Consider the following 144,179-nt stretch of genomic DNA (forward strand, 5'->3'; position numbering starts at 1 on the left):
GATTCTATATAAGATCCAAGTCTTCCTATGTCACCTTTAAACTTAGTAACTGAATGAGACTAGGAAGACCTGCCATCTCATATAACATCATAGGGCCTAAGAGGTAGAAAGGAAATCAGAGAATCCATCTAATGTTACATGTTGCATTTCCTTTTCTCTAATTTGAAGGGGGAAAAAGAAAACAACAACTTTTTTTTTTTTTTTTTTTTTTTTTTTTTGGATTAAATGATAAATCAGACCTATCCTGTAGGGTCCTGGGATACTTTCAAAGGAATAGCTACTGTTATTGAATTCTTTTAGTTAGGGGGTCATTGTTCTATTCCCCAGTACCTATATTTTAATCACCACAAGCTAAGACTAATTTTCACATTTTTCAATACAGTAGATCTTTATTTAAAATGAAAAAGTAAATTATTAAATTACTTCCAGTAAAAACAAAAGAACAAGCAACAGCCTGTAGTTTGTTAATCCCTGCTTTAGGCAATGTATACATTTATCATTTTTGACACTTTCAAATGTTATTTTTGTGATTAATTTCTCATTAATTTCCTAGCCAACCTGGAGTTTTTGAGGAACTTATCACCCTAAGTAATGCTTTTTAAAAGTAATAAGCAATCGGATACAGAACATAAAAGTAATAAATAATCAGATACAGAAAAAAAAAGGGCTCAAAAAGTTTTGAATAAAGATAAATTTAAAAGTTCACCAATATGATTGGAGTTAGCCAGGCTGAAGCTTTCCAAGAAAAATTTATAAATTATACATCTTCCAATTGTACATGTTTAACCTATATCAGATTTCTGCTGTCTTGTGGGGGTGGGGAGGTAGGAAGAAGAGGGAGAAAAATTTGGAACAAAAGATTTTGCAAAGTTCAGTGTTTAAAACTATGTTCGCATATGTTTGAAAAAATAAAATACTATCAAAATTAAAAAAAATATACATCCACCTTGAAAGAATCCCCAAAATATTATGTAGTTTTATTTCTGCCCTGTTCTTAGTTACACACCCCTAGAACTTAGATAAAAACTTAAGGAGGTAAAAGCTATGCATGTTTCATTCTTTTTTCCTAATTGGATTTAGTTGTATATATTTAGACACATGACAGAAGTACTGATTTCCTTTCACTTCATCTCTGAGAAGAGGTGCCTTAGAAGAATTAGACTCTTAATAAAGTTTTTGATTTTAAAGGAAAAAAGTAGTACTTTAGGCAATATAAGGAAGAATGCCTCTCTTGAGTAAAAAATAGATCTCCAAATAATTTATTTTTTATTTTCAAAAAATAAGGCAATGTTGCACATTTAAGAAGGCTGATGCATTTTATAAGAAATATCTCATTTGCTTGCTAAGGCAATATCATAAAACATTGGAATGACACATTTCAGCAAACTACACAAAAACAGAATTCTTAGAAAAATCATATTTCAGATCTGTGTGATGGAGAACAGAATTATTCCTTAAAAAAATAAAGTTCTTGAAAGCACATGAATAAAACATTTCAGAAGACTTAAAGAAAGATTATTACTCCTTTCAAAAATATTTTGATGTAGCTATGATCTCATTGATGTGGACATGTCCTCCTATAGTATAGACCATAATCCATTTATGCTTTCTTAACTTATAAAAATCTTATCTATGTCTTCCCATAAATTCCCTAGATGAATTTCATCCAAATTGCTGAGGGTCTTTCACTAGATCTTATATTGCACAGAAATAGTAGAGCATGTTTTGATCTATATCTTGCCATTGGACCCAGATGGCTCTAGAGGGAAAAGTGAGAAAGGTGACCTTATACAGCCCTCCCTCACTTAAATACAATTCATTTGCATGTCAGGACATTCCCTCCCTGATGTTATGGTCCTCTTTGAGGATGAAGGACAAACAACAACAACACCACTACACTATAATTTTGATTCTTCAGAGATTATTATATGCAATAGTTTTCAGTTATCATATCATTACTGGAAAAAATTAGTTTTGCTTCAAAGAGAAGGTTGGGATTGCTTGAATGTGCCAGTTTCTCAAATGCTATCAGCCTTGTCTTTTCCTGCTTAATTCTCAGACTAGCTTATTATCTATCTGCAATGTTTCTTCAAGATATATGTGCAGATGGATCCAAGTAATCAATTACATTTCATTTTTAACAATAGGTATTCCTCCTCATAATATCTTTATTTGTTAGTACACAAAATATCAACATAGGAATGAAATGTCTCCCATTAAAGAGTTGCCCTAAAGATTCTCCAAGACAACAGAACGTATCTTTTATCTAATATTCATGTCCTTGTTTATCCCTCACTTAATAATTGAAGCAGTGAGTGTTGTATAATTGTCACTATCATGATATCTATAGATATGGTGGAAAGAGTGCTAAATTTGGAAAATTTCAAATATGTTATTCACTACCTATATTAATTTGGGCTTAGTCTCTCTAAGTCTCAGTTTTCTCATTTGTAAAATGAGGGGGTTGGACTAGATGAGCTCTCGTGTACCTTTTACATCAAAATCTACAGTATTAACTTTAAGAACCTTTAAGGCTGCATTTTGCTATGCCCAATCAAATGCTATACATATGAACATACATTCATATATACACATAAAATGAATAAGAAATAGACAAAGTAGGATCCTATAGTCACTGTACTTTTCTTTCAGTCAATCATGTGATTATAAATATATAATCTGCTATAGGATATCTTTTATGAAAATTTGTTTCTACCTCATATTTCAGCATGGGTTTCTTCCACATATGTATAGATTATTCTCATCAATGTTTTGTAGAGATGTAAAAGTAGATATGTGAGATGCTGAATATCAATATACTGTCAATTATTTTTTTTCATAATAATTCTTTCTATAATTTTTTCTAATTATTTTGTCTCTTCCTCTTTTCCAGATGTCTTAGGAAGCTACTTTTGAATGCTCTCAATATCTGAAGTTATAAAGGAAATTAAAAGACAGGAAAAATAAAACTTTAGAGAAATCATTGTTTGGAAGACTTCATTACTTTTGAAATACAAGAAAATCAAATGATGGATAAAAGAGAACCATCTTCTGACACTTGGTGCAATGAGAAGAACAGCAATGGATCCAATAAATGAGAGGTTAGGATTCGAGATGGAAGTAGTACCACCAACAAAACTAGAACTGTCATAATGTCTACATGGCTTACCCTGAAGACACACAAATATATCTATCTATCTAGATATCTATATATCTACATAGATATATGTAATTCATATATGAATATTTATTTCTCTATATGCATATGCATATATATATACATATTCAGCTGCACATACATATATACACACACATACATATACACACATCTCCAAATAAAAATTCATAGCTTGCTGTTGAGCACTAATTCATGAATTAACTGGCTTGTTAATAAGGAATCTTCAAAAGAAAATCTTGAAATATATTTATCTTCAAGTTATCATGGGAAAAGAAAAAAGCAGTTTTTCTTTCTCTAATTTTGTTTTTGGTTGAATTGTTCATGAGGTCTCTATATTCAAGACTTGCTTCTGCATCATTTCTATTCATTTCTAAAGCAAATCTATTTTGTGATTAAACAAAACCTATAAAGGCCCACTTTAGACAATTAGACACTGTTTAAATTATAAAACTTCTGAGTGCTTTTCAAAAATAAATTTAATCTTAATATTCATAGATGCTTTCTTATTATTCAAGATACGTGCTTACAAGCCAATTGAGAAGTGCAAAAAAAGATCTCAATGTATTTGTCCAATAATCATTAAACTTTTGCTTTTAAGTACAATTCCAGTTTTTTTAAATCCTTTTCTGAGCCCTTAGGGAAGGAAAAAAAGTTTTCAACACTACCAAGATTACAAAATCTGGTTAGCAATATTGATATTTTTAATATTTCTAGGATATATGAAGGTGTCACTAAGAAGCACTAGCAACCTGAGCATATTAGTTTTTAAAAGCATTTTAAGTTATAGTCTGACTTCAAATGAGCCAGAGGCACTATTTACTAACTCCCATTCAATCAGCAGTGTAATTTGCCTAACTGACCAACCCATTTTAATGCTACTATGCAAAATAACTAAATGAAAAGGCTTTTAAAAAAAAAAACAAAAAACCAATAACAACACTGGAAGTAACCTTGGAATTAATCTAGCTCAAATTTCATTTTTTTACAAATGAGTATATGGTGAGATTGAAAAAGGTTAAGAGACTGTCAATTAATGCAGAAAACTTCACAAAAAGATGTTGATTTACATTGGAATTATCTACTACCTTTTGTAGTGGTCAGAAAATATGTGTACAATATGGAAAACGAAGTCCTGAATTATTGAAATCAAATTTATCAAACATTCCCTGGTATTCCTGCAAGATATAGTAAGAATTTCTACTGCAAAGAATTTTAAATCATTTTCTTACAATGCAAATGGCTGAAAAGCACCCACTGTGAGTCCAACCTGGTTCAGAGTTTGTAAGATGAAATGGCAACAATTAATGCCACCTGTAAGGGAAAAACATTTTCCCTTTTGTGTAATATAGCTGAAATTCAGAGAAAAAATTAGTTTTAGTAAAATTACCCAAAAGTACATAATCTGCTCCAGGAAATACCCTTATAAATATCTCAACTACTTCTACACAAATTATAATAATTGCTAATAATATATAGTCAATATATGGTGTTTCAACTCTAGAATGTCAATTTCACATTCACTGTCTTAGCCTAAAATTCATTTTTAAATTGAACCTTTTTTTCCCCTTTATACTGGTCAGATATGCCTAGGCAGCATACCCTACAAAGACATGAAAGGGCTACTAATCTTCATCACTTGAAACATGATGTATATGGAAGACAATTTTTTTTTCGGATGAATTGATCAACTTTTATGTTTATTTCCCTTGTCTTTTTATTTATTTTTTTTTTGTTTTAAGTTTATAGTCAGGGTGCTATGCAAATTTTAAATGTGGTTTAAGGTACTTGACTTAACCAGAAATACTTTTTTAATCTTTTCACAAATTCTGAATCTTAAATGAGTTCGATTTGCTACTCTAAGACTCTTTTAAAGTCAGTTACCATTCCCTAATCTAAATTACTTTCCACAAATAATATTTAAGAGACACATTTTCTTGAATGTCAGCGAGATTTGTACATTTTTGGCATGGAAAGTTACTTCTTAAGAAAAATAGTCTTAAGGAGACATACACTTAGAAAGTTGAAACTGATTTTTTAAATAAAGAAAAATAACCCTGTATTCCAGCTTCCCTTCTCCCCATCCTGATATACATAGTAATCAGTTTCAGAAAAAGTTCTCTATGAGGGAGTTGCTTTATAATTCCATGTCCAGGACTTCAAGTCATCTTGTTATAAAGAAGAATTTTGCAAAGGAAAAATCCAGTCACCATTAACATTTTAGGTATGACATCCTTGAGTATTAAATTCTGATTTAAAAAACAAAACAAAACAAAACAAAAAAACTCTTCTACATCTTCTTCCTGGTTAAAATTATAAAGGGCAATGGAGAGGTGGCCCAACCCAACTGGACTGAGAAGTTGAACACTTGACATCCAGAAATGTAACATAATTCTTAAAAGTTGGGTAAGATACTGACCTGAAAACACAAGACAAATGCCTTTAATTTCATTTTTAAATTTTCTCCCTAAGGGAATGTTTTACCTCTCTGCCCGAATTTTATATCGAAGCACAAAATAGGCAATGAGGCGAAGGGAGATGAAGAAAATCCCAAGAACAATAAAGTCTAAGTAAAGTTTGGCATTTTCCACATCTAATTCTTTCAGTATGGCTTCTGATTTCTGAAAGTGGCAAGTCTCTTCAATGTCACAATGAAGATCTTCTCTATCCAAACCATAGATGGAGAGAATGACTCCTTCAAACCCATATCTAGGAAGGAAAGCACTGATTATAATCAAAGAATTTCACCATCACACCAAATTAACAATGGTCACTTTCTTTATTACACTAACCCAGAATCTTAGAATTTTAAAGCTGGAACAATGCTAGAAATCCCTTGGTCATTTTGTAAATAAGAAAATTGAGGCTGAAATAATTAAAGTTATTTATTACAGGTAACTTGACCAATGTGCTTGCACATCTATTCAGTGTCAATTTTCATTGCAACACACTGTTTTCCTGATATCCAATCTAGTACTCTTTTAGGTTATACTAGGCTACCTAATCCTCCACATTTTCTCATTTATGGGAAGGATAATACTATATAGTCTAATATATATATATAATCTATATAGATCTCATTCTCTTTTCTCCTATCACAAATATATTTAACATTGCAACATATACTATTCTTTTACATAATATCTCTGAATTATCTGAATGTCTCTGAGTTATCTCGAAGTCTTTCTTCTTTTAAAGAAAAAATTTCCTTAGAATACCCTGATCAGCAAGCAAGAACAATTCTGCTTTAATAAATGCTCTGATAATAAAACATATGAAGACTCTCTTTGTGGAAAAGAGATTGGGGACTAGTAGGGACAGAATCTTATATACATTATCAAGTGAATTCAATATGTTAGAAGTTTTAGTTTAATTATTTTTTCTCATAAGTAAGTGTTCAATCTAGAGTATGGAGGAATTTTTTTCTAAAAGGTGACTGCAATTAAAAGACAGAAGGCATCAATAAAATGAATTTTAAAATATGCTCTGAATAATTTGATATTAAACAATGTATTAATACTTAATTGAGCAACTTGCAAAAAACCCTAAAGCTTTTTTTTTTTTTTTTTTTTTAAATCTAAAGGAATTCTAGATGACACAACGTATTACATCAGATCACAGACATCTTGTTTTTGGTTATTGTACTGAAGACAATCAATTAAGTGACTTAACTAAAGTCACATAGCTAGCAAATTTCTGAGTCTGGATTTGAACTCAGGTCTCCTGGATTATGGATTCCATTGTTCCACCTATAGCTTTATCTGACCATATACATTTAAAAAATATGTAATTTGTTGATATGAGAAAGTATGCAAAATTGCTGAAACCTTGCTATGATTTTGTCCCCTTTGCTGTGATTTTCTGGGTATATTATAAATAATTTTTTTCCTGTAGTTTGTCTTAAAATCTCTAACCCCATAGTAGTTCTTTGTTTTTTTTTTACTTATTTTCCTTTCTTTATGATTTTCTTAGTCTTTCTTTCATTATTTGCCTCAAAACATGAGGTTTAAACTCCTAAATGTGACCTTCTTAAGGGAGTAAAGATTAATTGAATTCCTACATGTAATCTACACCAAGTGTGGAATGTTTGTGCCATGTGAATATTAAAGATGATAAAAATTTAATTTCAAAATAATAATAAATAGTATTTACATAGTGCTTATTATGTGCCAAATACTGTGCTAAGCACTTTATAAAATTATCTCATTAGATGTTGACAATAACCCCTACAAGATGGAAGTTATAGTTACCCTCATTTTACAGATGAGGAAACCAGATTAGACAAAGGTTAAGTGAAGTGTCTGAAGCTGAATTTGAATTGAACTCTAGTCTCAGCACTCTATACACTCCATCCACCACTATGCCACCTCACTGCCTCTAAAGATTTCCTTGATTCAGTAGTTATTGTCACCACTTCTGTAAAGTATGGCCTTCTCTTTATGTCACAAGCTAAAGGTGTTTAGCAAAGATCTGCTGTGGTACATTGTAGGATAGGCAGTGGTATTGTTCTCTCCACCTACAGTTAGCTTTTAGATTTATTTGACTCAATAGTTACTGTAGTCATGATTCTGAGTTAGAATTTATTGGGAGGTTAGAGAAGGAAATAGGTAGAGTGGGAGATGTATAACAGAATCTATTCTGTTTTTTTTCTTCTTCAATTTTCCATTGAGTTAGTTATTTTGATGGAAATGTCTCTTTATTCTTCTCCAACTTTAGCTACTTTACCTTGATTCCTTTCTTGCTACTTTTTTTGAGGAAGAAGTGGAAAGAATTTTTATCTTAGTCATCTTGGAACATTTCCTAGAAGACATCTTAGAGTCTTAGATCTTCTAGCTATGACATTTTGGAGAACTTTTTTGTTTCCTCATTCTCTAAAATGAGGATATCAACTAGATCAGAGATTCTTAGCTAGGGGTCCACAGATTCCCAAGGAGTTAATCAATAAATTTTATGATGTCCATGAACTTGGACGGGAAGAAAAAAAATCTTTATTTAAATATAACTGGGTTCAAGCATTACTTTTTGCATTTTATTTTATGAATTTAAAAGCATTATTCTGAGAAAGGGTCCCAAGGCTTTACCAGATTTTCACAGGGATTCATACAAAATAGCTCAAGAATCCTTAGTTAGATGATTTTTAAGAATATTTTAAGTGCTAATATTCTACAGTTCTAGTATAAAATTAAGGCAGGCTATATACCAATATATTTTTTCTTTCATATTTTATATGAGGAAAAACATCACAAGAATGGCAAATATTTACTTGTTTATTCATTTATTTGGAGTGTAAGAGACTCCATTTTCAGACCAAATATTTAATTGGAAAAAGACATTTCTGTCTGAACTAATGAAGAGGATTTTGCTAGCTTTAGTTAGCCAATACTTAAAACATTAATTATAGTATAACAGAATTCTTGCTCCTCATGAGAGTTAAAAATAAAGACAAATCAACTGATTTCCCACAAATTACCTGACATAGGAAATATAGGACATCCATTGTAAATATGCTGGAATGGTATCAAAACTGACAAAGAATCCTGAGAAAAGGAGGACTGGGATAGCTGTCACAGGACCCACAAATGTTGCCACCTATAGAAAATAGAAGCATAAATAAATAAATAAATAGATAGATAGATAGATAGTAGGGAGTTGACTCTAAACCAGAAAACCAGAAAATGCAATAATATTTTTTCCTCAACAATTCAATTCAACAAACATTTATGAAATTCATGTTAAGCACAGAACATACTATATTATGTATAGAGGGCCAGTATTGAATAAGTTTACTTACTGAAGAGTTCAGTCCAGGTATTACAACAAGTGCTCTCTGTAAGGGCAAACAATTCAAAGTATTGGCTCATCTCCTCCCTTAACAATGAATGAAAGACATACTCCAGATAAATTTAGGATAATCTTAATAGAGGATGCAGGTGACAAGAACAAAGCATCACAACTCTTTTGACAAATGCCTTATTGTTAATAGTTACTGTTATTTATGACCCCGTTAGGATAAATATCTTGTTATTGCTAGTCAAGGTGGAACTGAAATGTCAAAGTATGGTCTATGGATTAACCCTGGAATGTATATGACATCACTTGGAGGTAGCTGGGGTTAATGTAGCACTAGCTTAAAGAATATATAATCCCTGTCTCTCAAATTAATAAAGGAAGTTTGCAAAGCACATCTTCTACCTGGCCTTAGATATTCAATTCATAGTCACACTTTCTATATTCACTGGAGCTGGACTCCAACAACTAGGTACTAGTTTTTAAACAGAGATAATAAAGTGTCATTTCTTAAAGTGATGATTAAGTATTATTTGATAAGTGAAACACATAAGAAAATATATGTAATTTGAAGGACAGTGGGGAAGAATTCACAGAAAATATGACATCTGTGCTATACCTTGAAGAAAGATAGGGAGTCTAAGAAATGAAAATTAGGAAGAAATACAGTCTAGAAAAATGGGACGCCCTTATAAAAATACTTAAAGGTAAATCAGCTCCTAAATTTGGGAAATGCTGAGAAATTTGGCTTAGCCAAACTATAGATTGTGGGAGTAATGTGAAATAAGACTGAAACTGTATAGGAAGCACATGTTCTGAATTTACTCTCTTGATTAATTAATGGATTACCTCCATTTAAAGTAATTAACTCTTACCTTTGTACATTAGGTTAGATAAAAATACATTTATTTAATCATTTGATCAATCTAAGCCATTTAAATATTATGTCAAGTTCCCTCATCTCTACAGATTGTGTGTATAAAATGGTTCAGAATTCAACCTACATATTCAAGAGTCTGACAACATAGAGGAAAGAGCCATTTTAGCCAGCTGGAGAGGAAATTGCTGTGTAGCAGGGAAGGGGCAAGGTACAACATCATAACAGATGTTGTACCTCTCCCCCTCCTCCCTGCTCTGAGTAGAGAATGACATTGAGAACTTCTGAAAGCTGGAAGACCTGAACTTCTTGTTAGTGTCCTGACAGCATCCTGGGAGAGCCGCAGTTTGGCAGCAATGTCTTCATTGTGAATTGAGGATAAACTAGAAACATGGAGGATAGCAGCTTCAAGACTCTACAAGTAACCCAGAAGAAAACTTCATTATACCTAATCATGTCACCTCTTCAACTGAGATAACAAGAGAATTTGGCTTTTTTTCCCCCTGAAATAACAAAGGTTGTATAAATTACTTATCCTCTGCTTCAGTTTTCTCATCTACAAAATGGGGATAATAATGTATCTACCTTCTTCCAAAACTAGTGAAGATCAAATAAGATATTTGTAAATGTTATCACACTAGGCTGGCACATAGTAGGCACTTGATGAATGCTTTTTGTCTGCATTGGGCTCTCTACTCTGGGCCCAAATACAAAGGCCAGGTTTAATTATTGACCAACTCAAAAAAGAAAAGGAAATCAAATTTCTTAACTCAGAAGAAAAGCTTGGTCTCTAAGGAGATCTCAGAATATATGGAACTCTTTCCATATGGCTATGGACCTTGAAGAAACTGTTTAAGTCAACTCCTCCCCCTTTAAGAGAGAAACCAAACTGTCCAGATGAAAATACTTCCACAATTCCTTTTGTGAATAAGATCATCCTGGCCAAGGAAAAAACATTTCTAAAAATCCTTTTCTACACAAAGCATACCAACTTTTCCTCCCAGGGCTTTTCTTAAAGGAAGCAAACCTCTTTGAGGTCCAGACAAATTTTCTCCAGGTCCTATATCAAAGTTTGCCCAAAGCTTCTTTCAAGGGATTCCTCCTACTGTAAGGGTAATTCGAATGTAATTTCTAACGCTTTTCTCACTAAGATAAATAGCTTTACTTAGAATAAAAAATACTCAGAATGGCTTTCAAAAGATGAAGAGCACCCCCCAAAGAGAATACACATTTAATGGTTGATTTTCAGAATTTTTAGGCCACCTAGATCATCTTACAGATTTACAGTCAGATAAGTTGAATCATGAGTAAGACAAGAATTGTTAAATATTGTAAAAATAAAAAGAAGCAAATGAATGAATATTTTTGACCTAATATGGCATGCTTTAGATGATCTTCTAAGCACATGTATTTTAGGAATATAAAATAAATTCTTCTCATAATACTTATAACACTCATTGGATAGATTAATACAATAAATATTAGTAATTAAGTATATGAACATTTGAAAGTCATTAAAGAAAAAATTAGTTTAATTTTTAAGAAAATATACTAGAACCTTATTGTATAATTACAATCTAAACAAAAGAGGAAAAAAAATGCCATTTTCCCCCTCCTAGAAAATCCTGAAAACTAGAGTATCATGTAAATAAAAGTATTAGTTGAGGATCCTCTCCAGTGGCTCCTGAAAGTGTAAAGGGCCCAGTATTTATCTAGGACAGGCCCCATTATGAAACACTGCTTTGTACTTCCTCTTCCCACATCCTGCTTACACTGGCAGCTCAGTTTCTCAGGCTCTATAGCTCAAACGTGTGGTAGGCTTCAAACAGCCACAAAACCTACAATCCATTTCTATTTGAGTTTCCTACTACTGTTGTAAAAGACCATGAAGGGCTGGGGTAGAGTATCTTTATAATTTTATGGGCTCATAAGCATCTTCTGGTGTGCTTCACATTGATTATCACTTGATAATCATTAAACAGCTCCCTGACTTCATTAGCTGTGTTAATAAACGAATATTACTAAAGTGGCAGAGTAGGAATGGTTTGTACAAAATGTTCTCTCAAAAGCCTGTGGCAGACAGCAACAATGATTTACAGAGAAAGGGAGTGCAAACTTAGAGTGTTCATATGCCAGAAGGATAAACTAATAGAGCCTGGAAGTCCTCAATCTGTTCTCTCCTGAAATATGATGTAGCTATCTCCTGGGGGAACTTGTAAAGTCATGAAGCTGCCTTTCTTCAGTGTTTCTAGCTTGCACTCAGCTCCTAATGTAGACCCAGCTGCCAAATCCCTGATAAATAGTTCTATTCTTCCCACCCTCTAAAGCTCCCAAGGTCACTCTGGGTAAATCAGGGGAGGTAAATCAGAAGAGACGATTCTTTAAGCAGGGGAGAAAGAGAACATGCTCTCTCTTCTGGAGAGATAATGGCTCTCTACTATATACTGTTAGATACTTGAATGCCTGGTTCTGAGTTTACTACATTAAAGAAAATTCACAAAGATTTGGAGTGGGCATTCATTTATTTAATGCCTTATCTTGATTGAATGATTTGATTGTTTTCTTGTCTGATAAAAGCATTAGGGTTAGTTACTTTTCTTTAAAAGATTTAAGTGGAGAGTACTAACTTTAAATGATTGACTCAATTTCCATAGCTACATTTAAATTAGAGTCAAATTATGAAGGACCTAAAAAAATACTGAATAATTTAAAATTAATCCTTGAGGAAACAGGGAGTCACTGTTTGTTTGCTTGTTTTGAACATGGAAGTAACATGTATGGAATAAAAATGGATGAATACAAAAGAAAACATTTAATGTGTCCCCTCTATGCTAAGTATGAAGCTAAATTCTAAGGAAACAAATATAAAAGTGAGACAGTCCTTGTCTTCAAATAAATTGTAATCTATTTCATTCCAGTTCAGGGAGATGAGCTATATTAGATGGTCAGAGATGTATATTTTGTCTGGGAAATTAACAAGCTTAATGGAGCTGTAAGCAGTGATTACTCTGCCATATTTCAGTGGCGGTTTCTATTTCTACAGCATTATGTGGCAAATGAGGTACCATAGTGTTAGAGAAAATGAAAAGAAACCAAAATGGGAATAGGAAGGTGACTAAAATGATGGAGGTGACTTTTCTGGGTGGAGCTACTAAGAAATTAGGTGAATTTGCACTGAATCACTAATAGAGAACTTTTAGCTATAAGGCAGTAGTTCCAAAGCTAAGTTCTGAATTTTCATTTTAGGAGAAAATTACAATTTTTGACAGAAACTAGAAAATTTGAAGGTAGATTAGCTTTAGGGGAAATGATGAAGGACATGTTAAATTCAAGATGTCTATAAGAAATTATGGTAGAGATGTCTAGTAGGTAAAAAAATGTAGGACTGGGGAAAGTCATCTAAATTTGTTTGGTTCAGTTTCCTTAACTTTAAAAGAGTATACTAATAGTAGCTACCTCTCTGGGTTGATATGAGGATCGAATGAACACTATTTTAAAATGTTTGTCTGGCCCATCAGAAGATTTTCACAAATACTAGTTAGTATTATCATTGTTATTCATGAGAAAATAAAAATTATTTCTTTCCAATAAAGCCATTTTTTAAAAAAAGAAAAGAGCTGTTTAAAAAGGAAATAAGTTTACATCACTTAGAACTTAAGAGTTTTAATTATGTATTGGTGGGAGTATTGAGAAAGCAGTTACCTGGAATTAGTCTCATATTTTGAAGTAAGAGAAGTTATAGTAACCACATTGCTTTTATATGCAGAGGTTCATCTACCCTCTTGTAGCTGTGATGTAAAATATGTAAAATGTAAGATGTAAAATATCAGTCTGAAACACTTTGTTGCTGAGTCTTGTGAGTTTACTTCACATTTTCCAGAACTTCCCTCAGCCTTGCATTTAACAGTGTGTTTGAGTCTTTTTCTGGGAACTCAACTCTCAGTGATCAGAGACACAAAGGAGTTTCTATCTGGGAACCAACTTTTATGCCTTGTCTTCCAGTTTTCAAAAGATTGAACTATAGTGAACATGCTAGTATTCTATTGAGGTGACTCCTTAGACCTTCTGATCAATTATGTTTTCTGTTATCAGTTATATCTTGTTATTGTTCAGTCATTTTGATGGAATATAGCTTTTAGGGGAGACAGCAATAATTTTTCTTTTCTTTTCTTTTTTTCTTTTCTTTCTTTTTTTTTTTTTTTTTTAACTGAGGCAATTAGAGTAAAGTGACTTGCCCAGGGCCAGATTTAAACTCAGGTTCTCTCAACTTTAGGGATTGTGCTCTATCCACTTCAACAACCCAACAAATTCTCTAAATTGATTTAAGTAATGCAGTCGTTTTTTTTTTTATACTAACAAGTTCAAACCTTTAAAAATGAATATTCATACCATTATTTTAATCATTCCTTATATCTTTAAAGTTTTAATTATATGTCTTGTATATGTTGTGATAGAATAACTTGAAATCATTTCTGTATTCTAGTTGTTTTTAAAGTGCTTTCAATGGATCAGTAAACATTTACTCTATGCCAAACACTGAGCTAGGTGCTGGGGATATAAACACAAAGAACGAAACCATTCCTATTCTCAAGGAGTTTACAATCTAATGGGAGAAACAAAATGTGGTTTTATAGATATATATATAGAATAAAAATAAAATACGTTGTGCCACAGTTCTCTTTAATTGTCCTGACTCAGTTTCCCCAATTGGTTCTGTGTCCGTTTCCCTTATTGTCCTGAGTTTCCCTGAATTATTCTACCTTAGTTTCCCTAACTGTTCTGCGTCAATCCCCTTAGTTATAAAACCCTGCCTCTGGTTCATTAAGACTGAGAACCATTTGCTCCAAGATTATAAATTGTCAATGGGAGGCTCAAGATGAGGGGCAGATCAGACTTCCTGGCTCCTAGCTCCTTCTACCTTCAAAGAATTAATGACACTGCCCTATGACACTGCCCCTCTAAAATATCCCAAAAGATAAGACTATCCCGGATACCTCATTGACATCTTTACTTCTGTTTATTCAAACATCCTGACTCTGGCTTTTAGTAAGAATTTATAGCCTCCCCCCATCCTGACAGAACCAAATGTTTCTAAGAAACTTCCCACTCTCAGTGTTCTGACTCCACCCCTGTTTTGGTCTACCCTGTAGGTGAGTCATGTGAGTATAAATGTCATTGATAACTCACATTCACCACTGGATACCTTGAGACAAGAGTCCTGTCCAGTCAATTATGCTCTCCAATTAATAAAATATTAAAAACTCTCTAATCTCTATCTTGCCTCAGTTTCTCTGGCATTACAAATAAATACAAGGAAGTTAGGGATAGAGACACTGGCAATTTATGTGGGGGAAAGCTTACTGTAGAAGGTTTGTGAGCTATACCTAGGAGAAAAGAGGTACAAGTATAAGTGGGAGTATTAGTGGCATGGGTATAAGTGAGAAGGAAATTTGTTCCAATCATGGGAGAAAGATTATACAAAAAACACAGAAATAAAAGATTTGCTATATTGTAGAAATGGAGATGAGTCCAGCTTTCTGATTCACTGAGTGTAGGATTAGGAGTAATATATAATAAGACTAAAAATTAGCATGGGATAAAGTTTTAAAGAGCTTTAAAAGTCAAATGGATAATCCCTACATCCTAGAAGCAATCCATTGATTTTACTTAATACACAGGGTGATATAACCAGATATGAAAAAAGATAAGATTCTTTACTGAACTCCTAATCTTTTTATCTTAAAAGTCTTTAACATTATACCTCATTCATTTTTCTTTTCCTTCTATATTTGATATTGATAGATCCATTCTCCTCACTGAGCCCTACTCTTTTACAAACTTTACATGTGCCCTTTAAAATTCTATCCCCTTTTGTCTTCTTCAACAAGTTTTTCTGTCATTCCCTCAAGGACAGAAAAATATTGAGGAGTGGAGGAATTTAAGGTTGTCATATAGGTGAAGAATAAATTTAGGAGGGTAAGTCACGGGAAGAGATGGAAAAGAAGGGGAAGGGAATAGAATTTAATATATCATCTACTATGCTCCAGGTCCTGTGCTTAGTGCTTTTTACAGATCTTACCTCATTTGAACTTTACAACAACCCTACAAGGTAAGTGTTATTATCTCCACTTTATACTTGAGAAAATTGAGACAGACAGAAGATAAATTTAAGAGGATGAGAATGAAGATAGATGATGAAAATAGTTTATTCCTGCATAAATATTTTATTCTTGCATAGTCAATGATGAAATATTATAGTGATAAGGTGGGAGTTTGCAAGTCACAGGAAGAAGATGACAGATGAAAAACAATGTTTCCACTTTGTATAGGATGATGGTGTAAAGCAAAAGGCCCAGTACAATTTTGCCTTTGTTGCCTAGCTGCTATTCTAGGATGGGGGAGTAGGGTTTAGGTAGATAATAAGTAGAAAAGGACACTGGGTCTCTTTTTCTGACTAAGTGATAGTATCTAGGTTCTGGATGGTATTTTTTCTCTTTAAAAAACATTTACTTTTTATACTTAATACTGTTTCTCTCTAATTTATTAATACATATTTTCCAAAAATATGATTTTTCCTCTAAGCGCTTCATTAAAGTTGCATTTCAGAAAATTTGGCTTATTGTCTAAGCTTTTGTCTCTCTTACATAGTTATGTTGTTTCAATTATCCAATTTAGGACTGTAGCCAACATCATGAACTTCATTTATAGTTGTAAATTTTGCTTGTTTCCTAGATTAATAATTTTTTGCATGTTTTAGGGTCTCTAAAAGATGTATTTATTATTTCAGTTTTTAAAATTAATTTGTACACTTTATCATTTTATTGATTTATCTCTGCATAGAATTTTTTTTAGAAGGTACAATATAGTACTAGGACCAAGTATAGTAATATAGCAATAGTGCTAGGAAAAATTGATTTTTTTTAATGTTTAATTTTAGAATTTAGTATCTCTAACAGTATATAGAATTCAATATAATTGAATTATATTGATTATTGAATTATATTATTCAATATGTTTCTCTTTTAAATCTATATTAGATTTATCTACCTCTGGAAAAACATCATCTCCTACAATTATTGAGTTGCTAAATATGTTTTTCCAAGTGTGATTCATTAACTTTCTTTATGAATTTAGATGCTATTCAGTTTGGTGCACATTTGTTTAGTATTGAGATTATGGTTTTTTTCTATGGAAACTTTAAACTTTAAACATAGTGTATCTCCTTTTGAGAGTCTGAATTTTTATTTATTTTAACTCATGATTAATTGGAATTACCTAAGACATAACAAATTGTTTTAGCCTTTTATTTTCATTCTGTATTTATTTGTTTTTACTAAACTATTTTATTGATGACTTTTGTTTTTATGAAATAATACTTTCTTGCATGCTTTCTTCTACCCCCAATTCACCATAGAAAATTAGCTAACCACAGCCATCTAACAAAATGGATTCTAACAATATATGTTCTTTATTGATTTTAGATGTGTTTCTTCTATATAAAAAATTTCTAGCTTTTATTTTCACATTCATTCTATCACTTTCATGGAGATCTTCTCATATGAAAATAGAAATTCACCTCATCTTTCAAGTGAAACAGCTCTCTGTATTTTCATCCTTCCCTATTATTCTGCCAGCTTTTGATACTGTTGATTACCCTCTATCTTTCACCACTGGACCCCATTGACTCTGGAGGTTGACCAGCCCTCTCTCACTTAAATCCAATATGCTTACATGTCATGTTATCACTTCCCTGGTGTCATGGTCCTCTTTGAGTACAAAGGACAAGCAACAAAGTTTTCATGTCATTTTTCTTTCTTGGTGAAGAGGAGACTCTTATCTACTGGTTCTTTATCCAGATCATACTTGCTTGTGTCCTTCAATGCTCTATTCTGGGGCCTTTTCTCCTCTCATTACTGATCTCTCTCATAAACTCCAATGGATTCAATTTTCAATTTTCAGACAATTCTCATATCTATTTGTCCAGTCCTAACCTCTTTCTTGGGGCAGTTAGGTAGCTTAATGAATAGATTACTGGGCCTGGAGTCAGGAAGATCTGAGTTCAAATCCAGCCTCAGACACTTATTAGTTTTGTGACCTTGGGGAAAACATTTAAGCCCTATTTGCTGCAATTCTTAATTTGTAAAATAAGTACATACTGGAGAAGGAAATGGCAGACCACTCCAGCATCTTTGCTAAGAAAATTCCCTGGATAAAATCCATAGGGTCACATAGTCAGACAGTGAAGAACAATAACCTCTCTCTTAGTCTCCAGTTTCGTGTCTCCGTTTGTCTACTGGAAATCTTGACCTCCCCATGTTCAAAAGTAAACTTACTAACCTCCCCTTCCTACCATCTTAAAAACAAATAAAAAAAAAAAAAATCTCTCCTCTTCCTAACTTTGCTCTTACTCTCAAAAGTAGCACCATCCTTCTAGCTAGTATTGTTTGGGACGTGCAGGCTTTTGATGAGACAAGGTGGGGGTGAAGTAAAATAATTTACTAAATTATAAGTAAAATTAGAAGTTTAAGTTTATTATAAATCAGCAAGAGATCTCAAATGGAGCAGAACTCTGATGGAATTAAAGTTCTGTCCCGGTCTGCTCACTTGCCCATTCTTTCCACCCTTATATATATGATTTGAGACAATACAGAGCTATTGGGTTTGAATAGGCTTCAGTAAGGCTATAGAAAGTTTGATTAGTGATAGTTCAAATTGTATAGAATTTAAGTGGAAGTACTTAACATGAATTCAGTTCTATTGAAAGTTATGTAGGGGTACTTAGCTTTAATTCAGCTCTATAGAAAACTTGGGTGGTGTCAGCTGAACTCTATAGAAAGGTAAATTAGTGATAATTAACAGAGGTGGGGTTGGGCTGGCTTCTTAGGTCACCATAACATGGGAAGTTATTTTTTGGGGGGGCTCCAGCCTCAGTTTCCCTTGTCAGATTCCCATCAGTATCAAGCTCCCAAGAGAATAGAAGCAAATTTAAACTGCTTATTCTTATTTATGTTTTTGTATCAATGAATTTTTGTGTATCTTGTATGTTTTAAGCATTTCTTAGGGTAGAGGCAGTGAGATACTTGATCTACATTATATACTGAGTATTTGGTAAAAACCTTAGATATAGACTTAAAGTGAGGAAGATAAACTCAGAATTTGAATTTGAACATTCTCATGCTGTGTGACTGGAAAAGTCATCAACCTCACAGAGTTTCAGTTTCATCATCTGAAAAAATGGGGAAAATAATTCATGTCTCTCAAGGTTGTTGAGGATCAAATGAGATAACATAGATAAGTTTTCTAAAACTTAAAGTACTATACCAATACTGGTCCTTATTATTATCATTGTTATTCCAAGAATCCTGAGGCTTAAGTATTTTCCCTCAGGGATATAAAGATTTAAAGACATAAGAAAATAAAAGTCAAAATCCCTCCCTATAGAGGTCAGGTTTCCCCAGGTTTAAACTCAGTTTATTTGTATGCATAAATCCAAGATTCAGAGGAATGGGGCCCTCTAGTGGAGAGGGAGGTGGTGAAATCTCTCTCCTGAGTCCATATACAGCCATTGTTGTAGATCACTCCCTTTGCTATAGTCTTCAGTTCAGCTAGACAGGCTTTATTGCTGCTCCTTGCAGACAGTATTTCAGATCTTGTTTTGTGCCTTTGTTCTGGCAGTTCCCCAAACTTGGAATATTCTCTCTCCCTCCTCTCTTCCAACTATGTGTCTTTTTTGTTTTCAACCATGTCAAATATTTTCTTAAAGTCTTTTTTCATACCTCTAAGCCAAAAGTTTATCTTCCCCACCCTCCCCCCAATAATCTTGTGGTATGTATAGTGATGTTTTGTTTTGTTTTGCTTAGTATATATAATTATTTCCTCTGATAAAATGTAAGCTCCTTGAGGACAAGAGACTTTTTTTTTTTGTCTCTCTAATACCTAGTACAATACCTGGCACACAATAGGTACTTAAACAATGTTTGCTGGTTTTATAGATTGATTAAACTACTAAGACCTTTCCATTGGAAATTGAGTAAGAAGACTCCAAAAGGCAAAAGGTTGGTTATAATAAAAAACCAGTAAAGTAAACTGAGTCAAGTCTTAGTTCTCTCTAGTAGAAGAAAAATAATGTGTACATATGTGGCAAAGTGACAGTGGGGATGAGGAAGTGATTTTCTGACCTGTGATCCTCTATCAAAACAAGAATAAATAAATCCAGTAGCAGTTCAATGAAGCTCATTCTGGATGCAATAACAAAACACTCCAATCCTAAAATTCTATGTTTCAGTTAATAATAAACACAAAATATCATCTAAGCATAATTTCATGAGCTCAGTTTTAGAATTTCCTTAGAGGTTTAGGAAGACATCTCAAGATTAACAATCAGTTGAAATGATAGCTATCTCAAATACCTACTTAAATTATCAAATAAAAGTCTATAATTGTTTTTTTTTTTTTTTCCTTTTTACTTTATACCTGTAATGATGTGGAGGCTGCACCAATCAGGAGACCCAGAGACTGAGCCACCAATGATGTCATTGTTCCCAATGCTGCAAATAGGACAAATCTGAGAGCATCAGATGGCTGAGAAGTCATCCAGTATACAATACTGCAATAGGCTACTGGAAACATGATCTGACAAAGAAAATGCATGAATTATTAACATGGAGATGTTTTCCATATATAAAGTAATAAAGCCCAAGCAACATGATTTAATTATGTTACACTTCTATTCCTTATATATTGTGCTCTGTGGCAATGATCCTTATTAGTAGAATTAGTTGATCAGTAACATTCTATCAAATAACTTCTTTTTTTTTTTTTTCCTTTTTTTTTTTTTGCTGCTTGTAAATTAGGAGACAACACATACTTTCTGCTCAGATAGGAAACACCACTGCAATGTGATATCTTACTCTATTTTTATTCTGTCTTTTTTGATAGAAAACCACAATCTAATGAAATTAATGGTTTGCCACCCTTTACAATAGAAAATATTTCCCTTCTCAAATAATACTATAATATTAATTTACCTGAAAGGGAACATCAGCCATGGTCTTGGCCAGATAGTAGGCCTTTAGACTGTACCAATAATTCAGATGTTCTCTAAGAAAAACTCCCATCTCAAGAGGAACTACAGAGAATATGAAACAAACATTAGTAATGAATACCATATGACATGTAAAATATGATGGATTTATAGTTTCTGATCTTATGCTGTCCCATGACACAGTATCAGCTATTAATATTGAAAGAGAAGAAGCTGTTACAATACTCGAATACTTTGTATCTTAAGTATCTTAAGTTTAACTGTATTAGAAAAAAATTTACATCACAAAATGTATCTCTAGTTTGAAAAAAAATTCCAATAAATCTTGTTTTCCTTTTAAAAATATCTTTTTATTAATGTCTCTTGAAATGTTCAAAATCACATCCATTTTTAATATATATTTTCTCTTCCAACCTTACGGGTCATTCTTTTTAATAATAATTTTTAAAAATTATTATTATTTTATTTATTTTTTTATAGGTAGGTTTTTTTTTTTTTTTTTTTTTTTTTTTTTACAACATTATCCCTTCTACTCCCTTCTGTTCCGAGTTTTTCCCTTCCTTCCCTCCACCCCCTCCCCTAGAAGGCACACATTCCCATACATATTAAATATCTTATAGTATATCTTGGGTACAATATATATGTGCAGAACCGAATTTTGTTGTTGTTGTTGCAAAGGAAGAATTGTATTCACATGGTAAAAATAATCTGGGAAGAGAAACAAAACAAAACAAAACAAAAAACCCAATGCTCTCAGTTTACACTCATTTCCCAGTGTCCCTTTTCTGGGTGTAGCTGATTCTGTCCATCATTGGTCAACTGGAATTGGATTAGCTCTTCTCTATGTTGAAGATATCCACTTCCATCAGAATACATCCTCATACAGTATCATTGTTGAAGTGTATAATGATCTTCTGGTTCTACTCATTTCACTCAGCATTAGTTGATATAAGTCTCTCCAAGCCTCTCTGTATTCCTCCAGTTGGTCATTTCTTATAGAACAATAATATTCCATAACATTCATATACCATAATTTACCCAACCATTCTCCAATTGATGGGCATCCATAATTTTCCAGTTTCTAGCCACTACAAAAAGGGCTGCCACAAACATTTTGGCACATATGGGTCCCTTTCCCTTCTTTAGTATTTCCTTGGGGTATAAGCCCAGGAGTAGCACTGCTGGGTCAAAGGGTATGCACATTTTGATAACTTTTTGGGCATAATTCCAGATTGCTCTCCAGAATGGTTGGATTCTTTCACAACTCCACCAACAATGCATCAGTGTCCCAGTTTTCCCACAGCCCCTCCAACATTCATCGTTATTAGTTCCTGTCATCTTAGCCAATCTGACAGATGTGTAATGATATCTCAGAGTTGTCTTAATTTGCATTTCTCTGATCAATAGTGATTTGGAACACTCTTTCATATTAGTGAAAATAGTTTTAATTTCATCATCTGAAAATTGTCTATCCATATCCTTTGACCATTTATCAATTGGAGAATGGCTTGATTTCTTATAAATTAAAGTCAATTCTCTGTATATTTTAGAGATGAGGACTTTATCAGAACCTTTAACTGTAAAAATGTTTTCCCAATTTGTTACTTCCCTTCTGATCTTGTTTGCATTAGTTTTGTTTGTGCAGAAACTTTTTAATTTGGCGTAATCAAAATTTTCTATTTTGTGATCAATAATGGTCTCTAGTTCTCCCTTGGACACAAACTCCTTCCTCCTCCACAAGTCTGAGAGGTAAACCATCCCATGTTCCTCCAATTTATTTATGATTTCATTCTTTATGCCTAAATCTTGGACCCATTTTGATCTTATCTTAGTATGTGGTGTTAAATGTGGGTCCATGCCTAGTTTCTGCCATACTAATTTCCAGTTTTCCCGGCAGTTTTTGTCAAATAATGAATTCTTATCCCAAGATTTGGGATCTTTGGGTTTATAAAACACTAGATTGCTATGTTTATTCACTTAATAGTAATTTAACACAAGGAAAAATGAAGCAATTTATCAAAGCCAACCAACATAATATTCAATAATGAAATATTCCTTATTTTATCTGTGCAGTGAAAGTGAAGAAGGGACCCCGGAATCCTAAAAATCCTTTAAGGAGAAAATTTTCTTCAACTCTGCTTCAGTGAGGGACCCCTCCCGAGGGAAACAAGACAAACAGTTTCATTCCCATATCTAGGTGGGGCTGATTCTAGTCCTTAGGAAAAGAATTCAAACTCTATTCCATTAAAATTCCAGCTCAAGCTGAAACTCAGCTAGTAGATGAGCCAACTTGGGACTCCACTCACTAGCCCCCTTCAGCTTGTTGCCAAAGCTCCTAATTTAAAAGAGCCAATCTAAAAATCCTCTCTTTGTAGAGGTTCTAAATATGCCATGCTATGCCATGCCATGCTATGCCAAGGAAGCCTCTGCCCACTAGATAATATTCTTTTTTAGTACCACTCTCTCTTTACCCTCACCTATTTCCTTAATGAGTCTTTATGCCTCTCTGTCAGGAATTCTAAACTTATTTCCCAATCCCTATAATAAACCTTTTCTCAATCTAGGTTTTCAGGTCTGTAAATTCCTTTACAGAGAGTCTCTGTGCTACCAGAAGGGAGTTCCCCAAAACTCTCTACCCTTGCCCCTTATCCCAAGAGGGTGCAGGGGAGCCAAACCTCTCCATTTGGTTCCCTAACCCCAAACCTGCCACTAAACCTTATTATTTAACTCCCTGACCACCAGAAAACCCTAATCTCATTGTGGTTCCCTAAATCTAGACCTTATCATTTAGTTCCCTACTAAAGGGAATCCCAAAACCTAAACCTCATCAAAAGTTTGGAGTTATATTTTATTTTATCTTGAGAGATACATTTTTAAAACTCATCTTTGGGACCAAATTTTGTCATTATAATTAGAAAACATTAAATTTGTAGTCCTGTCATTTTATTTTTTGTTAATAATATTATGTATACTGTCATTTTGTTGTCATAGTTCTGTTTATTTTATTGGTTAGAATTTCATTTTAATCTTAGATGCTACTATTCATTGTTTCTTATGGCAAAGTAATAATATTTCATCATAAGTATGTACTATAGCTTGTTTAGCTATTTTTTAATTTATAGGCATCTACTTTGTTTCCCATTAATTACTAGCACAGAAAGTGCTGTTAAGAATAATTTGAGTTGAATATATGAAACTTGTCCTTCTCAAGTTGACTTTCTTAGACAATATGCCTAGAACATTATTTTTACACTAAAAGTATAGGGAAATATCAGTCACTTTTTAAAGCATAATTTCAAATTTAGTTTCAGAATGTATGGGTAAATTCATAATTCCACCAATGGTATATTAATGGATTAATTGTCCCACAATCTTCCTAATTCACTGTTTCTACTTTTGTGATTTTTGCTAATTTTCTATATAAAAGGTAAAAAACTCACAGCTGCTTTGATTTGCATTTCTTTTTATTATTAGTGATCTAAGTCTTTGATAATATGGCTGTTAACAGATTTCATTTCTTTTTCTGAGAATTGTTTTTTCATATCCTGTTACCACTAATCCAGTAAAATAGGGTTTGGGATCAATATTTGTGTTAATTTCATATATATAAGTTGGATATAAACTCTTACGAAGAATATTTTATGCAAATATATTTCCCCATTAATAGATTTCTTTCTTACCCCAACCTTGCTGATTTTGTTAGAACAAAAACTTTGCAACTGCATATAACTAAATCATCTTTTCTATTTTTTGTGATCTATTCTATTTCCTCATTTGGTCATGAATTCTCTCCCATCTTGTAATTGCAGAACATATCTAATCCCATTGTCTTTTAATGACCTTTTATGTTCAAGTCAAGTTGCTAAAATATTTTATAATTATCTAAATCCAATTATCCCTTCCATATCATGACTTTTCCCAAAGTGGTTTCAGTATGTCATGGATCAATATGAGGATTTAAATGGGAATTTGAAAAGAGTTTTGCAGAAGCAACAGATCATATAGGAAGACCAGCAGATAACACAGAGCCTATGACCAAATATTGAACCCAAATTTTGCCATATTGTACCACAAATACCCCATAAAAGGAAAAGAAAAAAAAAAATCAGACTTTTTCTCTGGTGCAAAGGGAGGGCCAAAACTTTTTATGTGGATTTTCTAATTTGTGAGAGCATTATGATCATAACCTTTGTGATATGGAAAGGATAACTGTAGTAAGTCATATGACAATGAGAGTCATATGCTGATCTGAGTCATTTTAGATTTTAATTATAAATATTTTTATTTTCATGCTTGAATTCTTTCCAGATCAGTTGAATTTTTCCTTCTCCCTTACCTCCAAGTGTGGATCTGGAATGAGAACAGAATCAACTACATAATGTGGATTGCTTTTGCAAACTTAAAAAAAGTATAATTTTGGGGACAGCTAGGTAGCCCAGTGGATAGAGCACCAGCCCTGAAGTAAGGAAGACCTGAGTTCAAATATGGTCTTAGATACTTAACACTTCCTAGCTGTTAAGTCACTAGGCAAGTCACTTAACCCCAATTGCCTCAGCAAAAAAAACAAAAACAAAAAACATTTTCCAAAGATATTTGTGTTCTCCTGATATTTAATTCTAACAGATATTACAACCATATTAAGTAAAACTAGTCTATCAAACGTATCATCAGTCTAAAGAACTAGTCAATAGAAGCTTCATATGGTTCCAGAATAGATAGTTATAATATTGCCACTGAATTATTTGAAGGATTTTTAGAAGTACCTCTGTCACCACTGATATTGGCACTCAAAATTCCATAAGAAATACATTTCTTTAGGTTAAATTAAATATTGCAATGTCTTTGTAGTCCTTTATATAAAATTCAAATATTTCAGCTATATGAAAAGTATTTTCTAAGAACATATTTCATATTCAAACAGTTTTGCAATAACAATTCCTGAATTTAGTGAAAATTTAAACTAGTTATTAAATAGTTATTAATAGCAGATGTTTCTGCTATTGTTACTCACAGGTGAGGACAGTAGGCATTAGTGCAGCAAACATGAGGAACAACATGGAAAAGAAGAGGAAACCAGAGTTGCTCAAGACTTTCTTTGCCTCATTTCCAATTCCTAAATATAGCAAGCCTATGAGAAGTCCAATCCCAATGTGTGATGTGATCCTTAAATGTGTTAATACCTAAAGGAAAACACATTTTACTCATGTTATTTTGGTTAATTTTGTATTAAATTAATTATACAATAAAAATAAATAATAATGAAATTTTGTCAGTAATTTCTTGTACCATTTAACATTTTATTGCTTAGATTATTGTTTATATATTGCCCTCAACATTCACCTTAGGTATTTTTTCCTCTGTGATGCTATCTGTTGTGCTCTGGATCTGATTGAGACCAGCATCCACAGTAGAACAAAATGATGCACTGTGGATCATTAAGCAATTAATCAAAGATTAACTTAGTTATTTAGTTATAGCAAGAGAAGGATATACAAAAGGGGAATGCACTGAGATACTTTCAAGTTGATTCAATTGAACAAAAGTATCTTAACTGAGTTGTTTGTTGTTATCTAGTAAGCATTACAGAATACTTAGTATTCCTTGTGATTGCTTTATACTGGAGTATAAAGTTAGGGAGTACAAAGGTGGAAAGTATGAGGAGAGAGAATATGGGGGAGAGAAATAGACTACATAACTGTAGGTGGAGGATTACTTGAATGGAATGTGGATGTGGGATTCCATTTTTGTAATGATTTGGTGATGGGAGACAGACTAACTCTTATCCATGCCAGATTAAGCTGAGTTCATTAATATATGCATATCTTCTCAAAGTTATAAGCAGCACCTTAGAGTTAGTTCATTAGCATAATATTGTTTTTCTGAGATGTTTTGCTCTAATTGTATATATCTGGAGTTTTTCTGAAGCTTGAAAACTAAGGGCAGTTAGCAGAACCAAGATACTGTTACATTAAGGCCTAGATAGCTAGCTTTCTTTAATTTGGTGCATAGTCTCAGAATATAGCCTTAGTTAATTTATGAGACAGTTTGCAAGAAACTGTTGTGCTATGTTAATTTATGGGACAGTCTGTAAACGATTTCTAGTTTTTCTTTATAATATTATTTCCTGCTATCATTATCTAATGCTAGCTATTTATAAAATTACTATTCTAGGTGGTGGAGTAACAACACAGTGTAGTATTAGCATATGATTTAAAAATTCATGTTTTAATCACTTTCATAAATATAGCATTGAATGGGGGTGAGGCCCTCATGGAAAGAAAAAATGGAAAGATTGCTCCAGATTTATAGTTTTTAGGAGGTATGATCATTTCCTCATGAAGGGCATTTTGGTTATAGAGAATGGCAAACAAAAAAATAAGGTTGGGGATACCAGTTTCTAATTTGTAGGTTGCAAAGAGTACTCTAAGTGTAGGAGCATCTGGATAAAGTATATAATTCTTTGTTTTATTATAGGCTTTCCTGTTTTTGAAAATGTATGTTTACTTAGAGACAGAATTTCAATGTATCTCCTCTACATCTGGAACTTGAAGAGTCTATGGCTGTACTTCCTCCCCTTGCTCTATCAAAGTGTGAATGTGTCTCTTATCTCTTTAAATAGAATATAGATGGGTAGAGCTTTGATGCCAGTATCAATCACAACAGATAAAGATTTAGCAGCTATTGGATTTTCTTTTATATAATGGAATAAAATGGTAGCATTTAAAGGATGCTTAGCATTTGGGTGGGTGGAAAAGAACTCTTCATTGGTTAGCAAGGAAATTGTGGCTTGTGTTCATCTCTTATCACTGAGATGTCTTCTGTCACTCTCCTCCATTACTGTTTCACAATATAGGAGTCATTCTTTGATGGAGTTCAGTTAGAAATGGATAAGAATAGAAACAAAAACCAGAATATGTCTCAATCTTATTGTTATTCTCTTATGCTTAAAATAACTGCTTATTGTAATTGAATAAAAACACTAGGATATAAAAACATCTTTTGTAGGTTCACTGAAACTACTTTTGAAACAAGATGCATCCAGGGTGATGGGAATGATCTGTTCTTCAACTAGTTTCCCACACAGTTTTGATTTGTTCCACTAATGCTTTACATCTTAAAAAAACATTTTTATTCTATATAGCTTTAAAAATCAGTATTTGGTGTGGTACAATCTCATAAAATATTGCTATTAAATTTTTATGGATCAATAAAATGTGATTATGGCCATCATTTTTGTTTGTGATAATGTTACAGTTCTTTACATTTTATTTGTTGAATTTGCAAGTATATTTGAAAGCCTCTTATCACATGGGGATTTGTTACCTGTTAGTTTATGAAAGTCAATTAGCTTCTGAATAATAATGTAGTTCACCAAATTGTTTTGTTGGTTATTCAGTGGATGTCAAATGTTTATAACCTACAGTGATTTGTAACAGTTTTTCCTGTTTTCTTGCATGATCTTCTTTTATCAAGAAGTCTGGTTCATTAATATATACTTATTATTATGATAATTATCATAATCACTATTAAATTTGGTAAATTATATAGTACTTTCAATGTACCATATTCAATGACACTAAGCTTTCTTCTTGAAAGATCTAACATTTTAATGTCAATATATTTGCATTGATCTATAAAGCTTCAAACTCACGGAACAGTATAATGGTTGAAGAATCAGATTTTTGAATCAACAAAAGGGGAATTGGAGAGATGCAAAAAGGTTGTTACATATTGCCAAAGATGACTTATGTGCAAAAAATGGCATTGAAACATCATCCAAAATAGATATAATTGGAAAAGAAGGCAGTCTATCATATAGAAGGGATGAAGAATAATAGTTTAAAATAGGACGGTGAGAATGGCTGACTCTTCATAGGAATTATAAAAGTTGAACTGGAAGTAAGACTAGTGGTCTAGGGGTGATATGACTCCTACAACTTCTTTGTCCATTTGACTTTTGGTTTCTAATCAGTACTTGCTACTGAAGATGACAGGGAAGGTGGGCTTCCTCTCTACAATGATTTCATCTATTATTAATGGTAGCACATTTGGTGTTTTGGGGGATATTGCTATTCACAAGGCTTTTGAGATCAAGGTTTCTGGACTTTCTCTTTTAGGATCTAATGTGAGATAGTGCTCAAAATGATAGTGATAGTGGTTGTTTGACTTCCCTGGAAAATATTATCCTCTATCTCTGCCTTCAAAAGTCCTGTACTTCCCAGAATGGATAGGATTTGTCTATATGGAGTAGAGGGAGGAAAGAAAGGAAATAATCCCAATGAACCATAGTTAGTGATCTAGGAATCAGTCTCCTTGAGGCTTCTGAAACTCCAGTTGCCCTAGAAATCATAGAATGAGCATAGGGCACTAGGTGGGAGAACAGATAGAACACTGGGCTTGGAATCAGGAAGACTTTTTAGGATTCTTGAAGATATTATGGGCCAGAACTTGGGACAAGGTAATATGCTTATTTCATACCTTTAAAAGGACTTTACACCTTTAGACTTCTGAAAGGAGTTTACACCTTTAAAAGGAGCAAGCTCATTGATTGTAAGAAGTTCCCACAAGCCCATGGGAGTACCCACAAGCCCATTTTCTGGGAGGATAAAAGAAGCCAAGACTCAGTGGGGAGGGGCAGTCTGGAAGAAGTCAGTCTGGAAGAAGTGAATTTGGATTGGGCCAAGGAAAAGACTTCTGTGGTTTCGTAAATCCAGCAGATTCACAAGTCTAAAGGAAAAGCCTGCTCATGGACTTCCAGGAGATTCACATTTAGGATTGAATTCTGGGAAACCCACAATCCCACCCTTGGAGGCAGAGTCTGATTCATTCCCACATCTACCTTCGTTCTGGCTGGAGGCTTTGGATTCAGAGGGAGTTAGAGACTGAAGCTGGCTGGAGATTTGGAAAGAGACAGTAAAGGACTTTAACTCCTGACTGCATTTTGGGGATTACTGGTACTGGAACTAAAACTAAGGCTGCCTCCCCAGAAGATCCCCAAGAGATCTCCTCCCAGAGAACAATTGCAATCTAGAGACAAGAGAACATTACATTTTGGCGCCCAACATGGGGCAAGGACTTTTGCTTATCTTGACTCTGGCTGATTTTGAGCCCTTCAGGGAGCTAGATCGGACATAACAAAGACTCATTCTCAGGAGTTCATATCTGACCTCAGAAGTAGAAGTCATTTACTAGCTGTGAGATGCCAGGAAAGTCATTTAACCCTGTTTGCCTCAGTTTCTTCATCTGTAAAATGAACAGAAGGAAAGGACCACTTCAGTATCTTTGCTGAGAAAATTTTAAAGTGGGTCCATAGATGATTGGACATGATTAAGCAATCACAACTGGTATGCCTATTCAAAGCATAGGAACATTCTGGAAGACATTATTAAAAGGATACAAATTGAATTTTTTTGCACATGAGCAAAATAAAGTCACCTTACCGAATCTCTCATGATGCTGAGAAATGTTCTTTTGAAGAGGATACAGAACTGAGTGAGACAGCTAGCTGAGAAGCTATGACAGCCTTCAGAAGAAATGGAGTTCTGAAGAAATAAAAGAGGATAAAGTCAAACTCCAAAATGAAGTGTTTTAGTTTTGTTTGCCAAAATGTCACATGTAACCTAGTATGCAATATAACATTGTTTCCCCTCTTGTTCCCATTTTAAAAGATTGACATTTCCTATTGAAACCCTTTAAATCATTTTGTCTACTTTACCTCTTCAGAGGCCCGGTGCCAAAGAAAAGGGTTCAAGTCAGCATCGCCCCCAAATTCTCTCTTGAATTCTGTGTCACACATACCCTCCCGTACAGCTCTCACCAGGCGACTGTTTTGATCACCATATTCACCAGATGCAACCTCCATTACTAGATGAAATATTTAGAAATGAAATTTAGTCACAGGATGCCAATAAATATTTAGAGATGTACCAACATCATTTATATTAAAGACATTTCACTACTACAAAATAATAAGATTGCTATTGTAAAGGAAGAGGGAATATTGCATATGTTTGAAAACAATTATATGTTATATATGTTAATATAATATAAACAAACATTAATAGTAATATTGCTAAAATTTTATATCTTACTATTGTTATATTCATCTTGTATTAAATAAAAATCATTTAAATAACAGAAAGTATTGGAAAGGTAGGCAAGAAGAGCTGTCAACATATCCTTTCTCAAAGGACTTATTTAAAGACACCTATTTAAAACCCAATTCTTTCCTTTCTCATGAATGGAACCTAGGGGCTCATTCCCTTTTGAGGGTGTATTTTATCCCTTTCCAATTAACTCAATCCTCTCAGGAAAAAGTGTAGCTTTCTATTCAACTTCAGTGCATAAACAAGTATCAACCAAGAAAAACATAAATAAAAATGTTTATGTTTTATTCCCTTCTAACCCAGGTTGATTACAGTGATATTTCCTGAACTTTCTATGGTTTGAGCTCTTTGCCAGACATTCACAATTAAATATAGTTTCTCTAATATTTGCTTTAATATTTAGACAGTTTAACCCTAGCCCCTAAATTACATCTGAACTTCTCTCTTTGTCTCTATCTCTGACTCTCCCTATGTCTCTTTCTTCTCTTTTCTCTCTTTCTTCTTCCCTCTCCCTCCCTCTTTCCCTTCCTTGCTCTCTGTTCTCTATTCTTGTCTCTTCCCTTCCTCTCCCTATCTATCTTCATTTGCCTCCCCAAGATTATGTGAAGTTTAGGCTCTAAATGTCATTTAAAATTACATCTGCCAATAAAATGGGGTTAAACAATTCCACAAATTAAAAACAATGCCAAAAATTGTTTGGGGACATAATTGCTATTATAGTTGATTACTTAATAAGAGGATGAGAAGCAAAACCAAAGAGAAAAACAAAAAGAGAAAAAACAAAAGCCAAAAAATAAAACAAAATGATGACACATTTAGATTAAGTATCAGGGCAGATATAAATGACTTGAGAATTCAAAAGAGAATCTATCAAGGCTATGAAGCTTAATTCCCTAATAGCTAATTCTCCTTTATAGGGACATGAGTTATATCCCAGATTATTATTATCTTTCTAGATCCACTGAGAGAGATGTCTTTATAGGCAAAAAATCACTAATATGTTATTTTCAACTCAATAAATAAAGGACCAACTATTACACTTGTGAGAATATTACCAGGTCCTTTGACATTATTCTAGTGAACTGAGAAAGCTGTTTCACAAGATGGAAACAGCGTTCTAAAGATTGGCTGTGCCCCAGAACCAGGTTTCTTTCTCCATAAGTGGTTTACAAGGAGTGGGACCTTTTCTATGTGATTCTAAATTGAGTCCACTTTGGTACTGAAACTCCCATATAAGGTAATTTAGTAATATTAAAGATATGGTTGGGTAAGAAGTTTTTCCTCATTTGTGACCTAGAATGTGAGGTCATTTGTCTTGACTAATCAGGGCAAAAATCCAGCCTATAGAGAGTGTAACCTTAGGCCCCTATATAATTCTTGTCTGTTATCTAGGCTTTGCTTCTCCTTGCCTAACTGCTAGTGGGGAGGGAGATGCTCTTTCCCATGAGATTGTAAAAAAATTCCTTTCCGCTTTTGCCTTGAGAAATTTCCTTAATTTATTTGATTTATTTGAGCTAGTGGTCTTGTCCCACACACTAATTTCTAATCAAATCATTTAATTTGTTTAGAAATATAAATGACTTTTATAGTCTCCACATAGTTGTCTATAAACAGTAGTTCTATTAAATTACTCAGTCCTTCACACCCTATATTTAGCTAACTTATTCTGTTAAAGCTTATTCTGTTAAAAGAAAATATGCGCATTTAGTATGAGTTTGAAATATAAAACTAGCCATAATTGAAAATTTTTGTGCCGTAGGCAACCAACAGAACCTTCCTCCCCCTCCTCCCTTTCCTTCCCCCTGGGCAAACAATCCTTAAAGGTGGACTTCATGGGCTTAGTGACAGGAGGTGGAAGACAGAGATCTCAATATTCCAAAGCCAGCTCTGGGAAAAGCCACTTTACAAATAATATTTCATTTTGTCCTCATAACAACTCTGAAAGGTAAGTGGCAAACAGAAAAACAGACAAGCAAACAAGCTAAGCAGTCTTTATATGATGAAGTAAAATGCCAGAGATAAGGGTTATCTTCAATCTTTTATAATTTGTCTATTTATACTTATATACACATTTTACATGTGCTATATACAACATATGTACATGTGCATACATATCTGTATGCATATACATATATACACGTTTTAGAAGATGTGTTATATATTCCATCATAGTGATGTATATCTATATATATTTACACACATGTGCACATGAATATATTTGTACAATACACATGTCCCTTTGCAACTAAATTTATTTAATTAACATTTTATTTTATTTTATTTTTTCCCCTGAGGCTGGGGTTAAGTGACTTGCCCAGGATTACACAGCTAGGAAGTGTTAAGTGTCTGAGACCAGATTTGAACTCGGGTCCTCCTGAATTCAGGGCTGGTGCTCTATTCACTGTGCCACCTAGCTGCCCCCAACTAACTTATTTTAAATAAAGTTTTAAATGATCAAAAATCTGTTTTCTATTTCTCTCACCTAACCCCATGCTCCATAGAGAAAACAAAACAAAACAAAACAAAATAAAGTTCCTATTACAAATAGGGATTGTCAAGTAAAACAAATCACTGCACTGACCATGTACAAAAAAAAATTCTCAGTATTCACACTTTCTGTCTCCTCTATAAAGAAATAGGTAGCATCTTTCAAAAATATTAGTCTTCTGAGTTACTAATCTTTCAAAGTTGTTTATAATGTTTTCACATTATAAATCATTCTGGTTCTATTTAATCACATTTTGCATCCATTTATACAAATATTTCCAGATTTCTCAGAACTCATGTTTTTTTTTATCATTTCTTACATCACAATTTTATTCCTTAACATTTATTAACAAAAGCTTGTTCAAGCTCTCCTTGAGTTTAAGAGCAGCCTGGAGTCAGAAAGACCTGATTTTATATCTACTCTCAGAAAAACACTAGCTATAGTGATCCTGGGCAAGTCACTTGACCCAGTTTGCCTCAATTTTCTCATATGAAAAATGAACTGAAGAGTCTGCCAAATAGGATAACAAGTGAGATAACAAAGAGATAGACATAACTAAAAAACAATTTGAACAATAAAAATATATATCATGTCCCAATGTAATATTTCAAATGGTTTATTCTTGTCTTAATTTTATACGATTACTCATTCATTTTACTCTTTACTGCTTTAACTCATATTGTCTGTACTTGAAAGTTTCTAAGTAGTTCTGGTCTTTCCATCAGGAATGCTTAGAAGTTCTCTATTTCATTAAAGAACCCTTTTCTCTCCTATGATTATACTCAGATTTTCTGGATAAATTACTCTTGGTTGTATTTATCCTTTGTCTTTTAGAGTATTGTTTTCTAAGCTCTCTTCTTCTTTAGACTGATAACTTCTGAATCATATGATCTTCTTCACTCACTTTGTTTTTAATATCTTTTTGTAATTGTCCAATTGAGTTTTTAAGTGAGTTTTTTTTCTTCTATGGAATTTTTTTCCATTTCATCAATTTTTTAGAGAGCTATTTTCTTTTTCCAACTCACTAATTTTATTTCTCAATGATTTGATTTCTTTATCCACTCTGTCTTTAAATGCATGGGATGACTTCTCCAGACTCTCTTGCCAAGCTTCCCTTTCCTTTTCCCATTTCTCTTCTAGCTCTCTTGTGAGAGTCTTTTTGATTTCCTCTAGGAGAGTCTTGTATATTGAGGAGCAGATCATATCCCCCTTAGGGGATTCCTCTGGAGATAGTCTGCTTTTAGTCTCCTCAGGGTTTGAAGTCTGCTCTCTATCCATACAGAAACTGTCAATGGTTAGAGTCCTTTTAAATTTTTTGTTCATTTTGTCAGAGCGGAATTGAAGAAAACAAATTGACAAGAGGAACAATTGGTCTGTTTCTGGGGGGGGATGGGGCTGGATGGTGTTACTGTGCTTTCTCTACAGACTGCAGGAGACAGCAGCGAGGCACTAACAGGACAGTGATGGCTGTGCTGCCTCTGTGCTCTGAGGCTCTAAGAACGTGCTGAGTCACTCTGGGTGGGGTTGGGGGTATCCAGGTCCCGAGAGACACTAGCTTTCCGGGGTTCTTTAGCTCCTGTGTTTACACCTTCTCTGCTTATCCTGGTTTGCTGCTATGATGGAATATTCACACTGGGGTAAAGGTCATTCCACAGCAATGGCAGAGATTGCACCCCAACCCCCTCCGGTCTGAGCTGCCTGCCTCGCTCTTACTGCTTGCCCTCAGCCTGTGCCCAGTCTTTTCGTCCCCTCCCCCAAGCAAACACAGACCTTTTCTGGTGAATTTCAAGGATGTCTTCTGTTGGTAATTATTTGTGGGTTTTTTTTTTCCGATTAAGCATTAATTCCAAGGCTTGTCATGAAGTAAATTCTGAGAGAAAATGTGGAGCTCAAGCAGCTGTGTGCCTCCTCTTCGCCATCTTGGCTGGAACTCTGAATCATATGATCTTGACCATAGCTATTCTGTACTTGAATTCTTTCAGACTGTTTGCAACATATTTTTTCTTTGACCTCAAAGATATGGATTTCTGCTATGGAGTTTAAATTTGGGGATTTCTTTCAGTAGATAATCACTGCATTCTAATAATAGATCTGAACAGTTTTTATTTAAAATCTTGAAATGTGATATCTAGATTATTTTTATTTTTTGGTCATGACTTTCAGTTGTCTAATGAATCAAATTATCCTCAATTTGTTTTTCAAGTCAGTTGTCTTTGTTTTGAGATACCTTTCATTTTCTTCTATTTTTCCAGTCTTTTAACTTCTTAAAAATTACTTCTTGTTATTTCTTGGAATCATTAACTTCTGTTTGCTCCATTCTCATCTTCATGGGGTTTGTTATCTGGTTTAGCGCCTCTCATGCCAAGCTGTCTATTCTATATCTAGTACTTTTTTCCACAACACTCATAATTTTCCAATTTTTCTTCTACTGTTCTCATTTTATTTATATAAAAATATTTTAATTATTTTTAAGTCTTACATGAACAGATGCTGAGTGAAATGAGCAGGACCAGGAGATCATTGTATACTTCAACAACAATATTATATGATGATCAATTCTGATGGATGTGTCCATTTTCAACAATGAGATGAACCAAATCAGTTCCAATAGAGCAGTAATGAACTGAACCAGCTACACCCAGAAAAAGAACTCTAGGAGATGACTATGAACCACCACATAGAATTTCCAATCCCTCTATTTTTGTCCACGTGCATCTTGGATTTCCTTCACAGGCTAATTGTACACTATTTTAAGTCCGATTCTTTTTGTACAGCAAAACTGTTTGGTCAAGTATACATATATTGTATTTAATTTATATTTTAACATATTGAACATGTATTGGTCAATCTGCCTTCTGGGTGGGGGGAAGGAAGGGAAAAATTAGAATAAAAGGTCTGGCAATTGTCAATGTTGTAAAATTACCCGTGCATATATTTGGTAAATAAAAACTATTAAAATTATTTTTAAGTCTTATTTTATCTTTTCCAAGAATTCTAATTGAATTTGTGCCAGGCTATGTATTTCTTTGATGCTTTGCTTATAAATGTTTTGGAAGCATTTTCTTCTTTTAGATGTGTGTCTTGAACATCCCAGTCACTATAATAGGTTTGTTGTTGTTATTGTTGTTAGGATTCTTTTACTGCTGTTGTTTTTCATTCCTACTTATAGACTTGTTGCTGTTTCCATCCTACTTACAGACTTTGGACTTGATTTTCAGATTCAATTCTGAATACTTCTGGGGTGAAGGTCCTGCTCCTACTTCCTTGAATTGGTGAGTGTTAAATTATTTCAAGACTTGAGGGATAGACAGTTTAGGCTGTGAACTTCTAAGCATTCAGTGCTCCAAAGTGGTCTGACCCAGAACAAAGTCTTCTCTCTGTTCTCCTCATCTGAGCTCTGCAAGTTCCTGACCTCAGTTTAGATATGAGCAAAAAACCTATGGGATTGTTTTTATTTGGAATTCCAGCAGATTGCTAATGGACTCAACTATTTCTAACCAGCTGGAAAGGTCTGCTAATTCAGAGTGACAGAACTGCATACATCCTTTCAGTCTGATCTTTTTGCCCTAGTTATTCTGCTATAAGTTAAGATAAGGGCTAGATCTGAGAATTGGGCCTGTTCCTAGGGTCAGAAACACACAGTTGCTGGTTGCTTCTAAAGTTACTTCTTGCTGAGGACATAGTCTAAGGTGCAAAGAAAATACTCTTTTCCCTAGATCACAGGAAACAACAAAGCTGCTGATTTATAATACTATAAATCTATCCTACACAAGTTTGGGTCCTTCTTTGTTGAATGTGGAACCTCTTTCTCCTTTACTACATAGCATAGCATTTCCTAATACTTTCTATCTTTATTTTATCATATGAAAAGATAAAATGGATAATTTTGATAACATTAAATTAAGCAGGGCTTATATATACAAAACCAATGCCAACAGAAAACTGGGATAGGGGGAGAATTACAGCAAATTTCTCCAATAAAGGCATAATTTCTCAAATATAAAGACATCTGAAGCAAATTTGTATGAATACAAGTCATTCCCCAATTGATAAATGGGCAAAGGATGTGAACAAGAAGTTTGCAGATGGAAAAACCAAATCTCTCTTTAGTCACATGAAAAAAATGTTCTAAATCACTATTGATTAGAGAAATAAAACTAAAGTAACTCTTAGGCACCAATTCATACTGATAATATTGGCTAATCAGGACAGAAAAAGAAAATGACAAATATTGGAGGAAATATGAGAAAATTGGGACACTAATACATTGCTGATGGAATATGAATTGATCCAAACATTCTGGAGAGCAATTTGGAACTGTGCCTAAAGGATTATAAAACTATATATATATAATCTTTGACCCAACAATACCACTACTAGTTTTGTGTCTCAAAAAGATTTTAAAAAGAAAGGGACATAAATGTACAAAAATATTTATAGCAGCTCTTTTTATGTCTGGCAAAGAATTGGAAATTGAGGAAGTATCTCTAAATTGGAAAATTGTTGAATAAGTTATGGTATATGATTGTGATGGAGTACACTTTGCAATAAAAAATGATGAGCAGGATGCTTTCTGTAAACCTGGAAAGACACAAGAACTAATGTGAAGGTCCAGGGAAACATAGTAAAAATATTGTAAGGTAATCAATTGTGAATAACTTAGCTATACTCACAATGATCACAATATGACTAATATGAAAATATGTTTTGCATGATTGCACATGTATAACCTGTATCAAAATGTTTGCCTTTCCAATGAGGGGGGAGGTGAGAGAAGACAGACAGGAAACAATTGGAACTCAAAGTTTAAAAAATATAAAAAATGCTTTTACATGTAATTGGAAAAAAATAAAATAATAAAAAAGTGAAAAAAAGTGGTACACAAAGAATCAGACACCACTGAAACTAAACAAAAACAATATACTTGTTCCATAATTTTTTTGCTCTATTTATTTTGGCTATTGTAATATTTCTAAAATTATGTCTTTTTTTTTTTTGTCTTATCTGACCTCCTAAATCTCTCTTTGTCTTTTTGTTTTTTACTTCTGTCATTCTTTGACTTTTCCCAATTTCAGACTCTTCTTTATGTGAATCCTTTTATTATGCAAAATCACTTGGAAAATAATTTTCTAACTGCTGTCTACATTAAGCAACATCAGGAAAATCTGCATTAGACTTCTTGTAAGGAACAGACTCTCTAGTAACTTAATATTACTATCAAGACAATGGACTCAGAAAAGTCTTTAGCCATCTCATAAAAAGAAGCTTGGATTGATCACTAGTGGCCTTGGGCTTGTTGAGAGAACACTTTAATAAAGATGTAAACTAATTATTTTTGACAAGTAATTACTAATACCAGTTGCTTCTTCACTTGATATATAAAAAACCAACAACACTGAATATTCCAAGTTAAGAATAGAGGGATAACCTTTTAGCAAACTTATTTTTTGAGGATTAAAGTTATTGCCCTTAAAAAAAAAAGCAAAAAAAAAAAAAAAAAAAAGCAAAAAACCTCTCAAATTATCTTGTTAGATCAATAAAGGGATTAAAAGTATACTTTATCTAACTTTTCATTTTTAAAGAAATCTCTTTTCATTTAAATTATTGAGCTTTGGTCAAGTAAAAAGGGGCACTGAGGCACCAGATCTCTGGGAGCAGTAGTTTCTAGGGATTTATGAAACAAAGTCATTAAGCAGGAAAGAGAGAGCTCTTCACTTCTTCCAAAAGTACCATAGCTCCAAGCTTATTGCTCCCATCCCTTCTACTCCATCAAAAGAGTTTTTATAGCTAGGTAGGGCAAAGCTTCAAGGATAAGAAAATCACTCCTTTCAGATGCAGAAGCTTCAGATAAAAGTACAAAGACTCGAAAAAGTAGAAGCTATTCTTGTTCTTTTTCTTCCTACTGGTTAAGAATAAAAATGAGCAAAAGAGAGGATTAATTTTCACACTTACCAAAATCTGCTGGGTTGTGGTAAGTTGGACAGTTTAGACCTAAATCTCTCAAGTAAGGTACTAGATTTGAAACTCTTCCCCGGTATACACATTGTCCTTGGCTGAGGACATAAAGCTGAAAGAAAAAAAAAAAAAAAAAAAAGAAATAATATGAGAGAAAAGAGAAGGACTTGTGGTACAATGCTCCTTTTCTTTATGTAATGAGGGTTTGAAAGCTCTTTTTTGTACAAATGCTCATCTTTACATGGACTTTTAATTTTCCATAAAAAGTATTAGCAAAACCTTAAACTCCAAACAAGAACTTAACTTAAACTTAAACTCCAACTTAAATGCTCCAAACAAGAAGAGGCAGCAGGTGGACTGGATTTTGATCACTTTAATATAGCTTCATATTTCTCTTTTGAAGTAGCAATATGAAACTGTTTCACTGGAAAATAGTATGTCAGAAACTTGCCATAGATCTACATCTCATACCAAAAGAAGGCAAAAAGTGACCTACGTGATGTAGGTATAGGAGAGCTAGGAACAATTTACTTATCAGATATTTGAAAAAAGGGAGAAATTTATGACCAAAGAGGAACTAGATAATATATGAAATGCAAAACAAATACTTTTTATTACATTAAATTAAAAAGGTTTTCTAACAAAAGCAATACAACCAAGATTAGGAGGTAAGCAGAAAGTTAGGACACAAAATTTAACATCCAGTGTTTCTGAAAAAGAATCATTTCTAAAATATATAGAAAGAAGAGTCAAATTTATAACAATACAAGTCATTTCCCAATTGATAAATGGTCAAAGGATATGAAAAGACAACAATTTCACTCCATACCATTTTATTTATTGGCTCAATTTGATCCAACTCAAACAAATATTTGTCAAGGTATTCTGTCTTTAAAAAATGAATTGATAGAGATAAAATTAAAACTATGGTTATGAACAAATATGAAGACAATGTACCATCTGATATATCAATAAAAAAGGTAATAAATGTGAATGCAATTTCAGGGAATATATCTATTGGGTAAAATGAAATATACCTGATCAAATAGCTCAAATAGTTTAGCACTGGGTTGATGGATTGTACAGATAATCGATCGGCCTCCCTGTGCCAAAGCTTTCATCAATGAGACAACTTGGAAACAGGAGGCACTGTCCAAACCACTGAAAGAAAAGAAGAAAAAGATTAAGAAACATATGGATATCTATCAGTAGTCAGAAAAGCAGAAGACTGAGCTAAATTTTGAGAGACAAATTCTTCCATTTTTCTGCTGTAGGAAGGTCACGGCCTCAAGTGATAATGTATTACAAGAACCATTTTGTGCCTTGTTTTAGGAATATTGACATATTCTATACTCTCCTTCTGATATCTTTTTTGGCAAAATATCTGATAATTCAGAAACACGAGCCTAATCAAGATGGAGATAATTTCAAACAATCCCACTATGGGAAGGTGCTTTAATAACTTTCCAGGAAGGCCTTCAAAAACACATTATAAATATTTTTCCTGTTGTAGTAAGTATGTGAGGTTAATATACATGTTTTAAATTTTAGCAGTGGACTATATGCAGATAAGAGTTCATTAGAAGCATTTGATGACAAAGGATCATAACATTAAAAAGTGTATTTGCTGCTGGAGATAAGAAATACTTAGGAAGCCATTTTTTCAATTCAATCCTCAGACCATCAATTATTTCCTACTTTCCAAACATCATGATTTTGATATCTAGTTTCAGTTCTGTAGTGACAGGGAAAGAGTGGTATCAATAAACTTATATAGTTTATAATCCAGTATATAAGACCTATCCTGGCTTCCCTATCCTAGGACTTTCTCAAGTTGGTAGAACCAGGTAGTCCACCCTTGAATAAGGCCTGCCACATGCCCCTGGATTCTTGGGTCTCTAGAATCTTTTCTCGTGTATGTCTAGAATTTCTAATTCCATATATGTTCCCATATCTATTCTTATTCTATCCTGCTGTTTGGTGGATTTCCTGGGGTTTCATAAGACATATCATCACCTGCCATGGTATTGGGCCTTGTGGAAGGACAGTTTAATTATCCCACAATAGATTTCTTTTCAATCTTTTTTACTTTACCTGGACTCATTCCCAAAAGATTAACCCACTTCTATCTCCCACTACCTCATGCTCTTCCCACTTCAGTTGCTGAGATGTACATCCCTAATTGCCTTATCCTTTACTCCTATTCATCTCAAAGCAAGCTTACCCTAACATCCCATTGCAAATCTCTCTAACTGGTTCAGTGAAGAAATTTCTTTTCATTTTAAACCTTTCTCATTCCTTCTATTTCCTGGCACTCATTAAGACATGGTGCCTTTCTGAAGACATTATTTCTCTCAATACTCTTTCCAAGACAATTGTACTTTGTCATACCCCAGCTTACTGGTTGTAGTGGGATTATTAGAATACTCTTTGTTCCCCAATGTCTCTTCTAGATGCTTCTCTGCTATCTTCATTCAGCTACTTCTCTTTTGAAGACTATACTGTTCATGTTTATCATCTAATCCAGATATTAGTGACATGCATCTATTTATAATGAGGATATTCTCCTTTTCTCATGACTGGCTTAGAGCCCTCTCTCCAACTTTGGTCTTATACAAAGGGATTTCAACATACATATTTGATGCTTCCTTAAATACTCTAGCATATCAGTTCTTCAATCTGCTTAATTCTAAAGACTCTTCAATTCTACTATACAGAGATATCTTTGATTTTGTCAATACTTGTAAGTATTCTATTCAGCTACACACAGATATCTTTGATTTTGTCAATACTCATAAGTATTCTATTCCCATGCTTATGAAGTCCAAAATTTTTATCTGATCATAACATTTTAACATTTCATTTTATAATCCAGAACCCTGTATTATGACCTCTGGCTCTCCTTTCCCATTTTGAATCCATTAGTGAACCAAATATAGTGTCCTCCACTTTCAAATCCCTTACCTCTTGTCCTGTCACTATTCCCGTTTTACCAATCTGAATCTTGAATTAATCTTAGCATTTATCTCCTTTGTACCTATTCAGCTGTGGAATGAAGGTGGAGTAAATAATTAACCCATGCTTATTGGGTCTACCACAAATTTATGTTCTCTAATTTAAATGAGAATGAGAATTATTCCATTTCTCCCTAATTAATTCACTATCCCAATCTCCATAGAGACTTTCTAACCTTTTTCATCTCTCCCAGTCCTTTCCCATACAACTCTTTGCTGAGCCCACATTCTATTTAACTATAATCACAATCTTATCTATTCCAGTAGCAGAATAATACAAGGAAAGTGAGATGTATGTGTTTACCAAAGAGACATATTAGAATCTGAAAAGATTTCAAGAAAGAGATGACTATAAGAGCGATCATCTTGTACTTTAATTTAAAAAATTATACCATTTTCTGAGAGCTCCCTCTTTTTCCCACTTTACATCATTCAGACAATTATTTCCACTTTCATTTTTTTTGCAATAAAAAGTTGGCCCTTTTCCTTGTCAAGGCCTATCTTTTCAAATCAGTCTATGAATTAAAAACAAACAATTTTTGGATAACTGCATTTCAATATAACTGTTTTATTTGGTAATCATATGCATTTTATTTCATACATTCAAAAATATTATTCTGAGCAGGGGGCTACAGATTTCAGTAGGCTGCCAAAGTGGTTCATGACACAAAAAAGGCAAATATTGGCCTGTTTTATGTTCAACTTTAGTTTCTGCCCATCTTCTCCATGATCCTTCTATCGTTCCTATTCTCCTTATCTTTGAATTTTCACTATTTATTATTCTCTTCCTTGATAGCTAAAAACCAACTCACCTCAAGAAAAGATTACTATGATTCTCTGTAGATATCCTATATCTTTCCTCCCCTTCAAAACCAAATTATTTGAGAAAGCTATCTAACTATGGTTTCCTTTGCTTTGTCAAACAAATGACTTGGATGACCCACTATGCTTCTTCCATGTTGTATTTATGAGGTTCATTTTTTTGAACCCAAATACAATCTATTTAATTTCTCCCATCATGCTCAGCCAGAGCTCTAGTCTTTTAAGATCTTTTTAGATTCAGATTATATCCCCTAGCATATTAGCTTTCCCTCCCAGCTTCATAACAACTGTAAATGGGCTAAGCATATATCCATATACCTTTAGCCAAGTCATTTATAATCACATTAAACAGGGAAATATAAAGCAGAAATCCTTGTGGCAACTGTACTTTGGACTTATGCTGGCTTCTGTTCACAGTTATGATTTGCTTAGCACAATGCGAAAACCATTGGATCTGGAGTCAGGAAGACCTGAGTTCAAATGCATTCTCATACATTTTGTAATTGTGTGACCCTGGACAGATCACTTAACCTCCATCTGCCTCAGCTTTCTGAACTGTAAGATAGATAAGAACTTAGAAGATTGTTGTGAGGATCAAACAAGATATTTATGCAGCATTTAGCACAAGGTAGGTACTATATAAATGCTTATTTCTTTCTTTGTCCTTCCCTTAAAATTAACTTAGAAAAGACTGATATAAGGAATACTTTGAATATTAATAAATTCATAGATGTAGTAATGTTATATAGCAAAGTAAACTCATAATTTAACTTTAGTATTATTTTTGTTGTCTTTCATGAAAAAATGTCTTAGTTACAACAGATTTTTCTAACTCACCTAGTAGGTTCATCAAAGAACATGACTGGTGGATTGTTCACCAATTCCAAGGCAATGGCAAGGCGCTTTCTCTGGCCTCCAGAAAGACTTCCTGTTCTTGTGTTAGCACAGGACAACAGACCTAATGCTGTCAGAATCTCCTTCACCTAGAAGATTAATTCAAAAATATAAGTGCCATTACCACATTCAAACTATAATATTTGCTAAAGTCAAAACATGGGAAGCACGATTAAGTTACTCAAGTTATTTTAAATACAAAGGCCACATAGCCCTCTCTATTTCAGAACTTTCAAGTTAACTTTCTTATAATACAGGTAAAGTATTTAAAACTCCCCCAAAACAGCTGCAGAATCTTCTCACTCTCCACATCAACACTGATGCACACTTGTGAATTGTACACACTTTTTGTTTTGGATCAGTGTCTCTAATTTGATTACTCATGCAGAGCTATTTCTAAAAAAGTGACAAAACTAAAAACAGGAGCCAAACCATTTAAAAACACCACTGCTTACTCTCTTAATAATCATACATGTTAGTCCCATAAACTAAATATCCCCATTCTATTTTCACCTACCTTCCTGCTGCTATCTCTGTGTCCCCTATTGTATTGTTAACAAACTATCCTCCATATTGGAATTGTGTCCTTCCTCCTGGAAATTACTTTGTATATACATAACAGAATATAAACTCCTTAATGGCAGAACTATCTTGTCTTTGTATGATCAATACTTAATTAGATGTCTGGCTTACAGTAGGCACTTAAAACATGCTTGCTGAATTGAATTGAAATGGAGTTTACAAGAAGACATGTCACCTCTCATTTTTATCTGCAAAGGATCACATCTAGATAAGCTGCCATAGGCAACTTTAACAAGACTCTGGTAGTGTATAATATTTTATCATTGTTCCTATTAATGTAAGTCCTTGCCAGCTGAGCATTCCAAGTACTACTGTTCGAGTTCAATTAACTAGGAGATGGGTTAATGGAAAACAGAACTCACAAGAAAGAATATTACTATTTTAGGTTTCTTAATTATTCAGGGTTAGTTGGCACAAAATGTTTTTTCATTTATAGAATGCAGAGAACATTTCTAAGCTATATTTCACTAATATAGGACAAAATAGGAAAAGGAATGCCAACAAGTCAGATGCTGATTCTTATTGCTAAGACTTGTCCCTGTGAAAATGCTAATAAAGCTTCTTCGTTTCTACTTTCTCTTTCCATAATTTATTGGTTGTAGATGAGTTAAATAATTAGCTTCTCTTCACTAGGTTCATCTGGGAAAGAATTTATCAAATAACTATCTTAGAGTAATTTGTTTGTATCTAATTATTTTATTAGATTATCTTCATGAGGAATGGATGATTCCTTATGTAAAATTTTCACCTTCCTGAGAGATGAAAATATATTGTATATATAAAGTAACAAACACAGCTTTAGAATAGCATTTATAGAAACATTGAAATTATTTAATATTAATTATTAAACCTTTATCAACAGGACACCCTAATTTAAAATAAAGGATAGGGAAAGAGAATAGATTTGTGATTTCACTGGCATGAATAACTTTCAAATGAAAAAACTTCCTCTACCAATATAGCTCAATGTTTTCTCTGCAATGTTTAATCTTAGAGAGTTGTCTAAAAAACAAACAAACCAAAAAACTTGCTTGGGATTCCAATGCCAGTATTCCAAAGCCAAGACTTGAACTCAGATCTTTTCATATCAGCTTCCTATCCATACTACCTTCTCAAATAATTAAAAAGATTTTAAATTTATTTTGTATTTACTGAAGTAACATTTACTAAGCATCTGCTAGGTGACCTACTCTGCTAGATACTGAGGATTCAAAGACAAAAATAAATAATCCTTTTCCATTATATTGGGGGTTGGAGGGAGAAATTACACACAAAAAAGGAAATGTAAAATGTATACAAACTAATTAGGAGTAGAGAAAATTAAATGCTAAAGGGAAAATCTTGCCTAGTAAGAAGAGGAATTCCTGAATAGAACCACATTCAAAAAGACCAAATAAAAGTAATTCACTTCATCTTCTTCAATCAAACTAAATTCCAAACCCTCAGAGATACCTAATTGATGAGGTTCTGGAGATTGCAGATGGAGCACTGATGAAATTGTTCCCTGGAGCAAATGGGGAAAAGGATCTGATAGAGATCAGCTGAGCTCCATGGTCCCACCCTCTGTGGAGGTTATCCAGTCAGAAATCCAAGTTATGTCAAACCTTTGAGGCCCATCCTCTGGAAAGGTCATAGGTAGCCCACCTATATCTTATTAGAAAATCCAGTCATGTTCCTGAGATTACCCATAAATCAGTTTATGACCCATGCCATCTTTGCTGAATCTCTTTTGGGTCAGTCCACCTGAACACTCTGTCTCATGCTGTTTTTCCCCTTCCCCTTTCCCTTTGCCATGTGGCATCTCTACAAATACCACTAAATGTTTTACAGCATCTCTCCTCTCAGATCCCACTTCTCTTCCTTATAACTAACTCTTTTAGGGTGTTAAATCCCCTTTAGCCAACTAAGGGTACACTCCAACCTCATGAGATATTTCCTTTCTCCTGGCTCATTGTAAATTCTATTAGGGAACTTGTCTTTTCCATCATTACTTTTTCTTGCTATGTGATCTCCTATTCTATTTCATATTTATCATTCTTGCTGTATGCTCTTTCTCTCTATTTTGTCTGGAACCTCTTCTCCTAAATAAACCTTCCTTTTGTCAAAGAGAATGGCTATTGTGAATTTTTCACATGACCAAACCCCTACAGTTGGTGTCTTCCATTATCTAAGGCCTAAATAGCATCATTTGGTGCTATGTAAATCATATCATAAGTTCAATTTTAATAACTGGGAAAGGGAGAATTATTCACAAATACTCTCCAGACATTGTTCTGTCTTCTTTAGGTCCAAGGAACTATGAGTACTGGGCTATAACAAGGCATTAGCCATACTAACACATGGCCTAATTTGATTTAAAGTATTAATAACATTCATTTCTAAGACTTATACATACCATCTCCTTTCTGCCTTCATCCTTCTCTTGAAGTTTTAGATGAGCAGAAACCTGAAACAGGACAAAAAACGACCCAGAGAAGGTTATGTAGAAGGAAGTTGTGTCTGGAAGAACCAAATTTTAAATAACAAAACCAAAGCAAACAAAAGGTCCCATGAAAGGTTCCTACACAATTTAAAGGGCATCTTGTGCTATTTCTCAGATCAACTCAACTGCTTTTGTTGTATGGAAAGAATTTTGAAAAGAAAACTTCAGGAAGTTTGCTTTTTTCATCTAAATATTTATCTAATGTCCCAGTTTCCTTATTAGAATAAAAAGTTTGTTATACATAGAGAAGAGCTAATCCAATTCCAATTGATCAATGATGGACAGAATCAGCTACATTCAGAAAAGGAACACTGGGAAATGAGTGTAAACTGTGAGCTTTTTTGTTTTGTTTTTCTTCGCAGATTATTTTTACCTTTCTTCCTTTGCAACAACAACAACAAAATTCAGTTCTGCACATATATATTGTACCTAAGATATACTATAAGATATTTAATATGTATGGGAATGCCTGCCATCTAGGGGAAGGGGTGGAGGGAAGGAGGGGAAAAATTCGGAACAGAAGGGAGTACAAGGGATAATGTTGTAAAAAAAAAAAAATTACCTATGCATATGTACTGTCAAAAAAATGTTATAATTATAAAAATTAATAAAAAAAAGTTTGTTATAGAACAGAAATAAATATCACATTTCCAGATAACTTATTTAAATTGTCTTAATTTTTCAGAAACTTTAAATATAATATTTCTAAATCCAAGAATGTATTAGCATGTAGGAAACCTGACTTCTATTCTCAGGTCTGCCACTACTTTATGTGATCTTGACAAGCTATTTAAATTTTGATCCTCATTCTTCTGATCTTTCTGCAACCTTTGACAGTGTTGATCATTCTCCTCCTTGAAATGCCTTCCTCTCCAGGTTTTTGAGATTCCACTCTTTCCTCATTTTCCTCCCACCTATCTGACCACCTCAGCTCAGTCTTCTTTGCAGGATTCATTTCTAGATTATGCCTTCTTATTGTAAGTGTCCCTCTGGCTTGAGGTCTTTTCATCTCTCTCTCTCTACATACTACTTAACTTGTAGATCTTGGAGATTAGATTTAGTTACTTCTTGTTTGCTGATAAGTCTCTTATCTATTTTACTGCCCCAATTTCTCTGTTGACCTCCAATTTCACAACTCCAACTATCTTTAAAGCATCTCAAATTGGATGCTTAATAGATATCTTAAACTCAGAATGTCCAAAACTCATTATATCTTTCCCAAACCCTTTCCTTTTAGAAATTCCTTATTCTTGTATAGAGTAAAACCATCTTTTTTGGCCTTTAGGTGTAATAATAATCTGAAAATTATCCTTGACTTCTACTACCCCCTTATACCCAATCTGCCAATGCTTATAAATTTTACTTTTTAATAACTTCAATACAACCCCTTCTCTCCTCTGACACTACCACAAATTTAATGAAGAACCTCAACAACATCTCATTCTTGGATCATTATATAGGTATGTTTGTTTCAAATCTCTTTCTACTCTAATATATTCAGCCATCAAAGTGATTTTCTTTATTTTCTTACTTCAATATTCATCATTTTGTATAAGAAAAATCATACCAAAAGGGAGAATATCATGAGAAAGAAAAAGCAAACAAACAAAAAAGTGAAAATACTATGCTTCAATCCACATTCAGTCTCCATAGTTCTCTCTGGATAAGGATGGCATTTTCCATCCCAAATCTATTGGAATTATCTTGAATCACTGCATTCTTCAGAAAAGACAGTTGATCATTACACAATCTTACCAATACTGTATATAATGTTCTCCTAGTTCTGCTTATTTCACTCAGAATCAGTTCATGAAAGTCAGTGATTTTGTTAAAACATAGATCTATTTAACTCCCCATTTTAAGTAAACTCCAGTGGTTCTCTAGAGCATCCAGGATCAAATATAAAATCCTATTTGGTGTTGAAAATCCTTCATAATCCCTTACTTCCATGTTTATAGTTTTTTTAATACCTTACTCCTCATCATATGCTGCTTGATCCAATGACAATGACCTCCTTGTTTTTCTATGAAGAAGACCTTCCCCCCATTTCTCAGTTCTGTGTATTTTCACTGGCTAGCTCATTTCCATGCTCATTTTCATCTCTTAGCTTTCCTGAATTTCTTTAAATCCCAACTAAAACCCGATCTTTTATCCAGAGCTTCTTAAAACTTTTCCCACTTGAAACCTCTTTTTGCCCAAGAAATTTTTATATGACTTTGGCTATAAAGGTGTGTAGAATAGATATACAAACCAAACATTTATTGCTAATAAATAATAATTTTGTGACCTTCATATTCAGTTATGAGACCTCATATGGAGTTGTGAACCATAGTTTAAGAAGTTGGGTCCTACAGGATGTCTTTCCCAACTTCTCTTAATTCTACAGCCTTGCCTCTTTTAATCATTTCCTATTTATCCTGTACAATTTGGTTATATGTATTTGTTTGATTGGTGTCTCCCCAATTAGGTTGGGATTTACTTGAAGGCAAGGCCTGTATTTTGCTTCTTTTTGTGTTCTCAGTGTTTAGGACAGTGCCTGGCACATAATAGGCATTTAATGCCTATTGACTAACTCCTTTGAGTGAACTTTAGTTTCCTCACTTGCTATGATCAAACAAGATGTGGGTTAAAGTTTCTGGAGGAAAAAAAAATGTCAGTATCAAAGGTAAGATTATTTTATACTTATCTTAAAAGAAGACAGAATATATCATAGTTTCAAATGATTATAAAAGATCCTAACCAATGCAAATAAAGTTACAAGAAAAAGTCATTAATAGCTCTGGGAATCAAAACTTTTTGACTTTCAGATACTTCGTAATGCATTTGATTCAATCAAGAACTGTAGCTCTGAGTTCTGAAAGACTAAAGAGAATCTATATTGTAAGTGACATGGTCAATCTATGATATAATGCATACATATAATAATATAAACATACTGCATACCTGGATCATAAGTATAATAGAAAAATAAATAATTTCACTGTTAACTTCTAGCTATTAATGTTCTCTCTCCCTCAATTATCTATACTTCTCTGTTCAAATGGTATATCTTCCTATCTTCTTAAAATCAGAGATTTTCATATCTCCTGTGCTTAGCAATAAAATCTTACATATACATCACATAAATATTTAATGGAATGGATTTTTAAATTCATAATGCCTAGTATTTCTTGTCAGTATTTCACCTGAAGATTCTATGCCCAAGTTGCCATTGATCTTTAGATACAAATAGACAATATAGACTAATACTTGGAGCGATTTGGAACATAAACTTCACATTTATAATCAAGTAAAATGAGAAATTTTCCTTGAAGAATAGGGTTTTAAGAGTCTTCATATAATGTGCTATGGGAAAGAACAAATACCAGAAAAACCTAAAATAAATTCCTATATTTTAATGAATTAGGATCATTTAGTATCTCCTAGTCTATACTGTATGCATGTGTGTATATACAATATAAATACACACACACACACACACACACATATATACACATATATATGCATATATATATATATATATATATATATATATATATGCACTTGCATAAATACATACCTGACACTAGCAAGAATGTTGCAAAGTCTAAACTCTAAAATTCAAAAAAATCTGATTTAAAGTTGGAAGAATCTCAGAAACCATGTAGTTCAATCAATTCATTTTACAGATAGAACTAGGACTGAGGGAAAATAATAGGCTTGTCCAGGATCAAATAGGTTATAATCATCTAAGGCAGAGTGATTACATATTATCTGAATCCAAACTTTTCACTATGGCAGCCAGATGATAAAGTGATAAGCAGTGAACTGAGTTGGGAAGCTCTGAATTCACATTATGAATTAGATAGTTACTAACTGTGTGATTCTTGGAAAATTACTCAACCTTTTTCTGCCTCAGTTTCTTTTTTTGTAAAATTAGGAAAATAGTAGCACCTACCTCATGGGGTTACTTTGAAGAACCCAGGAGGTAATATTTGCAAAACACTTTGCATACTTTAAAGTGCTATTTTAATGTAAGATATGGTGATGATGCCTACCATATCAAACAAAGCTAAATGCAAGTCCTGGATGAGAAGAGCTTCATATAACATATTAATAGAATGCCAGGCACTTTCCTAAGCATTAAGAATTACCCCCCCCCCAAAAAAAGGAAAAGTTCTTGCCTCTAAGGAACTTGCAATCTAATGGGAAGGACAACCTAAAAACAAATATATACACAGTCAGTTTATACATATGAAAAAACAGAAAGAAACTAGTAAAGGAAAGGTATTAGAATTAGGAGAGATTAGGGAAAACTTCCTGTAAAAGATGGAATTTTAATTGAAACTTAAAGGAATCTAAGGAAGTCAGTAATAAGAATGAAGAGTGTATTTCAAGGATGGGGGAAAGAAAATGTCTCCAGCTGAGAGCTCTACCTTTCCACTGTTTGTGGAGAGGCCAAAAGGCCAGTGTCATTATATTGAAAAATGTTGAAGAGTATGTGGTGAAGTTAAGATGTAAAGAGACTGGAAAGGTAAGAAAAGGCCAGGTTATAAAGGGATTTGAATGCCAAATACAATATTTCTTATCTGATCCTGGAAGCAATAGAGATTCTCTAGGATTAATTGAGTAGGAGGATGACAGGATCAGTCTTGTGATTTAGGAAAACCACTTTGATGGCAAAATGGAAGATTGATTGGGATGGAGACAGATCTGAGACAGGTTAACTCACCAGTAGGCTGTTACAATTGTCCAGGTATGAAATGATGAGTTCCTGTACTAGAGTGGTGGCAATGTCTAAGAAGAAACAGGAGCATATTTGAGAGATGGTGAAGATACAGCAAAGGTGAAATCAATAGAGTATGGCAATGGATTGCATATGGGGAGGGATCACTAAAAATAGTGATGGGTCCAATGTCACTCCTAGGTTGTGAGCCTGAGGGATTGGGAAAATGGCATTGCCCTCTACAGTAATAGGAAAGTTAGGAGGAGGGGAGGGTTCAGACAATGAGTTTCATTTTGGCTGTGTACACATCTAAGCTTAGATTGTAACCTAAGCACATATGTACTTTGGAAGAACTTGTCCAGTCAGAGGCAGTGGTTATTAAGGAAGTATAGACAATATACTTGAAATCTCTATGATCTAAGAGATTATAAAAAAGATTAAAGGGAAAAAAACTCCTTAATCTTAGACCTTTTCATAGAAGACTCAAATAAAAGCAAATGAGTATTGCCAAATCAAAAGATGAACAAATGACTGTGGAGCCAGCTTTTTTCAAAGCTGTCTGAAAAAAAAAAAAAAACTGATAGAAAATTAGCATAAACAGATGAAGATAATGGGCAAGCAAGTTTAGTTAGGAAGAAGGGAATATTAGTCTTCTAAAGACTGAAAGAGATATCCTATAGACCCATTCCTCTAGCATAAGAAAATCCTGGTGTAATAACAAATTACAGGGTTAGCATTCTACACCAAAAGTTAAGAATAGTGAGAAATGATCTTCAAGTGACAATAGAGTTCAATTTGCTATTAAATGTTGTTGTGGTTACCCAGTAAATAATATAAACCCAAATTGTAAGGCATAGTAAACATTCTAGTGCTCTAGTCTCATCATCTCAGTAAACCACCATAATTTATCTTATGCAAACTCTGATATTTGTTCTCCTCCCATGGCATAGACATTCTTTTAAATGGTCATAATCAATTAATATGTATAGATGTAAAGTGGGACAGATTTCATATATATTCCCAAAGATAGGGTTCAGAATAGAAAGAGCTCTAGATCAGGAATCAGGAGACCTGAGTTCAGGTTCCAACTGTCATTAGCTATGTGACTTTGGGCAAGTTAACTCTTTTTGCTCTGCACCTATTTCCTTATTTATGAAAGGAAGGGGTTAGATCATATGATTAAACTATAAGCCTTGATATACAACATAGACTGTTGTATTCTTGATAAATATTTTCTCACAATGATAATTAAAATAAAACCAAAAAACAGCGAGAATATCAGGAAAAGAATCACAGAGTTATGAAATCTTACCATCATGGCTTCTTGCACAGTAATATGAGGAAGCAGCATATCATCTTGCATAATATAACATGATACTTTACGGAAACAGCGGAGGTCCCGAGGCAGTCCATTGATGAGAACTGACCCTTTCATTCCTGTCTCTCTAAAAATTACAACAAGGAAAGAAACCAGTAAGCCAAAAAGTAAAATGATGAAACTCTTTCATTTTTCCTTTTTGTCACCTAACACTAGAGAAGAAGGGAAGATGAGAGGATATATCTAGCTTCTTTGTTAGCTGCACCATATAAAGGAAATTATAAATGGTTTTAAATGACAACTGACAACTCAGAAACCATTCATATTATTAAATAAAGAAAATGAATAGCATAGAAAAGTGAAATCAAGCATATGGCTTTTTATAAGATAGTCAGCCATAATGATTTTTTAGATAAATCTATTAAACAGATGTACATCTGTGCCTTTAAATGTACTCCTTGAGGATGAAGTAAATACCCTCTGGTTTTTATAACACTTTTTGAGAATGATTGAAATTCATGATTCTATGTTCTTGCCAAAGTTAGACCCAAAGACTTCTTAGGAGCAGCATATCCAAGCCAATGTGAAGATATGATGAATATTACTGAACTTAATTTAGGCCCAACTCTGAAAGCAAAAAATAGCATGAGATTCATTAGTGCTTTGACAGCTTAAAAAAAGGAATGAAGTAGTGGCTTTTGTGTTTCAAAATAAGGCAACTAGGAATGCATTATTCAGTATCATTTCCTAAATTCTATAGAGAACAGGAAGATCTGAGATTCCATGAAGCCAATACAATTCTTATTTTCATTCCTATTCATTACCTGAGTTAAATGCTCATTTCTTTTGTTATTAGGCATCCCTTTCACATAATTATTGATATGTCATATTTCTTCTTTTTAAGAATCACATCATTTAACCATTTAACTTCAGGAAGATGGCAGATTATGGATGCCAGAATTTCCTGAGATATTTATTGCACCAACTTTTCCTAGTCTGTTTCTATCATTATTTGGCATGCTTTTAATTTTTACATAATTAAATCTCTATTTTGTCTTTGGATTGTGAATCAGAGGACTTAGATTCAAATTTTAACTGTTGCTTCTCCCCTGTATGACCTTGAGTAATGAACTTAACCATTTTAAGTCTTAGGTCATTAATAGAAAAAAGGAGATAGTCTAGATGACTCAAAAACCTTTACAAATAGTTTTACTGTAGTCATAGCATTACTTAGAGTAGTGTTGAGAACATCTGGCCTATGAGCCATATTAGGCCCACTAAATCATTTCATCTCAGCCAAGGCAACCATAGGCAATGGTGAACTGAAAGCTAAGTAAGACAATTTCCCAGTGCTTGAGATAACTTTGTATGGCCTACAAATAATGTGAAAAATATTCAAATGGCCAAGTAAAAAGAATATACCCACCCCTGATTAGAGCGAAGGATCCTTCACATTAAGAAATGAACTTAAGCTAACTTCTTTCTCATTAGTTCATAGTGAAGTAGAAAGATTTGGGAACCAGAAGACTGAGACTACAACCTTGGTTCTTCTAATTACTATCTCTGTAGCTTTTAGGCAAGTCATATCTCTGGGCCTCAGGGAAGCCTTTTAAAAAAATATCTTTATCTTTAAAATTAGGAGGTTAGATGATTTTGAAATTTTTTTTTCCCATCTTTCAACCTATAATCCAAGGATCCTATGAATATTTGTCCAATAAATATCAAAAATGATATTTAATAAATACCTAATTATAATAAGGTAACTTTATTTTGTTTATTTAGTAAATACCACTATGCAAGTTATAATATAGGATAATAAGTAAAACAGTGACCAAAAAGTCATAATATAGTATTAAGCTATATAAGTTCTAATATCTTACATTATTAAAATATTTTTAAAATTAAATATATATGTATAATATATATGGAATTATATAATATAATATATAAAAGCTTAAGTAGATTAAAACTGCACTATGTCTTTTGGGATACCATATGTTATGTAATTTTAGGAACTTTACTTTGATTTTGAACTGTGAATGCTATACACTGAAAAAATGTCATAAGTGAGAATTTATTATGAACCTAATAAATATAATACATACAGAAAGAAGCTGGTTATATGAAATTGTGAAGTTTTGCTCAACTTTTCTCCCACTAATATATTGTACTACATATGTTTTAAGATATAATTAAGTCAATAAACATTTATTATATGCTTATTGTGTTCCAGGCACTGGGCTAAATGCTAGAAATAAAAAAAATTAAGTTACAAAAAGATCATCCCTATCGTGAAAGAATTTTCAGTCTAATAAGGAAAGATAATATTCAAAAGAAAACTGAAAATCTGAAGGGATGGTGAGGAAGGAAGATAACTAGCACAGACTGATGATGGAGAAATCCAAAAGCAACAGAAGATTGTGTCAAGCCCCTTTCTTAAATGGAAGTGCTGGGGCTTATAGCCCTACCTTCTATAGTTAGAGTTCATTCAGAGAGGCAGAAAATACTGATGGTAAGTGAATACTAGATAGATGCACTTTTGTAAGAAAACAAGATTTCCCAATGATGTTTCATGAAAAAGCAAGACATAATGAAGAGGTCTAAAGAAGTTCAAAAGTTCAGAATAGTTTGTATTTGAATTTTTATCGTTATTTGAAACATTTTTGCATCTATTTAATAGTTTGTCTTATTTCTTTTGAAAATTGCCTATTTTGAGGTACCACCTCACATCTATCAGATTGACTAAGATAATAGGAGAAGATAATAAATGTTGGAAGGGATGTGCAAAAACTAGAACATTAATGCATTGTTGATGGAATTGTGAACTGATCCAACTGTTTTGGCCCAAAGGCAGTAAAACTGTACATACTTTATGTTCCTGCATTTTCACTACTGAGTCTGGAAACCAAAGAGTTCGTAAAGAGTTCTGACTCCAGTTCTGACATTCTAGTTACTATGCCATTTAGCTACCCTTACAATAATTACCATTCTTAATTGAAAACTTGTTGTAAGATAATATAATAATATAATTCAGTGCTTGCATTCAGATTAGTGATTTTGATTTCCTTGATTCTATACAATTATAATTAATAATGGCTAACATTGATGGGATAAAAATGCATAAAATTTCCATTATCTGATTTTGATTTTTTAAATAAAATACAAATAAAAGCTACACAAATTATCAGTTTCTAAAAATATATACCATCTATTGGTTTGGGAAAGGAAGGAAGGAGGGAAGGAAAAAGGAAAGAGAGAAGGAAAGAGAGAAGAAAGGAAGAAAACCAGGAAGGAAGAAAAGAACAAAGGAAAGAAGGAAGGAAGGAAGCAGGGAGGGAAAGAAGGAGGGAGAGAAAGAAGAAGGGAAGAAAGGAACAAGGGAAAGAATGAAAGAGGGAGGAAGGAAGGAGTAAAGAAAGGAAGGAAGGATAGAAAAGAAGGAAGGAAGAAAAGGTATTTTCAAACTATCTCATTTGATCCACAACAATAGTTGAGGAAACTTGAGATAAAGGTGAAATAACTTATCCAAAGTGAGAAGGCTACTATGTGTTGAAGGTCACATTTCAACTCAAGTCTTTCTAACTTTCAGGTCCACTGCACTACTCAGCCGCTCCTAAGTTGTCTTATTCTTTAATGCTTCTTTACTTTTATTCTCATTGCTACTTCTCATCTTCAAAATGCATCTCAAACCCTTATCATACATTTTAATAATTCTTCAAAACCTAAGGCCAGAGGAAACCTTTTTTTTTTTTTTTTTTTAAACTGGATCTAGGATTATACCTTAAAAATCACTTTCTCCAACCCCTTCATTTTATAGGCAAGATTATTTCCCACAATAAATAGTATCAGACATAGGATTTGTCCTAATAACATGATGTAAAAACCAATGTTCTTTTTCCTCCACCATGTTCCTTCTTGAAGTCTTCTCAATCCATGATGAAATCACCTTTCCCTGAACTCAGGACACTTAGAGGCATGTAATATTTACCACATACTTATCTCTTATTATTATTATTTGATTTTTTATTTATATGGGTCCTGTTTCCTTAACTCAAATATGAGCACCCTAAATTCAGACTTAGTTCTCTATATCTTACATAGTTCTAGGTTCTTAAATTGTGGTTCACAACCTGATATGAGGGTCTCATAACTGAATGTAGGAGCTTTAAAATTATGAAATTATCAGTAAATATTTGATTTGTATACCCTTTGTATATACCTATATACCTGGAGTTATATAAAAAATTCTCAGGTAGAAAAGAGTTGTGAGTGGAAAAAATTTTTTTTAAAGTCCTATAGCACCTAAAACAGCAGGGGGTTCAATTAATAGCTGTTTAACTTAACATTTACTCAATGGCAATAGGTATGCAATTGCAACAGATTGGGTAAAGCCCTTGCATTCTTATTTTCCCTTTCAGTTACCTGTATCCTGCCAGGATGTTCATGAGTGTTGATTTTCCAGCTCCAGAAGGACCCATGATTGCAACAAGTTCCCCACTGCTGAATTTCCCTGAAATTCCTTTCAAAAGAGTCTTGTATCCTGAAAAAAGGATGTCAATATTTTATTATCTTAGATAATACATAATTACTTTAAACTCCCATACGTGCAAACACATACACAGCAAAATTGACACACACCATATGAACTTATATAAATCTAATAATTAACTCCAGGCATAAAGTCAATATCTGACACCATGGCTTCAGCAACAATATGGACCCTGTGATTTTCTTTAAAGCTATTTTTTCAGTGGTATTTCAGTGGTATACAAGAGCCTCTAAAACCCTTAAATTGGAATCAATGTATTATGGTCCTATAGATAATTTCTTTTGAGTATATATGAAATTTCAGCCCCAAATTATCTTAGTCAAAATAGTAGAAGGAGGGCATGAAGAGGATTATATCACCCAGGATTGTACTGATTTTATTAAATAAATAATCTGAAAATTTGTAAAGTTTAAAATGAAAGCTATAGATTTTAAAGACAAAGCTTTTAGATTGAGACCTTACAGAAAAAAAAAATCAAAAAATACTTAAATATCCAAGATTCCCTATAACATATTTCACTCCCTTGCATAATGAGGTCCATTCAAATGGTTATAAAAGAACTGTGTAGATTTTTGGGGAACTCACAAAACATTATTTTTTCAGTTATGTGGTGACAGATTTCCAATAATGTCCCCATTTTTGGAGTCTGTGTTCCAAACCAATGTAATGAAATATGAAAGAAAACAATTAAATAATCATCACAATAATACACATTTGTATAATGCTTTAAGGTTTTCAAAGTACTTTATTCACAACAATTTTGTGAGGGAGGTATTACAAGTCCCCCTTTTGCAAATGAGTAAATTGATGGTGATAAATGATGTGACTGTGTGGGATAATTTTATCCAAAATAGAGGCACCTCAAGGTATAAAACAAAAACTTTATTAGGACCTCCCGAGAGCTGGGCGGTCATCCAAACTCCGAGTAAAAGGGATGTGTTTGGAGCCAGGAGAGAGCCGCCCAGTGCCCACTTGCAACTTTTATACAGAGTACCTCAAGAAAAAAACCCAGATCCACCCCCAGTATCCCTCATATACATTCTGATTGGTTATATAGTTTGTGTTCCCTGATTAGAAACTGGAATGTTGACAGGTTATAAATCTTTCTTTCCCCGCCCCCCCATCACATGATTTAAAAAAAACCCTAACTTAGGCCTGTAGGCTTGATCTACTTTAGTCTATGGTTTCAAGAAACTGAAACTTAGGCCTATAGGCTTGATCTACTTTTAGTCCATGGTTATGAGAGATCTTCATTTCAGCTACTTGCACTCATGACCAAGACCAATTATTAATAAATGTGCTCTAGTATTAGATTCTGAATCTTTTCTAATTCTAAAGCCAAACACCTTTCCTCAGGATCTTTAATACTGTATCATTCGTACATATAGGATTCTTAAGCTTTTTCCCACTTGTAATGCCTTTTCATCTGAGGAATTTTTATATAACTCAGGGCACAAAAAGTATATAAAATATACAAATCAAGCTTTTACAGATAATAAATTATAAAGAAATTTATTTTAAAACAATTCTTACTTTTTAATAAAGACAAAAGCAAATTTGTATACTGATGAAATGGATGTTTTGTAAATCTTCATGTAATATTTGATATCTTTTATTTCATGATACCCCCCATTTAGTTATGCAACCCCATATAGAGTTGTGACCCACAGTTTAAGAAGCTTTGTTGTAGAAAGCACTCCTTAGTCATATTTCACAACCATTTCTTTACATCTCACAATTTTTTCAGTTATAGTCTTACTTTGAACAGAAGTCCCCAAGGTCTTGTTTAAGAGATGCTATGAGGGGTGGATATAAAAGATAAAGAACCACTACTGTAATAACAGCTCATTACTGAGATTAAGTGTTTATATGGGGGAACAAAGACCTGTTTGCATTAAAAGTAAAGATAGGGGAAAATATAAGAAACAAAGAACCTAAAACTACTATAAACTGCTAAAGAACTAAGGCCTACTTATTCAAATGATATCATAATAATGTTATTATGAGCTAAGTTCTTTCTTTCTTACCAATAGCATTCTGGTTAGGATTCAAAGTTCTACAAGGTTAATTAGATTCATTGGTTCCATAAGGAAATTCCATAAACAGATTAGTTAACCCAGAAAGCACTTTTATAGTCAATAGTTTTTATTTTATTTTATTTACTAAATTGTCTGAAATTATTTTACTAGGTCTCTCTGCCATTCCCACTGAGTCAGGAGAATAAGTCTTATATCCAGAACTCATAACCTATATACAAGCATGTATATTCTCCTACTTGCAGTTATATTTCAAATATGGAAGTATATTGTGAATAGTATTATAGTAATATAGTTGTTAGAGCATATGAATCACTAGGACAGCTATGTGGTGCTAGATTGGCAAGTCTGAAGTCAAAAAGGCTCATCTTCCTGTTTTCAAATCTGATCTTGGATGTTTACTAGTTGTTTGATTCTGGACAAGTCACTTAACCATGTTTGCCTCATTTTCAGGAAAAGGAAATGAGGAAATTCAGGAAAAAAGAAATTTCCTTTCAGGAAAGGAAATTGCAAACTAGTTCAGTATTTTTGCCAAGAAAACCCAAAATGGGGTCATGTAGAGTTGGACATGACTGAAATGAATGAACAACAAATATGAATCACCTATATTTTATAGGATAATTACCTATCTAGGCATTTTATAACGATCATTACATAAGAAATAAAAATGTATTAACAATTTAAAACAAAAAATGGCAGAAATATATACAAGGTATAGAGTCTCAAAATAAAGTATACATGAGAAATTTATCAGTTTCAGAATTACAATCAAATGAAATTGAACAAAAAATTACCAAGTAAAAAATCTTGGTTCAGTCAGGTTTACAAGAGAGACAATAAGGTAAAATGGAAAAAGGACCTATTGCTCAAAAATCAAATGATTGTCGTTGTTTACTCATTTCAGTCCTACCTGACTTTATGACTCTTTTGGAGTTTTCTTGGTAAATATACCAAAGTTGTTTGCCATTTCCTTCTCCAGCTCATTTTATAGATGAGGAAACTGAGGTAAACAGGGTTAAGCCTAGGGTCACACAGCTACTAAGTATCTGAGGCCAAATTTAAACTCAGATCGTCCTGACTCTAGATCTGGTGCTCTATTCAAAAGAACTTGATTCAAATCCCACCTCTAATGTTTACTATAATATGATATTAGGAAAATCACATTATCTCTGTATCTCTTTAAGTAATCTCATCAATGCTTTAACCAACCAGGACTATAAAGAATCTTTGATTAAGTTACCCAATTCCTTCTAGAAAGGTGATAGAGTCAAAATAAAGAAAAAACTGTATGTTGTTGAGTATGATTACTATGTACATTCATTTTAATTGATTATGCTTGTTACAAGGATTTTTGCCTTTCTTCCCCACTTTTTAATTGGACAAGGTTGAGGGGCATGTAGGAGTACTAATAGTAATACAAATAAAAAGGCCACTGAAACACTTTTTTTTTTTTTTTATTGTATGCACAGAAGAGAACAAAGAGTACATAGAGAAGACAATAGATTTGAAAGAAATTCTGGGTTTGTTATATATATTTTAAAAAACTAATATGAAATAGAGATCTATGATCTCATATAAAATGCATATAAAAATTATTCTGCAGTACACCTGAAAATGTTCCTTAGGGGATAGTGTATTTAATTAAAAAAATATATAAATTTTAAAAATTAAATTTAGAATTGCCCAGACCTAATACAATCAGAGAACAAAGTGAAAATAGAAATATCTTCTAGTAGTCTTCTAACAGAAACACCAAAATGAAAACTTCCAGGAATATCACAGTCAAAATCTAGAATTTTAAGATAAAAAAAATAAATAAAAGTTTATCATCAGTCAGGAAGAAAGCGTTTAAGTATCAAGAATCCAGTCAAGGTCAGACAAGACTTGACAGTCATAAGGGAAAGGATAACTTGAAATATGATACTCCAGAAGCCAAAAGATAAAGGCTTACAACCAAGAAAAGCTTACCCATAATAACTAGAGTCTAATCTTTTCAGGGGAAGGAAAATGGATCTTTAAGAAAACAGAATACTTCCAAGTAGTCTTGATGAAGAAGTGAATGGATACTTTGTAGTTCGCAAACAGGAATTAAAAGAAAGCTAGAAAAGTAAAATTCATTTGAGTGATTAGGACCTTATGATAGTAAAATGTTAATAACTTAGTGGGGGGGGGGAAAGAAATAAGATTCTTCTCAGAAAACTGTTTTAAAAGGTTATAGAGAGGGCTTGGGAGAAGTCTAGTCATATTTTAATGATAAAGAAATAAGAAGGAAAAATATTTTGGAAAACAAAGAATGAAAAGAAGGTTGAACTTATTTCACTTAATCATGAACCTAAAAAGACTATACAAATTTTCAGAAAGGGGTTGAGGAATGGGCTAAAGATGAACTTCTTTTTCATGTGAACTGGACAAAGGAGAATTGACTATATGTCCATAGTTTGGTGTAGAACTATATTAAACTCAACTAAGAAATGGGAAAGGGGATTGGAGATTAAGCAGGATATATTCAAGGAGGAATTAGTCATCAATAAAACAAAGTTCATCTTCTGAGGGTAAAGAGGAAATATCAAAGGAAAGAAAGGATTGTTGTATCTGTGACTGAGAACTAGGCAGGCAAAGAGAACTGTTATATTTGAGTGGAAGAATATTGCATAAAATACAGATTACTGGCATCAAATGTATTCCTGTCTTACAAAAAAAAAAAAAAAAAAAGAGTACACACACACACACACACATATATATATCTCCACACCCCAAGTGGGAATGTAATTAAACTAAATAACAAAACAAAACAAAACAGAACAACTGAACAGATATAAAAACTTCAACTAGATATTATTCAAATTGAAAGAAAATTTTTTGAACTAATAAATAATATTACAAACTATTTTTAAAAAACAAAGCCAATAAAATAGATAAACCATTATTTAGTCCCTTTAAAGGAGGGGCATGAAGGGCACCAAATTATCTAGATGCAAAATGAGATAAGAAAAATCACACAAAATGAAAACAAAATAGACCTTTGCCCAATTATACCCCTCTAAAAATTGATAATTTCAATAAAATAGATGAATATATACAAAAATTATAATGCCCAGATTAACATAAAAAATAGATAATTTAAGTAACGCAATCTTAAGAGAAATTGAGTAAACTATAAATGAGCTTCCAAAAGAAGAGAAGAAAAATTATCAAACATCCAAAGAACAATTGATTCTTATGTTACACAGACTATTTGCAAAAAAAACAGGAGAGGAAGAAATTTTGCTAATTCCTCCGAAGATACAAATTTGGCTTAAACCTAGGAGACACATTCCTAAGAAATTGAAATTTTAAAATAAAATATTAGTGAAGACAACAACAGCAACCTATCAAAACATTTAAATATATATTATGACAAGATATAATTTAAGCTTAGGATGCAAGGTTAGTTCAATATTAGGAAAATTATAAACATGATATTATATGTGAATTATTAATAAAAAGCACATAATCACTTTATATCAATAAATGTAAAAAAAAAAGCTTTTGATAAAATAGAATGTCTATTTCCATTAAAGATACTTAAAAGCATAGAAATAAATGAACCTTTCCTGTATATGTCACATCTATCTAAAATCATGAATCTTAGAAATAATTCAGAATTTTAGCAAAGTCGCAGGATACAAAATAAATCCACATAAATCCTCAGGATTTTTATACATTACCAACACAATCTAACAGCAAGAGATACAAAGAGAAATTCCATTCAAAATAACAGTCGATAGTATCAAATATTTGGGAATATATCTACCAAAGGAGAGTCAGGAATTATATGAGCAAAATTACAAAACACTTGCCACAAAAATAAAGTCAGATTTAAATAATTGGAAAGACATTCAATGTTCTTGGATAGGCCGAGCGAATATAATAAAGATGACAATACTCCCCAAACTAATCTATTTATTTAGTGCTATACCAATCAGACTCCCAAGAAACTATTTTAATGACCTAGAAAAAATAACAACAAAATTCATATGGAAGAATAAAAGGTCGAGAATTGCAAGGGAACTAATGAAAAAAAAGTCAGAGGAAGGTGGTCTAAGTGTACCTGATTTAAAGCTATATTATAAAGCAACAGTCACCAAAACCATTTGGTATTGGCTAAGAAATAGACTAGTTGATCAGTGGCATAGGTTAGGTTCACAGGACAAGATAGTGAATAAAAATAGCAATCTAATCTTTGACAAACCCAAAGATCCCAAATTTTGGGATAAGAATTCATTATTTGACAAAAACTGCTGGGAAAACTGGAAATTAGTATGGCAGAAACTAGGCATGGACCCACATTTAACACCACATACTAAGATTAGATCAAAATGGGTCCAAGATTTAGGCATAAAGAACGAAATCATAAATAAATTGGAGGAACATGGGATGGTTTACCTCTCAGACTGGTGGAGGAGGAAGGAGTTTGTGTCCAAGGGAGAACTAGAGACCATTATTGATCACAAAATAGAACATTTTGATTACACCAAATTAAAAAGTTTCTGCACAAACAAAACTAATGCAAACAAGATTAGAAGGGAAGTAACAAATTGGGAAAAAATTTTTACAGTTAAAGGTTCTGATAAAGGCCTCATCTCCAAAATATACAGAGAATTGACTTTAATTTATAAGAAATCAAGCCATTCTCCAATTGATAAATGGTCAAAGGATATGAACAGACAATTTTCAGATGATGAAATTAAAACTATTTCCACTCATATGAAAGAGTGTTCCAAATCACTATTGATCAGAGAAATGCAAATTAAGACAACTCTGAGGTATCATTATACACCTTCAGATTGGCTAAGATGACAGGAACAAATAACGATGAATGTTGGAGGGGCTGTGGGAAAACTGGGACACTGATGCATTGTTGGTGGAGTTGTGAAAGAATCCAACCATTCTGGAGAGCAATCTGGAATTATGCCCAAAAAGTTATCAAAATGTGCATACCCTTTGACCCAGCCATACTACTACTGGGCTTATACCCCAAGGAACTACTAGAGAAGGGAAAGGGTCCTGTATGTGCCAAAATGTTTGTGGCAGCCCTTTTCATAGTGGCTAGAAGCTGGAAGATGAATGGATGTCCATCAATTGGAGAATGGTTGGGTAAACTATGGTATATGAATGTTATGGAATATTATTGTTCTATAAGAAATGACCAACAGGAGAAATACAGAGAGGCCTGGAGAGACTTACATCAACTGATGCTGAGTGAAACGAGCAGAACCAGAAGATCATTATACACTTCAACAATGATACTGTACGAGGATGTATGCTGATGGAAGTGGATTTCTTCAACATAGAGAAGAGCTAATCCAATTCCAATTGATTAATGATGGACAGAACCAGCTACATCCAGAAAAGGAACACTGGGAAATGAATGTAAACTGTTATTTTTACCTTCTGAATCCAATTCTTCCTGTGCAACAAAAAATTCGGTTCTACACACATATATTGTATCTAAATTATACTGTAATATATTTAATATATATAAGACTGCTTGCCATCTGGGGGAGGGAGTTGGGGGAGGAAGGGAAAAAATCTGAATAGAAGTAAGTGCAAGGGATAATGTTGTAAGAAATTACCCATGCATATGTACTGTCAAAAAATGTTATAATTATAAAATAAAATAAAAAATTAAAAAAAAAAAAAAGAAAAAAAAAATCATGAATCTCTCCAGGATTCACTGCTGACCTATATCCACAGGACGTTGAAACCTCTTCATCCTAGAAGATCACTCTAGCCCTTGAATGCTTGCATTGGTACACTTCTGACTCTTCTCATAGGATTTTCTCTGACGCATCACAGAAATCTCTTCACCCTAGAAGTTCACTGTACCACTCATTACTTCTTACATTAGAAGTATCCTCTTTAATCCTGAAAAGTATTCTCTCTTCCTCTGGTTGGCTGGTTTCTCCCAGACCCTCCCTTTAAAGGAGGAAATCCAGATAAATCATGTTTCAATTCCTACCAAGACAGGGCTTTCTTTTCCTTATCCTATTATACTTATTTAGATCAAGTCCTCATACGATAGATCACATACCTATTCTGAGTACCTTCAAACCCCTTCCCCACTTTTTAGATACCTTTTATGTATTGTCTTCCCTATAAAGTTCCTGAACTAGAAGTAGAATAGGAAAACAAATATAGTGCATATTACAGTATAAATAGAAACAATAAAAAAATAAGGGAAGGGACTGTTTTTTATCTTGCTTATATTTGTGTGCCCAGCATTTAACACAGTGTCTGGAACATCAAGGGGTTAATAATACTTGATGATGATTTGACTTGAGTAGAGTAAGCATTATATGTAATTGAAAAAAAAAAACACAAGAAGTCTTTTCAATAAGATGAAGAAGTAAAGCAAATATATCTGTTATCACCCCTATTATTTAACATATTAAATACTGGGTATAGCAATAAGATGATAAAAAGAAATTGAGGAAATAAGAATAAAAAGGAAACAAAACATTTTTAAAAGTAAAATATCACAGTATACATAGATAACTCCAGCGAATCAAGTAAACATTTAACTGAAAAAATAAAGAAACATAAAAAATACAAAATAAAACTCATACAAACCATCAACCTTTCTATGGATTAAAACAAAACCCAGAAAAAAAAAAATTCATTCAAGATAACTTCAGAATGAATGAAATATATAGAGTCCCCCTACCAAGAAACATGTAGGAACTATACAAATAACAACTATAAAATACTCTTTACAAAAATAAAACCAGACTGAAATGAGAGTAAAGATATTAATCTGTCAGGGTTGGCTTGTGCAAATAAAAACAATATTATCTAAATTAATTTCTGTATTCAGTGGTATACCAACTAAACTACCAAATAAATTGTGTATAGAAACAGAAATAAATAATAACATTTATTTGGAACAACAAAAATCATGGTTCTCAAGAGAATTTAAAATAGGAAGGAAACAGAACTGGTAGAAATAATTTCATTCTAATCTACAGGGCAATGATGGCCTAAATTATTTGATACTGGTTAAAAAACCAAAAACATTATTGTATGGAACAGATTAGGTAAACAGAATATAGCATCAAGTGGACATAGTAACAGCATTAAATAAACTACAGCTACTAATATAAGGACTTACTATTCAACCAAAAACTGCTAGGAAAACTGGCAAATATAATGGCAGAAATTAGATTTAGACTGATATCTCATATTATATTCCACAACAAAGTCCAAATGGATATATAACATGGTAATAAAATGTCATATCATTAAAAAATTATAGGGACAAGGAATACAGCTTTTTACCATCATAAGTAGGGAAAGAGTTTATGACCAAGTAAGAGATAGGAAAGATTATGAATTTAAAATAGATAGTATTACTTATATAAATTAAAAAGCATTTGTACAAATAAATGTTTTAAAATATGAAGAAAAATAATTAATTTTGAAAGTAGTCTTTTCGGCAAATTTTCCTTACACAGTTATGTTGGCCAAAATACATAGGTCTTCAAATATAGAATGATGACTGTCATGTCTTGTTAGGATTTTTACAAGGTGCTAAGTCCAGTACAAGTCACTGGAATGAATAGAGACAATTGATTTGATCCTACAAGAAGATGTTATGTCCAGAACTTGAAACAAGGTACTGAGTGGAATTGAGGAGACAATGATTAAATTTAATTTAGCATTGATTTAATCCTACAACAAATAATGGTTTCCTAGTGATAAAATGATTGGTGTATACTCAGTGTACACCATATAAGCAAGAAACTCTCAGGGCTAAGCAGATAGAAGCTCACAATCCCAAAACAGGAATTAAAAGAAATCTAGAAAAGTAAAATTCATTTGAGTGATTAGGACCTTATGATAGTGAAATGTTAATAACTTAGTGGGGGGGGGGGGAAGAAATAAGGTTTTTCTCAGAACCCTGTTTTAAAAGCTCCCCAAGAGATCCTGCCTCCCAAAGAAGGATTACAATTTAGAGAACAGAACATCACAATGTCTCAATAGTAAGATGATATAACTCAAATGTATAATGGACCTAGGAAATATGATTGTTGACATCTTCCATTAATGTTTAGTAACATGTGGGTATCAGGCAAGAAGGTAGATGATGGAAGTAATCCCTGGCTAGGATGAACAAAAACTGAACATGGGGACAAGGGACAAAATATTTAAATAGAAAGTAATGTAGTCAAGCCAACAAGTTTTAAATACCTGCCAGAGTGTCATGCATCTTGTTAAGAACTGCGAACAAAAAGTAAAGCAAAGGAAAACAAACAAATAAAGTCAAGGTGTTCAAGGAACTGAAAAGTCTAATGGTGGGCAGTATTCAATACAAAGTTGAATTAGTTAATATTTTCAAAAGAAGAATTTCATATTGATAGTAGTCCCATGGCTCCAATTCACAAATAAAAGACATGTAGGAGAAAACTATGAAATCTATGAAATTCCTAAAGCTCCTATATTATGTGTAAATGTAATTATAAGGCATGTGCCTCTCCCCTCCTCACCCATCTTAGTAAAATAACTCCTTTCTTAATATAAAGAATGTTTCATAGTCACATGCACTGATTCCACCCTCTAGACATATGTTTCACATAGATAAGTTTAAATGACCCCTAGCTACTGTCTGAGCTCACACTGGGTATATACTCCAGATGAAGATCTAACTCCTTCCATTGCTTATAGCTGTGCCCTTGTAAAAATTGCATTAGAAACTCATTTTTTCCTCACCAATCATCCAGGCTTAACCAGAGCATACCAGTCAGCTTGGTTACTTAGGCTGACCTTCTAGTGGGTTGGAAGAGCCCACCTAACTCTACTAAAGGAAAAGATAATCCGATAGCATTAGTGGGGTGATCCTGTACCCATGTAAGCAAGGACAGCTCCTGGGAGACAGTTTCCATTGTTCTTTCCCAATATCATTCCTGGCCCTGCCTTTACAATAAACATCAAGCATTGTGCATCATACATAACCCCAGTTATTCCCAGTACCAGCATTTTCTGTTACGTTTTTGACACATCTGATTGGCAAAAAAAGGAGAGAAAATATATAAATGCTATCCTGTCCAACCAACTCATTTAACAGATGAGGAAACTGAAATTAATTTCACATAGATCATATTGGTAGAAACAACATAGGTAAGAATTGAACTCCAGTCTTCTGACTACAAAGATAATATTATTTTCCCTATTCCACACTGTCCCCAAGTTAAAACTTATAGTTAGGAAAGAGTGGGTTTGAATATTATCTCAGATATTTGATGTTTGTTTGTTTAACATGTTTAATAATGTCTGACTTTAGGTAAGTTATTTAATCTCTGTGAACCTCAGTTTCTTCATCAATAAAATTGAGGAAATAATACACTTACCTCACAGGATTATCATATCCAATGATATTAGAAATATCCAATGAAATAATATGCAAAGTGCATTTACATATATAATCTGTTCAATTGTGACTTTATCTATTGATGGTATGTGCCATTCTCTTAACTGGATACACTGAAGTTTACCTATCTGTATCCAGTGCTAGTCACACACACACACACACAATATACATCTCTTTATGGGGGTATAAATATGTATACACAAAGAGAAATTGTTTTTACAAAGCAGTTTTAGATGAGGTCAGGTAGGGTATTAGTGAAGAAAAGATACTTAAAAGAAACAAAGAAAAAAAGATACAATTTAAATTGTTATAAAGGAAAGAATGTATCCTTTAAGTATAGACATGTATACTGAATCAAAAGAAATGCTCTACCTTAGTTAATCAACATTTGTTAAAACTTCTACTACATAAAGAAAGGAAATAAGTTCCTGGAACTATCCAAAGTCCACTTCCCAAAGGAAAGTGTTTTCCTTTGTAATAATAAAATAGGTCTCAAACTTAACTTATTGGTAAGAGAGAGGGGAGGGTTGTCTAGCCCTAGTATGTGGAAAGATAGAGGAGAACAATTTGTTCCATTGACCATGAAGGCAACTTAAGTAGGTTCTGTGGCATGCTAGGTATTTGTTTAGACATCAAAGACTAAGATCATCCGAAGCATCTTGAGCCATTAGCAGTTATCTTGACTTTGTCCTGCCAATGGACTGAGATGAGAGAGTGAAACTGACAACTTTGTGCAACTCTGCCTCATTTAAATACAATTAATGCATGAATCAAAAGATGTCACTGATGCCATTTTACCTTACAGGCAAATGACCAAGTATTTGTGCACTGGGAGCACTGTATATAAGGAGCACAGGGTCATTTTTTTCACTGGAGGCAGAATTGGGATTCATCAGTCCCCTGAACATTTTACAAGCAAAATTAATCTAGTCAACAAGCTTGAATGCCTACTAAAAGAAGAGAACAACAAACAAATTCATGATAATGTGATTGCCACTTGTAAGAAAATGACATCATCAGAACCTATGCTTCTACCATGAGGAATCCTGATAAGGTAAGAAAAGTTTTATAAAGACCTGGAAATCTTTATCATTAATGTGCCAAAAGAGGATGACATTATAATTCTGGGTAAGAGTAGGCATGGCAGGGAGTCCTTGGGAGGAATGGAATTGGAAACAGTAAAAGCAATGGTCACTTACTACTGAATACCTGTGCATTTCATGACCTCATCATCAATACTGTCTTTTGTTTACCTTAATCCAAAAAAACTTTGTGGAAGCATCTTCACAACAAACATTGACATTTAATACACTATGCTATCATAAGGAGAAGAGACAGGCAGGATGTGAAAGTAATGAATGCAAGGTGTCCAGCAGAGTTCTAGATGAGCATAGACATCTCTTCTAAGCTAAATGTTTGCATTTGACAAAAGTGGTGGCTCCAAGGAAAAAAATGACTACAAGAAGAATTAATATCAACAGATTAGAGAACTTCTCTGAACCAAAACAGTTGAGTTGCGAACCTGAAGTCAACACACAGTTAGCAACAGTAAACAGAAAAGGAGTGAACAGGTTTCAAATATCTGGTATATGGCATTGCATTTGTTCATCTGGGCCAGAACACCAAGACTAGTTTGATAAAAATGATGGGAAAATACTGTAACTGCTAAATGAAAACTGAGAACTTCACAGAGCTTACTTAAGATGATGGTGTCTAATTCCATCAAAAGTACAGTTCAAGCAAAGGTTAGAGTTGTAGGATTCTTGGCTCAGCAAGAAGGCAGGTGAAATTCAGTTTTATGCTGATAACAACAATCCAAAGCATTTTTATGATGCCCTGAAAACAATTTGTGGTCCAAAGACCTATGGTACACCTCAATTACTCAGTGCTGATGGAACCACATTGATTTGTGATAAGGGCATTGATCTAGAGAGATGGGCTAGACACTTTCAACAGACGATCATCAATCAGTGCTGAAGCCATTGAGAGTTTACCTCAGGTTGAAGTCAATCCCTCCCTAGCTGAAATTCCAACTGAAAAAGAGGTTTTGAATGCCAGTAGGCTAGGTTAAGCACCAAGTGCTGATTCTATTCCAACTGAAATTTACAAGGTGGGGTTTACTGCTCACACAAAATCTGACTGAAGATGTTAGGATTACTAGGTGAGAACTCAGGTTGTCTGGATAGTGACAAGGTGAGAATTCAGGTTGGACAATTACAAGGTGAGAACTCAGGTTGACTTGATAGAGGGGGCAAGCTCATTGGCTGGGGTGGTTCTTCCCAGAAGCCCTTGCATTATCCCACGCCCATTCTCTGGGAGGATAAAAGAGACAGCATTGGGCCCAGAGAGCAGATCAGCCTGGAGAAGGATAAGAGCTGGAGGAGATTCAGAGCCAGGATTCAAGGAGAAGACTCTGCATTGCATCAGGCTTGCCGGGGCTCTCTACAGGAAGGGAAGTCACTTCTCTGGACAAGAGTTAACAGCAACTACCTGGAGACAACGGTTTGCTACAGGAAGAAGAATCTGTCTGAGAGATTTGAGTAGACACAGCAGATCTCTTCCCAGAGAGCGATCCGGCAGCTTCTTGAGACGACAGCTCGCTACATTTGGCGCCCAACGTGGGGCGCCGAAATTCAGGAAAATGGGATGAGGGGCCCAGGGCCCCAGGCAAAAAAGACTTGGGGCATGATGGCAGCTGATGTTACATCCAAAGAACCTTTAGAAGGCCAGGACTCTGATTTAATCAACCAGCAGAAAAGCAATCACATGGCAGAAAGGGATTACCTAATCAGTCAACCAAAAGGCAATCAGATTGCAAAAATGGATTACACTTGGGGAGAATACAGGCCTTTTAAACCAACAGGGCTGTGTCCAGTGCAAACAATTCCGATGTAATTGCCAGATGATGAGAAGAGATTTAGAAAGTGGTAAATAGAAGGTAATTAGATAGGTTAAATGCCTGGGAGAGAGGGTTTGCTTGTATTTCTTCAGCAGGAGAAGGAATCAGATGGGTGCCAACGAGTCGTATTCGCCTTGTCCACCAGAGAGAGACAGAAAAAGAGAAAGACCTCAAAATAAAGGAGAAGATCTAAGAAACATCTGACACTGAAAGAGCATGGATAATAAGAAGACTGTTAAAGAACTTTAAAAACCAGCAGGAATCATTGGACTTCCTCACACAAGATGAGACTAATGGACAATGGACTTATGGACATTTATAAATTTTCAATTTATGATTATTTGATTATGTTATTTGTCATATACTTCTAGCATGTATTATGTTACTATGTTACTATGTGCTTATGTAATTTATGTAATTATGTGTAATACTTCCCATATTGATGGATTTATGTTTCAAGATCATGACTGTCCTATGTTCTAAATCAAAAGAAAGGGGGAGAAACCTGAGTTCTCACCTAGTAATCCTAACATGAAATTATCCAGGTTACATGACAAGAGAAGGTTATCTTCCAGGAATGCAAAGACATCTCCATTGTCCAAGAGGTTGTTCTGTGACAATCACAGGTAGATCTTTTAGTCATTGTTGGCAAGATTCTTGCCTGGGTCCTCTTTAATAGGCTGATTCTTCATCTAGAAGATTGTCTTCTTACCTGAGATCCAGTGTGGCTTCAGAAAAGATAAAAAAATTGGTCAATATGGTGTTTGCTGCCTGACAACTCCAATAGAAATTCTGGGAACAGAACAGATTTCTGTTAACAATATTTGTAGATCTGACCAGGGGTTCTGATATTGTCAGTCATGAGGTTTTGTGGGAAACTACATTAAACTTTGGTTGCCTGGAGAAATTCATCAGTATTGTATGTCATTTGTATTGTGGCATGCTTGCCAGCATTCTGGCAAGACGATGCTCTCATGCTTTCCCAGTCACCAATGGATTTAATCAAGGCTGTGTATGTGTTCCCATGTTTTTTAGCATAATGTTTTCAACTATGTTGTCAAATGGTGAATAAAGAATTGAGACTTCTTTATATAAAGTAAGTTCATTCCAAAACATGAGGACTAAGAACTAAGATATAGACCCATGAAAATGCTCTGTAAACTTTGTGACCTGGCTCAAGCTAACAGATCTGGATAACAATTCTGGGAACTAGCCCCTCCTGGAATTGCTTATGCTCAAAGAGACATGGCTACTCTCTTCCTGCATAACATTGTCAAAATATGATCTAAAACAATCTGTTTCCTTGCTCCAACTCATAAACCTTTCACGTAAACATTTGATGAATTGACTTGTCTTGCATCCTAAGTCACGTAACTGCTATATGTGCAGAATTCTATTGTTAAATCAGTTAGCTGAATGCCTTCTTTGTTTAAAGTCCTATATAAGCTAGTAAGCCCTAAGTCTCCTCGGATCTCACCCACGGAGATGACGATCTGCCAGAGAAATCTTCCCTATTTGAGACTCAAAGGCTACTGAAATGGGGTTCCCCAGCTGAGATTGTAAGAGAGTTGGTGCTCCCTCGAATTGGTGATGTTTTCTTTATCTTTTTCTACTGTCCTTATTATTAATCCTTTCTTTAATATTTTGTGTTATTTGTTGTATTGAACTGTTACTGTAAGCAATCTATTCTTGCATTGTATGATTAAATTTTACTTTCATTTTTGGCTATTGTGAGAGAGTGTCATTTATAGGAGCGAATATATATTAAAATCACAAAACAAATGGCTTCAATGAGGATTATTGGTTAGCTACCACACTGAAGGTAAATTCTTATTTTTTAATTAATTAATTAGTTTGCCTTACACATTGCTTTATGAATCATTTTGGGAGAGAAAAATCAGAACAAAAGGGAAAAAACCATGGGAGAAAAAAAAAAAAACAAAACAGAAAAAAGAAATGAACATTGCTTGTGTTGATTTACATTCAATCTCTATAGTTCTTTTTCTGGATGCAGATGGTATTTTCTATCCAAAATCTATTGGGATTGTCTTGGATCACTGAACCATTAAGAAGAATCAAGTGTTTCATAGTTGCTTTTCCCACATTTTTGCTATTATTTTGTTTAATGCATTTCTGGTTCTGCTTGTTTTGCTCAACTCAGTTTGTGAAAATGTTTCCAGGCCTTTCTAATATTCCATTACTGATGGTAAATTCTTCAACTTGAGAAGATCAGCACTAAAATGAGGGAGATTTGGTATGTGATTGTTTTGTTTGTAGATGATTGTGTACTCAATTCAACCTCTGAAGCTAAGATGCAACAAAGTATGGCTCAACTCTACTGCTTGTGCTAATCTTAGCCTAACAATTAACATCATGAAAACACAGGTGATCCATTAGCCAGCACTACACCATACATAAATGAAACCATTGGTTATAACAAATGGAATAGTTTTGAATATCACAGATAAGTTAACTTGCCTTGACTGCATATTTTCTGAAGTTGTACACATTAATAATAAGGTTGATGCACACATTGTCAGAGCTACCCTAGCATTTAGGAAGCTCTGAAAAAAAGTGTGGGAGAGAAGAGGAAATAGACTAACTATAAAACTGGAAGTCCACAAAGCTTTAGTGTTGACCTCACTATTGTATGGCTTTGAAACCTTAAACTCTACTGCAGAGAGTGCAACACTGATGGATTGGCAGGTTGTTCAAAGGCCAAACATCCACTTGCCAAAAAGATTATTTTACAGAGTACTCATACAAGGCAAGTATTCACATTATATTTAGAAAAAGTGATACAAAGAAACTCTCAGGGTCTCTCTTAAGAATTTTGGAATAGGGGGCAGCTAGGTGGCACAGTGGATTAGAACACCAGCCTTGAATTTAGTAGGACCCAAGTTCAAATCTGGTCTCAGACACTTAACACTTCCTGTGCAAGTCACTTAACCCCAGCCTCAAAGAAAAAAAAAAAAAAAGAATTTTGGAATTGATGTGGGACATGGGAGACACAGGTACAAGGCTAGTCAGTATGGCATGCCTTATTCAGAGAAATTGCTATGTTCTATTAACAAAACAGAATTGAAGTAACTCAAAGGAAAAAGATGTGCAAATTTAAAGAATCCACCCCAAATGTTCAGTTGGACGTTTTATATATATCTATAGTAGAGCATTCTGAGCTCATATTGGTCTAATCAGCTACAATAAGACTTACTGTAAACTTGGCCTAACAAAGAGATGTCATTTTGGTCCTCTTTGAGAATAATGGAAGACAGCTAAACAACTAATGCCATAAAAAAGGAGGTGAGTTTCTGGAATTACTCAAAGTCCTATTAGTTTTCCTTTATTATCTTAAAATGATTGGGAGGGGGCGGAGCCAAGATGGCAGAGAAGATATATGGGAATCTGTAAGCTCCCTTCTTCCCTCATTACCAATTAGTTAAATCAGCCTCAAAAATAACGCTGGACTGATAGAAACCACAAGGACTGGAAGCATGACTTACCAGCTAAAGAGAATCTGGAGTTTCAACAGAAAAGGTCGGTTCCAAGAGGAGGAAGAAAAAAGGCCAGCATAGACAGGGTTAGGTGCTAGCACACTGTGCCGATCAGGCTGGGGAGAACTCTGGGATCAGAGAAGCCACTGAGATAGAGGAATCTGGCACAGGCTGTTAGCTCTTCTCTGCTTATAAAACAGCAATTCAGAAGAGAAATCAAGCCACTTTAAAATATAAAGCCAGATACTAGAACCACCCCAATCCAGAAGTGACCTAACAGATCTCGGCAAGGCTGTGAAGCTGCTTTCTGCTGCCCGGGGCTTCACCTTGGGGTAGTTAAGAGCTTGAACAGCAGGGACACAGCCCAAGGCAACATCTAATTCACATAGTGCCACGCTTGGCTGGAGGCTGTGGAACTCTGCTGCAGAAGTCCCAGAGAAGTGGAACCTTGGAAATAGGGACCACGGTTTCTGGGCAGACACTTCTAGTTTGAGCACAGGGGCTTTTCACGTCAGCTGCTGATATCCACGCCTCATGGGATGCATTGGCTGGGCTTTGTGTCGCCTTTACTGTTCAGTCTTAAACCTCAGGGAAGTCTCTAGGACACACAGCGGGGTCCTTCACTGGGCAACCCTCACAGCGCAGTTGTACTAATCACCTCTGAGACACTTCCAGGGAGGGGGAGGGGAACTCTCTCCCAGAGCTATCCCTTAGATCAGGCACAGGGGCCGCTGCATCCATCCAGTCTGGGAGGAAGCTGGTAAATAAATAAATAAATAACTTTCTTACCCCAAGGGCAGACCCCAAAAGATTTTTAGCCCTGAGTAAAAAGCTGAAGAGAACCATTGATTCCTTCTACACAGAGTAGAAAGAGCAGGTATCCAACCCCGAGGAAGTTAACAGCAGAGAGTCAGCAGATAACACTCTAAAGGGAAACAATACCTGACCCCCATCACATAACTCTCTCCTAGAAGAGACTATTAAAAAGTTAAGAGAGTTTGTGTAATGGGCCTGGAACTGATCCCCCTGTGTGGAAGGGAGCCGCCCTAATGTCAGTCATCTCCAGGATGTGGTTCCGGGTTGACTAATAGAGCTATGTGTCAGTAGATGCGTGGAACTATGAGTTGCCTGGCCATATAAGGAGAAAAACGGCTAGGCATTGCTAAAGGAGCTGGCCCCGCCCACGATGGGAGGTTTCGGGGAGGGTCCGAAAAGAACCTCTATAAGAGGAATAGCCAGCGGCAGCTCGGGGAGACATTTTGGGGAGCAGACAATAAAGAACAGCTCTGCTACATGTTGGCTCTCTGTTTGCTTATTCCCCGCTCCTGTCTCCGGAGCAGGGCCGGAGACGTCCTAAGGCTGGTGGAAGCTAGAAGCACGCGGTAAGAAACTTTCGGTTTCCAGTGAGACTGCAACAAGGGGTGTGGCAAAAACCCCCAACAAATGGCGCCCGGACAGGGACCCGAGCAGTGTACTCGCGGGAATGAGGAAAGATAAGTAGAAAGACGCACTCTTTGATTTTTAATCAAGAAGAAGCAAACAGCCTAATTGCTTAGATGCAGTTAGATGAGGTATAGGGCAGAAAGCAGTTAAAGCCCAAATTGAGCCAACAGATTCAGGAGTATATGCTTCACAGCTATATAAACTCCGTAAAAAGAATGGAGTGGATCTTAACTTAAAAGCATGCAGAGCCTGGATAGAAAAAATAGAGCTCTGTGTCTGTCTGTGTATGTTTGTCTACTTTGAATTTTTTGTTCTGTGTTAAAAGTTAGCAAGCTCATAAGAGATAAGAATTCAGCCTCTGTGTTACAGGCTTAAAAAAATAACAGGCTGAATTGTGGAAATTGAAATTCATTCAGAATAGTAATTCTTTCAGAGTGGTTCAAAATGTATTGGTCTTAAAAATTGTTTGTGATTTTAAACTTTTTAACCTGTTGTACCAATTTGCAAGTAAAACAAAAGAAAAAACTTGACTATTTTAAACTGGTGGGGAAGTTTTCTCTGAAAAGCAGATTTTCAAAGTCTGCTAAAGAGGAGTAACGGCAATACAATCTTATCTGCTTAATACCGCCTGGGAAGCTTCTTACTAGTGACCTTGAAGCACTCAGGCAGAAGAAAAAAAAAACAACAAAAACTATTTGGTTTGCTTCTGTAACATTGGGTAATTTGTTATCATTATGGGTTATGAATCTTAAAGTTTAAAGTTTAAAAAAAAAGGGTGATTAAAGTAAAGGGACTAGAGAGATTGATTTACAAAAGCAATTAATAGTTTAAATGAAGCATCTAGTCAGAAGAGTTATTGGTTTGGAAGTGTTTAAAGTATGTCAGAGAAAGTTTGAGCAAGTAGGCATTGGGAGGAGAGAAACAGAGAGATGGGACAGGAGAATAAAGGTGATTTAAGAAGAATTTATTAGTGGGAGCAAATGATTTCAAGAAGAAATCAGTGGGGAAAAGAAGGAACTTGTTGGAAAAGGTAGTCACGGAGAGATGACTGTGAGACGGGACGTATTTTTGCAGGGGTAGAGCAGCAATAGGAAGCTGCAGCTGTTTCTGGTTGAAGAAAGCAAACTGATTTAAAGGGATTCAAAATTCTTCCTTGTATCCAATATTTGAAACCAAGGATTTGTTTTTTAAGGAAATATGTTATGTCTTTACTGTAACATCTGAAAACTTTACAACTAAACAGGCTTATTGCTCAGACTCCTCCCTTAGGGTTTCAACAGTGCATGAGTTCTAGCTTGGAGACGGGGTCCTGGTTGGGACATGGAAGGAGGACAAGCTGACCCTGAGCTGGAAAGGACTGTTCCAGATCCAGATACAGCAGTGCTACATAGGAAAGAGAGTGGACTCTGAGGGTGTGGACTTCCCAACTGAATGCAGAGAACAAGCTGACACAAACATTGAAAAGCAACTGATGAACTGTGCATATAAAATCTTGATAGCGATATTGAAACCTCACTATTAGATAAAATATCTATTACTGACACCTCCCCCTCCTACAAAACATCCTCCATCAATCATAAGAGTTCCTAAAACTTGTACCAATAATGTAACTTTTCCTCCTCTGATGAATTGTGTTAGAAAGAAAAGAACCTGGTATGACACTTTATTTGGTGGTGCTGGAACTGGTTTGGGTATAATTAATTCAATAGACCTTGAGAACTTGGCCAGCAGACTGCGCAGTGCTGGACAAGATGTTTCTCAAGCTTTGACTGTAAATGCTCAATAGTTGCCCACAACAATCCTACCCCACCAAAATACTTTAAAATATCAAGGCCAATTTCTACAGATTTTTGATGATAGTATTATTACTAGTTTGGGTTTTACTGGAAATATTAGTAAATTATTTAAGTGGACCAAATGCTCTTTACAAAATATGTATACCTAGATACAAAAAGAAAATGCTCAGAGATTGTTGCAATGTGGGATTATATGTTTAATTTACCAGAAGCATGGAAGAAACAATGATCTGAAAATGTTATGTGTACTTCTTTTTAGTGTACTGGAACTATTGTGTATTGTCAAGTTAAGATATGGGCTGTTATGTGTTAATTTCATGTGTTACCTTTTGTCTTACCTAATTACTTTGCTTTACTTCATATATATGGATATCCTAAACAGATCTTAAGTTATGAAGAAACTATTAGAGTCTAATCAGTGTGCATTAAATGAACATCGAATACAGACTCTTATAGCTGCAGGACAACTTATCGAGGCCTCTCATTTAGTAACATTGAATACTAACCACCATTGGTATGATTTCTTATTTAGATCAGGTAGTGCTACCATTTATTTTAATAGTTTAGCTATACCCATAGTATTATTATTACTCTTTCTAGTTATATTATGTATGTGTAATTGTTTTATGTATTGGAAAATGAAATTAATTTACTCTAATTTCACCCCACTAGCTCAGTCCTCTTATTATTTTCGTGATCTTAAGGCCAAATGAATAGAAATTTAAAATATCATATTAGAATCATAAGCTCACTCAAATCTAACAGGCCTCAGCTTCCAAATTATGGGAACTTGACCGTTCCATGAACTTTGTATATTTTTGACACTAGATGCAAGGAACTAGCCATTCCTAGAGATGGTTATGCTCCAGAGAAGAGTGGCTTCCTCCCTGGGCATAGACAATTAATAAAGAACTGTCAAGATACAGACGATACGGAACGAGTCAATTAGTGAAGCCCTCTTGTACCCCACACCTGCACAGATGTATGTGCCAAACCCTTATATAATTTTTTGATAAAAATCCTTCTTTGTCTATAGACATGATAAGACAATTAACTAGAATGAAACGAGACAGTTCTTTTGATACAGCTATATCAATGGTTAATTTGGCTCTTAATGTGATAGAGGAAATGCAAATATATCAAATACAACAGGAGGTAGCTTTTTTAGCTGCGAGTCTACAACAATTTATGATAAAAAACAATGCTGCTTGGCGGCATCAAGAAAGTTTGGATCAGATAATGTTAAATAGAATCTCACAGTTATCTGATGTAATGCAAATTGTTGTACATCAACAGGCATTGATGTTGAGATATATGAGAATGCAATGTCACTATAAATATTATCCTTTATGTGTAACTCCTATTCCATTTAATTCTTCTTTGTATAATGATCTTGAAATTATTCTGAAAAATGCTACTTTTATGACAAATGCTACTTCTGAACTTGCCGCTTTGGATGAGATATTATTAGCTATGCAAAATGCTACCATAACTTTTGAAGATGATTGGGAACGAAAAGAACATGATTTTATTAATTGGTGGAAAAATGTTAATTTCAATGATATCATGCATTGGCTAATTATAGGAGCTGTTGCTTTCCTGCTGTTATTATTGATGCTCTGTATCCTCCCTTTGTTATTCCGAGTTGTATTTGCTGTAATTCAAAAAATTTTGATTGAAATGAAGGCATCCTATGCTTTAAACAAAAAAGGGGAATTGTAACCGACCGCTGGTCAATGAGTTTATTGTCATATATTTTTGATCTTTTGATATTACCTTTTGATATTACCACTCTTGGTGCTCTGCTTGTCATATATTTTTGATACTGTCATTCTTGGTGCTTTGTCTTCACCCTTGTCACTCCGAGCTGTGTTACCCGTAAGAGAAAGATCTTGAATTTTGAACCACTACCCTCGTATTAAACAAAAAGGGGGAATTGTAATGGGCCTGGAACTGATCCCCCTGTGTGGAAGGGAGCCGCCCTAATGTCAGTCATCTCCAGGATGTGGTTCCGGGTCGACTAATAGAGCTATGTGTCAGTAGATGCGTGGAACTATGAGTTGCCTGGCCATATAAGGAGAAAAACGGCTAGGCATTGCTAAAGGAGCTGGCCCCACCCACGATGGGAGGTTTCGGGGAGGGTCCGAGAAGAACCTCTATAAGAGGAATAGCCAGCGGCAGCTCGGGGAGACATTTTGGGGAGCAGACAATAAAGAACAGCTCTGCTACATGTTGGCTCTCTGTTTGCTTATTCCCCGCTCCTGTCTCCAGAGCGGGGCCGGAGACATCCTAAGGCTGGTGGAAGCTAGAAGCGCGCGGTAAGAAACTTTCGGTTTCCAGTGAGACTGCAACAAGGGGTGTGGCAAAAACCCCCAACAAGTTTGAAGAAAGATGGGGAAAGGAAAGAGAAACTATGATAGAGAATAACAATGTTCTGAAATTTGACTTGGAAAAAATAAAGAACTCACAGGAGATGCAGGGAAACAAAATTTGTGAATTATAAAAGGTTAAAAAAAATCACAGGAAAGTAGGATTTCTGAATTGGAAAAAGAAAATAACTCTCTAAAAAAATTAGGAAAATGGAAAAAATTCAATAGAGCAAAATAATTCATTTAAAAACTCAATTGGGCATATACAAAAAGAACTAAAAAATGTGAATGAAGAAAATAACTCATTAAAAATCAGGACAGAACAAATAGAAATGAATGATTCATTGAGAACCCAAGAATCAGTCAAACAAAACAAAAAAAAATGAAAAGCTGGAGAATAACGTCAAATACTTACTGGGAAAACTTATAGACCTGGAAAATAGATCTAGGAGAGATAATCTGAGGATCATTGGTCTTCCCGAAAACTATGACCAAAAAAAGGGCCTAGATTCTATTTTACAGGAAATCATCAAAGAGAACTGTCTAGAGATAATAGGAACAGAAGGGAAAATAGGCGTGGAAAGAATTCATCGAACTCCTTCTGAAAAAGACCCTAAAAAAAAAAAAAAACTCCATGGAATATTGTGGCTAAGCTGCAGAATTACCACACAAAGGAAAGAATATTGCAAGCAGCTAGAAAAAAGCAATTCAAATATCAAGGGGCCACAATAAGGGTCACTCAAGATCTGGCTGCCTCCACATTAAAAGATAGAAGGGCCTGGAATCTGATATTCCAAAAGGCAAAAGACCAAGGATTGCAACCAAGAATAAACTACCCAGCTAAGTTTAGCATTTTCTTCCATGGAAGAAGATGGTCATTCAATGAAACAGAGGAATTCCATTTGTTTCTAAGAAAAAAACCAGACTTAAACAAAAAATTTGATCTATATCCACAAGACTGAAGAGAAACAGAAAAAGGTAAAAAGAACTCTTGAGAACTGTATCTCTGTTGTGGATATATAGAAAGTCCGCAAGGATAATCTGATTTTACTGATATAAAAAAAAAGGGGAGAGTAGTAAAGGGAAGGGGGTAGTATCAGAAAAAGGGGAAGGAGTGATAAAAAGAGGGAAACTACATCCCAGGAAGAGGCATAGAAAATATACCATATCTGAGGGAATTTAGAGAAGGGGAGAAACATTGTATGAATCTCACTCTCATCAGAATAGGCTCAAAGAGTAAATAATTGACATATTTGTTTTTCAGAGAATTCTCTCTCACCTCATTAAAAGGGGGGAGAGGAAAAGGGAAAAGGAAAAGGGGAAGAAGGGAAGGGACTTGGAATGGAGGGGGAGGATACTAAAAAAGGGAGGGCTGCATCACAAGTGGGGTCTATAAATTAAATATTGGGGAAGGGGTTCAGGGGGGTCAAGGGAAAAAGCATAATCTGGGGATAATATGATGGCAGGAAATACAGAATTAGTAATTTTAATTGTAAATGTGAATGGGATGAACTCTCCCATCAAATGGAGACAGATAGCAGACTGGATCAAAAATCAGAACCCTACAATATGTTGTTTACAGGAAACACACTTAAAGCAGGGAGATGCATACAGAGTAAAGGTAAAAGGTTGGAGCAGAATCTATTATGCTTCAGGTGAAGCCAAAAAAGCAGGGGTAGCCATCCTTACCTCAGATCAAACAAAAGCAGAAGTTGATCTAATTAAAAGAGATAAGGAAGGAAACTATATCCTGCTAAAAGGTAGCATAAACAATGAAGCCATATCAATACTAAACATATATGCACCAAGTGGTATAGCATCTAACTTTCTAAAGGAAAAGTTAAGAGAGTTGCAAGAAGAAATAGACAGTAAAACTGTAATAGTGGGAGATCTCAACCTTGCACTCTCAGATTTAGACAAATAAAACCACAAAATAAATAAGAAAGAAATTAAAAAGGTAAATAGAACATTAGAAAAACTAGGTATGATAGACCTTTGGAGAAAACTGAATGGCAATAGAAAGGAATATACTTTCTTCTCAGCAGTTCATGGATACTATACAAAAATTGACCATATATTAGGTCATAAAGATCTCAAAATTAAATGCAGGAAGGCAGAAATAATAAATGCCTTCTTTTCAGATCACAATGCAATAAAAGCTACATTCAGTAAGAAGTTAGGGGTAAATAGACCAAAAAGTAATTGGAAATTGAATAATCTCATCTTAAAGAATGATTGGGTGAAACAGCAAATTATAGAAACAATTAATAATTTCACCCAAGATAATGACAATGATGAGACATCATACCAAAATTTATGGGATGCATCTAAAGCAGTAATAAGGGGAAATTTTATATCTTTAGAGGCTTATTTGAACAAAATAGAGAAAGAGAAGATTAATGAATTGGGCCTGCAACTTAAATTAAAATTAAAAATTAAAATTAAATTAAAATTAAAATTAAAATTAAAAACACCCAACCAAAAATAAAACTTGAAATACAAAAATTAAAAGGAGAAATCAATAATATTGAAAGTAAAAAAAACTATTGAATTAATAAATAAAACCGAGAGTTGGTTTTATGAAAAAGCCAATAAAATAGATAAACCTTTGGTAAATCTGATCAGAAAAAGGAAAGAGGAAAATAAAATTATTAGTCTTACAAATGAAAAGGGGGATCTTCATAAATATATTAGAGGAACAGAGAAGATCGCTGTACACTTCAATGTTGTATGAAGATGTATTCTGATGGAAGTGCATATCTTCAACATAAAGAAGATCCAATTCACTACTGTCTATCTACCCAGGTTACTTATACCTTCGGAATCTAATACTTAATGTGCAACAAGAAAATGGTATTTATACACATATATTGTATCTAGGTTATAATGTAACACATGTAAAATGTATGGGATTGCCTGTCATCAAGGGGAGGGAGTAGAGGGAGGGAAGGGATAATTTGGAAAAATGAATACAAGGGATAATGTTATTAAAAAAAAAAAAAAGCATAGAAAAAAACAAAAAAAAAAGAAAAGGGGGATCTTTCCACCAATGAAGAGGAAATTAGAGAAATAATAAGGAGTTACTTTGCCCAACTTTATGCCAATAAATTTGATAACTTAAGTGAAATGGATGACTTCCTCCAAAAATATAGGCTTCCTAGATTAACAGAGGAGGAGATAAATTGCTTAAATAGTCCCATTTCAGAAAAAGAAATAGAACAAGCTATTAATCAACTCCCCAGGAAAAAATCCCCAGGACCAGACGGATTTACATGTGAATTCTACCAAACATTTAAAGAACAATTAGCCCCAATGTTATATAAACTATTTGAAAAAATAGGGGATGAAGGAGTCCTACCAAACTCCTTTTATGACACAGACATGGTACTGAAACCTAAACCAGGTAAGTTGAAAACTGAGAAAGAAAATTATAGACAAATTTTCTTAATGAATATTGATGCTAAAAATTTAAATAAGATATTAGCAAAAAGAATTCAGAAAATCATCCCCAGGATAATACACTATGATCAAGTAGGATTTATACCAGGAATGCAGGGCTGGTTTAATATTAGGAAAACTATTAGTATAATTGACCATATTAATAATCAAATTAATAAAAACCATATGATCATCTCAATAGATGCAGAAAAAGCATTTGATAAAATCCAACATCCATTCCTACTAAAAACGCTTGAGAGTCTAGGAATAAATGAACTATTCCTTAGAATAATCAGGAGCATATATTTAAAACCGTCAGTAAGCATAATATGCAATGGAGATAAACTGGAACCTTTCCCAGTAAGATCAGGAGTGAAACAAGGTTGCCCACTATCACCATTACTATTCAATAAAGTTCTAGAAATGCTAGCCTCGGCAATAAGAGCCGAGAAAGAAATTCAAGGAATTAGAGTAGGAAATGAGGAAATCAAACTATCACTCTTTGCAGATGACATGATGGTATACTTAGAGAACCCCAAAGACTCTGCTAAAAAGCTATTAGAAATAATTCAGAATTTTACCAAAGTTTCAGGATACAAAATAAATCCACATAAATCCTCAGCATTTTTATATATCATTAACAAAATGTAACAGCAAGAGATACAAAGAGAAATTCCATTCCAAACAAATGTTGAGAGTATAAAATATTTGGGAATCCATCTACCAAAGAAAAGTCAGGAATTATATGAGCAAAATTATGAAACACTTGCCACAAAAAAAAGTCAGATTTAAATAATTGGAAAGACATTCAGTGCTCTTGGATAGGCCAAGCGAATATAATCAAGATGACAATACTCGCCAAACTAATCTATTTATTTAGTGCTATACCAATCAGACTCCCAAGGAACTATTTTAATGACTTAGAAAAAATAACAACAAAATTCATATGGAAGAATAAAAGGTCGAGAATTGCAAGGGAACTAATGGGAAAAAAAAGTCAGATGAAGGTGGTCTAGGTGTACCTGATCTAAAGCTATATAATATAGCAGCAGTCACCAAAACCATTTGTTATTGGCTAAGAAATAGACCAGTCGCTCAGTGGAACAGATTAGGTATAAAGGACAAAAAAGGGTACATCTATAGCAATCTAGTCTTTGACAAACCCAAAGATACCAACATTAGGGATAAAAATTCATTATTTGAAAAAAACTGTTGGGAAAACTGGAAATTAGTATGGCAGAAATTAGATATGGATCCACACTTAACACCATATACCAAGATAAGATCAAAATGGGTCCATGATTTAGGCATAAAGAATGAGATCATAAATAGATTAGAGGAACAGAGGATAGTCTACCTCTCAAACCTGTGGAGGAGGAAGGAATTTATGACCAGAAGGAGAACTAAAGATCATTATTGATGACAAAATAGCAGATTTTGATTACATCAAATTAAAAAGTTTCTGTACAAACAATACTAATGCAAACAAGATTAGAAGGGAAGTAACAAATTGGGAAAATATTTTTACAGTTAAAGGTTCTGATAAAGGTCTCATTTCCAAAATATATAGAGAACTGACCCTAATTTATAAGAATTCAAACTTTCTCCAATTGATAAATGGTCAAAGGATATGAACAGACAATTCTCAGATGATGAAATTGAAATTATATCCACTCATATGAAAGAGTGTTCCAAATCACTACTGATCAGAGAAATGCAAATTAAGACAACTTTGAGATACCACTACACACCTGTCAGATTGGCTAAGATGACAGGAACAAATAATGATGAATGTTGGAGGGGATGTGGGAAAACTGGGACACTAATACATTGTTGTTGGAGTTGTGAAAGAATCCAACCATTCTGGAGAGCAATTTGGAACTATGCCCAAAAAGTTATCAAACTGTGCATATCCTTTGATCCAGCATTGCTGCTATTGGGCTTATATCCCAAAGAAATACTGAGGAGGGGAAAGGGACCTGTATGTGCCAAAATGTTTGTGGCAGCCCTTTTTGTAGTGGTTAGAAACCGGAAGATGAATGGATGTCCATCAATTGGAGAATGGTTGGGTATGGTATATGAAGGTTATGGAATATTATTGCTCTCTAAGAAATGAACAGCAGGAGGAATACAGAGAGGCTTGGAGAGACTTACATCAACTGATGCTGAGTGAAATGAATAGAACCAGAAGATCACTGTACACTTCAATGTTGTATGAAGATGTATTCTGATGGAAATGGATATCTTCAACATAAAGAAGATCCAACTCACTTCCAGTTGATCAATGATGGACAGAAACAACTACACCCAGAGAAGGAACACTGAGAAGTGAATGTAAATTGTTAGCACTACTGTCTATCTACCCAGGTTACTTACACCTTCGAATCTAATATTTAATGTGCAACAAGAAAATAGAATTTATACACATACATTGTATCTAGGTTATATTGTAACACATGTAAAATGTATGGGATTGCCTGTCATCAAGGGGAGGGAGTAGAGGGAGGGAGGGGATAATTTGGAAAAATGAATACAAGGGATAATGTTATAAAAAATTATTCATGCATATATACTATCAAAAAAGATTTATAAATAAAATTTTAAAAAATGATTGGGAGAAATGAAGATACAGAAGGAGATATTCAGTAACTGAAAAAGAAGCATAACTTTAAAAAGACAAAAAGAATGATAATGGAAAATATAGGAGAAATAGAATCAGTTATGTTTTTCCCCAAAGCCACTTTCAAAGGAGTGCTAATCTGTGCAGGGAAATCAGTACCAAGGAACCAAAACAGACAGTACAAGTCCAGGGTCAGTGGTATGAGGCTATATATTCACTTTCATCTGGAAAACAGTCTAATAAGTGTTCTTTTTTTAATTCTTATTTGATATATTTGATTTTTTTCTATATCAATACATTTTACCCCATCCATCCTATCCTGAGATCCATCCACAAAACATTTTTGAAAAAGAAAAAGAAAAGAGGAAAATAAGCCTAACTGATCAATACATTGAAGAAACCAATGTGCTTTATTTGTGGACTTTCCACCTCTGCAAAAAGATGGGTTTGTAGTGTCTTCTATCTTTTATTTTGAGTGGTATTTGTTCTTTATAATTTTGCAATATTCACTTGTAAACTGTGTGTGTATGTGTGCTTTTCCCACTTACATTGTTGTATTCATTGTACATATAATTTTCTTGGCTCAGCAGCAGTTCACATAAATCTTTCTATTGTTCTCTTTATCAAATGCATCATCTCATAGTACAGCAATATTCTGTTACATTCATGCACCACAATTTATTAGCAATTTCATAATTGATGGGCCACATTTCTGCCATACTTTTTTGCATTAAAAATTGATACTACAAATATTTTGTTTGTTTTGTTTATATATTTTCTCTATGGTTTCTTTGGAGTATATTCTCAGGAATTTTTGTTGTTGTTTTCCATTCATTTTTGAAGCGTTCCAATGATAACAAGGGGCAATGTTTTAATCCATGCATGAATTGAACTTAAGTGAGCAATAGTTGTACAAAAACATCAGTCCCATTCTCTCTTATAAAGTCATCTTATAAAGTCCAGTAGTAAAACAAAAATAAAGACAACTAGCTTCTGCATAGGATGCTTTGGGTGATCTTGGAATTTTAAAAAAAAAATTCTGACTAAATTCTAAGTATTCTACAATCACCTACCATGTGACCACTGGAACAAATTGTTCTGATCTATCCATTCTTTCAGGAGAAGTCTTCACATACTTCAGACTAGACATCCCCTAACTCACTAACAGGTTTGAGGCCTATTAGTTGCCCTTGACCTGATTTAACTCACCTAAATGAGACAGTTTTACCAAGGTGTAGCCACTGCATATGTCAGAGCTTCTTGGAGTCATAGGTAAGGATTGAGTGCTAGGTTGACACCAAAGGTAAATAAGAAACAGAAAAGAGAGAAACTAGATAATTATAGATATCATGAATCAGAATATGAGGGTCTGGAGTAGATTGAAAGAGAAGATAGAAAATAAAGAGAGTGAAAGAAATCAATCATTTTTGGGTAAAATGCACAAAAATAAAAAATTAAAAACTAATGAATAGGATTAGTTGAAGGGAAGAGGAATGAGGAACTGAGAGAGAAAAAATAGGGTCAGAAAATATAAGTAGAAAAAAGAATACTAAACAAAATACTAAAGAGAAAAAGGTAACAAGAACATCAGGGTGATGGATAGAATTGTGGTAATGATCACCTTTAAAAAAAGATGAAAGTAAAGTAAATGAAAGAGTAGAATACTGCTCTTATAGCAGAAGAGGGAGAAATAATAGCTTGAAAACATTTTGGAAATGAAAGAAATATAAACTTAACTCATATTTTAAAGATGAATTATTAAACAATCCAATAAAATGAAAGAGTATGAGACCTGACAAGAAAACAAAACATTATAACTTATAGCTTATAAGAAACATATTTTTAAAATAAAGACATACACAAAATAAAATTAGGATTTGGGGGATGAGAGGAGGATATTATGGTTCAAGTAAATCTAGGGAAAAAAAACAGGAGTTGTAATCATAATAACTGACAAAGCAAAATAAATAAATGAGAAAATTCCAAATTTAAAAAGAGATGAACAAGGAAAGTATATTATGTCCAAAGAAACCACAGACAACAAAATAATATCAGTAATAAGCATCAATACTCTGGGCATCTTAGCAACTAAATTCAATTCAATAAACATTTATCAAGTGTCTACTATGTGCCAGGGACTGAGCTAAACACTAGAGATACGAACTTATAGGAACTGCTAGGAGGACAGTATCACTGGACCAAACAGTAAATTCTGGACTATAAGCTTTAGGAAAACTGAATGGTAGGAGAGGGCTAGGTTATGGAGGACTTTCAAAACCAGATAGCATTTTATATTTGTTCCTGAAAGCAATAGAAAATTCACTGAATTGGGAGGAGCAGATATGAGGTTTTGTGTGACATAATCAGACTTGTGCTTTAGAAAAAAACACTGCAGCAGCTAAATGAACAAGGGATTATAGTAGGGGATGAGTGACTTGGGGCAGGCAGACCCAACAACAGGCTTTTGTGGTACTTGCTTTCAAGGCATGAAGTAATGAGGGTCTACACACTAAAGTTGTGGCAGTGTCAGAGGAGAGAAGGGAGCATAATTGCAAGATGTGGCAAAACTTGAAATCAGCAGGTCTTGGAAACAGTTTGGATATTTGGGGTATGACATAGTGAGGAGTCCAGGATAATTCCTGGGTTCTGCACCTGAGGGACTGGATAGCATTGCCCTCTATAGTAAAAAGGAACATTGGGGGTATGTGGAAAGATGCCAAGTTCTGTTTTGTATGTATTGAGATTAAGATATCTACTGGAATTCAGTTTGAGATAGCTGAAAAGTAATTAGAGATGTGATATTAGAAGTCACCAGAGAGAATGGGACAAGAAAAGTAAATTTGAAATCACTGGGAAGAGGACATAGCTTCAATTTTTTTTTTTTTTAATAAAATATGAGATAAAGCTCTCATCTGGGAAAGTGATGAGAAAAGGAGTCATGAGGAGGAAGGAGGAAAAGACTTACAAGAGTTGCTATGGAGAGTGGGATTGTGAATTGATTAGGGAGACCTAGAAAGATTAAGATTGCCTAGCAGCAGTGAGGGAGGGCCCAATTACAAATGGATAACATACATTTGCAGTGGGCCCAGACAGAAGAATTGCATGACTTTTTTTCACTTTCATTTAGTAACATGTAAAACCAAAAGTAAAAAATGGTGAAAATGATTCAAAGTTGAGGCTTGACAAAGCACAACTAGCAACAAAATGTGGAGATTAGGGACCCAAGGGAAGAGGGCAGTGTAGAGTTTTAAGTAGTTCACCAAGAGATAAAGATGGGGAAAAAGAAAAGAATGACTTATACAGGTATGATGATTTTGGAGAAAAGGGAGCATAATGGAGATTAAGGAAAATGGAGAGATAGATGAAGAGTATCCTACTCTTCTCTTTCGTTGGTATGGGAAGAAAGGAGAGGGTGAAAATCAATAAACTTTGTTTAAATAAAGGAATTTTAGAGTTCTTGAATTTAGAAATGATACCTTTGTATATGATTGCTAAATTAAGAGGATAACTATCTTTGGGAGAGTGCTTAGGTGGGATAGAGGATGGAAGTAGTGTGGGATAGTGGATACCATTGACTAAGAAGTTTTTAGGACATGAGAGGTTAAGAAAGATTAGGATTCACAGAATAATGAAGTGATCAACAGAAGCTTTGAGCAAACAAAAAATTGGGGAGGGGGGCTAGATAGGCACAGGTAGATTTATCGACTCAGAAAGTGTCTTGTGGTTTTGAGAAAACCACAAACTTAAGATAATAGTCCATCCAGCCCAACTAGTTGAGGTCAATGACCTGACTTGACCAAATCACTACTGCATCTGCTTAATAGGCTAATTGAATATTAAACTTCACTCCCCAAAAGAGGAGTTTCCCACCATTTTTGAACATGAGATGTATGATGGGGGGAAAGAACATGTTTTATACATATTAAAGGGAAACATGTAGTGGGTATATCAGAAAGACTGTAACCTGGATTAAAACTTATCAATTCTATCTCTGAAGGGAGGGGCTGTGTCATTTGAGCAATTATAAAGCTTCTCCCACTTGACTCCTCTTCCTGAAGAGGAGTGGGGCTGCTTTTGGCCAGAAATGTTAAAATGATTTTTTTAAGATTCTTCTTTAATGATTTTTCTCTTTCTAACACCAAGTACTGAACTCAATAAAGAAGGAAGAGAAATGACCTGGAAGTGTATAAACAATAGCTCCCAGAATTATGATTGGATAAAAAAATGGATTGTATGGACCGCAAATAAGAGGTTACTGAATGAGAGATGTAAGGTGAGAGCCTGAGAGGTTAAATGCTCAGGAGGATATAGCCAGTACATGTCAAAAATGGAATTTGAACCCAGGTATTCCTGACTACAAATATAGCACTCTATCCACATGAAACTATCTCTATACTAACTTCTCATTTGGTTCTTTAAGAAAAAAATTTAGTAAATCTTAAAGTGCTTCACAAATGCAAGGTATTATTATGGTATTAGGTTTACCATCATGGAAAGTTCACTTTCCTAGATTCCAATTTCAATTGAGTGATTTTATACTTAAGATTATTATTTCTGTTCAATCTTTTCTGACTCTTCATGACCCCATTTGGGGTTTTCTTGATAAAGATGCTGCAGTGGTTTGCCATTTCCTTCTCCTCATTTTACAGATGAGGAATTTGAGGCAAACGGGGTTAAGTGACTTGCCCAAGGTGACCCAGCTAAGAAGTGTCTGAGGCTATATTTGAAATTAGGTCTTCCTGACTTCAGGCCCAATGTTCTATTCACTGTGCCTCCTACCTATGTAATTTATATTTAAGAATTATATCCTCTATAACAGAATGTTTTAGGTTATATTTAAGATTAAATATCACTCCTTAAAGACACAGGATCCCAGATTGAAATCTGTAGTAAAAATTATATACAATTCTCATTTGATCCAGTAAAACTCTCAAAACACTAAACTGTAATGTCCAGGCTAATTTCTGAAGGATCTCTGGAAGCCTTGGTCTTACATGGAGGAGTGATGAAGGCAGGAGAGCCACCAGGAGGATCTCTGTTTCTGTCTCCATCTTCTGTGTCTCTTCTGCGTCCATGTCTAAATCTGAGTCTGAGATTGAGCTCCAGCTCTGAGCCCTCATCTCCAGTCCTCTCCGTCCTTAAATACCTCAGTCTGATTACATCATTATATCACACTAAGTATATGCCAACTAGAGTGATTACATCATTATATCACATTAAATAAATGTGAACTAGAGAACCATTATCTCATCAATTACACTGAGTAAGCACCCTGCTGTAAGTATCTTTGCTTCAAGTAGAACACAGGTGGTCACGCCCTCCCTGACTTTTCAGGGAGGAAGGTAAGAAATTCCATAGGGAAAATGGGGAGCCAAAAGCAGATATTTTTGGCAGGTTTCCTCTGGGCTGAAGGGTCTTATACCTCACTCATCATTCCCCCACTATCTGTAGCCCTCTATGCTAATCAACATTATCACATTATGATTTTATTCACACCTTCCCCAGTTATGAGTAAATTTCAAATACAGGTACTTTCAAAAGGCTCCCAGGACATAAGCAAAGTTGTGTGTGTGTGTGTGTGTGTGTGTGTGTGTATGTGTGTGTGTGTGTGTGTGTGTGTGTGTGTGTTTTAATTTCACTATTATACTGTTTTTCCACTATATGTAAAGATAGTTTTGGAAGATTTCGAGTTCCAAAATTTTTTCTTTTTCCCTCTCTTATTTTTGCCCTCTCTAAGGTAACAACCAATCTGATATAGATTATACATTTTTTTTTCTGAGGTAATTGAAATTAAGTGACTTGCCCAGTGTCACACAGCTAGAAGATATTACATGTTTGAAGCCATATTTGAACCTCATGTGCAATCATTTACATATTTCCATATTAGTCATGTTGCGAAGGAAAAATCAGAACAAAAGAGAAAAATCATGAGAAAGGAAAAGCAAACAGATTAAAAAAAAAGATGAAAATAGTTTGCTTCAATCAACATTCAGTCCTTTATAGTTCTCTCTCTGAATGCAGATTCCATTTTCTATCTCAAGTCTCTTGGAATTGTCTTCAATCACTAGCGTGCAAAAAAGAGTTAAGTTTATCACAGTTGATCATCACACAATCAAGCTGTTATTATGTATAATGTTCTTTTGGTTCTGCTCACTTCACTCAATAAGCAAAGTTTTAATTAAACAAAACTGGTAGAAATTTTTTTTTTTCTTTTTTAATGAGAAAAAAAAGATACTAGATATATTTTGCTTAGGGATCAGTGCCACCAAAGAGTTCTGATTTTTTTAAAAAAATATACAATAAATATCACTAGGAAACCCCCTACAGTCAAAATATTATTAATCTTCACTTCATCTAATAATCACATTTTAGAACTGACCTATCAGGGAAATTAGGAAACAATAAGATTGCAATTTAATGTTTATTGCTTCAACTTTTTAAAATATGCTAATTTTTGTCTAAAATTTGCTATGGACATTTTCAGCTTCTTGCTTAGAACACATCATTATAAGATACTTTCTGCTTAAATTCCTAAAGTAATTTCCTTCTTATTTCTTTGTGCCACAAGGCAAATTTTTCCAATCTTTAATTGTACAATTCACCTTTTTAAATTGAAAAATATAATTTTTCATAACAAAATTGTAAAACCTAAAGCAATCTCAAAAATATTTCAAACAAAGCTGTTGAGGTATGATAATTTAAAAATACTAAATTATTACAATATTTTTTCTGAAAAAAGTAATTCTGACTTTTAAGTGCTATTTACATATAAATAAAAATAACACTTGGATTTTTTTTTTACTAAATTTAAAAAAGAAAGCAACTATAGACATAGAAAATAATCATTCTAGATTAAAACTTTTCATCAGATCTATTTTAGTATAGTCATTAAAAGAAAAATTAAGTCAATCGAAATGCTAATAGAGAAACTAAAATATATTGCCTTTATTAACAAAGAAACCAAATATTCTTGTTTTTCATAATTACAGATCATAATACAGATCATAAGTAATCTTAGAGATCATTCATCTGATCTAGTTTTTTTTTGTTTTGTTTTGTTTTGTTTTTTTTCATTTTATAAATAAGGAAACTAAGGCCTTTGAGAGAAGAACTGACTTAGTCAAGGTCACACTGATAATAAGTGACAGAAACAGTTTTTGAACTTGGATCCTATAACATAATAAGTCATCATTCTGCCATGGATCATAGAAATGTATAAGTATTATGCTCCTGATTAAGCAGTCTATTCAAACCCAAAGCCTATAAAATGATCTACTTTAGAGAAAAGTGAAAAGCCCAGAGTAGGGGGGAAGGGGAAGGTGGAGGGGGCGGGAGCGGGGAGAAGAGCCATGGAAAGGAGAGAGCTCTTATTACATGGCATCTTTTCCTAACTTAGCAACAGAGTAAAGAACAGCCAATCGGAATGTACTTCCTCTAGATAATGCATCATAACTGAGGTTACTGTAGTGCATTGACCGAAAGTAACACCCTACTTAAGGCAGGAAGAGAATCCTGTTCTGGGCATGCGGCAGAGAATCTGCTGCAGTGCACCTAATCACAAAAGAACAGTCCTTTTACTAATTTCTCTCTCCAAATATCACAAAATTGAGAAGAAAATTATTCTTCTGATCATTTACAAATCGGGTCTCTCAAACAAGGAAATGTTTCAGGTATTCCACATCAGAGACACAAGCAAATAAATGTCTTGTTTAAATGAAAGTTGCTTGAAAGCATTTGTAATCATATCCTAGTAGAGAATTAGAAGATATTTATCTCTTAAATCCATTTAGACATTCTGACAAATCCAGAAGAATCCCAGCCATTTCTTTCCTGCTTTTCAAACAAAGGAAAGGTAATTTGAAGAAAATCATAAAGAGGTCCTGAGAAAAGGAAAAAAAGAATTTAGTAAATCAAGCTATAAGGAAGTTTTCTGCTATAAACCCCAGTGGTCAGAAAAAGGAAAAATAAACACACATGAGAAGAATACAGATCTCCTAGGAGTTATTTAGGAAACTTCAATTTATAAGAAGTTTCTTTAAATAAAGAGAAAACTAAGCTAAGTAACTAGGTTTTATTCAATTTCTCCAAATGGCAAATATTCTCGATACTAATGTGTCTGTTTTGTGTTGTTTTTAAGAAGAATTTTTAAAAAAATATTTGTTTTTACTTCATGGAATAAAAAAAAAATTTCCATAATGTGGTATAATTTTAAGATGATTACACATGAAACAGCAAATTTATTATGTACAACTTGTTATTCTTTTTAAATACATAATAACATTATCATGTAAATTTCTTTTTTCCTTTTTTCCCTTCCTTCCTCTCTGCTTTAGATGTGTCTATCATTAGACACAAATTTAGAATAATGAATAAATAACGAAGCATTTATTAAGCATTTACTATGTGCCAATCATTATGCTAAGTGCTGAGGAAAACAGGGGGGAAAAGGCAATTCTTGTTCTTGCTTCTAAGGAATTCATATCCCGAAGTAAAAAGACTATACAAAAAAGAAAGCTGAAAATCTAGGGAAAGAGAACTAGGGACATGATTGGTTGTTCATGCTCGAAGAAGAACAAAATGACATCAGTACATTTCAAGTCAAGGTGCAATATGTCCAACTGTGATCACACCAATATAAGCCCAGAAGACTACCACAAGGTGGGCACAAATAGTCTATATGAACATTTGGAGTGGAGATATCGTTATATTTGCACGTTTCATTTTTCTTTTGAGCTACTGCAATCCTGATCTGCTCACAGACTGCTGTGCTTTCTTTGACGCAGGTGGACATATTGGGTGGTGCTATGCCAATGACTCTCCATGTCTCACAATCAATTACAAAGTTCTTCAGAAGAACTTTGAGAATACACTTATATTTCTTCTCCTCTTCCTCCTTTTCCTCCTCTTCTTTTTTGTCCTCCTTTTCATCTTCTTCCTTTTTTTTTTCCTCCTCCTCTTCTTCCTCCTCTACTTTTTCACCAGAGAATCCCAAACAGTGGGACATCTCTGGAAATGTGTATAACAATCCATCATCTATGGGGACAATTATGAAAAATATGCTGCCAAGGTAAGTAAACTTATCCAAAGCATTCAAAAATTGACAACTGTTATGACATGGATGGATGGTGTGGTGCTGGGTGATGGAGAACCTCTGTTATCTTAGTGTTAATTGTCTAGCCAAAATTAGCAGAGGTAACAGATATAGATACTTTGTTACATCTCAGCCTCAGAGGCTGCAATTGTGCACAATCATCTGTAAACAAAAAGTTGTACATCTATTCTTTCTCTCTTTAGTCTTGGCTTGTGGCCTTTTCAAGTTAAATAATTTACTTTTAGTGTGGTAGCTGACCTGATTTTCATCCTCTTAGAAGGTATCTGACAACATTGTGGAGAATATGATGCTAGAAAGCAGGGAAGCAAGCACACAGCCCTGCTGCACTCCATTGGTGGCTGGGGAAAGCAACAAGAACCTCATCTATTCAGAACCTGTGCAAAGCATACTATCATGGAACTGACATACAACACTAATGGACTTAGTTCAGAATGTAATTCGATGATTCCCTTACTTAAATAAAAGCTCAGGGAAGAGTCATTCAATCAGAAGGAGGGGACAAAGTAGAGAATACTTCTAATGTGGGAATTCCAGGCTGAAGTTACCTTTCAGTATGAAGAAGCTGATTGTATTTTATTTGTATTTGAAGTTAAGGTTGGTCCTCCTTTTCCCAGTCTGGATATAATGTAATCCCAGAGAAGAAAGTAAGAGCCATGTTTGTAGAAGTGATAGGAAGTAAGATTTCAGATCAATAAGCAAGAATTTTCTAACACTTAAAATTGATTCAAAATGTGAGGAGTTGCTGCATGACTTGGTGTACATTCAGCCATTTTCAAATAAAGCCGAGAATGCCATCTATAAGGGATCTTGCTTGGGTGAAAGCTAGTTAATTGATCTATGTAGTGCTTTCCAACTTAGCCTGTTTCCAATCACGTCTCATTTGAAAACTGTCATAAACTTCTGAGTCATCTTGGTATGTATCAAATTAGAATCCACATCATTTACTCAGTTGGGTATAGCAGCCAATTATTGCCACATAAAGATTAAGAAGCAAAAACATTATAGAACCTTTCTCTGGAGGCCATGTTGTATCAAAATAGGAATTTCATAATTTTTCAAACCATAATCTCATTAGCGATCAGACTTTCTTATTCAGTTCCTTTAATTTAAGTATTATAGCATTAATATTAATTAACAATATTAAAAATAGGTAAAATTAGCTAATACATAAAAGTATGTAAAGCTCATTACAAGCATTATCATTTTAACTTCAAAATAACTCTTTGATGTAGGTACTATTATTATCCCATTTTACAGAAGAAGAAACTGAAGTAAACAGTTTGCAAAGGATCATACAGGTAATGTGAGGTTGAATTTGAAGTTCAGTGACCCTGACTCTAAGTTCAGCACCCTATTCACTGTGACACTTTTACAAATTCAGCATTGATTGAGCATATTTCTGCCAATAATATACAACAATACACTCATGTTCATTTTTATTTCTTAAATAATCTAATTTCTTTATTCTAGAATTAATTGACTCTCCAAAAGGATTTGGTAAACAATTTTATACCAATTTGTAAATAAAAGAGGGGGTTTTATATTAACTAAAATGTTACCTATCCTCAATGTTTAAGTTTAGTGAGTTTAATTCTGTTATAATAGAAAAATATTACATGAAACTGCTGAGTATTCAACATAGAGTCCAGGATTAAAGTCTAAAGTACCTTAGATGAAAAAAAAAAAAAAAAAAAAAGAAGAGAGAAAAGATTATATAGATAGATAAATAGATAGGATAGATTAAGAGCAAATGATATATATAGATATAGATATAACTACAAATATTCCCTAAGTTAGATACTACAGGATAAGTTCAAAGAAAGAAGAATAGTAACTGAAATACACAAAATTTCTAAGAAAATAGAGTCAGTAATAAAAGCTATGGCCTCAAATAGCTATACAGAAATACTCAAAGTTTAGACAAGAACAAAAAAGGTCCTAAAATAAGGAGATAAGACTTATGACTAGATTTTGACTGAACAATAAATCTGGTTGGATATGTTTTATTTAAAAGAAATGGCATAGGTAAAAGGAGGGATGGAGTAGAATTATATATTAATGATGTGGAGAAATCCAACAGAGGAGAAAAATATGATGGAGAATATTTAGGTGAAGATCAGAATGTTGGAAAAGGAAGTTATTTATATCTTTCTTTCTAGATTAGCTGGGACAAAAAGAAGAAACAGATAAATTTAAAAAATAGATTACAAGCTCAGTAAAGAAATATGATATAGTAGTGATGGGGGTGAGATTTGATCTATGGATCTCTTCTTAATTCCCTTTTCTCCTCCCTTATTCTCATCAAAAACAGGCTGGGTAATAACTTCATTAATTAACTTAGTGATAAACAAATCCTTCAAAAGATGGCAGAAATAAAAAGAGAAAATTCCAATTGGGATCTAATTTTCACTAACAGGTTGATAGAGTAGAAATGATAAGAGAATGTACTATGAAAGAAAGGAAACCTTTTTTAATTAATAAAAAAATATTTTTTTAAGTTATGGGGGAGATGAAGGAAATGGCCACTATTTCCTAGAGTTTGTCATAGAGGAAAAGAAAAATTTGGACAATATAATGGTGTATGCTAGATATGGAGAAAGCAAATGTCAAAAGATTCAAAATAAAAAGTAAAATGTTTCAGGAAAAACTAACCAGGAGGTTGAAGGATACTCGAGAAAATAATTCTAAAGAGGCAAATCCAATGAGAAGGAAAAATGGAATTTGTTAACAGAGATAAACATGGACACACAGGGAACTTAACAATCAATTTGGAATTTTAATGGAAATATACAGAAGAGGAAAGAAAATACAAATAATAGAAAGTTAAAATGGGCATTTGTCACCATCCCATAAAAATAATATCAGAAATGCTACAATTCATTATGAGGAGTATGAGAAAAGCTATAAAAAATTAATTTTTAAGCTATATTGCAAGAAAGATAAAATTGAAGAAGGGCTAGGGCTTTTGCTTGGAATGGATGAGACTATGATTACTGGCAAAAGAGAGAAGGAAAGCTGTTAAATTCATTTTTTTTCTCTGCAAAAGAGATTTATCTTTATACTAGAAATGACAACAAAAATGATTAATAGGAAGTTGGTAAGACAATAGGTAATAAAATAATCAGTAAGTGATAGGTAAGTAAGGAGATAATAAGAGAACACCTACCCACCTTGATCTGTTGAAATCACCTAATCTAGGGAGCAAGTAGGTGACAATAGATAGAGTGCTGGCCTGGAATCAAGAAGACATCTTTCTGAGTTCAAATATGGTCTCAGATATTTCCTAGCTTTTTATTCCTGGGCAAGTCACTTAACAGTTTTCTCATCTGTAAAATGAGCTGGAGAATTTGAGTATCTTTGCCAAGAAAACTTCAAAATGGGATAATTAATTAGTTGTTGGATACAAGTAAACAACAACAATCTAGATGTACTTCATTCCCAGGTTCTGAATGAGTTAGAAGATGTGATCTTTGAGAGTGCTTAGTGATATTTGAAAGAGTAGAAAAACAGCAAATGCCCCATTTTTAAAATAGTAAGAGAATAAAGAATGAAAACCCATAGTACTGTAAGCTTGATTTCATTTCCTAGGGACTTGCAATTCTAGAATGCATCATTAAAATGTCTAGAACTAGATAGCTAATACACTGAATGACAAGATTCAAATGAATTTTGAGAATCTAATAAGATAAAATTCAATAGGGATAATTGCAAAGTGAAAGTTGGGTACAAAAATCTTTACCATTAGAAAATGTGAGAGGCATGGCTTAAAAGCATTTTTTTTTTCCTGAAAAATGATGTCCTAGTTTCAAGCTCAATATGAAATATCTTCAATGTGATGGAGTAGTCCTCAATGGGCTAAGCCTAATTCAGTTTCTCATAATTTAGACCAGAAGAAACGAGTCATTCATAGGTTATTTAACACTTAACAAAAGAGGTCTGCTTAATTAAAGAAGGACAATCAACAAGGATATTTGGTGAGAACACCATATTGATTCAGGCAGGGATAATACACAGCTTCCTTATATTAGTCAGAAGCCTTAGAGAGAGACCTGGAGTTCCCAGTGGCCTTTCTTGCTCAAGCAAACAGGAAGTCATATCAACAACCTGAACCAGTCTCTTGAGCCAATTAATTTTCAAGATGAGTTTCAGTATTTCTTAAAGAAAAAAAGAGTAGCCTAATCTGAATGGGGTAGGGCCTTAGAAAAACTAAACTATGTTCCCCTCCCCAAAAGATCTCACACATTCTTCCACTACATTAAGGAACATCATAGCTTCAAAGAATAGAGTGGTAATAGTTAGAATGCTACTATGTCTTCTTTATACCTTATATAGAATTTTGAATTTTGTTCTGGGTACCGTGGAAGGACATTGATAAGCTTCATAAGTATCCATAGGAGAGCAATCAGAATGGGAAAGAGTTTTGAGCTTATGTCATATGAACACTAGTTGAAGGAACTGAGTATAATTAAAAGAGAAAACAGGAGGAATATCTTCACATATCAGAATTGCAAATGCTCAAGGGCATGAGAGAAAAACAGGTATACTAATAAATTACTATTAGAATAGTAAACTGGTTTAACCATTGTGGAGAATTTGGAATTAGGTCCAAAGTGTTTTTATAGAACTATGCATAGTCTTTGACCTAACAATTCCACTACCAGGTCAATATCTCAAAGATATTAAAAAAAAAAAAAAAGTATCTATCTATGTACAAAAAATATTTATAGTACCTCTCTTTTTGTGTTGATAAAGAATTAGAAATTGAGAATATGCTCATCAATAAGGGAATGCTTGAACAAGTTGTGGCATATGATTGTGATGCAGTACTATTGTGCTATTAGAAAAACACAACAAAAAAGCAAACAACCAACCATGAACTGAGGCAAAGTGAAGTGAGAACTGGGAGGTGTTACAGATGTACAGTCAGTACAGATGTACAGATGTACATCAAGTACAGATGTCTTGAATTACTCAGGTCTAGTCAGGAGAGATGCACAATATGTGATGTTTATTGTAAAGACAATTGTAAATGCCTAGGGCCAGGAATGGTGTTGGACAAGATTAATGAAAGCTATATGCCGGGAGCTGTCCATACTAACAGGGGGTACAGGATCACCTCATTAAGGCTACTGTACTGTTGCTTCCCTTGTACAGGCCACATGGGCTTCCCCATTCCAATAGCAAGTCAGCCAGCCCTAGTTACCAAGCTGGTTGGTCTGCTCTGGTTTAGTTTTGCTGACCAGTAAAGAGGTGTGGATTATACAACTTTTAGAGGGGTGTAGGTATGTGTAAGGGGAGGAGTTGGAACTTTAGCTGAGGCGCACACAATGTGAGCTCAGACAGTACCTTGGGGCCTCTTAAGCTTGTCTATATGAAACTTATGCTTACAGGGTGAAACCAGTAGGTGTGACTATGAAACTTATATGATTCTTTATATTAAGAAAGGAGTTATTTTGTTGAGGTGGTGAAGGTAGAGAAAGAGTGCACATGCCTTGCATTTACATTAATGTGTAAAATGGGTTTTTTAAGAATTTAATTAATAACTTTTTTTTTTCTGAAAGGTCATAATAATAGCAATGTTTGTAATAATGATGAACTGGGAAAGACTACTCTAATCAACACAATGATCTAAGACCAAAAGACTAATAATTTTTTTAAAAAATGTCATCCAGTCTCAGAAAGAGAACTGATAAACTCTGAGCACAAAATGAAGTATAATTTTCTCTTTTAAATTTCTCTTGCTTTTTTTTTTTGGGGGGGGGAAATAGGCAAATATGAAAATGTTTTGCATGATTTCACATGTATAATTTACATCATATTGCTTGCCTTCTTAGTAGCTGAAGAAGGGAATTTGAAACTCAAAATATGAAAAAAGAATGTTTAAATAAAGAATAAATTGAAATATTAATTTTTTAAAATATCCAAAGGACTGTTTGGCCTAAAAGGGCAGAATCAAAAGTCAAAAGTAGAAATTGCAAAGATATAAGCTTGATATAAGGAGAAATTTCTCAACAATTAGAGCTGTCCAAAAGTAGGATGAAACACAAAGAGAGATGAGGAGCTCCTGCTCCTTGGAGGCCTGCCAGCAAAATTTAAATAACTACTTGTCAAGTATGTTATAGTGGGATTCCTTTTTGAAATCCTTCAGTTTCCCTGCCTTAGTTTCCATGAGTTATAATATCTCAATTTCCCTGAGTTAGTATGCTATGTCTACCTCCTCCCCAACCCCCTTCCAGGCTATTAGGACTGAGAGAATTAGGACTGGTGAGCTCTGGCCACCCTCATATTCCAAAGAGTTATAAAACTCCAGATGGCTTATCTCAAATACCTAGATGACATTCTATCTTTCTGGCCCAGATTTTCTGTCTCTTGCTCAACCACCTTCTTCATCCCCAACTTATCAGAATTTATGGTCTTTTCCTGAAATTATGACTTACTAAATGTTTCTCCCCCACTGCCTTTGTTTCCCTGATAGTTGGAGCCCTAAAAAAGTCTCTGGAATTAATTGCTAGATCCTGAATGCTTTGAGACAAAGTCCCATCCAGCTGACTAGTAAAAATGCTCCACTATTAAAATATTAAAAACCCTAATCTGTCTTGCCTCAGTTTCTCTGGCATTACACTTTATGTAAGAGACTAGATGGCAACTGAGGTCTCTTTGTCTAGCAGTTTCTGTGATATTTTTTGAATCAGAAAATTTAAGTTTGAATTCTGCCCCAGGCACATACCAGCTATATGATTTTGACCAAGGCACTTAATCTCTCTGTGCCTGATTTTCCTCAATTGTAAAATGAGTAAATTCAAGTGTTTCTATGGTCTCTTTCAGCTCTAAATTTATGATTCTATTAAGATAGCCATATTCTCTTATTTTACTACAAACTTAAGGTGCTGTTGCCAATGAGTTCAAAAGCATTCAGAAAATATTCCATCTTTCCAAATCTATGATGGACAAGCAAGTCTTTGGCTATCTGTTCTGAATGACCTCTACCACTTTAAAAAAGGGATCTAATTAAATAGGTTGTTACTATAGAACCAACTCCAGATGAAGACATTGAATGGTAAGAACAATAATATACTATTATATTAAAATTATTTTTTCATTATAGCTGTCCCCCCCAGATGCATGCTGGACAGCTGGACAGTAAGTATTCTATAGCCACTTGAGGTTTTTTTTTTTTTTTTTTGGTATGGTTATGGGTGATCTATAAGCTAATGTTAAATATCCACAATGAAAGCACAGAAATTCGATCCAAGTATGCTACCATCCATCACTACCATTCATTGAGTCATTTAGTCTTTTTTTTTTTGGTCCTTCAGTTTCTTCCTCCATATTGCCATCATATTATAAGACCAAGGTCAGAGAGGAAAGTGTCCAAAGTTTAATGTTATATTTTATCATCATCTTCCAATTACCTGTAATCCAATTTGTGAATTGACCAATAGATTTCCTTTGCACAGTGACCCAGGCAGCTCACTCACTAACACAACTGGGGAGAAAGATAGGTAGCCAAAAATACCTGTGCCTCTATCTCTGACTGAAGTACAAAGGCAAGTGTGGTAACATCAACTTCTCTCTACCGGGCTAGGAAATTTGGAGTCAAATTTGAAGTTGAATTCTTATAGGGCAAAAAGAAATCCTGGAGCAGACTTGGTATATAGACTCTGCCTACTGTGGCTCAAACTTGTTCTATCTCACTTCTTCCACCTGGAAGGCTATCCAGCCTCAGAGGCAGAGGGGCAGAGCCCGAGAAGGCCTTAAAGAGTAAGGGGTCCACTGAAAGGAGTTAGTCTGTCCATCTGATGTCCATGTCCTTGGCATCCTCCCCTGCATCTCTCTGCTTCCCCATAGATTTTTCTAAAGCATTGAAGAAACCTTTGGGAGCACCTAGGACCTCTGGGGACTCATCTGACTCATAACATTCCACTTGTGTGGGCTCTTTCTATAGCACAGAATTTCATCTCCCACCTCCATGCCTTTGCACACATTGCCCCCCCCCTCCCAAGCCAGAAATCACAGGACACCTGCTGCTTACTTGTCAGTGCCTCTCTAGCAGAGTCCCCAGCACACATCAAGCTGTTAATACTTATTCAGTGATTAGAATTCTGCACAAAGGAGAAAGGGGAGAAGACAGGATAGAGAAGGGGAAAGGAACATGCACTTATTAAGTGCTTATTATATGCCAAGTGCACAAGAACCGTTTCCTTAGAGAGAAGGCAAAAAAGGGTAAGATATGTTGGGAACTAGACTTGGGGGTAGAGCTGGGCACAGCCCAAGGAAGAACACAAGGAGAAGCTTTAGAGATGGAGAACCCACTGGGTGACTTTAGGTCAGTCACATGCCTCTCCAGGCCTCAGTTTCTCCTTCTGCAAAACTAGGAAATGGAGGGGTCTGCCCTAGGTCCTGGGCTGGAAATAGGGAGAGGGATCCCTCACAAGATGCAAAGGGACAAACTAAAAGGAGACATCAGAAAGCAAGGTTCATATGTCAGGGCCATCCAGACCATTGGGAGAGCAAGTGATCTGGGTGGACTTGGCCCCGTCCTTACCTGCTACCAGCAGCAGGGTGGGGCCTGGATGCCTAGAGATCCCCAAGCTGGGCTACTGTAATCCCACTGTTATATTTTTTTGACAATAATATTCCTCCCCCAAATCTGAGCATTATATTCCCCCAGAATTCTGAGAGGTGTTTCATTCATTAAGTCAACCACAATCCCTTTCACACTTCTAAAATAATTTCATTCTGAAAAATTAGCTTACCCCCCCATACTCCCAAATTTGAGATACAAATTAAGAAAAGCAAGTTTTCACACAGAATGACATGATTCAGTTGAGTACTATACAGTTCTGTTGTGTAATATACAATTCTAAAGAAACCCTTATTAAAAAAATCAGAATCAAAGTTCCTAAGTTCATAGAAACGCCTATTTTCTTGACCAGTTAAGAACTAAAATGTTCATTGCTTAAGAATGATCTTGTAAGGAAGTGCACAAAATGAATAAAATGAGAAATCAGTAGAAAGCAGTGAGAAATGGACAAGATTGTGGATATAAAATTCTATTTGGTTTGCCAGAACCTCTGGAGTTTGATTTTCTTGGTGAAAAACCCCATCCAAAAGGGTTTGATAGGGTCATAATAAATTTGGATAGAAGGGAAACTTCTCTTCTTAAGGTTCCCAAAAGAGATTTGTTAATAAACTGCACTCATTTTCCACTGGCCTGTTTTTTTTTTTTTTTTTTACAAAACTAGTTGTTAAGCTGTTACTCCAAGATTGGTTAATATCAATTACTTGAGAAAGGCATACAAAAGCATTTTTACAAATGAAGTGCAATTATTAAAGATAATTTAACAAATATGACCTGACATTTTTAATTTTTACATTTGGGGGAAAGTAATATTGCTGAAATACAGGATTTCAAGGGGTTTGGGGGTATATGTTTCTTTATTTTCACCTTGTAAAATGATGAATTGACTAAAGAATTTTATATTATGTACCTACATATTAGTTAGACTATCCTACTTCATTACTTTGGTTACCAACCTAAATTACCACAATATATTTTTGGCAAATGTATTCTATGCAGAACTTTTTAAACTTTATCCATTCATGATCCTTTTTTGCTAGAGAAATTATTACACAACTCCAGCCATATAAACTAGATATATAAATCTAGCACTAATAATAAATACTAAAAATACTAAAATTTACCAATAATAAATAATAATCTTGTAACCACCACATTCAGTTACTAGATCCCATATTATGTCACAGACTCATAGTTTAAGAAGCTTTGGCTTAAAAGATACAAGCCATACATAACAGATTCACTTCACAGGTGGATAGATACTTAGGACAGATGTTCTCTTTAGTAAAATCAAACTCCCTCTTGCATTGTCCACTTGACTAAATAGATACGAGGGAAAAAAAATCCTGTTTTATAACTGTTAACCTATGAGCCAACTTTAAAATAATTAAAGACTCAGTAAGGCAGTATTTGACACATAGAACATGCTTAATAAATGTCTTTTGATTAATTGGTGAAGAATATCTACATGTGTTATCAGTATTCTATCCTATGAGACATCACAGCTAAGACTGTCAAATCTTGCCAAAAAGAACTCTTATAATACCTCCATGATTTTAACAAGTTTGTAAGAAATTTAAAACTAATGGAAATATTTTAAAATCTTTAAAGTTCAAATTTTAAAAAACAAATTAAAAGAAAAATCTTTTGTTCGTGTCTTGTAATGACAGTTTATGTGGTGACAGTGAAGTTCAATATTCTTCCAAATGATTTTGTCCCATCAACTTATGCTACATGAGTTAATTCCTGGTGGGAAAGTAATTACTACATGAGAAGTATGTGAAGGTGTCCTTAGGGATTATATTTTTTTCTCTTGAGCATAATTCCTTTCAGAATTATGTTCTCTACTGGGAATCCATTACATGATCTAGGTTTCTCTCCAAAGAGGTCATTAATCATCTGAAAAAAGCATAAATGCAATTGAAAAAGCAATATGCCTTTAACCTTTTGTATATTTGAACTCAGAGAGTTACTGGATCTTCTCCTCCCCACAAAATAATAAATAGATATTTTCTTCAGATAAAGAGTTTTTTCTTTGAGGTATTTCAAAGGTCTTGCTTTGTTTCATAGTTTTACAGTAGCTAATGGTATTACTTTCCTTTGCATAGCTCTTACTATCATTGGTTCACTACAAAAGAGCTTTGTGTTAGGTGAAACAATGGTTACCCTCCTGATTGATAGTTCCAAGAACACCCAAGGCAGATTTGAATTTTGTAGCTAAAAATAATAAGGGAATGAAAATCACACAGACTAGAATCTAAGTTCCGCCTCTGCCACAAACTAGCTGTAGGATTTTGGGATAAGTCATTTTATTTCTCTGAGTTTCTGGGTCTGATATGTGAAATAAGGAAGGTTGACTAATATGGATTCTTCCAATACTAAAATTTGATGATTTTTCTATGATCTTATGGTCAAAGTATTTTAAAATCAGGTTCTAATGTATAGTGCTGAATACCAGCATTATATTTAATGTGCTAAAAGTTCAAAAAAGATAATCTCTAATACAAGAAGTCTATTTGAAACTACATTGAGAGAATACTAAATTGGAAATGCACTCAAAAGAGAAAATGAAAATATATAAACTCTGCTATTGAGAGATATGTAATCATAAGCTTTCACCTCATGAGAAAAAGCTCAAACTTTCTCTTGCTATTGTTTTAGAGATGAATGGGACAGCAGAACTCCAAAAATCTAAAAAACTAATTTCAAAAATCTAGCAAAAGTATAAAAAGGTCAAAACTTAAAGAGGAACCTTAGCTCCAGATCCTATGGAAATATAAAAATAGGGTTAGAGTATTATTTCTTTGATAAGTATTTAGACATAGTTGCCAAGATATTTTACATGGGGCTCTGAATTAATTAAGATAATCTGTTTTCTCTGACTTCAAAGAAATATCGTTAACATATCTATTTTCTGTTTTTCCTACTTCCCTGGAAAACCAAACACACACACACACACACACACACACACACACACACACACACACAGCCTTCTGAAACAAAGGAATTGAATCAAAAAGATCCTGTTATAGAGAGAGAGAGAGGGAGGCATAATAAAAATAGTACTGGTTTTGAGGTCAGTGAAGCTGGATTCAAATTCTGTCTCTATCACTGTCCCAAGACACCTAGGTAATTTTCCTGATCATCTGCTTGTTGAAGATCATGAAGGAGCTGAAAACCTCATTCACCTTTTATAGATGACCTTGTATGACACTGACAAGTCAGCTAACCTTTTTGGGCCTTGTTTCCTCATCAGTAAAATGAGAGGTTTTAATGTTCAGATCTTATATTATGAACCTGTGATTATAGAGAAATGATGTGACATAACAAAATTAAGCCTCCTGCTCCAAATTCAATGTTTTGTCTGCCATCCCATATTCCTCTAATAGAAGTAAGAACAAGATTAAATGAATAGGAGTCTTATAGAGTATACTAAGAAATTAAAGAAGGAAAAAATCACTTTTAGCTTCTAGCAAAGTCTGGATATATTACAAAGTATATGGCACTGAAAAGGAAAAATAAAAAGAAAGCTGTGTAGATTGACCAGTCCTGATTGTTTCTCCAAATGTCAAAAATTATGGTTTCTTAAATTTTTTCCACTTGTGACCCCTTTTCACCCAAGAAGTTTTTTTTGTTTTGTTTTGTTTTGTTTTTTTTTTTTGGCAACCTCAGATATATGGGCATATAAAGTAGATATATAAATAAAAAAAAAAACTGACTGATAATAAATCATAATTTTTGTGATCCCCACATTTAAGAAGCTTTGATTTAGAACAAAAGTTTAATAGCATATTTTAAAGATGATAAAAACCCAAGCATAACAAAAACCCTTGGAATTTCCAGTGGATATTTCAATCATCTCTCTTACTCTCATATAAAATTACTTCCTCAAATTAAAAAGAAAAACTGTAATTTAATGCTAAAATTGCAACAGGTTCAAACAAATAGTCACAACCTTATGTAAAAGAATCCAGCGTAGCTAGATTGTTCAGTGGATAGAGCACCAGCCCTGAAATCAGGAAGACCAGAGTTCAAATCCAGCCTCAGACACTGCTTACTAGCTGTGTGATCCTAAGCAAGTTATTTAACCCCAACTGCCTAGCCAAGAAAATTAAAAAACAAAAAACAAAAAAATACATTTTAATTATTCACAAAGGTAACTGTTAGATAATGATTCCACCAAGTAGATATTCAAAATATATAGTTCTTCTCCTGGTCATAGAATTTTAAAGCTGAAGAGATTTTGGTAAGTTATCTTGTCGAACTCATTTCCTATTGCAAGTTTATCCAGCAAAACTAATTATACAACCAAAAAGTTTGAAATGCCAAATCCAATGGACTTTTCTCAATACTTATTATCCCTAACTTTTCTGCAATATATGAAGTTATTGACTTCTCTTTCTTTCTTTGTATATTCCACTTTTGTGGTAATCTATTTCCTGGTTCATACCTATCTATAAACACTGTTCATCACCTTCTGCTACATCTTCTTTTTCCCCAGATGCTATCTTTTGGCCTGATCTCCTCTGTGTCTAACTTCTAATATATATTACTCCCATTAGTTAAATATATAATTACAATAAATAAAATTAAATATTTGTTTTTATAATTATTATTTTATTATCACTTTAAAGAAGAAAGAAGGAAAGAGATTTTTATATATTGGTCTACTGTATCGGGCTTTGTGCTAATCATTTTACAAGTACTATCACATTTGATTCTCATAATAATCTAGCAAGGTAGGTGCTATTATTCTCATTTTGGAATTAAGGAAACTGAGGCAGACAGAGGTTAAGACTGGGTCAGGATCACACAGCTAGCAGCATCTTGAGTCTGGATTTGAACTTACTTCTTGATTCCAGGCCCAATGAGGTAGTACTCACTGTTCAACCTGGACCAAGTGATTTCTAAATCTGCATATCCAGCTAAAACCTACTCAATTGCAATTCTAAAAAATAACTCCACTTGGCCTGAACCCTAATATTTAAACTGCTCAAAATGAAAAGCATAATTCCCTGCCATACACACTTTCTAGTTTATTTTATTTTATTATATATTATATAATATATACATTATATTATACATTATGTGTATAATTTTATTTATAAAATAAAAAAATTTGATAGTATTGCCATCTTTCCTGTTATTCAGTATTATAACCTCAGTCATTTTTGGCTTTTCTTTATCCTTTACCCACAACAGTCAATTGCAAAATCCTAATGTTTCTATTTTCTTTTTTTCTTTTAATATTAAAGCTTTTTATTTTTCAAAACATATGTGTGGACAATTCTTCAACATTATCCTTTACAAAACCTGTGTTCCAAATTTTCCTCTCCCTTCCCCCACACCCTGCCCTAGATGGCAAATAGTCTAATATATGTTAAACATGGTAGAAATATATGTTAAATCCAATATATGCATACATATTTATACAATTATCGTGCCACACAAGAAAAATCAAATCAAATCAGTAAAAAAAAAAAAGAGAGAGAGAAACAAAATAAAACATAAGCAAACAATAACAACAAAAAGAGTGAAAATGCTATGTTGTGAACCACATTTAGTTCCTATGGTCCTCTCTCTGGGTGTAGATAGTTCTCTTCATCACTGAACAATTGGAACTGGTTTGAATCATCTTAATGTTGAAGAAAGCCATATCCATCAGAATTGATCATCTTATAATCTTGTTGTTGCAGTGTATAATGATCTCCTAGTTCTGCTCATTTCATTTAGCATCAATTCATATAAGTCATCCTGCTGATTGTTTCTTACAGAACAATAATATTCCAAATAATGTTTCTATGTTCAAAATCTCCTCTCCATTCACACAACCATAACCCTATTGTACAGGTCTTCATTTTCTCTTAGCTAAACTATGTTGTTAAATTCTTAACTGTTCTTCTGGATGATTTCAGAGAGGCTTGGAGAGACTTATATGAATTGATGCTAAGTGAAATGAGCAGAACTAGGAGATCATTATACACTGCAACAACAAGATTATAAGATGATCAATTCTGATGGATATGGCTTTCTTCAACATTAAGATGATTCAAATTTCTCAAGGTTGGAACACTTCACAACAATATACCATAGAATCAGATCTATTAGAACTTTGAATATCTAGTTCCACCTTCTTGTTTTATCAATTAGAAAACAACACACTGAGACATCCAATACTTTATTCAACAGATATACTGAATAACCACAGTTTTATGCTTCTTTAACTAAGCTCTGTTTCCCTTACTACTTCTTACTACATTTCAACAGATAAGCTTTCCTCACCTTTCTTCCGCCACCATGGTCCTTCTGGAACTGAATAGGAAAGATCCTTAAATTCAATATTCACTGCTGCCCTCCTAGGTAAGGAGGAGAAACGCTGTGCTTCTGTCAGATTGTTGTCCACTTTTTTCATGTGTCCATTCAGTAGATCGGTCTCTGTACTGTCCATACTATTTGAAACCACCTCATCCACCGAGACACACACTGACTTTGGCTCTGTTACACCTGAAGAATAACTGCTGCCATTCTAGTGGAGGAGAAAGGAGGCAATAAGATCTTGTAAATTACAGAGATGAAAGTAAATTCTTTGTCATTAGCAACTACCAAGATAAAAAAAATGCCAATGGAACTGGTATCCCTTAAAAACAACGATGCATCTGCTTTTATTTTAAAAAGAATCTTAAAGTTGATTTTTTTTCTAAAGTTTTTAATTTTTTAACTGAAATTTGAAAAGGTTAATCACAAAAATAGTCCTAATTGTGATAAAACATTTTATTTGAAATATAAAACAATGACCATCATCTTGAAAAATATTTATTGACTAAGTGAAAGGATAGGAAAGGCCAATAAAGTAAATGTAATCATAAACCTAAAAAATACTTCTTTTCTTATCTTTTACACAATCTTTCATTCAATATCTTAATAGTAATCATATTCTTTGCATTCTTCCATTATCCCATTTTATCTTACAAAAATTCTGAAGCACAGAAAAGCCTGTGATTACACAATCAACTTGATGGTGGTTCCATAAATTGAATTATTTTTTAACAACTGTCTAGTGCTTCTATTTTCCATTTTTAAAAAATCAACTTTTGGTTTTTAAGATTTTCAAAACTTCCTTGATAGTTTAATCATAATTTAGGTGTCAAGAACCCAAAGTATTTTTGTGACAAACAGCAAAAATGGATAAAAGCCCTCAGATAATAAATAATATTCTAGTAATTATAAAATACAAAAGAAAGTCAAGATGTACATATAATTTATCAAAGAAGATACCTTTCTTAAAACTTTACATTTAGTAACTATCATGGCTTCAAATGACCATGTAATCTTTTCCCATACTGCTGGAATTATTTTTCCTATATCATGATAATATATAACTCACCAATAGAAATTCAGTTTACTATCATACTATTACAATATAAGGATAGGCAAAAGTATATTAATGTTTGATCAAAATAGCATTGAAATCCCATTGGTTTCACCATAGATTGTTTGAAACCTTTATTGAAAGGAGCAGTTTTTATATTATTATTAACAGTTAAAAATCAAAAGGAATACAGAGAAAAAAATTTTTCTCAAAGTGACCACAAATCCTATTTAACAATTTAATTGATGAAATAAATCACCCTAGGGGGAAAATCAGAATGGCTTGAGGTTATCCAAATTCAAATAGTCTAATCTTAATAATCAGCTTCTAGCAATTATTCTAGCTAATAATTGTTTCATTATGAATTCTAATAACCCATTAATATATTTTGCTAAAGTTGGAAATCACAAAATTTTGGCCACATTTCCTGTGAAATGGGGTGTAGGCTTTGACTATCAAATAAAATCTTTTCATTTTTAAAGCAAAAAGTAAAAAAACAAAACCAAAACAAAAAACCAGAATGGGAAACAAGTATAAAATGATATGCAGCAGACCTATAACAGAAATATGAAAGTGAGAGTAAAAAAAAAAAAATGTCAACACTAATCCTATTTTATTGCAGACACCTTTGACATGTTTTAGAAGCATGTAAAAATCTGTTTCACCTACTACATACAAAGCACTGTGCTAAAAAGTGGAAATACAAAAAGAAACTACTGATAATCTCTGCCTTCAAGAAGTTTATAATTTAATGGAAGAGATGATAAATAACCAAATGTGTGTGTGTGTGTGTGTGTGTGTGTGTGTGTGTGTGGTGTATGTGTATATACAAGTTTGATTATATAATATTGAAAAACTTTTACACTGAGAATATTAATGCATTTAGGATAAAAATAAAAAGTTTATTGGTGGAAAAATATTAATATCAAGTAGCTCTGAAAAGGGCCTGTCATCTAGCTATCTATCCACCTATCTATTCATCCATTCATCCAAAAGCCATTCTCTATTAGAAATATGTATTAATATAGAGTTCTCAAAAGAATTGCATACTGTTAAAAAAAAAATACACGATAAAGTGCTCTAAAACATTAACAAAAAGAGAAACGACAATCAAAATAACCCTGAGGCTTTATCTTGCATTCAGGAAATTGGAAAAGTTAGTAAAAGATAGGAATGGTCAATATTAATAGACAATTATATTAACATATTTCTTGTTAAGATATCAATTGATAAGCCACTCTAGAAAGAAATCTAGATTATTCAAATAAGACTAATAAAATGTCATACTCATTTGCCCAGAGATTTTGCTGTAGGTAAATGATTAAAAAGAAAGGCTTCACATAGATAAAAATTATTTATAGCAGCATCCTTTTTGTGTGGTAAGAAAAAAAATTAGAAACAAAGTTGATGCCCATTGATTGAACAATGGTTAAAATGTGGTATATAGATGTAATGGATGTAATCCAAAAACATAATGCAAAATCCATTACAGTTTTGGAAATTGTATATTGTAAGAAACACTGAATATAATAAATATAGAAAAGTATGGAACAATTTATCAGAGTTGATAAAAAGCGACATAAGTAGATTCAGGACAGACACCCAATAACAATACAAATGTACACAACCACATAACACTATTAAAGCTGGATGTTGTGAAATTCTAATAAACGTGTCTCCAAAGAAAAGATATGAGAAAGCTTTCCTAACTCCTCTGCTAAAGTAGGAGTTTATGACTATGGAATCCTGCATATAACATCAGACTTTTTCAATGTGTTAACTGGTTTTGCTAAACTATTTCCTCCCCCTCCATATATGTGTTTGTATATATATAGATATAACATATCTATACTTAATAATAATAATAACTTCTAATTCAAATGTCTTTTCATAACTAGATATCAATTTTGGGAGCAGTAAAAACACCTTAACAACCTCTTGATTTAAATGTTTCGAAAGTTAATTATGAACAAAAAGATATCTGATTTAGGAATCCACAATATGAAAAAAATATATAGAATCAAGTAATCTTAAAGAAGGGTTAATCCAAGTATTCAACTAGACAAAACTAAATTTTATGTGGCTTGATTTGAAAGTTTAACTTTGAGGATTTTAAATTTTTCATAATAAAAAATTAGAACAATAAGTGCCCAACCATTTATTAAGCATCTATTATAGGCCAGACACTATGCTAAATGCTAAGGATATCAGAAAACCTAAAGGCAGTCTCAGTTGTCAAGAAAAAAGGAAGACAATACATAAAAGAAAGTTGAAAAGGGGAGGAGGAAGCAGAAGATAGAGGAAAGAGAAAAGTACCCAAATTGGGGGCATGATGAAATGTCAAAAGCTATGCAGCTTGGTGGAAAATGGAGTGATGGTCCTAATCCCCTCCTTAAATAGAGATTTTGAGTTTTCCTCTCCATTCTCTACTCAGAAGGGTCACAGGAATAGAGGGATACTGAGAAGGTGTGAGAACCACAGCTGAAGTGGTTTGCAAAATGATGAGGTTTCTTGGGGTATGATAAAGAATTACAAAAGAAAGCAATTGGTAGAAATAAAAAGATGCACCTGCACACATCTCTTAAGTGTTTTCGACTTCCTTACCAGCTTCTAATCAAATTTCTCTGAATTCCATTTCATCAGCCTTACACCAAATCTATTCTATATTGAGCGAGCAACCTTAGGCGTTATTTCACAGTAAACCTGTTTGGAATCACAGGAGTAATTGTGCAACACAGAGCATGCTCAGAAAATAACCTTTTTTTTTTTTTTTTTTTTTTTTTTTTTTTTAAATCCCCATGAGCTCAGAGCAAGAGGTAACTGTAGGTCAAATCCTGCAGAGTACAGCTTACTTCAAATTCAGGATGTCACAGACAAAAAAAAAAATAAAACATAGAGGAGGGGAATGAAAAAATGGGTGGGTGTTGTTACCATTGGCTAATAAACCTATTTTTATGAAGCCTTTGTCAACATGTGGTGGGAGGGAGAAGAGAAAAGTAATTTATTGAAATGGGTTAATGTCTATACATAGTTTTAGACCACGAGAAAATAAAATATTGATATGTTAATTATAGAAAGCCTTTATTGTGGAAGTTTGTCCAGTGCAATGCACACATACTCCACTCCTCACTCTCACCCCTTTCCTAGTATGTGTATATAAAAAGAAATGGAGGCAAGGGAAGATGGCTGAGAGGGTGATTTTTTGATCATTGCCATTGGAAAACGTTGAGTACAACTCAGTTTCTTGTCCTTCTGTAACCTAGCTCCTTATTAAAATAAGAGCCTTCCTATCCCTACAGAATTCTTTATCTGATAGTCTTTGTGAGAAATATAACAGTTTTCTTTCTTTCTTTTTTAAATATAGAATGTCCGAAGTTTAAATGCCCAAAAAACGTTCCTGGCAAGAATTAAGGTTTCCCCTGGCTTCCCCACCATAGCTTCCCACTAGATATCAGAGCTTTTAACCCTATTAGGTCTGGGGGGGGAAGATGATCTCCCAAGATAGCCAGAGAGGAGGAAAGGATACTACTCAGTTTTGGACCGACATTTCCCAGAGCAAAGAGACAATCTGGAGGAAAATCACTACCAATAGTCGACTATTGCTAAAGCCTGCTGAAAAAGTTTCCCATTGATAAACAGAGAAATTGGATCTACAAGCTTCCTCCAGCTCCTCTCTCCTACACCAGGTCCCACAAGCACGTCTGCTGAGGTAATGGGAATTCAAAAAGATTTTGCCCCTCTTTAAAAGACTCAGAACATTGAAACAGCCGTAGCTTCTTCCACGATCTTCAGACAATGACTTAGGCACCGAAACGGGACATCAGAGGATGCCTGTGTCAGTGATGCACAATAACTGACTTCATCATCTACCTCCCTACCTCAATTCCTCCTCCCCCTAACACTTCCTCTGTTCCCCAAAAGCAGTAGCTTCCATACTTAGGGGAAGAGAAGATGGAGAGAGTGTATCAGAGCCTTTTTTTTTCCCAAGAAAAAAAAATAAAAGAAAAAAGGCAATGACTCTATTTGCAGAGGATTTCTTCACTTACCAGAGCCGTGCCCACTGAGAAAGCTGCCATCAGATATGCCATGCCCCGGGGGCGGTGGCCAGGGGACAACAGCGCCTGGCTCCTGCTGCAAGGCGGTGGTGCAGAAGGTGAAAGCAGCCCCAGCAGAGGAAAAAAGGAGAGAGGAAAGAGGAGGAGGAGGGAGGAAGGGAGGAGGGAAGAGGGACGAAGAAGGAGGGAAGAGACACCTTTTCAGGCTCAGGCTTATTGTTTACCAGCGCTCCCTCTTCCCAGCCCCCAATGCACCGTTCAGAGCTTCACTGTCTCCAAATAGGCTTCAGTGATTGGACTAATCAAGAGAGGGGGCGGGATTACTTGCAGGTAAACGTGCTCTTGTTTTCCTCCTTTCCATCAGAGTGATTCACTAGTCTCCTTTTCTATTATTTCTCACCGAGGTTTTTCCTTATCTTTTTGCTTCTTCCCCTCCCCCTCTTTCTGGGTGTGTAGATGGGGAAGCGGGGAAAAGCAGAACGGGGTTGGGGGCAGGGGGAAGGGAGAATACATGTTCAGGACAAGAGATGCTAGTGCGGAGGACTCTGGTGCTAGTTAGAGTACGTCTTGACAAATCTTTCCAAAAACCTGTTTGAAATTTAACTGAAGATAGCAATTAAATTATTGTGATCAGTTCTGATTTAAGAAAGACATTGAAAAAAGTAGAGTGTTCACAGGAAAACCAATTAGAATGAAGAAGAGTTTTGTAGTACGTGTTTTGTGAAGATGAGTTAAAGAATCTGAGTATATTTAGTTTGGAGAAGAGAAGACCCGGAAAATAGAATAGCTGTTTTCAAATATTTGAAGAACTGTCATGGGAAAGAGAGATTAGATTTGTTCTTTTTGGCCCCACAATGCTAAACCAGGAGCGATAGTTGAAAGGAGGCCAATTTAAACTTATTATCAGTAAAAAAAAAAAAAAACTTCCTAAAATTTATAACTATCCAAAAGTGAAAAATGGGCTGAGAGGTGATAGGAACTTCTCCTTGGATATTTCAAGTACAGAAACTTGAAGTGTTATGGGGGAAGGGAATTCTTTCATATATGGGTTTAAATAGATAGCCTTTGTGGTGTTGTCTAGTTCTCAAGTTATGCAAATTTGATACTCTCTGAACTATAAAAGTAGGTGCTTTTAGACAGAATAATAGGACAGATTGATATTATATTCATTTCAATAGTTTTGTGAAATAAGAAATGCAAATGCTTGCTATTACCCCTATTTCACAGATGAGGAACCTGGGGTTGACTTCTCTCTACTCATTAGGCTAATTCAGTCTGAACTTGAATTCTTTTATTGATGACTCTAAGTTTCAACTCACTTTACACTATAAAATATATACTTAGATTGGGTGCGTATCCAGATTATTGCATTTCTTCTTTTAGTTTGTAAACTCTTCAAGAAGCAAAACTTTGGCTGTGCTTTTTATTTTTTAAAAATTATAACCTGGATCATCAGCAAACATTTCAATATACAGATAAGACAAAAAGGACTACATATAGAACTGTATATCCACTTTATTTACTTTTGCATGTTTTGTTCACTTTTGCATATTAAATTCAACACAATAGAAACAAAACTACCTTGTCTGATGATGTGCCTTTCTAAACTTCCTTCTGTTCTCTTCTGTGACTATTTTAATTATTTCCCTTTGTCAGTCATTTTTCCCTTCTTTTCAGAAAATTTACTTATTATCCATTAACTTCCTGTCCTGAGTATTCCTCATCCTATAGCACTCGTTGGAGTTTGCTCCCTTCTCAATATTTGGTCATACATTTTCCCCCCAGGCTTCTCTGAATATATCCTTTTCACATTTTTTAGTGTAATGATATTCCATTACATTAATATGCCATGAATTATCATACATCCTCAATTGATGAGCACCTCTTTTTTTTTCTATACCAAAAAAAAAAGCTGCTCTACAATTTTTGTATATTTGAGTACTTTCCCTTTGTCTTTTACTTCTGGGGTGTATATTCCTCCTAATGATGTAGCTGGTTAAAAGGTGATACAAAGTTTAGAAACTTTAAGAGTATAATTCTTAATAATTTTACACATCTCAATCATCAGTACATTAGGTTGTCTATTCTCCATATCCCCAACTGTTGGGAGCCACAATCTCTAAGCTGATTGGCAAAGCCCAGCACCGAGATCAAATATGCACAGCACTCATGCAGGAACATTTCCTTCTATGATTTTCATTAGTGGACTATACTATTTCCCATATTATTTATAATTGGCTTGATTACAGCACTAAACATTATCTAAAAAATCTGGCGACAAGGGGAATTTGGGCAAATTAACTAGAAATGATTCTGTCCAAATAAAAGTAATCTCTCACTGAGACAAATGATAAAGGAGAGAACACCATGGAAAGCATTGTCACTATGGGAGAGAATCCAAATGTCTAGGAAATAATGGTGTTTACCTATTTAGATTCAGAAAAGATCACTATAACTAGGAACCAAAAGATGGTTAAAGTATAACTAGGAATTGCCCCAAATGCCTATGTACACGGTTCCAAGTCAGGGAAATAGAGGAATCAAAAAATCCATAGAATTGACAAAGAAGACATAGTAAACTAACAAAATTCACTGACATTTAACCTTGTATAATTAAATGTTGGCTTCATTATTGCCTTCATGTAATGTAATCAATAATTAACACTTAACTATTAAAAAAAACTTACTCAAATATTAAATGTCGAATGTAGTAACATATAAAGGTCAATAAGTCATACACATGTCTGAAGACTATGTTTTTTTTTATTAATTTTATAATTATAATTTTTTGACAGTATATATGCATGGGTAATTTTTTTTACAACATTATCCCTTGTATTCACTTCTTTTCCAAATTTTCCCCTCCCTCCCTCCCTCTACTCCCTCCCTCCCTCTACTCCCTCCCCTTGATGACAGGCAATCCCATACATGTTAAATGTATTACAGCATATCCTAGATGCAATATATGTGTGTAAAACCAAATTTCTTGTTGCATGATAAGAATTGGATTCCAAAGATAAAAGTAACCTGGGTAGAAAGACAATAGTGCAAACAGTTTACACTCAATTCCCAGTGTTCCTTCTCTGGGTGTAGCTGTTTCTGTCCATCATTGATCAACTGGAACTGAATTAAATCATCTCTATGTTGAAGATATCCACTTCAATCAGAATACATCTTCATACAGTATCGTTGTTGAAGTGTATAATGATCTCCTGGTTCTGCTTATTTCACTCAGCATCATTATTCGTGTAAGTCTCTCCAAGCCTCTCTGTATTCATCCTGCTGGTCATTTCTTATACAGCAATTATATTCCATAACATTCATATACCATAATTTACCCAACCATTCTCCAATTGATGGGCATCCATTCGTCTGAAGACTATGTTGACCTAAAGAAAAGTATATGATCATGATATAGTATAAAAATAAAGCCTGAAGGAGCCTTAGAGAAGTGGGAGCATCACTTCCATCAGTTCCTCACTCAAACGACCCCATGACTCCTTCTTCCTTTGATGCCAATCCTATTCCTCCCGCTCAGCTCCTGGACTCCCTGCAGAGGCTGGACCTCTGCACCTAACAATAATAAATATTAATTTTTTTTAGTTATTTTTGTCAATTATATGGGTATGAAGTAAAATCTCAGAGTTGTCTGAATTTGTATTTCAATTATCACTGGTGATTGAAGCATTTTTTTCCCCATATGGTTGCTGATAGATTCCTTCTTTTGAAAGTTGCCTGTTCAGAACCTAGGCATGGACCCACATTTAACACCACATATTAAGATAAGATCAAAATGGGTCCAAGATTTAGGCATAAAGAACGAAATCATAAATAAATTAGTGGAACATAGGATAGTTTATCTCTCAGACTTGTGGAGGAGGAAGGAATTTGTGTCCAAAGGAGAACTAGAGATCATTATTGATCACAAAATAGAAAATTTTGATTACACCAAATTAAAAAGTTTCTGCACAAACAAAACTAATGCAAACAAGATTAGAAGGGAAGTAACAAATTGGGAAAGCATTTTTACAGTTAAAGGTTCTGATAAAGGTCTCATCTCCAAAATATACAGAGAATTGACTTTAATTTATAAGAAATCAAGCCATTCTCCAATTGATAAATGGTCAAAGGATATGGACAGACAATTTTCAGATGATGAAATTAAAACTATTTTCACTAATATGAAAGAGTGTTCCAAATCACTATTGATCAGAGAAATGCAAATTAAGACAACTCTGAGATATCATTACACACCTGTCAGATTGGCTAAGATGACAGGAACAAATAACATGAATGTTGGAGGGGCTGTGGGAAAACTGGGACACTGATGCATTGTTGGTGGAGTTGTGAAAGAATCCAACCATTCTGGAGAGCAATCTGGAATTATGCCCAAAAAGTTATCAAAATGTGCATACCCTTTGACCCAGCAGTGCTTCTACTGGGCTTATATCCCAAGGAAATTCTGAAGAAGGGAAAGGGACCCATATGTGCCAAAATGTTTGTGGCATCCCTTTTTGTAGTGGCTAGAAACTGGAAAATGAATGGATGTCCATCAATTGGAGAATGGTTGGGTAAATTATGGTATATGAATGTTATGGAATATTATTATTCTGTAAGAAATTACCAACAGGAGGAATACAGAGAGGCTTGGAGAGACTTACATCAACTGATGCTGAGTGAAACGAACAGAACTAGAAGATCATTATACACTTCAACAATGATACTGTATGAGGATGTATTCTGATGGAAGTGGATATCTTCAACATAGAGAAGATCTAATCCAATTCCAATTGATCAATGATGGACAGAATCAGCTACATCCAGAAAAAGAATACTGGAAAATGAGTGTAAATTGTAAGCATTTTTTTTTTTTGGTTTTTCTTCCCAGATTATTTTTACCTTCCAAATACAATTCTTCCTTTGCAATAACAACAACAAAATTCAGTTCTGCACATATATATTGTACCAAACATATACTATAAGTATTTAATATGTCTGCCATCTAGGGGAGGGGGTAGAGGGAAGGAGGGGAAAAATTCGGAACAGAAGGGAGTACAAGGGATAATGTTGTTAAAAAAAAAATTACCTATGCATATGTATTGTCAAAAAAAAGTGTTATAATTATAAAAATTAATAAAAAAAAAGAAAGTTGCCTGTTGATAAGCATTATAATACTATGTACAACTGTTTCTATATCTTATAGATTTGTTCCAAAGATCAATTTTAGATAATCATTGCTTTGTAATATATTTTGAGATCTGGTATAGTAGACATTTTTCATTCTGCCTTTCCCCTCCCCATTAAATTCTTCTGCATTTTTGACATATTATTACTTCAGATGAATTTTGTTATTTGATAATATAAATATATATATATGTGCATATATATATTTGATAATATAAAAACTTGGTTGTTTGAATAATATGGCATACATATATATTTCGGTAGTTTCTCATGTCTTACAGTGGAAATCAGATGAAAAATTTCTTCCCACAGAAACAACTCTAACAAACTTTATTGTTAACATTAAAGAGGAAAGAAAATACCTGCTAGCAGCTATTATGCATCTTTCATGTTGGAAGCATGCAGCATGTAAAACGAATATCTAGTAAAAGGTCTAGAAACCTTCAGAAATTGACCTTATCTATCATTTGAGTAAAAAAACCACTAGGATACCAACAAGTGACCTCTCTGTTATCTATAGGATCAATAAAATGAAGATATTTTTTAAATTACCTAGTAAGGAGGGAAGAATGAGGAGCCAGGAAGTAATAAACTTACCCCTAACATTGCTATCCTAGTAAGATGGAATGGGGAAACTAGGTTCATACCAGTGAAACCATTTTTCACTGGTCAAAATATAATTTATATTATATTGCAAGGCCCAAATATGAACAAAATATTTCCATAATTATTTTAAATTTACCTTTATTTCTTTTAAGAATCTCTTATAGATATGATCATATAATTCCCAAGTGTTTTTGTTAGGTATTCTCCCAGATATTTTATATTCTGTAGTTACTTTGAGCAAAATTTCTTTTTCAGTTTCTTGCCACTGAATTTTATTGTTCATATGTTGAAGGATTCATGATTTTGGGTGGGTGTATTTTATATAACAAATTACATTTATTATATATTGTAATGTTCTCTTCTCTAAAATATAATCATTCTCTGTGAGCAGATTTCTTGGGGAGCTTCTGGAGGCAGTCTTAGTTTCAGTTCAGTTCAATAATCCAAAATGCAGCCTGGAGTTGAAGTCCATATCCCTTATTTTCTCCTTCAAAGTCTTGTCTCTTTTCCTGGGCCCACTTAGCTTTCTTAGAGGCCTATCTCTCTCCTTGGCTCCGAGAGCTCCCTCTGAATGTCTCTAAATCCAAAAGTTTGTCCTTCATCCTCCAGCCAGCTTCAGCCTCTCATCCTCCCAATGTCTCCAGCCAGCACAAAGATGGAAAATGGAATTAATGTTCTCCGCCTTTGAGAGTGGGATTGTGGGCTTCTGTGGGCTTGTGTCTGAGAGCTTCTTGCTTACATTTCTGCCTGACTTGAGAGTCTCCTTGACTTGTGAATCTCCTTGACTTGTGAATCTCCTCCTTATATATGCTCTCTAAATGTGTGAATCTTGTGGAATTCTAGTAAGTACATTACTGAACTAGAGAACTGTTAAGTATCATGCTAAATTAGATACTTATTGTGTCTATCCATTCCATGACTTAGCACCTTGAAAGAATTCTAAAATCTCCTGCTTTCTTTTGATTTTAGAACATAGGTGGTCATGACCTCCCTGACTTCTCAAGGAGGCAAGAACCCCAAAAAAGAAAGTGATTACTCCTTCCCTGACTGCTCAAAAAAAAGAAGTGAAAACATCATAAAAAGGAGGTGGTCACGCCCTCCCTGACATCTCAGGAAGTGAGTTAAAAACATCAATAGAAATGGAAATCAAATCAGATTAGCGGGTTTCTGAAGGGGCTCATTCTTAAAACAGATGTACATAAATCCATCAATATGGGAGGTATCACACATAATTACATAAATTACATAAGACATAGCAATGTAACACAGGCTAGAAGTGATATAACGTGAATCAACATGAGGAATTATACATATCCATACATCCTAGAAATCGTCCAAACCAATCTATTGTCCATTAGTTCATGTGCCAGGAATCCAATAATTCCTGCAAGCTTTGAAGTCCTGCAATAGTCTCATCTTGTGTTAGGGAATCCAATGATTCCTGCTGGTTTTTAAGTCCTGCAACAATCTTTATCAACAATTTTTCATCTCAGGGAATCCAATGATTCCTGCTGGTTTTCAAGTCCTGCAATACTCTCATCTTGTGTTAGGGAATCCAATGATTCCTGCTGGTTTTCAAGTCCTGCAACAGTCTTTTCTTGTGTTAGGGAATCCAGTGATGCCTACAGATTTTGTTCTTAGGTCTTTCCCTTTGTTTTCAGATTTTTCTCTTTTTCTGTCTCTCTCTGATGGACAAGGAGAATACGGTTCATTAGCACCCATCTGATTCTTTCTCCATCTGTTTCCTTCTCTGTCTGTAAAAATACAAGCAAACCCTCTCTCCCAGACAGTTAGCCTATCTAATCCCTTCTATTTACCATTTTGGGGATTTCTCCTCATTACCTGGCAATTATATTGAAGCCGTTTGCACTGGACACTGCCCTGTTGGTTTAAAAGGCCTGTATTCCTCCCAAGTGTAATCCCTTTCTGCTATATTATTTCTTTTTGGCTGATAGATCATGTAATCCCTTTCTTCTATCTGATTGTTCTTTTGATGATTATTTTATCCATTATATTATATTATCTATTATTTCATCTATTTAAAACCACACTATGCAATTTAGTTTTGGTATTTAATTGAGTGAGAACATTTATCAATTTTAAAAAAGAGTAGTGTGAAATGTCTTTGATGCTAGATAAAAATTCTATTCTAATTGGTTGCTGATGTTTGTCATACTCTTAATATCCTGAGTAAAAGTACCAGGGAGTTCCACAAGTGATAGAGTTATCCAGTTATTTGAGAGGTTGGAGCAAGTATGTCTTTCCAGTAAACCTGAGGAGGAACTGTCTTAGCATTGGGAAGAGGGAGAGGTGGTAAGAAGAGGCCATGAGCTTCAGTCTTGCCTAGGTTTTCTATCATTACCCTCCTCTCACTTTGGTCCAAGGAGAGCCTTGAGCTCAAAAAAGTCTGAAAAGTGTTGGATTTCTTATCTCTGCATTGGTATCCTGGGGAGATCCCCAGAACAGTTGACATGAGTGTTTGTAGTGAGCGTCAAAGACAAAGATCAGCGAAGTAACTATACTATGCCTACTGGGAACCTCTTGAGTAACCCACTAAGGAGAAAAAGGGATGTCCAGCAACCAGCCAATCAATAAAAATTTATTAATACCTGTGTTAGTGCTGTGCTGTACATTGGGGAAACAAAAAACAGCAAAACAATGCAAAATAAAAATGATCTCTGCTCTCAAGGAGCTCACAGTCTAATAGGGTAGATCACATGCAAATCAATTATGTTACAAGCAAGCTATATACCTGAAAAGTTGAAAATAAAGTTGTAAATTATCCTTTTATCACTTATGCTCTCTAAGCTTGAACCCATTTTCCTCTGGGATCTATATGTACTTTTGGGAAAGTTCATTTGTTCTTACTGTGCCACCTTAGTAAAAGGCACTTTTTAAAAGCTTCTTAGGGTTGACTGACTAAATTATCCTCAACTGATAATCTTGGGGGGAAACACACTGGTAGTACTCAAGTGAATGGACTTAGAACATCACCTTGATTCCTCAGAGATATTTCAGAATCATGAAAAGGAAGACATATAACCTTCCTCAGAGACTCTTCTGTAAAAGAAGGAATCAGGATAAAGATCCTCAGAACTTATTTGGAACACAAAGGTGGGGAGACTTGGAGAGCATGCTGTTATTTATCCTTCATATTCACAAAACCAATGACTTCATGAAGTGATCTTATCTTGCACATATATTAGAAAAATGTTCCTTTCTCTTGGAGTATTATTTTAATGCTAAATATTTGTTTGTCTAAAAGACTATTTTCCAGAGAATTCACACAAGATAAGTGCTCACATAAAGGTCAGAAAAAAGTAATACAAGAAAACTCTCAAGATTTCTCTAAAGAACTTTGGAATCAATTATGAGTCATGGGAGACATTGGTATAGGAAAGCCCAACATGGTGTGAATGCAACAAGGAAGGTACTGGGTTCTATGAGCAAAGCAGAATTACAGTAGCTCAAAAGAAGCATGAGATGTGCAAATTTAGAGCCATACTTCTGAATGTTCATATGGACTTTTTGTCTCCTATCTGTAGTAAAGTCTTCATTGGTCTGATCAGCCACAGCTTGACACTAATATGATTTCATTATGTTCTTCTTCAAACATGAAGGACATTAATCCAACCAATAGAACCATATTATCTTGTTATTTTTTATTTTTTTCATCTTTGTCAAACTGATGGGTATTATACAGAACTTCAAAGTTGTCTTAATTTGCATTTCTTAAATTACTAATGATTTGTACTATATCTTCATATAGTACTTAGTAGTTTATATGCCTTCCCTTGAAAATTGCTGTTCATGTCCTTTGTGGTTGTTGTTTAATCATTTCAGTCTTATCTGATTCTCTGTGACCCCTTTTGGGGTTTATTGACAAAAATACTGAAGTGATATGCCATTTAATTCCTTAGCTCATTTTATACATGAGAAACTGAGGCAAAACACAGTTAAGTAACTTATCTAGAGTCACACAGCTAGTAAGTTTCTGAGGTCAAATTTTAACTCACATATTCCTGATTCTAGGTCTTTTTTTCTATCCACTGCATCACCTCCCTTTGATTATATATCAGTTGGAAAATAGCTCTTATTCTTTTAATTTTGAACCTGTTTTTCAAATATTTTAGAATTGTGACTTTGTCAGAGGAATAGGTTGCAAAGATTTCCCCCAGTTACTTGCTATTTACAAACCATTAGCTCTGATAATTTTGTTTGTACAATTAAAAAAAATTATTTAATCAAAAATATTCATTTATTCATTTTTTTGGTTATGAAAGCTATAAGGACAGTGGCTTTTCTAGTTGTATTAACTAGTACTTTCTTTCAAAGCCTTTTTGTACATTTCAGACTGAAATTTCAGTGTTTTTTTTTCCTTACAGTTGCCAATTAAAGCTCATTTCTCCTAGTTGGAAGGATATTCAGGTGCTAGTCAAGTTGTAGCAATCAGATAGCTGAAGTCTTAGACTAGTAAGATTATTGGGAAACAAAAAGTGATAATTTTATAGTTCCTTTCATAACATTTACCCATTCATGTGTTTTCCCAAGTTTAAATCCTTATCTTTATTAAGAAGCTTCCTACATATCTGAGATTGTTTCTCCCATAAATCTTAGTTACAACTTTTGATTCATTCAGCCAGCCATTTTGCATTATGTATTCTGCACATGTGAAATAAATAAGGTGATAATACAGGCTTGTTGTACTCCTTTACCAATCTTAAACCAATCAATTTTTCTATATTCAGTTCCTAAATGTTGCAAGGCCCACATATAGGTTCCTGGGGAGACAAGTAAAATGATGTGGTATCCACATCTCTTTAAGGCCTAGTCATATTTTGTTGTGTTCCATAAGGCTAAATAGTATATAAGGAACAAGAAGAAGGTGGTTTCCTGGAACTCTTTTGCTTTCTCCAAAAAACAGCAGATGCTGGCAATTTTGTCTCTAGTTATTCTGCCTTTTCAAAAACCAGCCTGGTCTTCTTGTAATTTTCAGTTCACATATGATTAAAGCCTAGCTTGCAGAATCTTAAGCACAACCTTTCTGGCATGTGAAATGAGATCAATTGAAATGAACATTACTTGGCATTGTCCTTCTTTAGGATTAGGATATAAACTTATATTTTCTTTTTTTGTTTGTTTGTTTAATAATTTAAATTTATTTTCTTAAAAAAAACAATAGAAAAAAGAAAACAAAAGAAAACATTGTCAAGTGCTCAGCAGGATATCAGGAATACTCAAAATATATCACAATAAATTACTAGTTCAAGAAAAGATATCTTGAGTGCAGCACTTTTGAAATTAATCATCTCCTATAGAGAACTTTAGGGTTTTAAGTAGCTCAACTGGGAATTCCATCACCTCCAATCACCTTATTATTAGCAATGCTTCCTAAGGTCCACTTGACTACATTCTCCAGGATGTCTGGCTCTAGATCAGTAACCACACACTATCTTGGTTATCAATGATGTTATGATTTTTTTTTGGGGGGTATCGTTCCTTTATTTATTCTTGCCACTTCTTTTTTCTGTTTTATCATGTTCATTTTTGCATGAAAAAACATTCCCTTGATATATTTAATTTTCTTGAAGACATCTCTTGACTTTTCTATTTTTATCATTTTCTTCTATTTCTTTCCATTACTCATTTAAGAAAATTTAATTATTTCTTACTATTCTCTGAAATTCTTCATTCAGGGTGATATACCTTCCTTTTCTCCTTTACTTTTTATTTTCCTCTTTTCTCAGATGTTTGTAAAGTCTCATTTTACTTTTTTACTCTTCTTTTTCTTTGGGATGTTTTGTTTTTAAATAGTACTTTATCCTCTACCAGATTATGTATCAATAAAATTTTTAGCATTCATTTTTTAGAAATCAATTTATTTTATTTTTTTAAATATAGCTTTTTTCCCCAAACATATTCATGAATAATTTTTCAACACTGATCTTTGCAAAATCTTGTGTTCCAAAATTTTCCCTCCCTTCCTCTACCTCTTCCCCAAGATGGTAAGTAATCTAATATATAGCATTCATTTTTACAAGACTTGGAGTTCCAATTTTTTTTTACTCTCTTCTTCCCATGTGGTATCATGTAAAATATATTACCATATTAGTCACACCTGTGAAAGAAGACCTGTGTCTTTGAATATTGTATTGCTGAGAAGAACTGAGTCATACATAGTTGATTATTAAGCAATGTTGGCAATACTATATACGATATTTTCCTGGTTACAAGTTTTTCAGGTTTTTCTGAAATCTGTCTGTTCATCATTTGTTATTGCATTTTATAGCTTGTTCAGAATTCCCCAATTAATGGGCATCCCCTCAATTTCCAATATTTTGCCACCGTGAAAAAGGCTACTATAAATATTGTTGCACATGTAGGTCCTTTTTCTCTTTCTGTGATCTTTCTGAGATATAGACTTAGTAATGGTATTGTTGGATCAAAGGGTATTCACAGTTTTGTTGCCCTTTAGGCATAGTTCCAAATTGATCTCCAGAATGGTTGGATTGGTTTACAGCTCTATCAACAATGAAGTAGTATCCCAACTTTCCCACATCATTTTCAACATTTATCATTTCATTTTTTCTCACTTTAGTCAATTTAATAGGTATGAGATGGTATTTCATTTTGTTTTAATTTGCATTTCTCTAATCACAAGTGATTCAGAGCACAGTCTTCATATTCTTATTAAGAACTTTGATGTCTTCATCTGAAAATTGCTTGTTCATGTCCTTTGACCATTTATTAGTTGGGGATCTTTGGGATATTTTTTTGTCTTTGCCTCATATATAATATTGAAAATCCCTCTCCATATCTCTATAGGCTCATCTATCTATCAGAACTAATCCCTTGGGGGGCGGAGCCAAGATGGCGGAGAAGAAACACACGTCTCTGTGAACGTCCTCACTCCCTCACAACCAATTAGATAAATTAAGTCTCAGAATTAGCTCAGGACTGATAGATACCATAAGGACTGGAAGCACGACTTACCAGCTGAAGAGAATCTGGAGTTTCAACAGGAAAGGTCAGTTCCCAGGGGAGGAATAAGAGAGACCAGCACAGACGGTGGGGTAGTGGCACACTGCGCCCATTGCGCTGGGAAGGGCTCTGGGATCAGAGAAGCCACTGAGGTAAAGGAATATGGCACAGGCTGTTAGCTCTTCTCTGCTAATTATTTAGCAGTTCAGAAGAGAAAGCCAAAAAATTTTAAAACTCAGATTAGATTTTCCCCAGACCCTGGAGGTGACTCAGCAGATCTCGGCACCAGGGGGTGTGGCCTCAGCTACCTCCTGAGAATAGTTAAGAGATTGACAAGTGGGTGGATACGGCCCAAGGCAACACACACTGCCTAGTTTAGCTGGAGGGAGTGGAACTTAGCTCCAGGAAGGCCCAGAGAAGCTGAACCTTTGAACTAGGGACCACGGTTTCTGGCAGACACTTCCAGTTTGAGCACAGGGGCTTTTCACGTCACCTACTGCAGACATCCACTCCCCACCCGGACACATAGGCTGGGCTTTGTGCTGTCTTTACTATTCTACGCCCTCAAAGCACAGTAGTGCTAATCACCTCTGAGGCACTTCCAGGGAGGGGGTGGGGAACTCTCTCCCAGAGCTCTATCTTAGCTCAGGCACAGGAGCCTCTGCATCCATCTGGTCTGGGAGGAAGCTGGTAAAGAAGTAAATAAATAATTTCCTACCCCAGGGACAGACCCCAAAAGATTTTTTTAAATATGAGCAAAAAAGCTAGAAAAACTATAGATTCCTTCTATACAGAGAAAGAGCAGGTATCCAACCCCGAGGAAGTTAACAGCAGAGAGTCAGCAGATAACAACCCAAAGGGGAACGATCTCTGCCCCCCATCACATAACTCTCTCCTAGAAGAGACTCTTAAAAAATTGAGGGAGATTGAAGAAAAATGGGGAAAGGAAAGGGAAGCTATGATAGAGAATAACAACGTCCTGAAATTGGAGTTGGAAAAAATAAAGAATTCACAGGAGATGCAGGGAAACAAAATTTATGAATTAGAAAAGGTTAAAAAAACACAGGAAAGTAGGATTTCTGAATTGGAAAAGATAAAAAAGTCTCAAGAAAATAGAATTTCTGAATTGGAAAAAGAAAATGATTCTCAAAAAAAAAAAATTAGGGAAATGGAAAAAAAATTCAATAGAGCAAAATAATTCATTTAAAAACGAAATTGGGCATTTACAAAAAGAACTAAAAACTGTGAAAGAAGAAAATAACTCCTTAAAAGTCAGGATGGAACAAATAGAAATGAATGATTCACAGAGAACCCAAGAAGCAGTCAAACAAAACAAAAAAAAATGAGAAGCTGGAGAACAACGTCAAATACTTACTGGGAAAATCTATAGACCTGGAAAATAGATCTAGGAGAGATAATCTGCGGATTATTGGACTTCCAGAAAACTATGACCAAAAAAAGAGCCTAGATTCTATTTTACAGGAAATTATCAAAAAGAACTGTCCAGAGATAATAGAAACAGAAGGGAAAGTAGATGTGGAAAGAATTCATCGAACTCCTTCTAAAATAGACCCTAAAAAAAGAACACCACGGAATATAGTGAATATAGGAATATAGTGGCTAAGCTGCAGAATTACCACACAAAGGAGAAAATCCTGCAAGCAGCTAGAAAAAAACAATTTAAATACCAAGGTGCCACAATAAGGGTCACCCAAGATCTGGCTGCCTCCACATTAAAAGATAGAAGGGCCTGGAACCTGATATTCCGTAAGGCAAAAGATCAAGGACTGCAACCAAGAATGAACTACCCAGCTAAGTTTAGCATCTTTTTCCATGGAAGAAGATGGTCATTCAATGAAACAGAGGAATTCTATATGTTTCTAAGAAAAAAACCAGACTTAAACAAAAAATTTGATCTACATCCACAAGACTGAAGAGAAACAGAAAAAGGTACACAGAACCCTTGAGAACTGTAACTCTGTTGTGGGTATATAAAAAATACTTAAGGATAATTTGATTTTACTGATATAAAAGAAAAAAAGGGGGGTGTAGTAAAGGGAAGGAGGTCGGTTCAGAAAAAGGGGAAGGAGTGATAAAAAGAGGGAAACTACATCCCAGGAAGAGGCATAGAAAATACACCATATCTGAGGGGGAGAATCATTGTGTGAATCTTACTCTCATCAGAAGAGGCTCAAAGAGTAAATAATTAACATATTTGTTTTTCAGAGAATTTTCTCTCACCTCATTAAAAGGGGGGAGAGGAAAAGGGAAAAGGAAAAGGAGAATAAGTGAAGGGACTTGGAGGGAGGGGGGAGGGATCCTAAAAAAAAAAAAAAGAGGGAGGGTTGCGCGTCACAAGGGGGGTCTGTAAATTAAATATTGGGGAGGGGGATGAGGGGGGTCAAGGGAAAAAAGCATAATCTGGGGATAATACGGTGGCAGGAAATACAGAATTAGTAATTTTAACTGTAAATGTAAATGGGATGAACGATCCCATCAAACGGAGACGGATAGCAGATTGGATCAAAAAGCAGAACCCTACAATATGTTGCCTACAGGAAACACACTTAAAGCAGGGCGATACATACAGAATAAAGGTAAAAGGTTGGAACAGAGCCTATTATGCTTCAGGTAAAGCCAAAAAAGCAGGGGTAGCTATCCTTATCTCAGATCAAGCAAAAGCAGAAGTAGATCTCGTTAAAAAAGATAAGGAAGGAAACTATATCCTGCTGAAAGGTAGCATAAATAATGAAGCCATATCAATACTAAACATATATGCACCAAGTGGTATAGCATCTAACTTTCTAAAGGAAAAGTTAAGAGAACTGCAAGAAGAAATAGACAGTAAAACTATAATAGTGGGAGATCTCAACCTTGCACTCTCAGATTTAGACAAATCAAACCACAAAACAAACAAGAAAGAAATTAAAAAAGTAAATAGAATATTAGAAAAACTAGGTATGATAGACCTTTGGAGAAAACTGAATGGCAATAGAAAGGAATATACTTTCTTCTCAGCAGTTCATGGATCCTATACAAAAATTGACCATATATTAGGACATAAAGATCTCAAAATTAAATGTAGGAAGGCAGAAATAATAAATGCCTTCTTCTCAGATCACAATGCAATAAAAGCTACATTCAGTAAAAAGTTAGGGGTAAATAGACCAAAAAGTAATTGGAAACTGAATAATCTCATCTTAAAGAATGACTGGGTGAAAGAGCAAATTATAGAAACAATTAACAATTTCACCCAAGATAATAACAATGATGAGACATCATATCAAAATCTTTGGGATGCAGCTAAAGCAGTAATAAGGGGAAATTTTATATCTTTAGAGGCTTATTTGAAGAAAATTGAGAAAGAGAAGATTAACGAATTGGGCTTACAACTTAAAAGGCTAGAAAAAGACCAAATTATAAACCCCCAACCAAAAATTAAACTTGAAATACAAAAATTAAAAGGAGAAATCAATAAAATAGAAAGTAAAAAAACTATTGAATTAATAAATAAAACCAAGAGTTGGTTTTATGAAAAAGCCAATAAAATAGATAAACCTTTGGTAAATTTGATCAAAAAAAAAGAAAGAGGAAAATCAAATTGATAGTCTTACAAATGAAAAGGGGGATCTTTCCACCAATGAAGAGGAAATTAGAGAAATAATAAGGAGTTACTTTGCCCAACTTTATGCCAATAAATTTGATAACTTAAGTGAAATGGATGACTTCCTCCAAAAATATAGGCTCCCTAGATTAACAGAGGAGGAGATAAATTGCTTAAATAGTCCCATTTCAGAAAAAGAAATAGAACAAGCTATTAATCAACTCCCCAGGAAAAAATCCCCAGGGCCAGATGGATTCACATGTGAATTCTACCAAACATTTAAAGAACAATTAGCCCCAATGTTATATAAATTATTTGAAAAAATAGGGGATGAAGGAGTCCTACCAAACTCCTTTTATGACACAGACATGGTACTGATACCTAAACCAGGTAGATCGAAAACTGAGAAAGAAAATTATAGACCAATCTCCTTAATGAATATTGATGCTAAAATCTTAAATAAGATATTAGCAAAAAGACTTCAGAAAATTATCTCCAAGATAATACACTATGATCAAGTAGGATTTATTCCAGGAATGCAGGGCTGGTTTAATATTAGGAAAACTATTAATATAATTGACCATATTAATAATCAAATTAATAAGAACCATATGATCATCTCAATAGATGCAGAAAAAGCATTTGACAAAATCCAACATCCATTCCTACTAAAAACTCTTGAGAGTATAGGAATAAATGGACTATTCCTTAGAATAATCAGGAGCATATATTTAAGACCTTCTGTAAGCATAATATGCAATAGAAATAAACTGCAACCTTTCCCAGTAAGATCAGGAGTGAAACAAGGTTGCCCACTATCACCATTACTATTCAATATAGTACTAGAAACGCTAGCCTCGGCAATAAGAGCCGAGAAAGAGATTCAAGGAATTAGAGTAGGAAATGAGGAAATTAAACTTTCACTTTTTGCAGATGACATGATGGTATACTTAGAGAACCCCAAAGACTCTGCTAAAAAGCTACTAGAAATAATTCAAAATTTCAGCAAAGTGGCAGGATACAAAATAAATCCACATAAATCCTCGGCATTTGTATATATCACTAACAAAATGCAACAGCAAGAGATACAAAGAGAAATTCCATTCCAAACAAATGTTGAGAGTATAAAATATTTGGGAATCCATCTACCAAAGAAAAGTCAGGAATTATATGAGAAAAATTACAAAACACTTGCCACAAAAATAAAATTAGATTTAAATAATTGGAAAGACATTCAATGCTCTTGGATAGGCCGAGTGAATATAATAAAGATGACAATACTCCCCAAACTAATCTATTTATTTAGTGCTATACCAATCAGACTCCCAAGAAACTATTTCAATGACCTAGAAAAAATAACAACAAAATTCATATGGAAGAATAAAAGGTCGAGAATTGCAAGGGAACTAATGAAAAAAAACTCAGAGGAAGGTGGTCTAAGTGTACCTGATCTAAAGCTATATTATATAGCAGCAGTCACCAAAACCATTTGGTATTGGCTAAGAAATAGACCGGTAGATCAGTGGAACAGATTAGATACAAAGGACAAAAAAGGGTACATCTATAGCAATCTAATCTTTGACAAACCCAAAGATTCCAACATTAGGGATAAAAATTCATTATTCGGAAAAAACTGTTGGGAAAACTGGAAATTAGTATGGCAGAAATTAGATATGGATCCACACTTAACACCATATACCAAGATAAGATCAAAATGGATCCATGATTTAGGCATAAAGAGGGAGATAATAAATATATTAGAGGAACAGAGGATAATCTACCTCTCAGACTTGTGGAGGAGGAAGGAATTTATGACCAGAGGAGAACTAGAGATCATTATTGATCACAAAATAGAAGATTTTGATTACATCAAACTAAAAAGTTTCTGTACAAATAATACTAATGCAAACAAGATTAGAAGGGAAGTAACAAATTGGGAAAATATTTTTAAAAACAAAGGTTCTGACAAAGGTCTCATTTCCAAAATATATAGAAAACTGACCCTAATTTATAAGAAACCGAACCATTCTCCAATTGATAAATGGTCAAAGGTCTCATTTCCAAAATATATAGAAAACTGACCCTAATTTATAAGAAACCGAACCATTCTCCAATTGATAAATGGTCAAAGGATATGAACAGACAATTCTCAGAGGAAGAAATTGAAACTATATCCACTCACATGAAAGAGTGTTCCAAATCACTACTGATCAGAGAAATGCAAATTAAGACCACTCTGAGATACCACTACACACCTGTCATGTAAAATGTATGGGATTGCCTGTCATCGGGGGGAGGGAATAGAGGGAGGGGGGGTAATTTGGAAAAATGAATACAAGGGATAATATTATTTAAAAAATTATATATATATAAAAAAAAAAAAAAAAAAAAGAACTAATCCCTTAAATCTATTCACTACATCCATTTCAAATTCACAAGAAGTACTATTGAGGTCATACCTATATAGTTTTATGATTTTCCCCATGTTCTCCAATTTAAATCTGAATTTTGCAATAAGAAGCTTATGATCTGGTATGAGTTTCCCTAATTACTCTGGAGGTATCCTAAGTAAATGAGTGTAGGACCATTATTCAGAGTCATTGAATCAGCTAAATCAATAAAAGATTCCCCTCTTGCAAATCATATGGTTCAGCTGATAGTCCTTGCATTTTCTCTCATCAGCAGGATATAATATATATAATCATAGAATGGCTATCAAGTTTATTTCTTTATGCTTACAGGAAAGTAAGAGAAGATTAGGAAGAGAAAAAGGAGAGAGAGTAAGGAAGAACTGCTGTAGGAATAGCCAAATAAACATAGAGTGGATCTGCCCAATCAAACTCTTAATCAGTCAAAGAGGATTACTTATTTGCCTATGGTGGGGCTAATTCAGTTCTAACTTGCTTTGAGTAATTTCTCAGGTGAATATGCTATATAGCTCCCTAGCTTTCTGGACATTCAGAGTGCTCAATATTAAGATGGAGTTTGAGGGACTTAACTGTGTTTCATCTGAACCATAGGGTACTTACCCACAGGGTACTCCCTATGCAGAAGGATTTGCTGGGTGAAATCCCATTTTTTATATTGACAATCAAAGACCATACTTCCAATATGAATTTTTTTCTTAATATATAATAGTAGCTTTTCATTTTTTAATTAAAGGTTTTTATTTACAAAATATATGCATGAGTAATTTTTCAACATTGACCCTTGCAAAGCTTTCTTTCCAAATTATCCCCTCTTTCCCCATCCCAGATGGCAGGTAGTCCAATACATGTTAACTATGTTAAAATATATGTTAAATCCATATATATTTGATCATATCAAATTAAAAAGCTTTGTACAAACAAAACTAATGCAGACAAGATTAGAAGGGAAGCAATAAACTGGGAAAACATTTTTACTCAAAGGTTCTGATAAAGGCCTCATTTCCAAAATATATAGAGAATTGACTCTAATTTATAAGAAATCAAGCTGTTCTCCAATTGATAAATGGTCAAAGGATATGAACAGACATTTTCAGATGATGAAATTATAACTATTTCTTCTCGTATGAAAGTGTTCCAAATCACTATTGATCAGAGAAATGCAAATTAAGACAACTCTGAGATACCACTACACACCTCTCATATTGGCTAGGATGACAGGAAAAGATAATACTGAATGTTGGAGGGAATGTGGGAAAACTGGGACACTGATACATTGTTGGTGGAATTGTGAATACACCCAACCATTCTGGAGAGCAATTTGGAACTATGCTCAAAAAGTTATCAAACTGTACATACCCTTTGATCTAGCAGTGTTACTATTGGGTTTATATCTCAAAGAGATCTTAAAGAAGGGAAAGGGACTTGCATGTGCAAAAATGTTTGTGGCAGCCCTCTTTGTAGTGGCTAGAAATTGGAAATTGAGTGGATACCCATCAATTGGAGAATGGCTGAGTTACTTGTGGTATATGAATGTTATGGAATATTATTTTTCTGTAAGAAACGACTAGCAGGAGGATTTCGGAAAGACCTGGAGAGACTTACATGAACTGATGCTGAGTGAAATGAGCAGGACCAGGAGATCATTATATACTTCAACAACAATACTATATGATGATCAATTCTGATGGACATGGCTCTCTTAAACAGTGAGATGACCCAAATCAGTTCTATTTGTTCAATAATGAATAGAACCAGCTACATTCAGCAAAAGAACTCTGGGAAATTAGTGTAAACTACATAGCATTTTAATCCCTCTGTTTTTGTCTACTTGCAATTTTGATTTCTTTCTCAGGTGTGGGTCAATGCCTAGTTTCTGCCATACTAGTTTCCAATTTTCCCAGAAATTTTTGTCAAATGGTGAATTCTTATCCTAAAAGCTGGGTTTGTCAAACACCGGATTGCTATAGTCATTGACTATTTTGTTCTGTGAACCTAACCTATTCTATTGATCAACTGCTTTGTTTCTTAGCCAGTACTAAATTGTTTTGAGGACCACTGCTTTATAATATAGTTTTATATCTGGTATAGCTAGGCCACCTTCATTTGCTTTTTTTTTTCAACAATTCCCTTGAAATTCTTGACCTTTTGTTCTACCAGATGAATTTTGTTGTTATTATTTCTAGTTCAGTAAAATAGTTTCTTGGGAGTTTGATTGGTATAGCACTAAATAAGTAGATTAGTTTAGATAGTATTTTCATCTTAATTATATTCGCTCAACTTATCCACAAACACTTGATATTTTTCCAATTGTTTATATCTGACTTAATTTGTCAAAGGCCAGATTTGAACTTAGGTCTTCCTAACTACAAGCCCAGTGCTCTATCCACTGCATCACCTACTCTAATTGGTTCATAGTAAGTGCTCCTAAAATAACATCAATAGTTTGACATTTGATATGAAATAGGGAATTAGCAAACTTTCTTACCTTTACTATTATCCAGAAGCAATGTGCACAAAATTTTGAGATGAATCTATACTCACAGGACTTGATACTCAACAAGTAATACCAAGTATGCTCTCCAGATAAGAATAATATTAAACAAATCAATTTAATGGGTTTTTAATATTCCATGATTACTATGGCTAAAGGGATCAGATTGTCTTTCAGCCATCTGGCAAGCAGAATAAAGTTCCAATTATGCTGAAATTGGATCACCTTGATTTATTGCTACTTATACATCTACATATCCTTTTAAATACTACTAGGAAGTAAAGAGATGAAGAATCAGTCTTTTATGACTACTATGTTTTGTCTCTACTTAGTGCATTGTTTTGACCTGTTACATCATTTGGAATATTGCTATAGCACAAAGAATGGTCTTTTTCATTATACGCTTTTGCTGCATTCAAAAAAGCAAACCATAGAGAACCCTATATTTTGGATCAACTAGAGTAAGTTTGTTGCCATAAGTTAAGAGATATAATAAGACCAACACTTCTCTGATGCAGTTTCTTCCCTTGCACTGATAATTTAAAGAGGCTTTGTCAAGAAAACAAAAGATAAATATGCTCCTGGAACCTGAATGATTGTTGTGATTGGCATTAGCTTCTCTGATAATAGCATTGTTCTCCAATTCACATGCCTAGCTGACAAGTTGTAGTCCTGGCCGAGGCTGCTGCTGGGACTTGGTTAGCTCTGATTTACCTGTCACAACTTCTTGGTCTTCCAAAAGCATAACAAGCCTCAGCTACAAGGAATCTAGGAAAATCTGGGAACCTCTGCTGACAAAAAATGCCACATCTAGCTGTAATGCTGAAATGTAGTCCTGAGTGGGAAGAAACCAGCATATCTGATGAGTCCAGAAGCTTTGGGGCAGGGAAGTTGATAGCTGTGGGCAGTTCCAGGAAACTGGAGTTTTTGGTTTGGGGTTCCAGGCCAGAGGGGAGAGATGAAGTAAAACCAGATCACCATGACCCTTACTCAATGATTAGAGGTGACCATCCAAGAAAAACAAGATTATGAAAAAAGTCAACAAATTAGAAAAGGATCTTGAGTCAAGAGTCTTGAAGAAGAAAGTTATGCTTTGAAAATTAGAATTGGGCAAGGGAAAAACAGGAAAGGTATAAGATACCCAAGAAATAGCAAAACAAAATACAAAGAATGAAAAAATAGAAGAGAAGGTGAAACATCTTATTTTAAAAAAACTAACAGATCTGGAGAATAGAACAGGAAGAGAAGACATGAGAATAATTGTACTACCTAAAAGCTGTAATCCAAAAAAGAACCCTGACATAATAATACAAGAAAAAATAAAAGGAAATTGTCCTGAAGTAATAGAACAAGAGGGGCAAATAGAAAAAAAAAAAAAATCATCAATCATCATCTCACAGGAATCCTATCAGGAAAATACATAAGAGTATTATTGATAAATTTGAAATCTCCAGGTCAAAGAGAAAATTTTACAAGAAATAAACAAAATATATCTAGATATTTATTTATTTATGTCTATCTATCTTTTATCTATCTATATCCATGCTTAACTAGAATTTGTTTGAAGAAGATAGGAAAGGGAATGAAAGGGAAATAAAGACTAAAAATGCACAGCAGAATACAAAATGATAACTTACAAGGAAGCAAAGAAAAGATGGACAGTAATAATTATAATATTTTCTATTATTATATATTTTTTCTTGAAATGGAAATTTATGGTTACATATTTCAAATTCTCCCTTATGTTCTGCTGGGCACATCACAACAATTTTTTTTTTCTTTTTCTGCCTTTTTCTATTTTTTTCTTATTTTGTGTTTAATTTTAAATAAATAAACTTAAAAAAAATAATTAATTAAACAAAATCAGAAGAATGAAAAAATAGAGAAAAAAGTGAAATATATATCATTGGAAAAACAACTGGTCTAGAAAGTAGAGCCAAGAGAGATAATTTAAGAATTATTAGATTTCCTGAAATCCATAATTGAAAAAAAGACTTGAACATGACACTTCAAGATTATCAAAGAATACTACTCTGACATATTGGACCTAGAGGACAAAATAGACATTTAAAGAATCCACCAATCACCTGTGAAAACAGATCTCAAAAGAAAAACTCCCAAGGACATTATAGCAAAATTCTGTAACTCCCAGATCAAGGAGAAAATATTACAAGCTTTCAGAAAGAAACAATTCAAATAATGGAGAACTACAGTCAAGATTATTCACATTTAGCAGGTTCTACATTAAAGTATCAGAGGGCATGGAAGAGAAAGGAGCCAAAGATTACTACCAGAAATCACCTATCCAGTGAAACTGAGCATAATCCTTCAGGTGGAAAAACAGTTATTCAATAAAATGATTATTGGATGAAACTTTCAAACTTTCTTGATCAGAGCTTGTAAAGGGCTAGAATTGAGCAAACGCACTTGGATAATGGAGCACGTGAGGCTAATTGCCAATTGGACAATTCTCTATTAACATGTTTGAAGGATGACCCTCCCCAATTATTCTGTGCTGGCTGGATCAGTAGGTGTGGACAAAGAAGAGGAAGTGATATGAATGGGTGGAGTAGGAGGAGGAAATTGATTCATTCTCCTGGCAGTGGAGAGAGAAGAAGGAGGTGTGGAGATTGCTAGATCTAATCCCCTAACTGAGACCACAAAAGACCAAGAATAAAGACTTTTAATTATCCTGACTCCAGCTGATTCTAAGAAATCCAAGGTCCCAACAAAAGCTGAACAAAAAAAAAAAAAAAAAAAAAAGATTCTCAATATCAAGGCTCAAGAAAACCATAACAAAGTAAGAAAAGGAGAGAAAACAAAGTTGATAGTTGTAATTCTTAAGAACTGTATCACTATTAGTGCAGTTAGAAGGAGTCAACATAGAAAGAAGATGCAGGTATAAGATGATTTTTGGGAGATGATATAAAAAATTAAGGGATGAAAAAGAAGAAATTTAAAGGAAAAGGAAGATTTAAGAAGAATGGGGTAAATTATTTAACATGAAGAGGTACAAAAGACCTATAAAAATAGAAGGGTAAGTGATGAACATTGATTGAACCTTACTCTCATCAGAATTACCTCAAAGGGGAAATAACATACACAATCAGCTGTGTATAGAAATTTATATTCCCTACAGGAAAGTGAGAAGGAAGAGGGTTAAAAAAGAGGGGGTATTGACTGAAGAGAGAGCATACTGGAGGAGATGGTGATCAAAAGCAAAACATTGAGGAGGAAGCAAATAATGAAAGGAGAAAGAGAGAGAGAGAGAGAAGGAGAATTAAGATGGAATAAAATAGTGAATATAAAGGAGATGAACTCACCCATAAAATAGAAGTAAATAGAAAAGTGGATTAAAAACCAGATTTGGTTATAATGTGATTTTCCAGAAGCATATTTGAAAAAGAGACATACAGAGTAAAGGGAAGGGGCTATATCAGAATCACTTAATCTTCAACTGCAGTTAAAAAAATTTTGTAGAATCTATGGGCCAGAACTCTGAAACAAGTGTTAAATCAGTGGAATTGATGAGACAATGGTTAGTTTAGCATGGCAATTAATAGTTCTTTAAGTTCAGCATGATTGATTTAATCTTACAACAAATAATGGTTTCCTAGTGATATAATGATTGGTTTATACTCAGTGTAGAGCATATAAGCTGGGGGAGCTTCAGCCAGATTCATTCAGAGATAGGGAAGACAAGCAGACTGGAGGCTGAAGCACAAGCCCTTGGACCCAGATTCATTCATCCCATCTCACACCCTGTGTTGGCAGGCCTGTCCTCCTGATTTTCTTCACTGAAACCAAGACTCTGAAAGGCCTTTAAGAAAGCTAACTGGGCCCCAAGAAAGGAGACAAGAGTCTAAAAGAGATAATAAAGGATTTGGACTTTAATCCCTGGCTATTCTTATGGTGATTACTTTACTGAAAGAAAGGCTGCTTCCAAGACTTCTAAAAACCACCAAGAACATTACAAGCAATCATAATCTCAGTTGAAACAAAAGCAAAAATATTTAGGTCTAATTAAGAGATAAGAAAGGAAATTAAATATTGCTAAAAAGATGCCATTGAAAATGAAGTAATAGCAGTACTAAACATATATGCACATTAAGTGAGTTATGGGAGGAAATAGACAGCAAAACTATAAAAATGAGGGACTTCAACTTTGCCCTCTCAGAAATAAATAATTTTTTTTACCATGAAATAAAAAAGAAAAATTATAAAGATGAATAGAATTTTAGAAAGGTAAAATATGACAAATCTCTGGAGAAAATTGAATAAGATGGAAAAAGAATATATATTATTGAATGGTACATGGCTCCTACATCTTCTATTAAGGTATAAACCCATCAAAATCAATTGCAGAAAGGCAGCAATAGAAATACTTTCTTTTCTACTATAATTCAATAAAAATTAGATTTAATAAAGAACAGTGGAAATATAGGTTAAAAATCTGTTGGAATACACGAGAGCCACCTGACAGTGGCTGCTGGAGATCCAACCCAGACCTGCAGAATGGATTTCCTCTTGTGAGAGGATGATACAAAGAGACTGAGAATCAGTTGTTGTTCTCTGATCTCTCTGACTTAGAGGCCGTTGTGTTGTCTGACCTATCTCCTCTTCTCTCTGCCTCCAATTTATCTCATTCCCAGTCTGCAACACCTGTGTCAGCAAAGGCTGCCCTGCAATTCTTTCAGATGCTATGATCCACACTGTGGAGTCTCTTGGAGAAATGACTTGTCCCTTAACAAAAATCTACTTGGAAACTAAATAATCTAATCTAAAGAATAAGAAGGTCAAAGAACAAATCATAGAAATGATCAATAATTTCATCCCAAAAATAGCAACAATGAGATGACATACAGAAATTTATTGGATGCAGTCAAATCAATGCTTAAAGAAAATTTTTGTCTAAATTCTTATATTAATAAAATAGAGAAATAGCAGAACAATTAATTAGACATGTAAGTAAAAAACAAACAAATTAAACTTCTCCAATTGAGCATCAATTTGGAAATTCTAAAAACTAAGGGAAAGATTAATAAAATTGAAACTACAAAGACTTTTGAGCAAAAAGCAAAACTAAGCTTTATGAAAAACCAATGAGAGATAAGCTAATGATTTGATTTAAAAAGATAAAGAAGAAAACTAAATTTTTACTATAAAAAGTGAAAAGGGTGAATTTATCACCAATAAAGAAAAAATAAAGCAAATATTAGCAAATATTTTGCTCAATTATTCAAAGATTCTTACAATCTAAGGTGAAAAAATGAATATTTATAAAAATATAAATTTCCCAGATTATCAGAAGAGGAAATAAAATGTTTAATCCTATCTTAGAAAAAGAAATTGAACAAGATACAATTAACTTACTAAGAAAAAATCCCCAGGCACAGATGGATTCACAAGTGAATTCTACCAAACATTTAAAGAATGATTAATTTCAATACTATATAAACTTTCTGAAAAAAACTATTGAAGTAGTTCTATCAAATTCCTTTTATGACATGAATATGATGCTGATACCTAAACCAGGAAGAACTAAAATAGAAGGAAGAGAACTATAGATAAATTTCCCTAATGAATATTTGATGAAAAAATTTTAAATGAATTAGCAAAGAGATTATAACACTATAACAACAAGAGCATACAAAATGACTAACTAAGATTTATACCAGTTATGAAGGATTGGTTTATTTTCAGGAAAGCCATCAGTATAGTTGGCCATATCAATAACAAAACAGAAATAATATTGTTATTTCAATAATAAAGGAAAAAACTTTTGATAAAAATAGTATCAATTATTAATAAAATCATTAGAGAATGTAGTAATAAATGAAGTTTTCCTTAAAATGATAAGCAGTCTCTATCTAAAGTCATCAGCAACCATTATCTATACCAAGGTCAGCTAGATGCCTTCTCAATAAGATCAGAGATAAAGCAAGCCAAAAATTATCACCACTATTATTCAGTATTTTTCTAGAAATGATAGCTGTGTGTTCAGTGATCCAAGGCATCCCAATAAACTTTGAATAGAAAATGTCATTCACATCCAGAGAGAACTATGGAGATTGAATGTAAATCAACACATGCTTAGATTCACTTTCTTTACAACTCCTTCTGTTTTATTTTTCTCTCATGGTTTTTCTTTTTGTTCTGATTTTTCTTTCCCAACATAATTCACAAGGAAATATGTAAAAAAAAATACAATGCATATGTATAACAAAGTCATTTTTCTGTGTAAATGAAGAAAATAAAGATTTTTTTTCCTGATGCAATTGGGGTTAAGTGACTTGCCCAGGATCACATAGCTAAGAAATGTTAAGCGTCTGAGACCAGATTTGAACTCAGGTACTCTTGACTTCAGGCTGGTGCTCTATCCACTTCACCACCTAGCTGCCCCATAAAGATAAATTTAAAAAAGAAATGATTGTTGTAGAAATTTTTTTAAAAAGTAAATGGAAAGAA

The 144,179-nt window shown here is 34.0% G+C and overlaps 1 protein-coding gene across 3 annotated transcripts; it reads right to left on the bottom strand.

The window, feature by feature from the left end:
- Positions 1-4,883: 4,883 nt before the first annotated feature.
- ABCG1 (ATP binding cassette subfamily G member 1) lies at positions 4,884-116,776 on the bottom strand. 3 transcript variants are annotated; one of them, XM_074300570.1, is made up of 15 exons: positions 116,408-116,776; positions 111,275-111,518; positions 57,672-57,789; positions 53,244-53,376; positions 47,140-47,190; positions 44,106-44,251; positions 40,470-40,593; positions 39,430-39,544; positions 30,599-30,747; positions 30,324-30,425; positions 25,895-26,063; positions 20,867-20,967; positions 20,313-20,471; positions 8,646-8,764; positions 4,884-5,884 (listed from the first exon to the last, which is right to left on the bottom strand). In XM_074300570.1, exons 1-15 carry the CDS (start codon positions 116,447-116,449, stop codon positions 5,656-5,658), a joined length of 2,001 nt encoding a protein of 666 aa, XP_074156671.1. In that variant the 5' UTR covers positions 116,450-116,776; the 3' UTR covers positions 4,884-5,655. The 3 variants fall into 3 exon arrangements, with proteins under 3 accessions (XP_074156671.1, XP_074156672.1, XP_074156673.1); XM_074300571.1 differs by lacking the exon at positions 116,408-116,776 and adding an exon at positions 114,930-114,949 and having other exon boundaries at positions 4,885-5,884; XM_074300572.1 differs by lacking the exons at positions 111,275-111,518; positions 116,408-116,776 and adding an exon at positions 65,559-65,710 and having other exon boundaries at positions 4,885-5,884.
- Positions 116,777-144,179: the final 27,403 nt, after the last annotated feature.

The sequence above is a fragment of the Sminthopsis crassicaudata genome, chromosome 3, assembly GCF_048593235.1.
Source record: "Sminthopsis crassicaudata isolate SCR6 chromosome 3, ASM4859323v1, whole genome shotgun sequence".
Lineage (NCBI taxonomy): Eukaryota > Metazoa > Chordata > Mammalia > Dasyuromorphia > Dasyuridae > Sminthopsis > Sminthopsis crassicaudata.

What these genes read in the sequence shown, in the direction of transcription:
- ABCG1 (XM_074300570.1), bottom strand. Translation starts at nt 116,449, where the DNA reads ATGGCATATCTGATGGCAGCTTTCTCAGTGGGCACGGCTCTG. An exon ending in ATGAAGGCAGAAAGGAGATG is followed by an intron (nt 44,252 to 47,139) that starts GTATGTATAAGT and finishes TTAATCTTCTAG; the next exon opens with GTGAAGGAGATTCTGACAGC. An exon ending in TTCTTTGATGAACCTACTAG is followed by an intron (nt 40,594 to 44,105) that starts GTGAGTTAGAAA and finishes CTTTTCTTTCAG; the next exon opens with TGGTTTGGACAGTGCCTCCT.